The sequence below is a fragment of the Pleurodeles waltl genome, chromosome 7 (genome assembly GCF_031143425.1).
Source record: "Pleurodeles waltl isolate 20211129_DDA chromosome 7, aPleWal1.hap1.20221129, whole genome shotgun sequence".
Classification (NCBI taxonomy): domain Eukaryota; kingdom Metazoa; phylum Chordata; class Amphibia; order Caudata; family Salamandridae; genus Pleurodeles; species Pleurodeles waltl.
This window is the reverse complement of record NC_090446.1, coordinates 1,055,598,071-1,055,742,249: the sequence shown is the minus strand read 5'-3', so window position 1 is coordinate 1,055,742,249 and position 144,179 is coordinate 1,055,598,071. Positions and strand designations below refer to the sequence as shown.

General features: G+C 45.9%; 1 protein-coding gene across 2 annotated transcripts; it reads right to left on the bottom strand.

Moving 5' to 3' along the window:
- Positions 1-50,374: 50,374 nt before the first annotated feature.
- LOC138245911 (sterile alpha motif domain-containing protein 9-like) lies at positions 50,375-136,262 on the bottom strand. Of its 2 annotated transcripts, XM_069199941.1 has the most exons (5): positions 135,954-136,262; positions 85,784-85,955; positions 84,042-84,088; positions 56,210-56,255; positions 50,375-56,125 (listed from the first exon to the last, which is right to left on the bottom strand). In XM_069199941.1, exons 4-5 carry the CDS (start codon positions 56,211-56,213, stop codon positions 51,327-51,329), a joined length of 4,803 nt encoding a protein of 1,600 aa, XP_069056042.1. In that variant the 5' UTR covers positions 56,214-56,255; positions 84,042-84,088; positions 85,784-85,955; positions 135,954-136,262; the 3' UTR covers positions 50,375-51,326. The 2 variants fall into 2 exon arrangements, with proteins under 2 accessions (XP_069056042.1, XP_069056041.1); XM_069199940.1 differs by lacking the exon at positions 84,042-84,088.
- Positions 136,263-144,179: the final 7,917 nt, after the last annotated feature.

Here is a 144,179-nt window from a genome sequence, read left to right as displayed (position 1 = left end):
CATTAAAGCTAAAATGGAATAAGGTGAGCTTGTTTGTATTCTCACTGAGCTCTCTCCTACCTAGGGTTCTGAAGATCAGGACAGACTGGACACAAGTCATTCTAATTGCCAAATACTGGACCACAAGAGTGTGGTACTTAGAGCCCTAGAGCTTGAGCATTTGTCCTCACATTAGGCTATAACTTAAGGAGGACTCTCTGTCTCAGTAGTAGGGTAGGGTCTTCCATCTGAGTCTGCTCAACCATGCTGGGAGATGAAAGTGTGGCAAGGTGATTGACAGACTAAATGTAAAACTTCACACACTCCAAAAACAATACATTTTGCTACAGTCTTACCTGAGGACTCTCGGAGTCCATTTGCTAATGTCTTATGACCAGTTTAAAGCAAATGGGTCTTATCCATTCTCTTCTTATGTCATGATAGGTCAGGCAAGAAAATAAAATGCATTCTTCAGTTTCGGGTATAGAAAGACACATTACAAGTAACAAAAGCTGTAAGGACGACTTAATAATTAATGGCCACTATGTTGAACCCAAACTTTATAAACCGGTATCTTGAATAAGGAGGATGAATGCCATCCATATACATTTGATAGACTGGAGCAGGCTTAAAGTGAAAAAAATCTGTCTGTAAGAGAATCAGTCTTTGCAGACTGTTGTAAGGTTTCCAAAACAAAGTTCCACTAGATAAGCTTAAGTTTATCTTTCACAGGGCTACAGTGTGTAAGTGGATTACTCCAAACTTCAGCCAAATCTAATAAAAAGATCCATTGTTTCACATGATGTAACCAAGGCAGAGAAGCATTTATCCAAGTTCACCACTTCCAATAAGCTATCCCTGTAACAAGCCAACTCAGGAGTCAACCACATTCTCCCCCAGAAAATTAATGGATGAAGAGAAGCTACGTAACCTATCTTTTTTTACCGAACATCAAAGTAAAAGGGAATTGTTGGTGTGGTTCTTAAACGATTTTAGAAACTGATTCTCCTGGACAACAACATAGTAACATTGGCCAAGACTTCAGATTTTGACTCCATATAGAGCTGCAGATTGAGCTTTAGCTCTATAAACTTGAAGGGCTGGCAACATAGATTTGAAGGTGGATAGCCTTTGCATTCTCAAAACAGCAACAGCCCTTTTGGCAAACAATTAGATACATTTTTTTTTCATTCGAGGTCTTCAGAAAAGAGTTAGGAACCCTAACTCCTAGATAGTCAAAACTTCCTGTTCTCTTCACGTTTGCACCTCCTAATTTCTTATACTTTTCTTTGTTGTAGGAAAGTAGCATCTTTCTGACATAAGGTCAGCCAATGAGGGAAGGCAGCAGTCCCAACCCTCCTGGGACCTCGAGGCTGAAGGTAAGTGTGTGTGTGTGAGTGTGTGTGTGTATGTGTGTGATGTTTTAAATTGAATGTTTTGGTGCGCGCGTGCATGTTTGAGTGTTATGAGTGTTGTTAATGGATGTGCATGCGTGTGTGTGTGAAAGAATGAGTGTGTGTAATCTTTTAAAATGAATGTTTGGTGCGTGCATGCATGTTTGAATGGTATGAGTGTTGTTAATGGATGTGCGTGCGTGCGTGCGTGCCTGTCTGTGTGTGAAAGAATGTGTGTGTGTGTCCCGCCCGCCCCCCTCCCTTCTAAAGCTGCCGGCCACCACTGGTCTCCCCCAAAGGTGGGACCCCAGATTCATCTGCAAGACTTCAGGAACCATCCACAAATCTCCTCTGCAATACACCTCTGCAGTCCGGACACCGGAACTGCTGCTGTTCTTCGCGGGAACCAGTATTAGGGCTCCTACTGCAACTTTGTTTCTACTTTCTACAAAGACGTCTGCAATCCCATGGCCATGCATCCTCCAGAATTACTGGGACTCTGACTGCACTTAGGAAAAAAGAAGGAATCTCCCTTGGAGTGAAGGAATCACTTTGCTGCATCCGCAAGCACCTCAATGATGACGACTGGCTTGTGGATCCTGCTGTCCCACGGACTCTCCAATGTTCTGCAACACAGGTGGTGGTTCTGCGGCTCTCCAGAGGTCTGACCTATCTTCCTTGCAACTGGGAAGTTTGTGGTCCCTCGCTGGAGCTGCTTGGCTGGAATCCCTGTGCACCTCATCTGCTTGTTGTTGCCAAGGTTGGTTGGCTTTTCGGTCCAAAGGCCTCCTAGCTCCAAGAATCCCTGGCCTCCATCACTCTACAGCTCCAAGAACCAAGTCCACCCCGCAACTTCTGCAACATGGGCATCCCTCTTTGCTGTGTTGCTGAGGCTTCCCTGTGACTCCCTGTGCCTGCTGCCAGAGGGACCTTTTGGGGGGCTCTAATCATTCCTGCTGGCTCTTCTGCTTGCTTAGTGCTGGTCCTGACCTACCTGCCAAGGTTGTGTCACATGGACCTTGCTTGTCCCTAAAAATCCTGCAAACTCTGCACAATGCTTCTTTGTGTTTGCCAAGGCTTGTTGGTGGTCCGACTGACCCCTCTGCAATCCAATGACCAGCATGGGGCAGCTGGTGGATGACTCCTGGGATCCTCCTGCATCTCTTAGACTCCATAGCTGCAATTTGTGGTCCACCATCCAGCAGGAAGCATCACCAAGGAGGGAGCTCTAGGTAACACACACAGTCCCTTCAGCTGCTTCCGCTGCCGTCAAACCTGCACCACCACCAAGACCTGGGACACAGCACAACCCACCCGCAACAACTCACCGAACCCGAAACCCCTGAGGGATTTGCCCTCCTGCACTGCCTGGCCACCTACGGATGGTCTAGACTCTGTCCCCTCCCTCCTTAGGTCCTCTTCTTCTGGAATCCACACTTGGGTTCCACCGACCTGGTCCACGGGTCGCAACAGCAGCTGGACAACCGAGGTCCCCATTGACTTCAGCATGGGATTCCGACACAATTTCAGACCAAGCCCCTGGGCTCCCTGATGTAGGTATTCCACTCTTCTGGGTATCCATGGGTAGGGGCACTATCCAACCTCATTTGTTCCAAAGGGTTTCCTCAGGGTCCTCTGGGAAGGGTCCTGAAATGTGAAAACTCCAACCGCAACTTCCCAATGTTATCCTATGGACACAGACCCGAGATTTTCACTCTCCACACGGACGCCTGCTGAATCCTACATACTATCCTTTGGGGTGTTAATACTTCCCCAGTCCTAAGGGTCCTTGGGCAGTAGTTTGGATGGGTATGGTTTTCACATACCATTTTTTTAGCATTCCATTAGGGCCCATGTTATTTCATGCATTTACTTATCTGTTGCTAAGTATGTTTTTGTATGACCTTATCTTCGGTTAGGAGATATATCAAAGTTAGTTCTAGAGTGTGTGCAATAGTAAATATTACATATTTTTCTAACACTGGTGTGGTTCTTTCCTGTATGTACTTCACTAACTGCCCTGTGTGGTATTTGCAACCGCTTTACACCATCCTGGATAGGCCTTGGCTGCCCTCCACAGCTACCCCTATGAGAGCTCTAGTTATCTAGAGCCTCTTACACAATCACTAAAGGTTGCCTGGTCTCAGTATATGGTGCCTCACCTATAAGAGTACACCATATCTTGAGCCAGCTTCCTACATTTGTAATGTTGATTTCCAGTCCATGTGACGCAGAAATCCAGAAATATGTTTAAAAGTATCTGGAGAACCACTTGGATCCTGGAGATCAATAGGGTATCGTCTGCAAATAGGAGAGCTGGATTTTTTAAGCTGGCTATTTTAAGAGTGTAATTGTATAGGAAGCTGACCTGGTGTGTGGTGGGTACCTAAGGTACTTACACCTTATACAAGGTCCAGTTATCCCCTCTTAGTGAAGTGTAGCTAGTGTCTAGAAGCCAGGCTCTCTAGAGGTAGCTGTGGATGAGCAGCCAAGGCTTATCTAGGAGACATGCAAATCTCATACAATACCACTGTAGTCACACACCACTTACACATATGAAAGAAACCACACAGTGTTACAAAAATAAAGGTACACAATACCAAAATTACTAAAAAGGCAATACTCCCTTAGGAGGTAAGTAAACACGCTAAATATGTACACTGGTAATCAGAAATAGGCATGGAAAAGGTTAGAAAACAGTGCAAATAGCAATATGTAATAGTGACCCTAGGGGGAGCCCAAACCATATACAAAAAAAAATGTAATGCGAACACAGGACCCCCACCTAAGTAAGTGGAATGTGTATAGGGGAGCTGGGGGTACTAGAAAGCCACAGAGGTAAGTAATACAATACTGCCCAGCGACCAGGAAAGCAGGAGTAAATCACTGGAATTTCCCCAAACCACCCAAAAGGAAGGAAAAGAAGAAAAAAAGGCACTCAGACTGCAGGAAACCAGCAGTGGATTCCTGGAGAAGAAGACCTGTGGAGAGACTGGAACAAGTCCAAAAGTCATAGTGGAGTCCAGGAGGAGTAGGAGCTACTACCCACCCAGCTGTACTTGCAAAGGTTGGTCAACAGTGAGGAAGGTACAGGTCAGCACTGCAGCCCTGGAGCCGGAGAAGAGTTCCTGATGGATGCAGAAGGTGTCCCATGCTGGAGAGAAGATTGCAAACGGGTGTCAGTGCAGGTTTTCCACCAACAAGCCACGGTTAGTGGAAAAGTGGTGCTGCTGGGGACCAGCAAGGCCCAGGAGGACTCAGGAGGGGGAGTCACATAGGACCCTCAGTGACACAGAGGACCCACAAGAGCAGAGGCAGCACTCACAGGAGTCCCATAGGACAAGGACACAGAAGTTGCGAAGGAGCCCATGTAGCACTACAGAAAGGGATCCCACGCAGCAGGAGAACCAGGCAGAGGGTTGTGCATCTCAGGAAGGACTGCTGGGGACTGGAGCTACACATCACCTGAAGATCCCTTGGAGGAGATGCAAACAAGCCTTGGAAGCTGCAAAAGACGTGGTGCATGGGGGTACTGTCCTGCCTGGGAAGAAAAGGGTGTACCTCCACCAAAATTGGACAGCTGGCAGACAGGACCAGGAGGATTACTGTAGCAGCAGCAAGGCCCCAGCCGGGTGGCAGGCCCGATCTGAACCCCCCCCCCCCCCCCCCCCTCACCTTCGATCTGCTGACATTGCGTCCGTCTCTGCTTTGGCTCTGCACTCCCCAAGACCACTGGATCAAGGCCTGGGGCCACCCAGCCTGACGCACCAGAGGATCGGGCAGTCGCTATGCACAAAGCGGGGGACCCCGGCTCGGACCTGCTTCATGCGGCGTCTGCCATTTTGAGGTAAAGGAGGAACATGCTTAGCTCCGAGCCTCCCCTCGATCACCACGTTTGACAGAGCGGCCCCAGAGTCCACCAGGAACTGTGCTGTCAGTCAGGATTGTGTCAGAATATAGGCGGGCCACAGAGCCTTTCTAAAATGCAGCTGCCATATTGGCCTACGTGGCCATGCCCCCCGGTGACTGAACGTTAGCGTTGGACTTGCAAGACGCTTTTTTCCATATTCCCCTCCTGCCTGCCCACAGACGTTATTTGCGGTTTGTGGTAGGTCACGAGTATTTTCCAATTCACTGTGCTCCTCTTTGGCCTTACCAGCTCTCCTCAGGTGTTCACCAAACTGATGGCGGTGGTTGCAGCTCATCTGCGCAAGTTAGGGGTTTCAGTCTTCCCCTAACTCGACAACTGGCTGTTGAAGACAAGCTCGCCCCAGTCTGTCATCTCCCACCTCCAGACTACGGCAAACCTCCTGCATTCAATGGGGTTCACTATAAATGTGCCAAAGTCACACCTGACTCCCTCTCAGAGGCTCCCTCTCATCAGAGCTATTCTGGACACTGCAGTTTCAGGCCTATCCTCCTGAGTGGCGGGTCCAGGATATTCAGGCTATGATACTAATGTTTCAGCCTCTATTCTGGATTTCCGTGAGAATGACTCTGAAGCTGCTGGGCCTCATGGCCTCCTGCATCCTGCTAGTGGCTCATGCCAGATGGCATATGTGGGCTCTGCAGTGGTACCTGAAGTTCCAGGAGGCACAGCATCGGGTATATTTCTCCGACATGGTCCATATCTTGGAGGGGACTGTGCAAGATCTGAACCGTGATTGTGTCAAGGGCCGTTCGCTCTCCCTTCCCCAACCAGATCTCACCATAGTGACAGATGTGTCTCTCCTGTGATGCGGAGGCCACATGGAAGAGGTGGAGATCAGAGGATTCTGGTCTCTGGCGGGTCCGCATTCCATACCTTCTGGAACTCAGGGCAATCTGACTGGCACTGAAAGCATTCCTTCCCTCTTTCAAAGAAACATGGTGCAGGTGTTCACAGACACCACCACCGCTATGTTGTACTGCAGCAAGCAGGGCCGAGTGGGGTTGTGGACCCTTTGTCAAGAGGCTTTCCACCGCTGGACATGGCTGGAACAGCAGGGCATCTCCTTGGTGGTTCATCATTTGGTGGGCTCCCTGAACGCCAGAGCAGACTAACTCAGCCGTCAATGCCTGGTCAGTCACAAACAGCGTCTCCTTCCAGATGTGGCGCATGGTCTCTTTCAGCAGTGAGGAGAGCTTTGGTTAGATCTAGTTGCCTCCACCGAGAACACGCAATGTCAGCTGTTTTGCGCATTAGAGCTACCAAGGCAGCACTAACTCGGCAACGCTTTTCATCTTGAGTGGAAATCAGGCCTCCTTTCGGCCAATACCAATTCTGCCCAGAGTTCCCAAGAAGATAAAGAATGACTGGGCCCAAGTCATTCTTGTGACCCTGGACTGAGCAAGAAGAGTCTAGTATCCCAAGCTCTTGAACATGGCCATGGATCCTCCGGTCAGACTGCCCATTTAGGGGGATCTTCTGTTGCAGCAGCAGGGAACGGTTCTCCACCCGAACCTGTCCAGTCTTTGCCTTCTTTCATGGAGATTGAGCAGCAGCAGTTGACAGCTTTTGACCTTCCGCCCGAAGTCTGTGATGTTATCTTGGCAGTCAGGAATCCCTATACCAAAACTGCATACACCTATCGTTGGAAGAAATTTGTGGCATGGTGTATTAACAAGTCTTTCGACCCCCTCTCTACCTCTCTTTCTGAGGTTCTCCCGTTTGTTCTTTCTTTGGTCCAGCAGGGCTCTGGGCACCCTCAAGGGTTATTTGTCTGCCATATTGGCTTTCCTGCAATTGCCTGACCAATCCTCCTCGTTTAAATCTCCCATTGTTGGATGATTTCCTAAGGGTCTTACCATCTCTTTCCTCCTTCCCCGATCATAATGCCCCAGTGGGATTTGAACTTGGTTCTTACTTATCTGATGTGCGCTCCCTTTGAGCCCCTTCACAATTGTCCAGTTTGCCTACTAACTCTAAAAACAGCCTTCCTTCTGGCTATCACCTTTGCCTGCAGAGTGAGTGAGTTGTAGGCTTTTTCCTCTAAGCACCTGTCTTCTGCATTCACCCTGACAAGGTGGTGCTTCGTATTAAGGCTTCTTTTCTCCCTAAAGTGGTCACGTCCTTTCATGTAGGACAATCCATCACCTTGCCTACTTTCTACACGACCGCATATCCCTCTAGGGAAGAGGATAGACTCCACCGCCTGGACCCAAAAAGAGCTTTGGCGTTTTACCTCAATCGTACTTAAGAGTTGTGGGTGAATGATCAAGTCTTTGTGGGTTATGTGGGTGTGAAGAAAGGTCGGGCAGTGCAGAAAAGAACCATCTCTAGATGGGTTGATCTCTGCATTAAGATGTTGTAGGCTTTGGCTAAGAAGCAACCACCTGAGGGTTTGCGTGCTCAATCTACCAGGGCAGCAGCTGCAACCACTGCGTTAGCACACAGAGTTCCATTCCTGGATATTTGCCAGGCAACAATGTGGGCTTCCTTGCACACATTCATTAAACACTACTGCCTGGACAGTCAGGTCCTCAGGGATGGCTACTTTGGCTGTTTGATCCTGCAGGACTTCCTAGTATGATCTTGGTTCGCAGACCCTCCTCCGAGGCTGGTATTACTTGGGTATCTATTCCGAGGTAAGTAATCTGCAACTAGAAGTCTCTATCAGAAGAACAAGCTAGTTACCTTCTATAACGTTTTATCTGGTAAAGACATATTCTAGTTGCAGATTATATACCGACCTACTCATCCTTGCTGCTCTGTGAACTGATTTCAGGACCTTATTTCTGGCGCCGCAGTCTCGTTGTTCTTCACTGCTTTGTGCTTCTGGTGTTGAAAGTCGTGAAAAGAAACTGATGACAGCATGCCGCGGTGGCATCTATATATCACCTGCGACGTCATATCCAGCTACCACGATGCCAATTACAGATGCAGAGTGAACCGATGCCACCTGATGATGCACGGGGTACTGCTCGAAGAAACAAATCTCCGTAAAATGATTCATGCTCACCATCCAAGCTGCTGAGAGTGATGACCATAATGCAATATTATAAAATACACTGCTATGTGAAGAAAGCTCACACACATCTGGTCCACTCTGCACGTAGTTAGATCTAACTGTGGAAAAATGTACACTGTGTGGTTTGACAAGGGGTGCAGAACTTACAGAGAAACAACCCAACTCCAACAATACACTCTCTATATTTATAGAGTCGTAAATTAAATGTAACATTAAAAAAAACCATGCAATGGAAAAGCTCTTATTTCTTTTTTCCTTTAAAACATGTATATAAATTTTACAAAATAATGAAGCATTAATATATAACTGCCACACTCCTAAAAAATTATTTCACACTTGCAAACTACAAACATACATGCTCAAAAGCATTAAAACACACATTGAATCATCCTTGTACCGCACCCTAGTCACTTAAATGAGTGTCTCCTCAAAAATACAGTATCTTAATATAACAACAATGAAGCATATAGCATATATGTAAACTAGAAAAATGAATGTACATCAATACCAGCACATTTGTTCCTATGCATAAGCAATTGATCTATATCCTAAACATCAATCATCACAAATAGGAGGAAAAACATATCTCATAGGTCCAATGAAACCTTTCTGGTTGTTTTATTATTTACCTTAGGTGCCGGCATGTGTTTTGGTGTCAAGTGGTCAGCTGATCACACACCTTCTGGGCACACACATATGGATCAAACAGAATAAAACACAATGACCGGTGGGGTGAGGGGGTCGGGGTTGGGGGTGGAGGGGGCGCAAGGTGCCCAGACAATTCTCTAAAAGTACAAAAACAAACAATAAGACGGACTTCCCTGTGACTACGTCTTGTACAGCACAGAAGCAAACATATTGACAAAGCTCTACATGCAGACACTATACGACCCAAGTTGTGATTCCAGACATTAAATTCACTGAAAACTAGTGTACCATCCCGGACTAGTCTAATGTGTTCCATCACCAATGTGTACAGACAAATTATACACCACCATCACAAGTGTAGACATGTCTACTTATCCAGTGTCAATAATACCCACCACCATTACACACATAGAAAATCGGGTATCTGCAAGCTACTTAAAGAAGAACATAGGTGGTCATTCTGACCCTGGCGGTCTTTGACCGCCAGGGCGGAGGACCGCGGGAGCACCGCCGATAGGCCGGCGGTGCTCCAATGGGGATTCCGACCGCGGCGGTAAAGCCGCGGTCGGACCGGCACCACTGGCGGGGTCCCGCCAGTGTACCGCGGCCCCATTGAATCCTCCGCGGCGGCGCAGCTTGCTGCACCGCCGCGGGGATTCCGACCCCCCCTACCGCCATCCAGATCCCGGCGGTCGGACCGCCGAGATCCGGATGGCGGTAGGGGGGGTCGCGGGGCCCCTGGGGGCCCCTGCAGTGCCCATGCCACTGGCATGGGCATTGCAGGGGCCCCCGTAAGAGGGCCCCTACATGTATTTCACTGTCTGCTGCGCAGACAGTGAAATACGCGACGGGTGCAACTGCACCCGTCGCACAGCTTCCACTCCGCCGGCTCGATTCCGAGCCGGCTTCATCGTGGAAGCCTCTTTCCCGCTGGGCTGGCTGGCGGTCTGAAGGCGACCGCCCGCCAGCCCAGCGGGAAAGTCAGAATTACCGCCGCGGTCTTTCGACCGCGGAACGGTAACCTGACGGCGGGACTTTGGCGGGCGGCCTCCGCCGCCCGCCAAGGTCAGAATGAGGGCCATAGTCTGTCCGACCAAAAAATGCTGTATAAGAAGCAAGACCTCTCAAATCTTTTTTTGATCCCGTAGGTTAGGAAAGTGTGGATTCGAAAAAACTTTACCAGAATCCACTTACTACTCAAGCATGTTCGTGTGAATTCTGTGCTTAATTAGGAGGGCGTGCTTGGGTTGTTATCCTCTACCTCTCTCACTTGTTGATTGAATCCTTGGTGGAGCTCCAGAATCAGGCCTCAAAGAGACGACCAGACAGAAGAGGTAGAAAGGCTGGAGGGAATGTGCACCCAACCACTACTGAATCTACCCTTGCTATCCTCTGCATGCCTTCACTCTCTGAGTACAGACTACTGTAAATCAAATGCTTGTCTGACTTAATCTATATTATTATATTTCTGCAAAGTGCCCATACCTCATTTCAGAGATCAAAACTTTTCCTTTAAAAATCACACTCCTGAGATTTAACAACACGTAATCTACTGTAGTGTGCTCACTAAAACATCCAACCATATTCAGGAATTCACGTACCCTCTTCCACTAAATATTGCACATAAGTCATATTAAGGTGATCTACCACATAGAAACTGGAGTAAGGGTACGAATTTGTTTCCTTAAGAGCGCAAGACTAATCCCAGTAACAAACAATAACCAGTGAAGAAAAAACTCCACTAACCTTGAGTTGTGGAGCAGTGTGCTGCTCGTCATAAAGTGCTTCAGTGACTCATTATGGTTAGTAAGTGCTACATTCACACAGTCACAATACAATAAATAATTCACCTAGCCTACCCTAACTGTAATACTGTAACACTCAGCGGTCAGGTAGTCAATTGTAGGTCACAGGTCCTACTTGATAATTCCCTATACCTCTTGACACTCTTGCACTCATGTAACACAAAACTGCTACAGGTCATGTCCATCACCCAGTACTGTAGCAGGCCACCAACTGAACATGCATGGAATAGTTAGAGAGTTCTACTACATGCCTCTTGCCAATGGAGGACTATAATTTAGTCAACCACTACAGGTTCCAATAAGCAACTTTCTATAATCTCTTCTTGACACCTCGCAATGAAAATGAAATTGCGGATATTAACAAAGTCCATCCCAGCAGATCTTTCAACAAATTCTCACTCGGGCCTCTACCTGCTCAGGATCATAAACTTTAAACAAAAGTGGAGTGTAATCATGAGAAATACCACATAGGCATCCTCTGAGATACTCAAAACTGCCAGTTTTCTCAAAATCATAATCCGTACACCTGGCCCACACTTCTTCAACCACTACACTACCAAGCGGTGTGTCCTAAAACATAAAAACCTCACATCGGTGGTCATCAAGGATGACATGGAAAATTTTTCCATATAGGATCAAAACAAATATAACACCCTTCCGATCATACATCATGGTGTAGCGTGCTACCCATATAGACAATCATTGGTGCTCCACATAGGTGTAGTAAGCGCTACATAAATCTTGCAGTACAATAAAATACAGTCCCCCTCCATGTGACTAGATGAGAACAGCACTTACTGAACAAGAAATCAAGCTACAGGCTCAACAAAGGCAGGGATATGGATCAGGTCATCACATGACAGGAGTTTTCTTGCATGATCAGAACACTTACCATTAAACAGGTGGGCTCATCATGAAGCTGTCTCGCTCCCCAGGATTGAGGGTGGGAGATAGAGGTGTCCAGAGGGCGCATTACGTACTGAAAGTCATGTAGGACTTAGAAGGGTGCTGCAAGCCACTGGTCGGAAGAGTTTAAGGCCCAGATGTATCAAACTTTTTTGCATTCGCATACGGTGCGAATCGCAAAAATCGGCCATTTGCAAATGCAAAAAGGCCCCCTGCGATGTATGAAAGGCATTCGCAGTGTGAAAATATGGAATCGCTATTTGCAAGGTGCAAATTGAGACAAAGTTTTGCGACTCGCAGATAGCGATCCGCAAAATCCCAGCACAGTTTGCAATATGCTGATTGCGACATGCAAAACCATGTCGCAATGTGATGCATCAAAAAATCGCAAATTGCAAAATTTTGCAGAATGGCCTTTTGCACATGCAATTTACCATGAATTGAAATCAGGTGGTAACCAGGTGCAACCTATATAAAGAGGCCCAGATTGACTCAGCCGCTTTCCCACAATGGCTGCACTCTACGTGATGGCGAGGAGAATGAGGATCTTGGCAGGTTTGAGGAGAGGGAGGAGGAGACAGGAGCGCATTTTCAGAGTGCGCATAACCCTATTTGACCAGACAGAGGAGGAAATCTATGAGAAGTACAGGTTAAGCTCAGCCATGATACTTGACCTGATAGCTGATCTACAACCCCTACTGCAGCACACCACACACAGGACCAATAGCATACCCACCCATGTGCAGGTATTATGCTCCCTGCACCTTTTAGCCTCAGGGAGCTATCAAGGGGTCATAGCAGCAGCTGGAGGGGCATCACAGAGTGCCCTCTCACACTTCTTCAATGCATTTCTGAATGCCATGCTGAGCAAAATACATGAGCACATAAGATTTCCCAACAAACAAAAATCAATTTCTATCAGATTGCACACTTCCCACATGTCATAGGTGCCATTGATGGGACACATGTAGCAATCTGTCCACCATTGGCCACAGAGTATGTGTATCGCAACCGTAAGAACTATAATTCCATGAACATACAGGTGATTAGCAATGCCTCCAACATCATTACCGATCTCGTGGCCAAATACCCAGGTAGCACACATGACTCCTACATCTTTCACCACAGCGGGATTCACACAAGACTGCTAGCTAAGTAGTTTGGCGAAGGATACCTACTGTGTAAAGTAATAGTTGACAATGTTTCATTGAAGTTATAGTGACTGCAGATTTCAACAGTACGTATTTTACCCTCTGTTCATTCCAGGACACAGTGCCTACACAGTGCGCATCTATATACTGACGCCCTACCTGAACCCTGCAACGCCTGCAGAGAGGAGGTACAATGCTGCACACAGGGCAACCCGCAGTGTGGTGGAGCGGACTTTCGGTCTGTTGAAGGGTCGCTTCAGGTGCATCCATAAGAGTGGAGGGGCACTACAGTACAGCCCCGAGACAACATGTAAAATTGTGGCCACATGTGCAATGTTGCACAAAATTGCAACGAGAAGGGGCATACCAGTTGAACCAATGGAGCCTGACTCAGATACAGATGGTGAACACGTAACACCACATCACCCAGTAGACAGGACCAGTGCAGCAGATGGCAGGAAAAGACATGCTGACATCACGCACAACCATTTCTGATGTAAGTAATGACAATACCACATCAACATTATGGCGGTCATTCTGACCGCGGCGGGCGGCGGTCACTGCCATTTGGCCGCTCCGCGGTCAAAAGACCGCGGAGGCCATTCTGGCTTTCCCGCTGGGCCGGCGGGCGCCCGCCAAAGGAGCGCCCGCCGGCCCAGCGGGAAAGGCCCTGCAACATTGAAGCCGGCTCCGAATGGAGCCGGCGGTGTTGCAGGGGTGCGACGGGTGCAGTTGCACCCGTTGCGATTTTCACTGTCTGCAATGCAGACAGTGAAAATCTTGCTGGGGCCCTGTTAGGGGGCCCCTGCACTGCCCATGCCAGTGGCATGGGCAGTGCAGGGGCCCCCAGGGGCCCCACGACACCCGTTCCCGCCATCCTGTTCCTGGCGGGAAAAACCGCCTGAAACAGGCTGGCGGGAAGGGGGTCGGAATCCCCATGGCGGCGCTGCTTGCAGCGCCGCCATGGAGGATTCTCCCAGCCGGGGGAAACCCGGTGGGAAACCGCCGGACCCGGCTGGGCGACCGCGGCATTACAGCCGCGGTCGGAATCCCAAAGGAAGCACCGCCAGCCTGTTGGCGGTGCTTCCGTGGTCATCCACCCTGGCGGTCGATGACCGCCAGGGTTGGAATGACCCCCTATGTATTTCTGTAGTTAGCAAATGTATTACCTTGACTTCAGGTAACGTATGTGTCAATAGGACATAGCCATGAACCATAGGCTAACATGTGCGAATAACCGTGTCACACTATTAACATCATAGCTACATGTTATGGTAGTCCCCTGTAAGCCTACACATTACTTCTTACTTCCACGCACTCCACTTGAGTGCTCCGTGGCCTCACTGGCACTTCTTGTAGTGGGTTTACATGCAGTACTGTGTCTGGTACTGTGATGCCTAGGATCCATCACAGGGGCTGTAAGACTGCTGAGGCTAGAAAACTCCTCACTATCCCCACCACCAAGTTCCCTGTTTGTAGCACTGCGTGCCGTCTGCATTGCATCCAGGACATTGGTTATTTGCACCAATCCCTGTGCAATGTCCTGACTGCAGTGTGACATCTCCACCTGGATGCCCACAGCATGTCATGAAATCAAGGCAATTGAGCTAGCAAGCTGATTGACCGATCTGCAGAACCCATCAAACCTTCCCATAAATTGGTGATGGCTCCTCCGGTGGCTGACACGCTCCTGCTGAATCGCAGTGCAGAGGTCCCTAATGGCATTTGTCAACTCCTTTGTGTTTTCGGCTGCTGTGTGCTGTCCCTCATTCACAGACTCCAACTGCTTGTTCATTGCGCCCATATTCTGATTTATTGACACCAACTGCCTGTGAAATGACCTTGTGTGTTTACATTACAGGCACTGCTCTTTCAGCATGGAAGCTTCAAGGCCGCCAAAGATTGATGGGCCCTCTCCTTCCTCTGTGCACTGTCTGTCTGCATCGTGACGCCTCCTGAGGGGAGTTGACTGATGCTACGGCAGGGACTGCTGTGTTCCTTTGGATCTACCCTCTGGGGTGGTGTGGAGACTTCATCCGGCATCTCATCTGAGTCCAGGTTGTACTCTAGGAGAGGTAACACCCTTGTCCTGCGTTTAGTTGGTGCAATACTGAAAGACTCACTTGTGTTGGAGTCGGACTATGGCTGTGTTTCAACATCCTCCACATTTCCACCTTCTGCTGCAGCAGGGCCCAGGACATCCACAACAACAATGTGCAGCATGTCTTTAATGTATATATCACAAGAAGTTGCACAATAGTAAACATTGTACTCTGACATCGTATCACTGTGACTTCTCTATGTGGCTGAACACCAGCTTCCTTTTAATGTGGTATTTTGACCTTAGGGTTGTGGACTACCACTCCCATATGGCATAGTTGCGTTGTATGTAAGATGTGGCATGGGCTACTAATCACAATACATCTAAGTAACACTTCTTTCCTAGGGGGCATTTGTACATGCACATATGGGGATACACATCATTGCTGGCCTTACCTTTGTTGGTGCTGGGTGTTCCTGAGGTGTCAATGTCAGTGACACCACTGACAGCTTCCGGAAGTAGTGTGGACTCCACCATGTCTTCCATTGGTGTGGACTGTGTCTGGATAGGTGGTCCTCCTCCGGTGCTCCTTGCCTCCTTTAGCCTGCTGGCTACCCTTTCTTTGGCAAGAAAATGCAGGTCATACCATCTCTTGCGTATCTCCTCCACAGAGCGCTGCGCAACACCCACTGTGCATATTTTGGTCTGGATTTCCAACCACAGTTTCCTTTTCTCACTTCCAGGTACCTAGAGTGAGTTCTTCCCAAACAGTATGTCATGGTTCCTGGCAACCTCCTTAGTGAGCACCTCCAATTCCTGCTCACTGAATTTGAGCTTGCGCTTATTGTCTCCCTTGTCCTTTACCTTCCCATCACTGGCCATGTTGCAGTTTGGTCCTGGCAGGCTCCCTAAGCTGGCTCCCTGGTGCTGGGCTGTGTCTCCCTGCCTGCTCCTGTGGGTGTGGCTCCTGGAAACAGCATGGGCTGACTCACTTCCTGGTTGTGATGTCATCATCCTGTTCCAGTTTGCCGTTTTCGCAATTTGCGATTTTCAATTACCGAATCACTATTGATTTGCAATTCGGTATTTGCTAATCGTAAATTGCGTTTGTGAATTTTAAGAAATCGCAATTACCGACTCGCAATTTTGATACATCCCATTTTGCATTTCTAAAATGGCGATTTCTTAAAATTCGCTATTTAAGAAACGCAAACCTGGAGCTTGATACATCTGGCCCTTAATGCATAGGGTTGACTGTTCATAGTTAAAAGGTTTCTGTAGCATTCTGCAGCACACATAGAAGTGCCAAATCGCCATTATAGATTGTTTATGTGCAGGAAGGGACAGCTTCCTGCAAATAAACAATCACTCCCCTCAACGCAGACACACTTGCACTATGGTGCAAGGATGCCTGCGTTGGCTGCTTAATTTAGCGCTGGTGCAGGAGAAAATGCAGGGATGCGCTGTATTCTTGTAAATAAGGTGCATTCCTACATTTCAAAACTGGTGCAGCAGTGCAGCGCTGCTATTTTTGGTGCAGCACCACGCTGCACCAGTTTCTTGTAGATCTAGCCCTTAGAGATTGCTTTTGATTAGTTTGATCCCATTGATTACTCCAGCCACTTACGCCAAACATGTCTGCCCTCCTGTGTGTGCGATTTCATTTGAAAGTAAATATGAATGTACCTTTACATTTCTTCACCTCATTAATATAACACAGCCAGATTAAATATATTTGTCAAATATTTTGCAATGAAAAAACTGAAGCACTGAAATTGACAAACCTGGACACAGCCCTACAGTCATTTTGAAAGAAAAGCAAATATAGTTTGGGAATGTGGATGGATTTATTAGGGAACTGAATGTTGGAATTTAGGGGGCAGCTGAGAAAAGGCGTAACTGAAAAATGTGATTGAAAAAGTACTGTATTGAATTTAAGTGTGATGATGAACACGATCCCTACTTTTATGGAAAGACCATCTAAAGCAAGTAGTAGACATATGCAGTCACCTTAATCGTGTTCTCGGACGCAGAACACAAGAGGTCCAATATGCAAGTTTTGCTACAAAACATGTATACTTCATCACACATGCAAAATCGAATCTACCACATGCGCTTAGCAACCAATGGAAAAGGACAGACTCCCAGATCTTAAACATTTGTTCTAGGATCAAATACATTTAAAAAAAACTCAAACAAACTGTAGAACAGTGGTTCCCAACCTTTTGATTTCTGTGGACCCCCACTTTAACATTAATGGAACCCAGGGACCCCCACTGATCCATCATGGGAATCCGGGGACCCCCGCCCGAGTCATTACTGGAAGCTGGGGACCTAATTTGTCAATATTTGTTAATAATTTTTAATTTTATAGGCTCTCACGGACCCCCTGAGAAGGCTTCATGGACCCCCAGGGGTCCCTGGACCACAGGTTGGGAACCACTGCTGTAGAACATATGCTTCAAGATTAAAAACTGGTACACCCTGTACCTCGTATGCAAGAGACTACAGATCTAATCCACTTAATTAAGGTGCTGTAGAGGAACTTTTTCCCCTCATATGACAGCCCAAAGGAGACAAATAAAATGCTAGTTTTTATTAAACAATGATCACTCTGTTTAGACATAGGCCCACATTATGACATTGACGGTAAATCCCACTTACTGCCATACTGACTGCCGCCAACATACTGCCGCCAACATACAGCCGCCGCTGTATGACACACACACACCAATCTGTCACTATTCAGCCACAAACACAAGTCTGCCACACTGAAGGTCAGTGATAAACTGGCAGTATCCAAACCCACACCGTTACGCCAACAGAACAATGCCCATCACATTATGACCCACGAATCACCAGGGCGGACATTCAATGGCGGTAAACCATTGGCGGTACATACCGCCGCGCTCAAAATACATACACACATACAAAACAACACTACATTGGTCAATTTAAATAACACACACCTGACACCCATACACACACCACAACCAGACACCCACACCACTATAAAACACACACCCACATTACACACAACCCCTTACGAATACAAACGATTGGCACGAGACAGACGCCACAACTACAGACAGGACCAGGGCCACACACCACCTACACCTATACACCACCCATGCACCCCACATCACACACCCCAACACATCACCCTACACACCTTCACCAACACAACTCACACAACACCTATGGCACCACAAAGACACCCAGATTCTCAGAGGAGGAGCTAAGGGTCATGGTGGAGGAAATCATCTGGGTAGAGCATCAGCTATTTAGAGCACAGGTGTAGCAGATATCCATTGCTAGGAAGGCGGAGCTATGGCAGAGGATCGTGGACAGGGTCAACGCCGTGGGACAGCACCCCAGAACAAGGGACGACATCAGGAAGAGGTGGAACGACCTACGGGGGAAGGTACGTTCCATTGCAGCAAGACACCAACTTGCTGTACAGAGGACTGGCGGTGGACCCCCAACTCCTCCCCCACAACTAACAACATGAGATGAGCAAGTCTTGGCAATCATGCATCCTGAGGGCCTGGCTGGAGTAGCAGGAGGACTGGACTCTGGTAAGTCAACTCTATACTACTATCACCCTACCACCTGTATGCCATCACATACCCCTACCCTCACCCTCACTCCCATCACTCCACCACCTCCCACACCCCCCACCATCACATCTCACTCATCCCAATGCCAAGCACTGCATGCCATACCAATGCATGGATACCACTCACACACCTGCATGGACACCTATCACTAAAGCATGCACACCAGAGAGAACTAATCATTCCACCATATACCAACTTACACAAGTGAAAGCTGTCAGGGCAAATACAAACAAAGAGGGCAACCCACTGAAGCACAATATGTCACACACAAAAACAATAACACTGCATTTACATCACCACAGGTATCCCAGCCAATGTCAGCGGTGAAGAGGTTCCAGCACTATCCAGTCCCCCAACTCAAGAGGCCCACAATGATGACAGCAACTCTGGTTGTCTGGATCTGGATGACCAACCTGGCCCATCAGGGACCTCTGGACAGTCAGTTACCCAGGCACAGTCACACACCACCAAAGAGCCTCCCCCATCTGGAAACACCACCACAGCAACCATCCAGCGTACCCATACCTCTGTCGCCAGGACACGTCAATCAGCAGTGTGTCCACCTCTACAGGGACCCCAGGGCACACCTCATACCCAAGACAATCAGGGACCTGGGGTCAGTGGCAGTGGGCACACGGTTCAGGGGACAGAGGCACAGGACAACAGGGAAACTGGGAGGGGAGTTGTGCTCCAGGGGGAGGACAGACCAGGGAAAATACTCTCCAGAAGGCACTTGCAGAGATCCTGGGAGCCTACCAACATTCCCAGGATACCATGGGCCAGTTCCTGGACAACGTGCAGGAGAACAGGCCGCTGCAGGAGGGACAGTAACAGGGCATCAGGGAGGACTTGTAGGCCATCAACACCACCCCAGTCTCCATAGCAGGGGTGCTTGCAGACATGGCCAACATTATGAGGGAGGCAGTCTCACAACAGCGGGCCCCTGCCACTAGCCAGACATCTGAACTGCCTTCCACGTCTGCTGCTGCTGGTGGGCAGGAGCCCCGCCACAGGACCAACAGGCCACCAGCACCCCTCCCCTGCAGAAGGTGAACCACCCTGCAAATGTTCCCTGCGATCCAGACGGAAGCCAGAGACTATAGCCAAGACCTCCGCCAGGAAATGAGACTCTCCTGATTGTCACCATTGTGTCCCACTCTGTCAACCTGTCCACCTTGAACTGCCATTGCTCCCCTTCCTATGTCCCCTTGGACAATGCACCTGGACTTTCCTCCATCATCACCCCATCCCAATGCACTTGCCCCTCTTCTTCTTAGCACTTAAATAAACACCCTTTGAAAAAATACAAGTATGGAGTATGTCAAACTTATTTAAGTATGTATTCGTTTAACCAGCTTCAAACATTGCAATTCAAATGTACAGTAATGTTCACATAGGAAAGACCTCTAGTTGGCTGCATTGATCACACCAGGAGCGATAGTGGGGCACCAACATCTACAAAATGAGTTGCCAAAGGGTACAGTGAGTGGGCATAGAAGTGGGAAACAACAGCATGCCCGTGCCAAAGATTATCTAAATAATGACAATGAAATGTGAAGTAACACTGTCTTACCTGTGTGTCATTGGCTGTATTGTTGATACACTGCAGTTCTGTTGTCCCCATCCTCACCCTCTGCCTCCTCATCCTCACTGTCCACAGGGTCCACTGCTGCCACACGGCCATCTCCAGCCTCCTCCTCCTGCAGAAAAGGCACATGGCGTCTCAAGGCAAGGTTGTGCCACATGCAGCATGCCACGATTATCTGGCAGACCTTCTTGGGTGAGTAGCACAGGGATCCCCATGTTAGATGGAGACACCTGAACCTGGCCTTCAGGAGGCCAAAGGTCTGTTCGATTATCCTTCTTGCTCGCCCATGTGCCTCATTGTAACGTTCTTATGCCCTTGTCCTGGTATTCCTCACAGGGGTCAGTAGCCATGATAGGTTGGGGTAACCTGAGTCACCTGCAAATATCGAGGGACAACATTTAGCCACACACTATCCTATATGGCCCACACCATAACCATACACCAACATCTACTGGGTGGGAACCAGGGCTCACCTATTAGCCACACATGGTGCCTCTGTAGGTTGGACATCACATTTGGGATGCTGCTATTCCTCAGGATAAAGGCATCATCCACCGACCCAGGATACTTAGCATTGACATGGGAGATGTACTGGTCCACCAAGCACACCATCTGTACATTCATGGAGTGCAAACTCTTTCGATTTCTGAACACCTGTTCATTTTGCCAGGGGGGGGGCACAAAATGCAATATGTGTTCCATCAATTGCCCCAATTATAGAAGACAGCCTTCACTGTGGCCAAATCCTCCACCTGGGGGAAAACAATGTAGCTGCCATGTGTTTAATCAGGGCAGACAACACTCTTCTCAGCACTATTGAGAACATAGGCTGTGACATTGCTGCTGCCAAGCCCACCGTCACTTGGAAAGAACCAGTTGCCAAGAAATAGAGCACAGATAGAACTTGCACAAGAGGGGGATCGCAGTGGGGTGACTGATAGCAGATATTAGGTCAGCCTCCAGTTGGGCACACAGCTCTGTGATTGTGGCCACGTCAAGTCTATAGGTGAGGATAATGTGCCTGTCTTCCATTGTTGCCAAGTCCACCAGGGGTCTGTACACGGGGGTATGTCTCCATCTCCTATTCATCCACAGTGATTGCAGTCTAAGGGACAAAAGAGTGAGGAGCCGGTCACAAACTGAACATCGGAGCCACAACAGTACAATGTTAATTTGAAATGGTTAAGTGGTATTTGTCCTGTATGTCCTATTTTAAACTGTGACACAGTTTTTAACCAGGGCCTGAGCCTCCCCCCCCCAACAAAAAGGCATCCGCCTGTCCTGTGTGGAGGGACAGGTGGAAGTTAGGTGATTCCACTGACGTTGTGCGCCGTTGCGGTAGGCGGTCGTGAACCGCCGTGCAACTCCTTATTGGTTAATATTGGTCCCTATGGGGTACAGTGGCCAATGGTGATGTACGCCGTGGGTGAAGGTATGCACCGCCGCGGACATGACCGCCTTTTTCTATCTGATCACTCACTTGCTACCTGACCTTCCATAGAAGAGGACCTAGACTGCATGTGCTGCTGTGACCTGTGTCTGGAACCTACCATGGCTCGTGTGACTGGGGAAAGGGCCCCTGCCTTCACCTTGGCAGAGTTGGAGCAACTGGTGGATGGGGTTCTACCCCAGTACGGACTGCTGTATGGGCCTCCAGACCAACAGGTGAGTACACTGTGAGCACAATGCATGTGGCATGAATGCATGGAGTGGTGTGAGTGAAGGCCTTGTGTATTTGTCCCCTGGGCGGCTTGCAGCTTGTGTGCTGGGCCATGTGTGTGCAAATGGGGAGTGAAGGGGTATGGTGGGCCATAAGTGTAACAGGCAGGACGGTCTGACTGATACCATTTCCTGTGTGTATTTCTCTGCAGGTCAGCGCCCATCAAAAGAAGGGTATATGGTGTGCACCCTGGGGGTCTATGGCAGGTGGAGCACTCACTGTCGGAAAGGGTGGGAGGACCTGAGACACTGGGCATGGAAGACGGCTCAGTCCCAGCTGGGGATGGCCTCCCAATGAGGAAGGGATGCCCGTCGAACCATGATCCCCCTTATGGCCCGCATACTGGCGGTGGCCTTACCAGAGCTGGATGGGCGCTTGAGGGCATCACAGCAGCCACAAGGGTGTAAGTACAGTGCCCATCATTACAACTTACACATGGTAGGGTGGTACCCAGGTGGGGGATGTGTGTCAGTGGGTGCCCCCAGGGCAGGTCTGACATTGCAGAGTAGGTCCCATGTTGGCCAGGGTTCTGAAGTGATAATCCTGCTACCTAGCTCGTAGGCATCCACAACTGGTCAGGGCTGTGTGGGTCCCAGGTGTGCTGCATTTGGTGGTATGTGCCCCTCCACATGCCTTGGTGGCTAGCATTATGACTGGTAGTGCTATGCATAGTGTGTGTGAGGGTGGTGTGTACGCCAACAGTGGTGTTGGTGCAGGCATGGACCCAGTGTATCCTTTGTCTCTTCCCCCCCTTTTTGTTTTGTCACCCTGTCCTTATGTGCATTAGCATCATCTGGCGGAGGAGCAGAGACACCAGCGACAGAGGGAGCTGCATCCCACAGGACGCAGGAGGCAGAGTCCACCGACGCTGAGGGCACCAGTGGGACGGAGTGGGAGTGGAGCACCAAGGCAGAGACAGGAGGGGACAGTTCAGACACAGATACTTCCTCCCATGGAAGCTCCCTGGTGGTTGCGGACACCTCTGTGACCACCCCAGCTACAGGTACAGCCGCCACCCCCGTACCAGCACCGCCCTCCCAGCAGCCCCTAATCGAGTTGCCTGTGCCCGTTCACCCAGGAGGGTGAGCATCTCCTTGGTCCCAAGCACCTCAGGCCCTGCCCCAGTCAGCCCTGCTGTCCTGAGTGAGGAAGTTATTGACCTCCTGAGATCCATCTCTGTACGGCAGTCAACCATTGTGAATGCCACCCAGGGGCCGGCAGCCCAGATGCAACAGACTAATGCATTCCTGGAGGGCATTCACACTGGCTTGGCGGCCCAACAGAGATCAATCAAGGCTCTGGCCTCCTCTCTGATGGCCGCCATTGTCCCTTTTTCCACCCTTCCCCCTCCAACTTCCTCTTCCCAATCCTATTCTCCTCAACCCCAACCTATCCCAAGCACACAGGCAGACAAGCATGCACACAAGAAAACACAGAAGAGTGGCACAGGCAAACACAAGCACCACACTTCATCCCATAGGCACTCACAAAAACACCATCCAGATTTACACATACCAACATCCACAATTTCCACTGTGTCCCCCCTCCTCCTCCTCCCTCCCAGTTGCGTCTACACTTACACCTGCATGCACTACATCCTCATCCACTACAAGCATCACCACCACTCCTAGCAGAACACACACTGCACTGGCAGACACCTCCACAACAGACATGCACACATCCCCTGTGTCCTCTCCCACTCTGTCTGTCCCCCCCCTCCCAAGGTACACAAACGCAAGCACTCAGACACCCAACAGCCATCCACCTCACAACAGCATCTGCACCCAAACACAGCAGACACCTCCTACAACCACTCCCTCTTCCTCCACTCCCAAACCTTCTTCCTCTTCCCACCCCAATGTCCCTAAGACGTTTTTCCTCTCCACCATTGACCTCTTCCCTACCCCCCCCCTATCCTTCAAGTCCGGCCAGGGTGGCAAAAACCCAGGCAAGCACCTCAGCCACCCAGTCCATGGGCCCAGTAGTCTCCACACCCACTCATGGTTGGAAAGGATCCAGGGCACCCGGCAGCCTCAAGGAAAGGGTGCCTGCCTCAGATGCTGCCCGGAAGGGCAAGGAGCCAGCCCCAGCTGCTGCCAGGAAAGGCAAGGAGTCATCCCCAGCTGCTGCCAGGAAGGGCAAGGAGCCATCCTCAACTGCTGCCAGGAAGGGCAAGGAGCCATCCTCAGCTGCTGCCAGGAAGGGCAAGGAGCCATCAGGGCAAGGTGCCTGCCCCAGCTGGTGCCAGGAAGGGCAAGGAGCCAGCACCAGCAGGCAGGAAAGACAAGGGGCCTTGTGCAGGGACCCAGATGGAGCCCCCACCACCAACCATGGTTGTGGAGCTGTCTGAGGCTGCAGGGGATGGGCTGGAGCCTCCCCCTACCAGCAGCAGCAGCACCACCACCAGTGGGCAGCCATCCGAGGCTACAGGGGATGGGCTGGAGCCTCCCCCCACCAGCGGCTGCAGCAGCAGCAGCAGCACCACCACCACCACTGAGCAGCCGTCACTGCCGGTGGACAGTATGTAGTCCTGCCTCCATGGGCTGCTGTGGGGCCTGCCCCCTGCAAATCCTGTGGGTATGACACCCAACGGAGAGACTGTGACCTTGCACTCCCCAGGATCAAGAGCACAGGGCACGATGCCCCCTCCAGAACCAGTGGGTAAGACACCCACCAACCCCAGCCTCCCCAGGATCAGAAGCACAGGGCACGATGCCCCCTCCAGACACCCACCAACCCCAGCCTCCCCAGGATCAGAAGCACAGGTCATGATGCCCCTCCAGAACCAGTGGAGAGCCACCCACCAACCCCAGCCTCCTCAGGATCAGAAGCACAGGGCACGATGCCCCCTCCAGAACCAGCGGGTAAGACACCAACCCCAGCCTCCTCAGGATCAGAAGCACAGGGCACAATGCCCCCTCCAGAACCAGTGGGTAAGCAACCCACCAACCCCAGCCTCCCCAGGATCAGAAGCACAAGGCATGATGTCCCCTCCAGAACCAGTGGGTAAGACATCCACCAACCCCAGCCTCCCCAGGATCAGAAGCACAGGGCACGATGCCCCCTCCAGAACCAGTGGGGTATTCACCCACTTGAGAAACTGTGGCCTTGCACTCCCCAGGACCGAGCACAGGGCATGTTGCCCCTTCCAGAACCAGTGGGAAAGTCACCCACTTGAGAGACTGTGGCCTTGAACTCCCCAGGACCAAGCACAGGGCATGTTGCCCCCTCCAGGACCAGTGGTCTTGTTCCATCTGTCGGCTGAGGTGCCCCCCGACATTCCCCGTCCCCCTGAGGTGCCTGCCTATTTTCCAAATGATGCACCTGCAGTGTTCTCTCCATGTTGGTGCAGGTGCCAAGTGGGGCCCTGGACTTTGGCCTGTGGCCGTGTGGCCCACGCACAATTTGGGCTAGGCAGTGTCTCTTGAACTGTACATATGTATATACCTTTACATTGCATTTTCGTATTTCTACTGTGATGTTATCATTACCCTCACTTTTGCACATTTTTTTTGTCCTTGCATTATTCCTCAGGAGTACGGGGTAAATATGTTTAATTACTGCAGCTGATTGTGTGTATGGTGTTGGGGGTGGGGGGGAGGGGGGGTTGTGTGTGTGTCACTCTCTTTCTCCTTCCTCCCTCCCCTGTGTGCTAGGCGGCTGTACTCACCGTGATCGTCCTCGCTGTCGTTGGTGTTCGTGGTGGAGCAGGACGTAGAAAATCATTGGGAATATTTGAAGTTCGAGCTCCATGGTGGTGTGGTTCTTCCCTGTGTCCCCAAAGGTGAGTCCTTTCTCTTCTGTGTAGTGTTTCCGCCAGGCTTTTGATGTCGTTGGTACCGCCTCGGAAAAGGTGGCGGTTTCCACGGTCTTAATATGGTGGGCGGAACATTGCCTTCTGCATGGATGTGGGCGGCTACCGCCGTGGTGTCTGTTGTTTCTGCCCTGGCGGTCGGTGTGGTAAAGTGGCTGTCTATCTGAGTTGTCACCGCCATGGTCATAATTTGGCAGTAGTTACCGCCAGCCTGTTGGCGGTATTACCGTCACTTTATCACCTACCGTCAGGGTTGTAATGAGGGCCATAGTGATGTGCATCCAACAAATTAAGGGGCATATTTACAACAAAGTGGAGCATGGCAGCGCAGCAAGTGACTTTGGGCAGAAATGCACTGTATTTTCAAAATAAGGTGCATTTCTGTCCTCCTCCCCTCCCTGTACTGGTACCCTTTTGGCTTCCTAGTGCCAACGCAAGCAGGATTGTTTTTGTGCAGGAAGGCACACCTACCTTCACAAAAAAAAATCAATGGAAGCTTTTTTCTCTTTCTATGTGTGTTGCAGAATGCAACACACATAGAAAGTGGAAAAAAGTCGGAGAAATAAAGATTTCTCCCAGTTACGCCCCCCCACCCCCCCGGGGAGGTGTATAGTTTTGACAAATTCCCAGGTTTACAGAGCCTTGTAAATCTGGGAATGCATCAAAACCCATGGGTGTTGCATGGGAAAACCCACCTCAAGGTCCATGGAATGCCTCCCTGATGCAGAGTAAGGCAACGCAGCGACTTGTGCTGCCTTACTCCATTTCTACAAGGCCGTGAAAAGCCATGCACAGTGGCTTCGCATGGCCTTGTAGATATGAGTCTGCACTCTGCGCTGCTGGAGCATCAAAAAAAGCAAAACACCAAAGACGCGTGGGGCTTGTAAATGTTTCTACGTTTTTCAACTGCTCTTGAAGAAGAGGAAAATGTATAAAGTGGAAAAAATAAATCTTGGCTATGCTGAAAGCCTGACCGACATTTGGGAGAAAAACAGGGAATAGATATACGACTACCTTGTAAGGAAAAAAACTAAAAAAGGGTTCTTGACACAAAAGGACTCAGGTGGTCATTCCGACCTCGGCGGTCTTTTCAATAGACCGCTGAGGGACCGCCGTATGGAAGACCGCCAGTGCTGGCGGTCTTCCGCACGGGTCATTATGACCGTTGGCAGCGCTCCGCCCGTTTCCGGACGAAGAGCCGCCAACAGCCATACTGGCGGCAGGCGGGGAAGTGGAGGTAGCTCCACCTCCACCGCCACGCCAACAGAACACCGCCCAGCGAATCACGACCTGTGATTCGCTGGGCGGTGTTCTGTTGGCGTGGCGGTGGCGTTGGAGCTTCCCCCATGGGTCCCGTTCCCTCCCGGAGGATCACCGGAAAAGGTAAGGTGATCGTCCGCTAGGGAAGGGGGGTGAGGGGGTGTTGTGAGTTGTGTGCGTGCATGGGGGTGTGCGTGTGTGTATGTAGAGGGGGGGTGTGAGTGCGTGTATGCCTGCGGGGGTGTTGTGTGTACGGGAATGAGTGCATGTATGTCTGTGGGTATGTCTGTATGGATGTGTGCGTGTATGTTTGAATGTGGGTGTGCGTGCCTGACTGTGTGTGTGGATGTTGGCATGTATGTCGGGGTGTGTGTGTTGGTGGTGGTGCCTGAATGCGTGTCGGGTGTGTTTGAGTTATGTGCTGTTGGGGGTCGGGGTGGGGAGGAGTGCCCTGCCACCTTTGTGGGGTGGCAGGGGTGGTGGGGGGTGTAGGGGAGGGAGTCAGGGTGGGGGGTGGGGGAGACCGCTATCAGTGCCAGGGAAGGAATTCCCTGGCACTGATAGTGCTTACCGCCATGGATTTCATGGCAGTTCAAACCGCAGGAAATCCACGGTGGTAAGCCGGGTGAGTGCGTGCATGAATTTCGGGGGGGTGTGTATGTGCATGAGTGCGTGCATGAATGCGTGCGTGTATGTGTGTGTATATGTTAGGGATCGGGTTGGGGACAGGGGTCCTGCAACCTTTTGGGGGTGGCAGGGGTGGTGGGGGGGTAGGGGAGGGAGTCGGCGTGGGGGTTGGGGGTTGGGGGTGGGGGAGACCCCTATCAGTGCCAGGGAAGGGATTCCCTGGCACTGATAGTGCTTACCGCCATGGATTTCATGGCGGTCCCAAACCGCATGAAATCCATGGCGGTAAGCCGGGGTCAGGCGGGTTGGAATACCGCCAGCGGTATGTGACGACCGGCGGCCTGGAGACCCAGGTCTCCAGCCCTGCGGTCGTTACCGCCGTGACGGTCGGAACGGTGAAGTGGCAGCTGGCCATGGCGGTAACCGCCATGGTCAGAATTCATGAAAAAAGACCGCCAGCCTGTTGGCGGTCTTACCGCCGCTTCACCGCCGACCGCCACGGTCGGAATGACCACCTGAGTTCTTCCACTCTTCAACCTAAGCTAATTGCTGTTAAAATGACTTAGAAGTCAAACATTTTAGATTTAATGACTGAAGGGGTTTAAAAGATTTAAGGAGCTTGGAGTGAAAGGACTAAGTGGCAAGAAGGGCTGTTAAGTAAATCACTGGTCACTTTAAGAAACAACTTTTGAGCAGTCTTGACACTACTCATCAATGGATAGAACCTCGGGTCCAGAGAGCTTTGACCCCTTGACTCTTTAATGCAGAAACTGCCAAGCTCAGTAAGAACTCATCCAGTAAAAAGTCAAGGATTAATGCAAGATTACAATAGAACTATACTCCCTTATTCTGACACCAAGAATGAAAAGGGGATAGTGTCTTGCATTCACTTTTAGACCCATATTTATACTTTAAAAAAAAAAATTTGTTTTGTACGTTTGCGCCGCTTTTATGTAAAAAAATGGCGCAAATGCAGCACTAAAAAAGTATGAATCTGGTCTTTGGGATTGTTGAATGAAACAAGCCTACATCAGAACAGCCCCTGGCTCCGAAGGCTAGTCTTTCAAAAGCCAAATAACTGGATAAAGACACCTGAGAGATGGAGAAATATCACAGGAAGATGACATGCTGGATTATAAGAGGCTACCATTAGCACCTGAGCAAACAAGGGACCACAATCAGAAATTTGGCCCTCTCATCCTGAATTTTCATCAAAAGTCTATGAATTAAGGGAAAGGGAGGAAATGCACACAGAAGGACCTGTGGCCAAGATATTAACAAGTCATCTAATTCCCATGCTTTTAAGGAAGGACCTTTGAGCGAAATTCAGCATCAGGGCCTTGATTTCTGAAGCTAGGCGTATATCCAAGGCTGGCCAAAACAGGAAGCAATGTCTCATACAACTAGATAACATAATCTCATTGTCACTGTTGATCAAAAATCCATGATTAGTTGGTCAACAGGCTAATTTTTTCTTTCCGATACATAAATTGCTGTCAAATGAAAAAGATTATTTTTCTGCCTGCAAGGATATTTTCCGAGCTAGAGCACCCAATATGAGAGTCTGAGGGCTTACCTGCCAGTTTAATTGTCCATCCTGGCCAAGCCATCAGACCTTGGGCTAGGCCTCCAAAAAGAAAAAGAACCACCTGAAGAATAGCAGTTAATGCCTTCCACTTGGATGATCTCAGTTTCTCCTCCCAAGACCACAGACTGTGAACACAGGAACCCCACAAAATCAGTCCCTCAACTTCTGCTGCTGGTACCTTATAATCAGGATGACTGGAGGAGGATGGGAAACGGGTACTCCTTGTTCACGATCTTTAACTGGAGTAACCACTGGAGAGCTTGCTGAATAGGAAGGTGACCAGGGGTTGAAGATGGCTATCGGATCATTTAACCACTGTTTGAGTGGAAGCAGTCTCCCCTCCTTTTGGTCCAGCAATTCCATATAATCTCCTGGGTGAATCAGGGGAAAAGTGATTTAAGAATCATTTTGAATGACACATGAGGAATGAAAAGATTGACCTATTTTGGATCCAAAACTGAATGGATTCCCCTCATTGTTTCCTGGGATATAAATAGAATAGAATAACATCCCCCTCCTTTCTCTGCTTCTGAAACTTCAGTTATTGTAGCTTTTGGTAGTAATTCCTGCACCCTCAGGAGAACAGCCTGACAGCAGAGAGGAGAGATTAGCTGATGTCCTTCTGGAGTAGTTTGGTGAAAAACCTGAAGGCTGGATATTGAAACCATGATGAACTGTTCACTAGACCCATTAACGGTCACTAGATTGTTCTGCAGCCTCACAAAACCTCTCAAATGACCACCCACTGAGCACATCTTTGAAATAGTCAGCAAACACAAAGTCAAGATTTGGTTGAACAGGCTGACATTGACATTTTGAAGTCAATGAAGAGCAAAAAGCCCTTCTAGAGCCAAAACCTCGTACTCCTCTCCTCGCTGCTTCAATCTCTGTCCCGCCTTTTTGGCGCAGTTAGCTGACTGCCATTGTCTGACGTGTATCAGGAACCCTTGAAGCTGACTGAACCGACAAGGATTCAAGAACTCAAGGATAGGATTCAAGGTGGATCCCTGAAGACAGTAGTTATTGTCAGAAAGTCTTTAAATTATAGAACCATGTCCATGCTACTTGAGCTGTTGTTGGTGGCTCGAATATAACATGCTGGGCATGCCCAGGTGTGCTCCTGCACTCCATCAGAGCAAGTGATTGATCCCCCACCTCTGGTCTTGCTCATCATTGCCTACCGTGTAGGATTCTGCTCTGGCAGCAGTATGGGGCACTGCTGGTAGTGGGGCCCAAGTGAGTGAGTGGGTGGGCAGGGTGACTTGGGCTACATGACCAACGCCCTCTAGTGGGTTGCGGTGCACACGCAGCTCACAGACTACATGGAGACCACCTTTTTATTTCTATAATAATTAGAGAAAAAAGCTTACTTGCCAGGATGGATCAGGCCAAGCTCAGAAAGTAGGAAGGGGAGCTGAGGTAATTTGTGTTTTTTTAAACCAAATTCTTTATCAATTATCTATTGTTTGAGCGTTTGCTGACTCATTGCCTTTTTATTTGTCAGTTTCCGACTGATTTTGTTGCTGGGAATTCCTGGAATTCCATGACTTTGTGCCAATACTCGAAAGCCTCCTATTTGCTGTTGATTTCTCTGGTGCGATCTAATCCCCTATCTTGGGCCTTGACGAACTGGTATACTGTGATTTTGGCAGTGCTAGACTAACTTGCTTAGCTCATACTTCATTTAGTGGACACCGAGGCATATCATACCACCAGGTTCTGCAGAGGCTTGGGAGGACACTGTATAAAGTTGGACCAGTCCAGCAGGCAACTACCCAGAAATACACTCAGTTGCAGAACCACCTGCACGCCCATACCTCAGCATAATTTCCAGTACATCAACGTTTCCAAATTCCAAATCAGTCCCTGCTCTGAGGAAGATAAAATATCTAAGAGCAGTATGTTTCCCCATAAGGCAATGCCAGTTTACTAACACAAAAGGCTGCACTCAGTCTCTATTGGCAGGTATAACTAGATCCACCTAGAAACTGCCCAACAAGCTTTGCTCTCTGCCATACTACAAACAGACAATGAAAATACCATCCGAACCTTCTAACCTTACACAGAATGAACAATACGAAACTATGAAATGTATGTTGCTCCTAAAACCAAGAAACAACTTATTCTTTTCTCGAAAAAGATTCAGAGAGAAGCCTAACTTTTAGTCTGCAGCAGCCTTCATCGATCAATATTACAGTACAGTTAACTGAGCTTCACAAGGGTTTCTCTCCTGCCACAAATCTGACAAATCTTTCAGCACATCCAATATTAATCAGCCATCCCTTGTAGAAACTAAAGGCAAAGTCCACTGTAGTGATGTAGGCTTTACGAATTGATCTATCTTTGGTTATCAACATCTGTGCATCGTTTGGTTTCTGATAATCAGGGAACCTTGGCATCAAATAAATGTAACTGTTCATGAACCTTTACCCTTGATAATTCCCAGATTTTCCATCCCCATAAAACAATTGAATTGTCAATGGTACAAGCTGGAGTTCATCGTCTACAATCCCTCGCCACTTGCGACACTAAGACCCTGATTTATGCTTTTTGGTGCAAAACTTCACTAACGCAGTTTTGCACCAAAAAGTTTAGCACTAGCTTGCCCCATTGCTGTGCACCAGTTGGGCACCATATTTATGGAATGGTGCAAGCCAGTACAAAGGGTAGGCTAGCGTAAAAAAAAATGACGTTAGTCGGATGGGGTTGGCGGTATGGAAGAAGGGGGTTTTGCACCAAAAAATGACGTTAGGCAGGTTAGAGTAAAAAAAAAATGACTCTAACCTGCATAGAGTCATTTTCTGACACTAAACCATCCATACCACATGATTCCTGTCTTAGAAAAGACAGGAATCATGCCCACCACCCCAATGGCCAGCACAGGGGACCAGGGTCCCCTGGGTATGGCCATTGCACCCAGTGTCATGTAGGGGGGCCCATTTCAGGATCCCCAATGCCACTTAAAAAAAAAAAAATACTTACCTTTACTTACCTGGGATAGGGTCCCCCATCCTCCGCTGTCCCTCTGGTGTGGGTAAGGGTGTCCCTGGGGTGGGCACCTGTGGGCTTATTCCATGGTGTTCCACCATGGAAATAGGCCCTCAGGTCCCCTAACGCATGCCCTGAACCAGGTGTTATAAAATGGTGCAAAGCAAGCTTTGCACCATTTTTTGACCCCTCCTCCCCCTGTGCGTGATTTTTGCACGGGAGGATAAGTAAGGCGCTAGAGCCTTAGAGTCATTTTTTTCCCGGGAACGGGAATCTCATTGACTCAAGGTAGTTTTCCGCAGGCAAAAATTGACTTTAACTCCAATATTTTGGCGCTAGACATGTCTAGCGCCAAAATATAAATATGGAGTTAAGTTTGCGCCGGATTTGCGTAAAAAAAAAAGACACAAATCTGGAACAGAGTATAAATATGCCCCAAACTCACTATTTTCCAACATAAATTGGACTGATCACACCGGTACACGTACCACCATTGTAAATATTCTTTGCACTTTACCAGAAGTGCTGAATTTCTAATTATTAATATCAACACTTTAAACACTTTATGTGCAAGGCCTTCTTTAAGGCTTGCTCAGACAAAGAAATCTTTAGTCATCTATATCAGATTTCTCATCATTTAGCAACAGCAGTGAAACGGATGCTAGGGGTGTGGTACAGGGTCATGGTTCTAGTCACTTAATAGGAGCAAACGATTACATTATTAAGGAAGATGAACAAAATGTTGATAGAATTACCCCTACTCCCAAGCCATTAATTATAAAGGAAAAGAAAATTTGAAAAAGCAAAAAAGTCCAATAGAATTATAACTTAAAACTTGCACACCATTAATAAAACAACAAGCGATGAACAGGTCTACCTAATTTTCAATCAGAAGCCATGTAAAATAGATCTAGCTGTTGGTTCTCTTGATAATACACCGCAGCAGGACTGTGCCATCACAACTAAACCAGTCTTTTACTCTGACCCTGGCAATTTCAGAAGATGCTACAAAGTGTATTAGCACATACTCTAAAGCAGTGGTTCCCAACCTTTTGACTTCTGTGGACCCCCACTTTATCATTACTGGAACCTGAGGATCCCCACTGAATCTTTATTGTAATGCAGGGACCCCCCACTGAGTCATTGCTGAAATTTGGGGACCTAATCTTTTAATATTATTTAATTGGCTAAGCAGTCGCTGACCCCCTGAGGAGGCTTTGCAGACCCCCAGGGGTCCCCGGACCACAGATTGGGAACCACTGCTGTAAAGCACATCCAACTGAAACAACAGCAGAGACGTTTGATTGGCCAGCTACTAGTGTAGATGATACCATAATAAGGCATGCCAAGCACATCGAACTGAAACCACCACAAAAGACAGTTATCGGTGCACATAAAAACCTTTGAACGTTGACTTTATAATGTAATCTCATTGGCTTCTCACCATACAATCATTACTTTAGACTAAAACAACTCAGACTTCAGGACAAGTAATAACAGCTTATTTAACTGATACTTGGCAAAAGCAGACACTATTAGGCACATGCCTCATTCTATTATAGATCAAGGGCACATGGAAGTGACGAGATGTCAGCATTACAAAACTGGACGGCTCAAGAGCACAAAAATGCACTACGCCTGGAAATTGCCTTAAATTATAATACTAAAAATATCACCGATAATGTGGTCATGCCTTAGAACGTTGAATACAAATTGCTAATAGCTGGGTGTGTATCACGAGGCAATGAGGTATCGTAAATAGGTATAAAGGACTGGTCTTCTATCACATATTCCCAGACTTTCATTTTTAAATACGTGCCATATTATTGGCAAACTCTAAACATCCTCCCCATGCCCCCATGAAAGCCCCTCACTGCAGATCCTATCGTTTCCGCATCGAGATGAGCCTTAGAGTGCAAGTTCTCAGGGTCCATAACACTGTGGTCAACATGACATTATGTTGTCTACTACATGTTGTGTTGTAGTTTAAATGCTTAAAGCATAGTTTTTCTGTAAGAACCATAGCCCGCGAGCTGACTTGTATTTTGCCTGATTTGCACTCCCAGGTTTATGTCATGCGTTATTTGATCACGAGTATCTGCTAGTCCATCGTGTGTACCATGCGTATGTTCCCTTTTTTATGCACAACAGTTTCTTCACCTCCTTTTATCTATTCCCTACAGAGACCACCCATAATCTCTTCCCATTGTCTCAGGTGACTCTGTTGTAATGCTCAAGGAGTTTACCTTCATTGTGTTTCGATACTATTCTTTTCTTGACTGGGAGTCGCATTTGTTGTTTGATCCTGAGTCATGCTACCATTCTACTGTGGATTGTGTACATAAAAGGTGGCAGAATTTGTTTTTAGGTAGTGACAATGGTCAGTCTATAGAAGCAAGCATGAAGATGTGACCTTTAATGAAATCTATCAATTTGGTTTTACCTGCATGGATTGATCGTGGCCAGTGTCTACGGTAAAGGTGTCGATGGATGTGGTGATACATCACAAAGTGGCATCTTGGTTGCCAATAGTGCTGACTTCCGGGGTCTCATTCTGCGGGCTCACGTGGTCTGTGGGCTGAAGTTTGTAGTAGCAGGTAATATTGTTGTGTCTCTGCTCCAACCATTCCACATGTGGCTGGTGTTTTCTGCTTAGTTGTGTCTGTGTTTGTATTTAAATTATTCTAAACACATAGCTAAGAGAGCCCGCTTGAACTGCATTGGATAATTACCGACATGTGTGTCAGCCGATGACTGAGGTACACATTACCCTCTGGGCATCTGCCTCATGACTTTGTTTTCTCGGAGCATTAGTTATAAACACATGGACTTCAGCAGAACTAGAGCACAAACCCCTTGCAAAGGCCCATAGTGTGATCAGGGGAGGTCCAGGATCATGATGAAACACGCAGGGCCAGAAAACGGAGTTCTGTGGTCATAATTATCGGTGTTTGCACTGTAGTTGTAAACGCACAGAAACAACGTTTCTGTATGTTTCTCAGCATTTAAGGAGGCACGGATTTCTAGTGCATAGAGGCAGTAATAGGGAATTTCTTGATGCGTATTAACGTTTTCCTCAATATAAAAACTGCGTAAAATGTCCTGAAATCCATACTTTTTGCAGATTTAGGATTGATTTCTTCACATCCCCACTTATCTGAAGGAGGGCTTAACTGTACAGTTTTTGCCCTCAGCGCAGAAAGATACTTTACCGAATGCGATCGGTGGTTATCTGCGGGTGTATTATCAATTCACTGGAACTATCCATCCTCGTTATTGGCTCGTTTCTTGTAAACCAAAAGCTAACTGTCCTTTTCGCCTGTTACCCGAACGTGGCCCAAATGCATCATAGACTGCTGTGTCCCTATGCAGCAGGGAAGTGGAGTAATGATGTGGGAGACATCTGTTCTGAGTTTTTGATGGTTGGTCTCCTCTCTAATGGCACATGAGCTAGGATATCGAATCCAACTCAGAACAAGCATTTACAATACAATGAGTGCTGCGTTTACTCGAGATAGAGCTATTAGCGTTGTAAATTCCTAATTGGACTTTTTGTGCCATGTAAACTGAAAATGAAATGTAAAACAGTTGACATAAGCGAGCCGATTCAAAGCGCCATGGTCGCTATGAGCATAAGCGTGAAGGAGAAAAATAATTTCACGTGCAGTCAAACGTATCGGCAATCATGCAATTAACTATGTAACAGAGTCGGTGTCCAAGGTGGTAACAAAACCACCCTAAGGAGGTACTAACGTAAAGCATTTACCAATGATAACAAAGGATTTTTGATAGGCAAGCCTGTGAATGAGTGATAGTGATGGGCGTGCAGTGGGTGTGGTTAAAAGTCCACAATACTTACAACAGGTCAAAACGCTTGCACGCTCAACCTAAAAAATTGAGGGCCTCATGTACGACGCTCTAGCGGCACACTGTGCCACAGGAGTGTCACAAGAGCGTCCTTATTTTTGACACTCTGGTGGCGCAGTGTGCTGGCCCATATTCACAAGGCCTCCTAAAGCCACAGTGCGTGGCTTTTCATGCCCACGTAAATATGGACCCCTTTCACGCATAACACTGTGTGAAAGGGGTGTTCCATGGGTGTTGCTGTGGGTGTTCCCACGCAACACCCAGGGAATCTGAAGATTGACAAGTCTGGGAATGCATCAGATTCCTATGCCACCTAAGGGGTGGCGTTAAAGTGGTGCAACAGGAGAAATAATATTATTTCTCCACAGTTTTTTCTTTCTTTCTATATGTGCTATATTCTACAGCACACATAGAAAGAGGAAAATGCCATTAATGATTGTTTATGTGCAGGAAGGGACACCTTCCTGCACATAAACATTCATCCCTGAAACACAGGCACCCTCGCTTCATGATGCAAGGGTGCCTGTGTTGATGCTAGGAAGCAATTTGTACACCGGGGCATGGGACAATGACAGGACGCAGAGCAGCACAGCGCAGCGCAGCAAAAAGTCTTGCAGCACTGCCCTGCACCGAAACATAGTAAATGAGGCCCTAAGTCTCGGAAGTATTTAATTACATAATGTACATTGATCTATGGCGGCACGGGCAGAGGGTGTAGAGGTATTATGGTTTAATTTTAATGGATACTTTTGACCAAAGATGCTTCATCCTTGCAAATATCCCCATAATTCAGACTGGTTGTTGTCCGACAGACACCACTCGGACTGCCACTGGAGAAGAATTAGCTGCCCTTTTTATATTAAGTCCCATATTTATACTTTTTGATACAAAACTGCAAAATTGCAGTTTTGTGTCATAAAGTATAGCGCCGGCTTGCGTCATTCTAGAGGGCCAGCCGGGTGCTAAATTTATGGAATCCCGCAAGCTGACGCAGAGTGGGCTAGCGTAAAAAAAAAAAAGAAAAAAAATGACGTTAGCCGGGTGGGGGTGGCGCTATGGGAGAAGAGGATTTTGTACCAAAAAATTACGCTAGGCTGGCTAGAGGCAACAAAAAAATGCCTTTAACCAACCTAGTGTCATTTTCTGACGCAAAACCATCCATTCCACATGACTCTTGTCTTACAAAAGACAGGAGTCATGCCCACCACCCCAATAGCCAGCACCAGGGGACAATGGTCACCCGGGGCATGGCCATTGCATCCAGTGCCATGTAGGGGGCCCATTTCAGGTCCCCCAATGGCATTTTAAAAAAGTTTTAAAAATACTTACCTCGGATGGGGTCCCCCATCCTCCGGTGTCCCTCTGGTGAGGGTGGGGGTGTTCCTGGGACTTGGGGAGGGCACCTGTGGACCCATTCCATGGTGTCTGATCATGGAAATGGGTCCACAGGTCCCCTAACACCTGGTCTGACCCAGGCGTTAAATAATGGTGCAAAGCAAGCTTTGCACCATTATTGGGCCCCTCCTCCCACCTGTGCATCATTTTAGCACAGGTGAGGGGGGATAAATGTGGGGCTATGGGGATAGCACCATTTTTTAGATGGGAACGCCTAACTTGCATCTCATTGACGCAGGGTAGGTTCATGCATCTAAAAAAGTGGTGCAAACTCCAATATTTTGACATTAGAAGTGTCTAGTGTCAAAATATAAATATGGAGTTAAGTTTGCGCTGCATTTGGGTAAAAAAAAAAAAAAAGGGACACAAACGCGGCGCAAAAAAAGTATAAACATGGGCCTTAATTTGTAAGCAGCTGCCTAGCAGGACACTACATAAAATATAAATGAAATGACTAAGGAATGCAGAGTGATAGTCCTCTGTTTTTGGCAAAATCAGACTTTGTGAGGTATGTGTCACTCACTACATGAGGTGAATATTAAAAAGAATCAATACATTCAACAGGTTAGTATCTCCACAGCTCAACTGATTGTGGGAGTGCACACATTTCAGGAGCAAACAATCAGATGACTGGAAAGTGTGGCAAAATGCCTGATATAAGATTATTGGAGGTTTCATTGGAGCCAAGTGAATGACAATGAGCATCATAATAGTTTCAAACGGGCTCGTTCATAACACCACACACATGACTTGTTTTTTTTGGGTTTCTTTAAGAAAAGGCATGTGGTCCAAAAATGGTAGAAGAGGACCACTCCTCAGGGAACTTCTGAAACCAAAACACAGTTGGCTAAAGAGAAGGGGTTTCAACAGCTCACTGTTGAGTTGAATCGGAATGCTGACACAGATGATTACACTTGGTTCCAAGGTCATGTCAGAGCCTCTGTGGGGGAAATGGCGGAGTATGGATGCCACAGATTACAGACAGGTTTCCTGCCACATAGTCGTCTAGGTTCTTCCAGGTCAGTAATCTGCTGCCAGACCTTCACAGTCAGTACTGCTGGAGTGCAAGGGGCCAACGGGTAAGCAAATCGGGATCAGACTTCTTTAAATCAAGGACAGAGAAAGAAAATACTCCTGAAGAGACAGGCACCCTAGAGTATCATCAAACTCCATGCATGATAATTTGGAGATGCTAGAAACAACTGAGGGAAATACTGCAAGGACAGATATAAAATGTAATAGGCTGAAAGCAGCTGAATTGAGATTGAAAGGGAGGTTAAACACAATTGAAGGCAAATTCAAGCAGATCAGGCCCTTGGCACTGGCATCCAACATAGGAGTTGAGCAGTGTGTGTAAAAGCGAATGTTGTGATGATGAGCTTCATGCAGCAGCTAAGTCGTGCTCCAGGGCAGCATACTGGCTGGATGATCACCGGCAGTGTGAATGCATTGTTCATCCTTCGCAGGAATCACATGTACAGCGAGGTCGACAAAACATCTGTCCCAGTATGATGTGTGGTAAACCATAATTACTTCATCATCACCCCAATAGTTTAGACACCATGACCAATGTGGCCACAAAAGGAAAGCTCCAATTAGGAATATAGTTCAAAGTTTTATTACAAACACAGGGTTAAAGTCATGCAGACAATGAGTTTAACCTATTAAGAGAGCTACATAATCACCAAGGGTTGCACAAGGCAACAAAACAAAGGCATACTAACATTAATAAAACTGAACATTCAAGAAGAAGAATACAGAAAGTTAACAGAAATATCTGAGACACAGAAATCACATCGTGATCAGAATTCACAATCATTGGTCAATTCAATCAAGTCAATAATCAGTGGCTGGGCATAGGGCAAAACTACAGCTAACCAAATTAGAGAAATACATGTATGGTGAGTAACATGTGGGCAAAGTACAAAAATAATTTGGAAAATAGAATAACTAGAGTTACTGGACACTAGCTAAGAAAAGTAAAAATAAGTGTCAGCATTGTGGAGAGTCTAACCTAATGGGCATATCAAGGGGCAATGGTGAATGGCAGAGAGGAAGATACCTCTCCAAGGGATACAGCATTCAGGGAATATTCGTCAACAAAGCATCAGCATGTGCATCTCTTCTCTCCTCTGCTGCATCTGAGCAAAGTTTGATCAGTAAATGAAATATCAATTCATATGAAATGTTCCAATTGGCTTTCCATGGTTAGTTCAGATTACGAAAAAGAGGCATCATCCAATCAGGTTACTAGCAAACTTCAGGTTGCAACAATCTCACATTTTCGCAGATCTGACATGAGAACATCTCCTCCTTCCGTGTGATTCCAAATGATTTCAAACAAAAGTATGCCATGTTCCTGTATTATATACTTTTCAAGGCCACATCAACTCATCTTCCACGATTAGATAATAGTGGGACTCTGCTTCTCCTGGGAATGAACTCTAAAAGAAGGCTTCACGTTATGAAAAAACATCTCAGCATGTTTACATGACTGCAAAATGCAAGCTCTGTAGGCCTCAGTTATGCTAACACAAGGACAATCATACAATGCAACTGAAGAATGCTTATTAATAAAACACACATTATATGCAAACTTATACATTCAGCATTTATAGGTCATCAATATAAGTGAAACATTTAATTGAAAACACTTTGTTAATGTATTACATTAAGAATAAATGAGAAGTGCATTTTCTCATTTGCACATAACATAAGGAAAACTAAATTTGTTTCGACATTGACTATTAGAGGGTAAATTACTTTTTAACATCACCTTTAACCTTCTAGCATGCAATGTCAGTTTTAAATATAGGTAAATTGCATACTTAAAATGTGTGTCAGTGCGGCTTTCTAAATTAGTTTTTCTCTCTTCAATGTTGGGGACTAAAACTTGTCACAGTCTGCTGACTTCAGTAGCACAAGGAACAGAGCTAAACAGCAGTTAAAATTGATGCTATAACAGCATTTACAATTTTTGATGGGGTAAGCCCAACACCTTGAGCTATGTAATAATTATATGTCAATAAAGATATATACTTTTTTTTTTAAAGTGCTGGCTTTGCTGCTAGTCAAGCCTTGAAAATGAACTAATAGCCTATATGACTTAAAAAAGAAGATAGGGACCATTGCACTGCAAGCCATGCAGCCAACTCATACACACCAAATACATATGCATGCCAGATCAACAGAACATTTTTGCAGAACATGCATGAATGTTCGAAGGATGGCCTCATGCTCAGATGTTAGGCCTCTCGACCATCAACTACCGGCGGCTTCTCACACTTCAGTCTTTTGTTCGTTTCCTTTACAGAAACTAGACCGAAATGGTTGGAAGTACTTTTGAAAAAAGAATGCTAAAGAACAAAAGTATAAGAGTTACTAGGGCAGATAACTGAGCAACTTATTCCTTGCAAGATAGCAGAGTGAAATAAAACACTTTCTGTTGAAAGGTGCATGTAGCGTTCAGATGACAAGCTAGAAACCCAGAATATCTATCTCATTATTTCATCCTTGCATGGCGAATACAATACGTTTAAGTTAGTAATCGTAACATGTTGTTTACAGCAGTGCAATATTACTTTTAATATGAAGCTTCATATGGTAGTTTTGGTGTCTCAAGTGCAGTAAACAACAGGTGTTCACTATATAACGCCATATCATTACCACTGCATCCAGTGACGCTATCAGGCGAACTTGAGTAGGCATTGCAAAAATGTCCAAATTGCGCAAGTCAGCTAGATGAGGTCCATATGACCCAGAGATAACACTTACTGTCCACTTCAGAGCCAGTAAAGGGCAAAATAACCAATAGCCCATGCATAGTGTGAATAGTAAACTTGTTTTCTGGGCATATTTAAGACCGCCTTATTTGTCTGTTAGGAGTTGCCTTCTGGTTCTCTAGCTCTACTTTTCCTGGTGACGTGGGGAACATTGTACTAAGAAAAAGAGGCATATTTTCCCATCATCTTCAAATTTGTCAAGATCTCACATGCTTTAGAATCACTTGAAAAGAAAAAAGTAGGAAGTCCCCAGATTGCGAGAAGTTAAATTCAGATGTGTCAGATTCCCATGTCAGCGATGTGGCAGTGCCTCTAAGAGAACAAAAAAGGAAATGCGTTTCCAGACATATACTCTGAGAACCCAGGAACTTCAGAAGAAACACTTCCGTGACAGTTTCAGAAGACTACCAGCGCCTCATTCACAAGAAAGGGCAGTAATGCGCCTTACCTACAAGATATAGAACACACAGTAGCTGGATGAGTGGATGAAAGAATGAGTGAATGGATAGATAGATGGATGGACAGGTGAAAGGATGGCAGAGTAAAGGGGAAGATAGATGAGTGAGTGACTGGATAGGTTAATGGACAGGTGAAAGGATGGCAGAGTAAAGGGATGGATAGATAGGTGGATGCACAGGTGAATGGATGGCAGAGTAAAGGGATGGATGGATGAGTGGGTAAAATACAGGGAATGGATAGGACAGTTTTATGGACCAGTAGATGGTAGAGCGGATGGATGGATGGGTGGATGGCTGAATGGAAGGATGGATGAGTAGGAGGATTGATGGATGTCTGAGTGGATGGCACAGTGGATGGATGGCAGAGTGGATAAATGAATGGGAGTCGTTAGGTGGAAGGGTAGATGGCAGGATGGATGGAAGAAGTGGAGAAATAGTGAATGGTGGATGAAAGAATTAACGGATGACAGAATGTAAAGGTCAAATAGTGGATATAAGCAGGTAGTGGAAAGTTGAAAGGATAGATGCTTGGATGGAAGAGACAAGGGAACTCTCCTAGGGACGGTTGAGCTGACTTGGTTGTATCATCAGAGATTTAGTTCAAAGGCTGACTTGGTTGTACCAGCAGAGATTTAGTTTAAAGTGGGGGGTATTTTAGCTTTCTGGCTACTCCCTTGTTTCTAGGGATGTCCCTATGAATGTGAAAATACTTGTGTATCTTTGTAAATTAAAGGACCGGAAAATATGGACAATGACACTTTGTGCTCTCTACTGGATTTGACCTCTTTATTTTTTGGAGTAGTCACAGCTACAACTATCGTTATAAGAAGAGTCCAAGCTGTCAACATTGCAATAGACCGGAGATTTAATTATACCTTTGCCATGTTGCCTTGAAATTGCCCCAAGTGATTTCTTAGAAAGATGGCACAGCCAAAGACTTCATTTGCTACAAGTCTAAGCCTAGGGCTAAGGTATTGAAACTGCATCTTTCCACGGACTTTGGGGGGGCTATGGTTCTTGCATGTGGATTCCTGTTACAGGGCTCATTGACTAGCATATCTTATCCTTCTGTCCCTGAAATGTACTGTCAAACCTGACTGGGTGACCCAGTAGAATATGTTGTAAGCTGTGAGCAATGCAGATGAGCTATACTCTGGACATGATGGCACATGGCTGTTTATTCACCTTTAAAGGTGAATAGTTGCCTCCACCTAGACGCTCTCCTATGGCACACGACATTGATGCCCATTGGTTGCACCGGTAACAAAAATAAAATAAGAAAAATAAGAGCCACCTCTAGTGAGACGGGATACATGACCAAGACCAACCTGCTTATTCTTGTCGCTCTTCAGTCTTCTGCCTGCCTCCCGGAAGCAGAAATGGAACTTAGATGAGGCGGTCCTAATGACTAAAACATTAGGAAGGCTGTTTCTAGAGGTGCGGTTTGAAGAGCCTGGAAAAGCACATATGACACTGCAGTCTGTGAAGCCACTGACTAGAAATTTCCACCTATCTTTTCTCTCCTCTGTAGCCCGCAGAGGGATCTCTTACCTCAAGGTGGAAGTACCAGACACACATGCATACTTAACTCTGATCACCTGGCACAGTAGTTACCTCCTCCCGCAAACCTGCAACTCTGACCCTGTGGAGCAAGACACCTGTGCTTTCTTTTTTTTTCCCAGGTATAAACAAAAAAATACAGACGAGGTAGCAACCCTAATACGAACCAAGAGTCTGAACAAATCCACTAGTAAAATAGCACAGTGAGTTGATGCATCTGCTGCATCATGGATGCAAATACTTGGCAGGAATTGGAAGGGATCAAACTTTCTCAGTCATTGGGATCAGTACAACAGCTCACTGGGTTAATGCTTCTGCAGCAGCAATCTGTGCACAACATGCGGATCACCGATTCAATAATCACTGACAGCCGTCTTAATTGTTTGGAGTACCGAGGGGCCCCGATGAGGCTCTTCTTTCCCTTAGTCCCAGACAGAAGGCATGTACCCTGTTTGCTAATGCTGTTTCAGCATGCCTAAGTTTAACTTACAATCAGTGGTCGAAGTGGGCGAGATCTGAGGTGCACGGGGTGTCCATACCTTTGTAATTTAAGGGAAACAGTTCCCCTATTTTTTCTGAAAAGACAACCGTTCCAGGACGTTAATTCCAAAGCTGAAATTTAAGTCAGGGTGTCTCCTGTGCTGTGAATACGAGAGAGGGGCACATAGCTGAACAAGCCTTCTTGCCAGGGTGCCTACTTGCCTGAAAGAAATGTAAATACCCGCAGCTGGAAGATCTGCAAATATTGCCGGTATTAGGTTTCAATTGATGGAATCATTTGACATTACCTGAAGAGACATTTTTATTCTGTTTAAGTGGTACTGCAAGTGGAGCTATAAAACAAATTTGTATTGTGGACAGTCTGGGTATTATTAACAGTGGGACCTTTGACTGAGCCCCCATCACATCATCACAGCATCACAGTTCCCGTACTTTTTTAGGGTTGCAGCCTACCAGACAGAACAACTGTCTGGTTTGCTAAAGACACCTCGGGGACTGTTAGAAAGTTGAGCTAGGAATGTATTCCATTTATTGATCAGCATTGCCTTTGAAAACTCACTTTTCCTGGCTTTCTATTTGCTGGCTTTATTCGCTTTAGGCTTTCCAGGTTCAGTTTGTTCTCCCCTTTGCCTAAATCATGTTTATTGTATTCTCCTACAAATTCCCTTTCTGTAAACAGGCATTTAAATCTTGTTTTTAATCTTGCCACATTTGCTGTATTCAAAGACGGAGGTCAAATGTCAGGCACTATCTTCATAGGAGCCTTGTTTACTTTTCTTTCTCGGACTTCAAAGTGGGCGGATTTATATGACAATCTTGCTGAAGTCTGGGGGGGGATAGGAAAGAGGTTTTTTCCAGCACAAAACATTTAAACGAACTGTTTAAGTATTTCAGAATATATCAGTGTTAGAAATGGGGGTCTCTAGCTGGCAGTCAGTTTACACTCCAGTCAGGGTAAGGGAGTCACACACCTAAGATAACTCCTTCGCACCCCCTTGGAAGCTTGGCTCAAACAGTCAGACTTAGCTCAGAGGCAATGTGTAAAGTATTTGTACACACACACACACACACACACATATGCACACAGTAACACAGTCAAAACACCACAAAGCACTCAACACCAGTTTAGAAAAATAGCCAATATTTATCTGAGCTATACAAGACCAAAATGACAACAATCAAACAGACACACATACAGATATCACTTATTAAGGTTTAAAAGATTCTTAATCCTGAAGAATCAATGGTTGTATCCTTATAACACACAGTTCCTTGGATGCATCAAAAACAGACAATGCGGGCCCCAAAGGAGGTGATGCATCGGAAAAGCAAGTGATGTGTTGATTCTTTTCCCGTCGAATGGGCGATACATCAATTCTTTTCCTGCCGGTTTGGCAATGCATTGATTCTTTTCCTTGCAGGGAAGAGAATGCATGGAATCCTTATGGGTGACTCTTCTCCACTCTGTGCCACTGCACTCTACGCCTCTCTACTCATAACCACTGCACTCTACACCAGTGTACTCTACACAACTGCATCCTATGCAGCTGCATATTACATCACTGTACTCTATGCCTATTTATTTTACTGCACTCTGACACTCTACTCTGCAACACTGCACTTTCCGCCACTGACCTCTACGCCACTCTGCTCTGCAATGCTCCACTGTACTCCAGTGCACAATATGCCACTGCACCTCTATGGCACTATACTCTACTCTGCACCATTATGTTACTCCACTCTGCACCACTGCACTTTATCCCACTCAACTCTACTCTGCGTCACTGCCCTCCGCATCACTCAACTCTACGCCACTCCACTCTCCACCACTCTACTCTGCGCAGTGGTTGAACTGTGATGCTGCATACAATGGGGATGGCGTGGGGGAGGGGTGAGAGGAAAGTCAGTGAGCGAGAGGACCAAAGTTGTGACTATAAAAGTAAAATATTCTGTACGTTTTTTTCACCGTCAGGTAGCAACATACAACATAACATGCAGCTTAAATAAAAAAAAAAAAAAAAAAAAGTTGTTCCTCATTGGGAAATGCACTATACCACATTATGAAACTTCTATTAATGCAGAGGTCTGTGTGTAACCAGAGAGCCAGAGAATTAAGTCTTGGTTGGTGCAGTGGAGAAAAGAGACTTGCGTATTTTTATTGCTACAAGGTCAAAGCCTGACAAAAAGCACTATAATTATGTAAATCATTATTTTAATCTTGCATTACTCACAGTATAAGATAGACTGCTATCACATGTGCAAAATGTTTAAGATAAAATGGTGGTTCCAAAATACAGATTTTAGTAATACCTAGCGTGTGCATAAGGACATTTTGTTTACATTACTGTCCCTTCAACACCTTCAGGTGTAGTAAGCACGATATAAATACAATTACAATTTAAAGCACACACTTCACAGCCCAGGTGTTAACTTTATAAATACAATTACAAATTAAAGCACACACTTCACAGCCTAGTTGTTAACTCCTTGCACTACACTCAAAAAGAATAAACCTTTTGTCATCACAAACCTTTGAGTGATTAGGTCAATTAAAACTAGTACCAGCTCCAAAGCATCCTTTACATTTGCAGATTAACTCGTAGGCACATTTGCATTTCTTTCAGCAAGCAGGCAGTCTGGCAGGAAGGCTTGTTTAGCTGTCTGCCCTGCTTCAATTTAACTGCACAGGACACTCACTGAATGACACTTCAGCTGGGGCATGTAAACTGTCGGAATTAACCGTCTTGGGATGGTTGTCTTTTTGGAAAAAGTAGGGGGAGGGTTTTTCATAAATCATCAAGTATGGGCACATCGGGCCCCTCCGATCCTGAGCACTGACTACGACACTGCAATCTACGCCATTATATTATGCACCACTGCACTCTACTATGCACCACTCTAATATAGGCCACTGTATTCTACACCACTTCATTCAATGCCGCTGAGTTCAATGTCACTGCATGCTATGCCACTATACTCTACAACACTCTACACCAGTCTACTCTATACCACTCCAGTGTAAGCCACTCTATACAACTCCACACTATGCCACTCTAATACATGGCACTCTCTGCCCTTCCACTCTACAACACTCCATGCGACTGTTCTCTACTCCACTCACTTGTACACCAGCAAGGCTGCTGTTCAGTCTGGCTATATCATGGCTAAAACACGTTGGACAAGTGAATAGCTCTTGCACAGGGACGACCTACCTGCTTTGCAAATGCTCTTTTAATGCACTTCGACAACTGCTTTCAATGGTGTGTTAACAACCTTCCCTCTTATACCACGTCTGGGTTCAGATGTAGCTCTGCATAGTAATAAATGGCGAGGGCGTCTCTCTAGGTACCTCTGCTTGGGACCAACGTCAGGTGGGGCTATGGACATACATTTCTGCTCCCATTGCAAATAGCAGAATTTACTTTATTGTGAGGAAAAAGGGTCATTTTCAGTGCATTGAACGTGATTCTACTTTGTTGGGCTGAAGTGCTGGGGAGGTTTGTGTTAGGCGAGCTGCAGATGAAGCTTTCAATGTCTTAGCTGCGCATTGCTTGAGACAAAAAGGCAGCCCACATGATGTGTGTGCGCATGTGTTTTTTGAATCTTTTATTGAGAGTGAGACAAGCTTACACACAAGTTACTGCGCAGCATCTCTTCTTTAGGTTAAGGAGCCTTCCACTGCTGCTACCATTAGCATACCTTTTCTATACTTTAGAGGACCTTGCACTCTTGCTGTATGTGATGCCCTTGTTTATTGTGTGAGCAAAGCATGCACAGATGCTGCGTTTCATACACCATATTATAATAATGCCATCCCACCTACCTGGGAGCATAAAAGGGGAGGAATTCAATGCCCCTTCAAACACTGGTCTCTTTAACAAAGACCTCAAATAAACATCAGAATAACCTCCTTAAAGTATAACAGCCATGCTCTTTTCATTTAAGAGCAGGCAGTGGTATGTGAGATCACTGCTTGCTCTTAAAAAATGTTTGCACCCCCATTTGCGAATGGCTTACTGCCAAGTTGGAGTTGGTGGTAACTGTGAATGTTTTGCGACCTCCTTCCTGGTCGCAAAACATTCCTACATACCAGTGAGACTAGCTATTAGGAAGGGACGCCACTGGCACGCCCCTTCCTAATAACGAGTCACAAACCCTATTTTGCAAGTCGGCAATAGGTTACCAACTCACAAAATAGGGTTGGCACATGCCAAAATGCATTACATCAGTCGCAAACCGACCAGTAAAAGGTTTCGTACGTCTAGCCCTTAAGTGCAATGCTTAAATAAGTCTTGTCATATCTAAACAGTGCTAGTTTAACAGAATAATGCATTATTTTTGCACTGGGATAGCTAACTATAAGCTGGTTCTAGCATGGAGGACACCCCTGTTGCATCTGGAAATCTGTCACAGGTAAACTGGTTCACAAATGTGTGTACTGCATAGTGACACAGCTGCAAACATGCTGTTTAGGTAGCAAGTACTAGACATATGCATACAAGGTTGGCACCACCAGTGTACATTCGTTCTTCTATGCGAGTATGGTGCAGTGATCAGACTGTGAGTACTCTCGCCGGCTGCCCATCTAGCTCCTTCAGGGAATAGGTGGAACAAGTGACATTTTGCCCGTAAGACAAGCAGGTTTTTTTCAGTAGTTCCACAACTCTGAACAACTATAGAAGGTGACTTTCTACTTTGTTGGCAAATGGCGAAATAGTGAATTTTGATGTAATAAAAGCCAGCTGCACACCCAAAGTGTAATGACTGGCGATGAAACCTGATGTTTAATGTGAAATATAAAAGGCAAATTTTTCCAAGCTGAATAATCAAGTTGCCGTCTCCAGTAAGGTATGGGCCCTTTCCTCTAAACACCGATTTGACGAGTCGCTAGAAGGCCCTTGAATACCTAGAAGCCTGCATGGAATTTTACAACCCTCCTGATCCGGTTTTGTCCTTCTTGTTTCTGTCTATTATTACATTCATAGATTTTATTGGTACATTGCTTGTTGATCTGTGCATTTTACAGGCGCCCAATACTGTTATTTTTCCCTCATTCTACTTTTCTTTTTTCCGGCCATACATATTCAGGACAGTTGCCTCCTTATCAGTGTCTTACTCCCTAATCTCTTTTCCCTTTTTCCTTACTCTTTTTTGATCATGGGATACTCTACCCTCTGCTCGCCTCCTTCCTACCCCCAAGAGCCAACCCCTCTCTTTCAGTTTTGCGTACACGTACACTAGATCCTTGTCCCCACTTACTTCACTTCGTCCTACCTGTTTGACCTTGGATGTCCAGATTTATTTTTTATAACATGGGTACTCACAAACACTTCCCCGGGGGCTACAAGCTGTGGTTTGTGGTGTGCCCAAGGGCCGCATTAATGGCACACTATGGAAGTGGGTCTGAAAACGGTTAAGGTGGGTGTAGGGGAAGCAAATCACATACATGGTGTGGTCAATGAGTCCTGGAGTTATTTTGAGTGTTCTTACCATACTGCCATCTAAATTAAGCCTCTAGTCTGTAGAAGAGTCATAGATATGACAATTCAGTGTTATTCCGCATCTGAATTGCTATCCCTCTACCAAACCTTGCGGTAAGCCTTTCTACTTGCTATAGTTACCTTGGGAGAGGAATGTCTAAAAAGGAAGTAAGTTGATTGTTCATTTCTATTTCTTTTTAATTGAATTCAATAATGTAAAGCCAGAGAATTTAGGGTAAATCCCGGCTTCCCCACTTGACCCAACTGTTTGATCCTAGGCAAATGCCTAATTTCACTTTGCCTCCTTTTTCTTCATTATGACATAAATAACCACCTCGAAATACACAAGTTCAAGACCTATACTGTGCAAACCTCTTGTGTTTGATTTAATAAACTATAATGTTGTCCATGTATAATAACAACCCATATCCCCCGGAGGGTTCCACGTGACAACTGATAATTTTAATACTGGCATTGTTTGCAGGGTGTGAGGGGGCATGAATATTTCTACAATCATTTTTGAGAAGGATCAGAAATACATCTGAATGTATTTATCTATTCTGATGTACTAAGGTGTAAGGCTTCTGCATATTAATGAAATAAAGCCTCTTCAGAACTCAAAAAAGTGTATCATATTTGTTGCAAGATGTATTGAAACATGAATGAGTTCCTAAAGTTTAACTTTGCAGGGCACCTTATTTGCTTCTTTCCTTTTACTTCAGTTGGCCGGTAAATAAACATCTTCCTGTTTATTTAACATATATTTAATGTTAGTGCTTTCTGAAGGAAACAGGAGCCCAGTGCTGTCATTCAGCTGGGGGCCGCATGTTTAGGTCAGGAGGTGCACATACGGCCCCCAGGCCATACAGTATCTCAGCTCTACAGAATGTATATTCTGTACTGTCAGACATTGTTATTCTATCACTGTATCTTGCTAGGTGTTACTAATGATTGAGTAGCCTCACGTTATTTCTCGTACCCTTCTCAGATAGGATGGAGCCTTTCTTTAGCATGTGTTTTGACCTGTTAGTGTCATTCCTCTTCTTTTGAATGTCTCTGACAGGTTAGGTTTTTGTCTTCATCGTCTACAGATTATGGAAGTATTTGTGCTATTACTCCTTTCGTGTCTTTACCCGGTTTGTCCTACTTTCTAGAAATTGGTTTTATATTTTTATCTCCACCTCTCTTCTTTGCTAAGGACAACACATTCTACTGCTTAATAAAGAACTGTGTGAAAAGAAACAAAGTCAAATTAAACCATGCCCAATGATTAATTTATTGCAAGTTGTTAGCTTCCAACAGTACGTAGGCCAATATTGACTTTGATTTCGCCACAAAAGCAGCACCAATGACATTAAAAGGAAATGTTAAATATGAAAGCCATATACACAGTAAGAAGTTACAAATGATCATGCAGCATTAGCATACATAAATATATTGTCGATAAGAAAGCAGCACATATATGTGTTTTGCACAAATGTGGAATTCTAGGGATGGTCCTACTCTTACCTTGCAGTTTTGTTGAAAATAAAAGAAAGATATTCGTTTTATTAAATATGTAACATTTGAATGTAAAATGAAGATAGTCATTAAGAAATATTGCTGAACCAAAGGGACATCAAGGAAAATGATACAGTTTTTCATTTTATTCATGCTTAGACAACGGAAGGTCAAAGTTTTCAATGAAGTGGAAATTATGGGCCTGATTACAACTTTGGTGGAGGGGGTTAATCCATCCCAAATGTGACGGATATCCCGCCCGCCGTACTACGAGTCTATTATATCCCATGGAACTCGTAATACAGCAGGATTTGGGACGGATTAACCCCCTCCGCCAAAGTTGTAATCAGGCCCAAAGTCTCATTTCATATGTTTTTTTAAAAACATTATTTCATACTTGAATCAAGATGAAAATGAATTGATGCATCAATGCTTTTATGAAGTGCTGGCATGTATTTCCCACTCCACTTGCTTAAAATGTGACATTGGCTACAGAGCACAAGTATTTACAGGTAGCCTCAGAGACCAACCTGGTACAATGCAAAACTATCAGTGTTTATGAATGAACCAATTATGTTTTTTATAACTACTGAAACAAAAACATGTGTTTCATAATTTCAGATGAAGTATACAATTTCTAAAACAGTTTACCTTCCCACTTCAAGTCTGATGGAAATCTGTACTTTTTCTTTCATGGTTAAACTTTACAAATGTTTCAAAGTGCGTTCTAATTTTGTGACTTGAATATTGTAAGCCACCAGACCAGTGAATGAAAAACCTAAGTAAAATGTTACATTTTCATTACCTTGAGGGACTGAAGAAAAGTTTAAAGGAACAATACTGATCTTAGTCTTTTTGCAGTGGCCACGTGCAAACACTTTCCCATCCTCTGTCCATCCAGGAACTGGTTTTAGCAGTTGATGTATCATGTCCATCTCCCACAATTCTTCGTTTTGCCATTTCATCCGCCGCTCGTTTAATGGACCTGCAATTAATTTTTCCATCTTGCTCCTATGTACAATCTTGTGAATCCCACTGCCCTTGCTCAAGAAAAATAGAACATTTGTTCTTTTCTTTCTGACAGGAATATTTTTTATTTTTATTTCATGCAAGCGCCTCATAGTTTGAAGTGCTGATGTCAAAATGTCATCTTTTTCCTGACTGGGCTCTTGATCTTCCAAATCATCTGGCCAGTAGAGCAAAGAAAGCAGTAGATAGGCACTTGGAGGATATGTTTTCCTGTGTCTAAAATATTTACTGCTCAGGTGCCTAAGTTTCTGAAAAGGTAAAATCTGAGGTGAATTTGGGGATACACAACATAATGCAATATGGCACATAATGTAGTTCACAAGCTCAGCGTCTTCAAGTCTCTCTTTCTGTACATCTTTAGGATAGAGGTTTATTATTTCTTCTAGCTTCCTTGCTGATCTTTGATCTTTGAGATCTGACAGTAAAGAAAATATTGTTGTGACGCTCCCACCACCATGCCTATAAATGTTCATGTGTCTCACTAATCGTGATACTAGAGCTGGATTTTTTAATTCCAAGCTATCATCATTCAAGAGGTGTTTTGAACAAAAAAACTTAGCAAATGCCTCTGTTTTTCTTGCCAGCCATTTTCTAGGGCTGTAAACATGTTCTTCACCTTTCTTGTGTGGTTGATCATCTTCATTCTTATCAAACTGAAAATAGCTTAGATCTTCTGAAATACATTCTAGTGCACGATAAATGTTATCATGCAAGCCTTTCAAATGGCTATGAAACTTAAACCAAGGTTTCAAAATTTCTTCGGGTATATAATCTGTAAGAAGGTAACGTATAAGATTCACATTTTCATTTTCTTTGTTAGATTGAAACACTTCTAGTGAAGAAAGCAACTGCAATAACCGGCATCCAACATCAACCTCTGAAAAATATGCAGAGTTATTTATAGAGTCTAAGTCTGATTTTGCTGCATTTTCAGATGCCCTGAAGCATTCCATGGCTTTTAGGGCAAGTTCAATTAATTGAAACACCTCTTCCGATTTATGCTCACCTTTATTTTTGTCCATTACAACATTGAACCATTTTTTGTACACCTGACCTTCAGTATCCAAAATATATGAATCATCTGGTGAGTGTAATTTTGCTTGTTCTGCCCATTTCTTTGCATCACCAAATTTTTCATGAGAATAATTCAAACGAGCAAGCTGCTGTGCAAAAAATGGATCTTTCCCAAACCGTTCATAGGCAGCTTTCAAAAGATCAATTGCTTTTTCACAGTTTTTTTCAATGTCACATATATGTTCAATAAGTGGAGAAAAAAAGCTGTCAACGCTGTCCCCTCTACTTTTCTTATAGCGCCTTAAGAAAAGATCTCTAATAAACTTCAGAAAGTCATCTTTTCCAAATCTGTGTTCAAGTAGAACTCTCTCCTCCAGAAGATCGGCAGCAATTTGACTTTGAGGGCGACTTCCAGAGAGCTGTTGTAAAATTTCCTTTGCAACAAGAGGATGTATTATATGAATAGACGAAATCCAAGTGGTAGGTTCTGTTATCTCAATGAAGATAAGTTTTGCCTGGTCACTTAAGCAAGCTTTAAAATGATGCTGCCTTATCCAGTTTTGGTAATCTTCTGTGTGTGCCCCTAGTCCTAAGAATGCTTCACAGTGTGATAAAGAGATGTACGAATTCTGCACATAGAAATTTAATAATGCAACGTACCTCATCAGTCGAGTGACAGGTGAAGAGTGGTCAATCCCTTTAAGCACATTTACTACAAAGTCTCTGACATACTGTTCATTGAATTCTTCACTCATTAAAACAAATGTTATTATAAATTCGGGTTCAAACTGGCGACGGAGTATTTCTGCTTTATTCGCAAACAGGCTCTTTTCAACTCCTTTCAGTTTGTGAGTAACTGCAACAGTTTCTAATGGAGATGCTTTGCACATATTTTCAGGGTCATTTGCTCGCTTACAGCTCATGAGGATGAAACAAGGCTTTGAATGATTCATCTTTTTACAAACCATGGCATCTGCTAATTCATGTTTTAAATCATCAAAATATTCTTCATCGCAGTCTTCTACAAGGAGGAGTACTGGGAGGCATTGATGGCTGTCTTTTTCCTCATATTCTCTTAACTTAACTGCATGCTGACAGACAGTTGTAATGGGACAAGATGATTTCACTACTGCACATCGTAAGTCTTTTCTCCTTTTCCAAAGAACCTGCCGGGCAACAGTACTTCCTCCACTTCCTGGCTGGTGTGCTATTTTTATTCGAGCTACAGGAAGTTTGACTGTGTTTTCATGCAAAATCCCATGTAGAATCTTGTCAACTTCTGAACACGCCTCCCGCTCTATTACTTCTCCACATTTCTTTTTATCAGCAAGCCAAAAATTCTTCCAACTTACCTTTCCCCCACGATAAAAAGTACTTTCAATTTCCAGTATTTTTTCCTGGCTCAGAAGGTCTAGCTTCGTAGAATCACATTCATCAACGCATAGTATCTCAAGTGAAAACATTCTCTCTTCTTTAGGTGTTGCAAGAATGCACACCCCTTTTGTAGAAACTGGCAAACGTCTGGAAGGGGCTGTAAGAAAAGGCAGCATATTTTGAACTGTGGCATCAATATGACTCAGTTTCATCCCAACAATACTTCTCTGATCAATAATCTCTGTGTTGCATGATGCCTGGGCCAGGCTTGCCCACTTTGCATAATTTTCTTTAGACTCTGAAATGCAAATTATATCATCCATTCCACTCATTTCTGCATAGAATTCATGAAAGGTATCTACAATTGGTTTTTCCACTGGAGATAGCAATAAGAAAAGAACAATAAAAGACCCTTTGGGAAGAATTTCATTACAGATAAAAGAAACAGCTTTTTTCAAATATTTCTTTTTCGTTTTGACCCAAGTATTTTCATCACAATACTGGTCATCTCCTGGGTAATTAGTACGGCCGTTACAAAATATCCAACTGGTTTGAGCAAATAAGTTCAAATGTTTTTTTAGTTCACTTGTGCTCATCCCACTTTCATTGGTATAGCTTTTCAGTGAATGCAGAATCGTTGCATGATGGTCTTTGTACTTGAGGCATAACCCTGACAATTCCGAATCTGCATCAAAATCAAAAACACAGAATATTTTTTTCATACACATCAAAAACGTTATATTCTGCAAGTCCTTCATTTCACATTTATTTGTGACAAGTATGTACCATAAAGAATCATCCATATATTTCTTGCCATTAGTTAACAGAACTGATAATTTTCTTCCCAAGTCTTCTTGTGCTTCCACAAAAAGTGTAGTTTTAGACTCTGCTTGTTTTCTTCTGGCATCTTTTTCCTGCAATTCCTGAATGAAAGCAACATTTTCTTCGTCTTTCACTGGCTCCGATTTTGTCCCAACTCTCTGATAGTAAGTTTTCTTCTCAAGGCTTACCTTGTTTGAATTTTCATTAAATTTTGGTAAGCTCACCTGAAAAACCTTTCCTTTCACTATGCCAAAAGATGGTTCAATATCAACTTCAATAACAAATGACTGCTCTTGAGAGTCCTTCTCAATAACTTCAATAAATTTTGGAGGGCGAATGCAAAGCCTTGCAGCATTCTGTTCAGATGAGGATTTAAAACATCTTTCAATATAATCTAATGCATCCACATAAATATCTTTTTCACGTACAGGAATACCTACTATTTGTCCATGCTTCCAACCTTTGTTCTCCACACTGTCCATCACACCAAAGTGTATTGTGCCGTTTGTTCGACCATTCATGCAGGCAGAGCCAAATCGAAGGACCTCATATGCAAACTTTGCTTGTATTCTTGTGCGATCTAATCCTGAGGCAGTGGCAAATGATTTGTATTCGTGACAAGGAGTAATTAAATCTATTATGCCAGTTTCTGGTTGTAAGATTCTATTTTTAACATATGTAAAATGAAGGATTTCACTGCCAAAAGTGCGAAATTCACTTGAAATAAAATTTTCTTCTGCATTTCTTTCAGTGCATATTGTCTTTTTTATAACTTCTTTAGTTGTTTGTACTGTTTCTTTTTCTTTTTTCTTGCTCACGTTTTGGGAGCCCTGGATCTCCGTTTCAGAGTCATTTACACTCTTTTGAGATGTGCTTGGATAGTCTGTTGCATTGTCATGACTCTTGTCCTTAGCGGTAGCATGCGTAAGAACAGAAGCAGCAGCATCTTTGCCAACAGCAGAGGTATTAGGAGACTGGGAATCATGAGGCACTTTAGAAACAAGTTGTACAGAGTTTCCCAACCCTACACCAGTATCTGTGTACGTACATTGTAAAACAAGTTCATCTCTTTTTTTAGTTAGAAGTTGTATTTGTCCTTCTTTCATGCCAATTTTTTTCAGAAAATCTTCATTGATTTCTTTTAGGACGGGTCCAGTTACTTCCTCATTAAACAACCTTTGAATGTACTCATTTTTAATGTGTATGCTCTTCAGCCAACAGCTGACATGGCTTTCATCCCATTCCTCCAAGGTCAATCTATCATCTGGAAATCACACAAACGTATAATTAGAACATTTGTTATAAAAATACTCATGTAAATATTATTTCAAAACAAACAAATACATACCCATTTTCAAACGAAGTACATATTTTCAGGCGCTGCCAAAAACAATCTAAAAAGAAAGAATATTCTATAAGAACTTCTGTGTGTATTTGAAGGTCACATCTTTCGTTCTTTAAGGTTTATTAGTCTGTAGCTCCAAGTTAGGCTATAGTGTTTTTAGCTCATTTTCAAATATAGCTTTCAGTAACTGCAGACAAACATATTTTATTTACTAAGTATAGCAATCTTTAGTTTTTGATCTTATATCCTCCTTAACAGTATGCATCTTTTGCTGGGCCCTAACTGAAACATTTTCTAGGCAGCAAATCCATCCTCTACATTGAGACAACATCTTTTATATTAGCCTCAGTGCATAGATGTTAATAGTTCTGTTTTTTAGGTAAATATTGTATACTGTCACTTTTGGTCCTTAATATTCGTCTGTCACAATAAGTACAAAGTGAGAAACAGCAGCAGATGTCAGGAAAACGAAGGTCCACTTGGCAGATGTAAGCGTTTGTAAATGAGGAGAAAGGTTTCAGTAAAACCAATTCTACATGGATCCAGTGACCAAAGGTAGCTTTTTGCACTTTCAAGCCTTAGCGTTAGAAGTTTCTCACTAGCAAAAATGCGTAGCTCATAACCTGGCTTAGTTCTGTATTTAAATAGAATAAAATCCTGCACATAGACAACTTCATATACAGTAGACACACACAAATATAATAACACCAGAAATGCATGCAAAGGCTAACAGACCTGGGGGCAGATTTATGACTTTTTGGCGCAGGGCAGACAAAAAAGTCACTTTGCTGCACTGCCCTGCGGCAAAAGGAAATGGCAGAAATGCACCATATCTAAGCAATATGGTGCATTCCTGTCCTTTCCCCCTACGCCGGTGCTGATTTGGTTGCCTAGCACCAATGCAGACACCTTTGCACCATGATGCACGGGTGTCTGTGTTGTAGGTAGTATTGTTGTTGTGCAGGAAGGGGAACCCTCCTGCATAAAAACAGTCCTGGGAGGCTTTTTCCTCTTTCTATGTGCAGCACACATAGAGGAAAAAACAATGAGAAATAATGAAAATGTCACTTACCCAGTGTACATCTGTTCGTGGCATCAGTCGCAGTAGATTCGCATGTTCTGCAATAGCTCGCCATCTGGTGTTGGGCCGGAGTGTTACAAGTTGTTTTTCTTCGAAGAAGTCTTTCGAGTCACGGGACCGAGTGACTCCTCCTTTTGTCTCCATTGCGCATGGGCGTCGACTCCATCCTCGATTGTTTTTCCCCGCAGAGGGTGAGGTAGGAGTTGAATTGTAGTAATAGTGCCCATGCAATGGAGTGACTAAGTATGCACTTATTTAAGGTTGAGATGATACATATATAAATAATTGAAGGTAACTTCCAAACTGCTACAGGCTCCCGGGGAGGCGGGTGGGCACATGCGAATCTACTGCGACTGATGCCACGAACAGATGTACACTGGGTAAGTGACATTTTCAGTTCGATGGCATCTGTCGCTGTAGATACGCATGTTCTGCAATAGACTAGTAAGCAGTTATTTCCCCAAAAGCGGTGGATCAGCCTGTAGGAGTGGAAGTAGTCTGAAATAATGTCCTTAATACAGCTTGACCTACTGTGGCTTGTTGTGCGGATAACACGTCTACACAGTAGTGCTTGGTGAATGTGTGAGGCGTAGACCATGTGGCTGCCTTACATATTTCTTGCATTGGGATGTTTCCTAGAAAGGCCATGGTAGCACCTTTCTTTCTGGTTGAGTGTGCCCTTGGTGTAATGGGCAGCTGTCGTTTAGCTTTAAGGTAGCAGATTTGGATGCATTTAACTATCCATCTGGCTATACCTTGTTTTGAAATTGGGTTTCCTGCATGAGGTTTTTGAAATGCAATAAAGAGTTGTTTAGTCTTTCTGATGTTCTTTGTTCTGTCGATGTAATACATTAATGCTCTTTTGACATCTAATGTATGTAGTGCCCTTTCAGCTACGGTATCTGGCTGTGGAAAGAACACCGGAAGTTCCACTGTTTGATTTAGATGGAACGGTGAAATAACCTTTGGCAAAAATTTAGGATTGGTCCTTAGGACGACTTTATTTTTGTGTAGTTGTATAAAAGGTTCCTGTATAGTAAACGCCTGAATCTCGCTTACTCTTCTCAGGGAAGTAATGGCGATGAGAAATGCCACCTTCCAGGTTAGGAACTGTATGTCGCAGGAGTGCATGGGTTCAAAAGGTGGACCCATAAGTCTAGTTAGGACAACATTTAGGTTCCATGAAGGAACAGGTAGTGTTCTTGGTGGTATAATTCTCCTAAGGCCCTCCATGAATGCTTTAATGACTGGTATTTTATATAGGGAAGTTGAATAGGTAGTCTGCAGGTATGCAGATATTGCTGCAAGGTGAATCTTAATGGAAGAGAAAGCTAGGTTAGATTTTTGTAAGTGAAGCAAGTAACCCACTACATGTTCTGGAGTTGTGTGTAATGGTTGTATTTGATTAATATGGCAGTAGCAAACAAACCTCTTCCATTTACTTGCATAGCAGTGCCTGGTGGATGGCCTTCTTGCTTGTTTTATGACTTCCATACATTCTTGGGTAAGTTGTAAGTGCCCGAATTCTAGGATTTCAGGAGCCAGATTGCTAGATTCAGCGATGCTGGATCTGGGTGTCTGATCTTTTGGTTGTGCTGTGTCAACAGATCTGGCCTGTTGGGCAATTTGATGCAGGGTACCACTGATAGGTCTAGCAGCGTTGTGTACCAGGGTTGCCTTGCCCAAGTTGGTGCTATCAATATGAGTTTGAGTTTGCTTTGACTGAGTTTGTTTACCAGGTAAGGAAGGAGAGGGAGAGGAGGAAAAGCGTAAGCAAATATCCCTGACCAGTTCATCCATAGGGCATTGCCTTGGGATTGCTTGTGTGGGTATCTGGATGCGAAGTTTTGGCATTTTGCGTTCTCCCTTGTCGCAAACAAGTCTATCTGAGGTGTTCCCCAGAGTTTGAAATAAGTGTTCAGTATTTGGGGGTGAATTTCCCATTCGTGGACCTGTTGGTGATCTCGAGAGAGATTGTCTGCGAGTTGATTTTGTATCCCTGGTATAAACTGTGCAATTAGGCGAATTTGGTTGTGAATTGCCCAATGCCAAATTTTTTGTGCTAACAGGCTTAACTGCGTGGAGTGCGTCCCTCCCTGCTTGTTTAGATAATACATTGTTGTCATGTTGTCTGTTTTGACGAGAATGTATTTGTGAACTATTATTGGTTGGAAAGCTTTTAGTGCTTGAAAAACTGCAAGAAGTTCTAGGTGATTGATATGCAGTTTTGTTTGATGTACGTTCCATTGTCCTTGTATGCTGTGTTGATCGAGGTGTGCTCCCCACCCTGTCATGGAAGCATCTGTTGTTATTACGTATTGTGGCACTGGGTCTTGGAAAGGCCGCCCCTTGTTTAAATTTATGTTGTTCCACCACAGAAGCGAGAGGTAAGTTTGGCGGTCTATTAACACCAGATCTAGAAGGTGACCCTGTGCTTGAGACCACTGTGATGCTAGGCATTGTTGTAAGGGCCTCATGTGCAGTCTTGCGTTTGGGACAATGGCTATGCATGATGACATCATGCCTAGGAGTTGTAATACCATCTTTGCTTGTATCTTTTGTGTTGGATACATGCGTTGTATGATGGTGTTGAAATTTTGAATTCTTTGTGGACTTGGAGTGGCTACTCCTTTTGATGTGTCTATTATGGCTCCCAGGTATTGTTGTACCTTGCGTGGCCGAATTTTGGATTTTGTGAAATTGACGGTGAACCCTAGTTTGAAGAGGGTTTGTATGATATGATTTGTGTGATTTGAGCACTGTATTAACGAATGGGCCTTGATTAGCCAGTCGTCTAGATATGGGAACACATGTATTTGCTGCCTTCTGATGTGTGCAGCGACTACCGCTAGACATTTGGTAAAGACTCTTGGTGCGGTTGTTAATCCGAAAGGCAGTACCTTGAATTGGTAATGTATTCCTTTGAATACAAACCTTAGGTATTTCCTGTGCGATGGGTGAATTGGTATATGGAAATAAGCATCCTTGAGGTCTAAAGTTGCCATGTAGTCGTGCAGCTTTAGCAATGGCAATACTTCTTGTAGTGTGACCATGTGGAAGTGGTCTGATTTGATGAAAGTGTTGACTACTCTGAGGTCTAGGATTGGTCTCAGTGTTTTGTCCTTCTTTGGTATCAGAAAGTACAGTGAGTAAACTCCTGTGTTTATTTGTGTGTTTGGCACTAATTCGATTGCATTCTTTTGCAATAGTGCCTGCACTTCTATCTCTAGGAGATTGGAATGGTGTGTTGTTAAATTTTGTGCTTTTGGTGGTATGTTTGGAGGGAACTGTAGAAATTCTATGCAGTAACCATGTTGGATAATTGCTAGAACCCAAGTGTCTGTAGTGATTTTCTCCCATGCTCTGTAATAATGACCTATTCGTCCCCCCACTGGTGTTGTGTGGAGGGGGTGAGTGACATGTGAGTCACTGTTTAGTAGTAGGGGTTTTGGGGCTTTGGAATCTTCCTCTATTTCTAGGGAATTGCCCTCCTCTATATTGTCCCCGAAAACCTCCTCTATACTGTCCTTGGTAACTGGACGGTGTGGCTTGTGAGGTGCTGGCTTGTGTGCTTTGACCCCGAAACCCCCCTCGAAAGGGCGTTTTACGGAATGAGCTGTAATTCCCTCTGCTCTGCGGGGAGTAGAGTGCGCCCATGGCTTTGGCAGTGTCCGTATCTTTTTTGAGTTTCTCAATCGCTGTGTCCACTTCTGGACCGAACAGTTCTTTTTCATTAAAAGGCATATTGAGAACTGCTTGTTGAATCTCTGGTTTAAATCCAGACGTTCGGAGCCATGCATGCCTTCTGATAGTTACAGATGTATTAATTGTCCGTGCAGCTGTATCTGCAGCGTCCATGGAGGAGCGGATCTGGTTGTTGGAGATGGCTTGTCCCTCCTCAACCACTTGTTTTGCCCTATTTTGGAAGTCTTTGGGCAGATGTTCGATGAGATGTTGCATCTCGTCCCAGTGGGCTCTGTCATAGCGCGCAAGTAGTGCCTGGGAGTTCGCGATGCGCCACTGGTTTGCAGCTTGTGCTGCGACTCTCTTACCAGCTGCATCAAACTTGCGGCTTTCTTTATCTGGGGGTGGTGCATCTCCAGATGTGTGAGAGTTGGCCCTTTTCCTAGCTGCTCCTACAACAACAGAGTCTGGTGGCAGCTGTGTTGTGATGAAAGCTGGGTCCGTAGGAGGCGCCTTGTACTTTTTTTCCACCCTTGGTGTGATTGCCCTACTTTTGACCGGGTCCTTAAATATGTCTTTTGCGTGCCGGAGCATACCAGGGAGCATAGGCAGGCTTTGGTAGGAGCTGTGGGTGGAGGAGAGTGTGTTGAACAAGAAATCATCCTCGACCTGTTCTGAGTGGAGGCTTACGTTGTGAAATTGTGCTGCTCTAGCCACCACCTGAGAGTACGCGGTGCTGTCTTCTGGTGGAGATGGTTTTGTAGGGTATGCCTCTGGGCTGTTATCTGACACTGGGGCGTCGTATAGGTCCCATGCGTCCTGGTCTTGGTCACCCTGGCTCATGGTGGTGTGAGCTGGGGAGTGTGATGGCGTTTGTGCTGGTGAAACGTTAATCACGGGCGGAGGAGAGGGTGGTGGTGTAACTCTTTTCACCACTTTTGGTTGTGGTGCTTGTTCCGTCTGGAACTCCAACCTTCTCTTTCTCCTAATGGGGGGAAGGGTGCTTATTTTTCCTGTCCCCTGCTGAATGAAAATACGTTTTTGCGTATGGTCCGCATCAGTTGCTTGTAGCTCTTCCTCAAACCTATGCTTCTGCATTTGGGAGGTTAGCGAGTGCTCTTCTGTATAAGAGCCTGAAGCTGGGTCGCTTGCAGTTTGTTTCGGCATCGAAACTTTGTCTGCGTGTTTTTTCGGCTCCGAGGTGACTTTTTTCCTTTTCGGGGCCGAAACCTCTCGGCGTCGATCTGTTTCGGTGCCGCTGTCTCGGCGTCGAGCCGTGTCCACACCGGCATCTCGGTGTCGAGGCTTGTCTCCAGCACTTTCTCGGTCCCGAGAAGGCTGCGTGCCGGTGTCTCGACCGGAGTCGGACGATCTCGGCACTGTTTGGGCCTTTTTCGGTGCCGACGGTCGGTCACCGATTTTATGGGTTGAGCCATGGCCTGGTGGCAGTGGCGTCCCCTGGGCCTTGTAAATGTTTCTTTGTGTGGTTTTCGACGTCTTACTCACGGTTTGTGTATCGTCGAATCCTTCGGAGTCTGAGTCTTGGATCGAGAAGGTACCTTCCTCTTCCTGTTCCTCGAACTCCCGTCGGGCTGTCGGTGCGGACGCCATTTGAAGTCTTCTGGCTCGACGGTCTCGGAGTGTTTTTCGGGACCGGAACGCACGACAGGCCTCGCAGGTGTCTTCGCTGTGCTCAGGTGACAGGCACAGGTTGCAGACCAAGTGTTGGTCTGTGTAGGGGTATTTATTGTGGCATTTGGGGCAGAAACGGAACGGGGTCCGTTCCATCGGCGTTCTTCAGCACGCGGTCGGGCCGACCAGGCCCCGACGGAGGATCGAAAAACTACCCCGAAGGGCACCGGAGCTCTTCGATCTTCGATGCGGTGTTGAATCTAAGTATGCCGATCCCGAACGCAACAATACCGACGAAAATCTTCCGAAATTAACTATTTTTTCTGTTCCGAAACTCGGAGCGACAGGAACACGTCCGAACCCGATGGCGGAAAAAAAACAATCGAGGATGGAGTCGACGCCCATGCGCAATGGAGACAAAAGGAGGAGTCACTCGGTCCCGTGACTCGAAAGACTTCTTCGAAGAAAAACAACTTGTAACACTCCGGCCCAACACCAGATGGCGAGCTATTGCAGAACATGCGTATCTACAGCGACAGATGCCATCGAACATATATTTCTCCTTTTTGTGCCTTCCCTGGGGAAGCATAAGGTTTTGGCGCATCTCCAGGTTTACAGGCTCTTGTAAATCTGGGGATGCATCAAAATCCATGGGTTTTGCACAGGAACACCCACTGCAACGTCCATGGAACTCCTCCCCTAACACAGTAAGTCAATGCTGCCTTGCCTTACTCCTTATCTCTGAGGCCATTAAAAGCCATGCAAAGTGGCTTTGCGTGGTGTTAGAAATGGGGCTCTTGGTTGGCAGTCAGGTTACCCCCTGTCCAAGCAAGAACCCTCACTCTAGTCAGGGTAAGTCACACACAATCCAAATTATCCTGCGCCCACCCTCTGGTAGCTTGGCACTGAGCAGTCAGGCTTAACTTAGAAGGCAATGTGTAAAGCAATTGTGCAATTAATCATACAATAACACAATATAGCACCACAAAAATACACCACACAGTGTTTAGAAAAATATATAATATTTATCTGGGTATTTGCAGGTCAAAACGATAAAAGATGCAATATGAATTAGTAAAGATATCACTGAAAAGTGATATAAAGTGTCTTAAGTCTTTAAAAAGCAAACAAAGTCTCTTTCAAGCACAAAGTACCTGGTTTGGAGTGGAAAATCTCCGCAGAGGGCCGCAGAGGAGATGATGTGCGGAAAAATGGTGCCCCTTCACACACGGACTTGCGTCGTTATTTTTCACTCGGGGAAGATGTCCGTCATTTACCGGCACGCGGACCGTCTCCTTCTGTGGGTCGTGAGATTTCCAGATGTCCCAGGGTCTGTGCGTGGAATCCTAGGCTTGTTATCCGGCTGCGCGTCGTTCCGGTGGGCTGTGCGTGGAATTTTCTTCCTCACGGCAGGCGTCGCGTTGATTTCCTCTCTGGAAGTCGGGCGGCATTGTCCAGGCGGGCCGTGCGGCGAAATTACGGTCACACCGCAGGCGTCGCATCGAGCGCCGTCTTTCCGGATCGGCGTGCGGTGAATTTTTCACCTCGGAGCAAGCTGTGCGTCTAATTTTTCGGCGCACAAGGAGTCCAGTTGAAAAAGAGAAGTCTTTTTGGTCCTGAGACTTCAGGGAACAGGAGGCAAGCTCTATCCAAGTCCTTGGAGATCACTTTTGCAGCCAGACAAGAGTTCAGCAAGGCAGCAGGACAACAGCAAGGCAGCAGTCCTTTGTAGAAAGCAGTCAGGTGAGTCCTTTGAGCAGCCAGGCAGTTCTTCTTGGCAGGATGCGGGTTCTGGTTCAGGTTTCTTCTCCAGCAAGTGCCTGAGGTGGTAGGGCAGAGGCCCTGTTTTATACTAAAATGTTCCTTTGAAGTGGGGGAGACTTCAAAGAGTGGCTAAGAAGTGCACCAGGTCCCCTTTCAGTTCACTCCTGTCTGCGAGGGTCCCAGTAGGGGGTGTGGCAGTCCTTTGTGGGAGGGCAGGCCCTCCACCCTCCCAGCCCAGGAAGACCCATTCAAAATTCAGATGTATGAAAGTGAAGCTGAGTACCTTGTGTTTGGGGTGTGTCTGAGTGAATGCACAAGGAGCTGTCAACTAAACGTAGCCAGACGTGGATTGTAAGGCACAGAAAGATTTAAGTGCAGAGAAATGCTCACTTTCTAAAAGTGGCATTTCTAAAATAGTAATATTAAATCCAACTTCACCAGTCAGCAGGATTTTGTATTACTATTCTGGCCATACTAAATATGACCTTCCTACTCCTTTCAGATCAGCAGCTACCACTTCAACAATGTATGAGGGCAGCCCCAATGATAGCCTATGAAGGGAGCAGGCCTCACAGCAGACTAAAAACGAATTTAGGAGTTTTACACTACCAGGACATATAAACTACACAGGTACATGTTCTGCCTTTTACCCACACAGCACCCTGCTCTAGGGGCTACCTAGGGCACACATTAGGGGAAAAAGGGGAGTTTTAGGCTTGGCAAGTACTTTTAAATGCCAAGTCGAAGTGGCAGTGAAACTGCACACACAGGCCTTGCAATGGCAGGCCTGAGACAAGGTAAAGGGGCTACTTAAGTCGGTTGCACAACCAGTGCTGCAGGCCCACTAGTAGCATTTAATCTACAGGCCCTAGGCACATATAGTGCACTCTACTAGGGTCTTACAAGTAAATCAAATAGCCAATCATGGATAAACCAATCAACAGTACAATTTACACAGAAAGCATATGCACTTTAGCACTGGTTAGCAGTGGTAAAGTGCCCAGAGTTCAAAAGCCAACAACAACAGGTCAGAAACAATAGGAGGAAGGAGGCAAAAAGTTTGGGGATGACCCTGTAAAAAGGCCAGGTCCAACACGTGGCCTCATAGATATGGTTGAACGGTCCGCACCACTGTTGCGACACTAGTGACACAAGTCTCCCCTTAGTCACTCTGTCCACTGAGACCATCACTTAGGAATCTCTGTACATGTGAACCACAAGACTACAGGCACATGCAGACATACAAAATAAGAGGGTGGCTATTGCACCTAAAGACCACAGACCAACAGGTACCCTTGCAGTCAAACGTCACACACCTACTGTCACCCATGCATATACCAACATCATACATACCCACAGAGCACGATTCATGGACGAAGGGGTGTGTTGAGGTTTATGAAGCGCACACCTTGCTGCAGTGCTGCTCATTGTACAGGAATTGGAATATTCTTTGTCATACACAATTATAAATGTGGAAAGGGGAGATTCTCAATAGCCCCCGTTATCTTCTGTTTAGTACCCCATTCTCCTAGCCCTTGAACCCAGATTGTAAGCATCTTACTGCTTACAATGGACTGACAGAATCCTCCTGAATCGTCTTCCAACGCAAGTCAAGTGACCTAAACAGACGCTGTATGTGGAAGGTTCGGAAGAAATGGGATACAAAAGTCGAATTAATAATAAGATTACAAGTATCAACGCTTTACCGCCTCACTTTCTCGTGCCAGTCTTTACAACATGAAAATACAGCAAACAGATCCGACAACAATCATCCACCAAAACATCCAATCAGAAAGGAGAATTAACCAACACAGAAGGTCAACACAGCAGCCAAAGCAAACTGACAAACAATGGAAATGCAAAGGGCAGAGGGCACCAGGAGAACCTAAATGCAGGCCACATAAGACTAGTCTCTGGAAAAACAATTCTACTCCACAATAGAGTGAACAGAAAAAAACAACAAGTGGCCAAGGAAGCCATCATGCCAGAGATTTGGGAAAAGAAAGCCAGAAGGGACCATGAAGCAGCAGTGTAGCTATAGTCGCTATCAAGGCCACCAGTGGCCACACACAAGCGCAAGCAAAACCAAAAGGTAAAACCAAAAGGCAAGGACTAAACTGGATCACTTGGAAAGGCTGGCAGGGCTGCAACTTCTGGGACACATGCTGGACAGCACGCGTGATTCGCTCTGCTCCATAGTCTCACCAGCTTTTCAGAGGTTAAAACATGTTGGGAAAATTACTGTTTTCCATGCAGGCCATCAAATGTGTATAACGCAATTACACACAGCCTGACTGTTTAACACAAATATAATATAAAGAACAAATGCTGCAAATACGTCCCAAAGGTGCACTTCTGTGGGAAAGTTCTGGTTCTATGAAGTGCCATTTGTTTAGTTTATGTATTTATTTTTACATAGTGTTTACACCCCAGAAACATGTTAAAATAGTGTGGTATTTTTAGTTTACCTTCAGACACAAATTGGTTTTAACCATAATGAATAGCAAAGGCAAAACCCATGCTGTAACATAGTATAGGTGACATTAAAGCCTACATTTAGTAAGGGTTGCAAAGTTCTGGCATGGTGATGTACAATTTTGCAATGCACCTACTGTATTTTTATAGTATGTAAATTTACAGAATGCTTTGTGTCCAAGCAAAACATTAGTAAATTAACCCTTAATTTTCTGTTTCATTCCCATTCGCCAATTGGCCTCTCAAAAGATCACATGGAGGCAAATATACAAGTCAGTGCCTGAGCCTCCTTAGTATTTGCTCTACACTAGATACTTTCAAAGCTACTTTGCCATTCCTCGGTCTATATCCCTTAATACTGACATGCATATTTGCAACCTGATTTGATCCTGCAGGGAAGCAACAGTAAAGTAATATTTCTTTATCAAAGTGACTGGCGTTCTCGTTAGGAAAAATAATGCATGTGTTAATGATTACATGACAAAGCATCACAATGACAGGTACAGAATTCTGCTTTCAAATGATGTAGATTTGACACCATACAAAACACACTGATGGAAAATGTTACTTACCCAGTAGACATCTGTTTGTGGCATGTAGTGCTGTAGATTCACATGCTTTGTATAAGTCCGCCATCTGGTGTTGGGCTTGGAGTGTTCCAAGTTGTCTTTCTTCAAAGAAGTTTTTTCCCCGAGTCACAGGATCGAGTGACTCCTCCTCCTTGTGATACTGTGCATGGGCATCAAGTCCTTTGTTAGATTGTTTTCCAGCAGGAGGGTGAAGTAAAGAGTGTATACGTGTATATGTACATATGTAGTAAAGAAATGAGATGTCCATGCAATGTATATACATATTTACAATATATAGTACTACAGCGGCCACAGGCTTCCGGGGAGGGCGCATGTAAATCTACACCACTACATGCCATGAACAGATGTCTACTGGGTAAGTAACATTTTCAGTTCAGTAACATGTGTAGCTGTAGATACACATGCTTTGCATAAACTGTACAGCAGCCCCCTCCCAAATTAACCGGTGACTAGCCTGTAGGAATTGGAGTAGTTTGAAATAGTGTTTTAACACTGTCTTTCCAACGTTTGCTTGTTGGTGAGATAACACATCCACACAGTAGTGTTTAGTAAATATGTGTGGTGTAGACCATGTGGCTGCTTTACATATGTCTGCTATTGGTATATTCCCTAAGAATGCCATTGAAGCTCCTTTTTTCGTAGTTGAATGTGCTTTAGGAGTTACTGGTAACTGTCTTTTAGCTTTAAGATAGCAAGTCTGAATACACTTTACTATGGATCGGGCTAATCCATGTTTTGAAATAGCATTACCTTTGTGAAGCTGTTAAAATGCCACAAAGAGTTGCTTGGCTTTTCTGAAATCTTTTGTTCTGTCTATATAGTACATGAGAGCTCTTTTAACATAAAGGGTGTGAAGAGCTCTTTCAGCCACTGAATCTGGCTGTGGAAAGAAGACTGGCAATTCCACTAACTGATTGATATGAAAAGATGAAACCACTTTTGGTAGAAAATTTGGATTTGTCCTAAGAACTATTTTGTTTTTGTAAATTTGAAATTTCTTCTAAAGTGAATGCTTGATTTTCACTAACTCTGAGAAGTGATTTTCACTAAGAAGGCAACCCTCCATGATAAAAACTGAAGAAGGCAACAGTGCATGGGTTCAAATGGTGGCCCCATAAGTCTTGTGATTACAATGTTAAGATTCCACACAGGGGCAGGTGGAGCTCTAGGTGGAATTACCCTTTTAAGACCCGCCATAAAACCTTTATAACAGGAATCCTAAACAGGGAAGTATGTTGTCTGTTTTGGAGGTAAGTAGCTAATGCTGTTAAATGGATCCTAATAGATGAGTAGGTGAGATCTGCTTTTAATAAGTGTAGCAAATAGCAAACAATATCCTGTACTGAAGCTTTAAATGGGTCAGTGTTTCTGGGCCGACAGTAGTAGACAAACGCTTCAATTTAGCCACTTAACACTGTCTAGTTGTGGGTTTGTGTGCTTCCTTTAGAATAGCCATACATTCAGATGGAAGTTGTAAGTAGCCAAATTCTATGACTTCAGGAGGCAAATCGTCAGGTTGTGTATGCTGGGATCTGGATGTGTGATTTGACCTCTTCTTTGAGTCAACAGGTCTGGTAGTTTGTGATGTGGTACTACAGACAGATCCAACAGTGTTGTGTACCAATGTTGACGTGCCCACGTGGGAGCTATGAGTATCATGATGAGCGAGGTTTGTTTTATCTTTTTGATCAGAAATGGAATTACTAAGAGAGGTGGAAAAGCGTAAGCAAATATCCCTGACCAATTAATCCATAGAGCATTGCCCTTGGATTGGGGGTGTGGGTACCTGGCGCGAAGTTTTAGCATTTTGCATTTTCTCTTGTGACGAAAAGATCTATGTCTGGGGTTCTCCATAGTTGGAAGTATTGTTGAATCACCTTTGGGTGAATCTTCCATTTGTGTACTTGTTGCTGTGTCCTGCTTAAGAGGTCTGCAAGTTGGTTGCGTATACCTGGAATATACTCTGCCTGACTGTGAATTGCCCATTTCACAACTTTCTGTGCTAAAGGGACAATTGAGATGAGTGTTCCCTCCCCCCGCCCCGGTTTTGCAGATAATACATTTTGGTCATATTGTCTGCCCTTATTAACACTATCTTGTGTGTGATTTGTGTTTGCAAGGCTTTGAGCGTTAGGAATACTGCTAGTAGTACCAAGTGGTTTATATGATAAGTTTGTTGAATTGAGTCCCATTCCCTCTGTATAGTGACGTCGTTGAGAGGGGCTTCCCAACCTATCATTGATGCATCTGTTGTGATTGTGGTCTGAGGTACAGGGTCCTGAAAGGGCCGCCACTTTGATAGGTTGGTGTAATTCCAGCATTGCAGAGAGCGGTGACCCTGGTGGTCCGACAACACTAGATCCTGAATTTGACCCTGTGCCTGAGACCATTGTTGAGAAAGACACTGCTGTACTTGTTGCATGTGTAGTCTTGCACTGGGTAAAATTGCTATGCATGAAGCCATCATTCCCAATAGTTTCATCACCAACTTTACTGTGTAAGTGTGGTTGCATTGTAGTTGAGTTATAAGATTGTGAAATGCTTGAATTTTGACTAGGTTTGGGTATGCTAATCTTGATTGTGTGTTGAGAATTGCTCCTAGATTTGGTTGTATCTGTGCTAGTTGCAGATGCGAATTCTGATAATTGATTGTGAATCCTAGATTGTGTAGGATGTCTATGGTATACTATGTATGTTGTTGACAGATTTGAATTGTACTGACTTTTATGAGTCCAGATATGGGAAGACATGTATGTGTTGTCTTCTGAGGAATGCTCCAACTACCGCTAGGCATTTGGCGAATACCCTTGGTGCTGTTGTTACTCCGATAGGTAGCACTTTGAAATGGTAGTGCTTTCCTGGTTTAACAAATCTTGAATATTTTTGATGTGCTGGGTGTATGGGAATGTGGAAATAATCATCTTTGAGATCTAATGCTGTCATGTAATCCTGTTTTTGTAGTAGGGAAATGATGTCTTGCAGATTGACCATATGAAAGTGTTCTGGGAGGATGTATTGATTGAGGGGTCTGAAATCTAAGATTGGTCTGAGTGTACCATATTTTGTTTGGTATAAGGAAGTATAGTGAATATACTCCAGATCCTTGTTGGGATTTAGGTACCATCTCCATGGCACCTTTCAGTAGTAAAGATTGTAACTCCTGTTTAAATAATTTGAGATGTTCCGGAGTACGTTTGTGTGAACGAGGAAGAATGTTTGGTGGAGTAGAGATGTTGGATAATTGATAGAACCCATTGATCTGTAGTATTGTTGTGCCATTGTGGATAAACATTTACCAGTCTTCCTCCCACAGGAGATGTATGCTCTGTGGGGATGTGTTTAGGTGGAGGAACCTCTTGGAACAGCTGATTAACCTCTTCTTCTATAATGTGTTCCTCTGTAAGAGCCTGTAAATTAACCTTTGTTGTAGAAGTGTGGCCCTTGTTTTTGTTGGGATGTGGATGGTTCTGTGGTTGATGATTTGAAACCACCCCTTAACTGTGGTTATCAAATGTTCCCCAAGTGGGTGTAGAGTATAATGCACCCATAGCTTTAGCTGTTTCAGAGTCCTTTTTGAGCTTGTCCATTGTAGTATCAACTTCTGGTCCAAATGAATTTTGTTTATCAAAGGGCATATTTAATACTGCTTGTTGAATCTCTGGCTTAAAACCTGAAACCCTTAGCCATGCATGTCTCCTACTGATGATGCTGGTGTTGACTACCCTTGCTGCTGTATCAACTGCATCTATAGCAGATCTGATTTGGTTATTAGAAATAGCCTGTCCTTCAGCTACTATTTGTTGTGCCCTTTTTTATGCTCTGGTGGAATATATTGCAACAATTCTTTCACCTGATCCCAATGAGCTCTGTCGTTCCTTGCTAGGAGTGCTTGAGAGTTTGCAATCCTCCATTGGTTAGCAGCTTAGGTTGCCACTCTTTTACCTGCTGTATCAAATTTGCGACTCTCTTTGTTTGGAGGAGGGGCATCCCCTGTAGACTGGCTAATGGCTTGCTTTCTTGCTGCACTGACCACTATAGAGTCAAGTGGTAGTTTTGCCCTTAGTTGTGCTCTAATAAAAACCGGATCAGAGGGTGCAGGTTTATATTTTTTTATCGACCTTAGGTGTAATGACTCTTGATTTTACTGGTTCTTGAAAAATATCTTCAGCATGTTTATGCATACCTGGAGGCATAGGGAGACACTGATTCTCTTTATGAATAGATGTTAGGTGTTAAATAAAAAATCATCCTCAATAGTATCTGTATGTAATTGTACATTATAATAGCAGTTGTATCTTCAGGGGGAGATGGCCTTGCTGGGTATAAATCGGGATCATTGGGAAGAATGGGATCTGTATCATATATATCCCATGGATCTACATTCTCTTGAGGATCGGATAAATCATCCCTATGTGGTGAAACAGGGGATTCTTGTGGAGAGAATTATGTAGGTGAAGGTGGTGGTGGTGGAGTAGCAGGTGGTGGAGAAGCAGGAATGGGAGGAGAATGTGGTGGTTAAGGCTGCTGTGGTGCCTTTTGTTTAAAGATGTTTGTAGGTGGAGGCCCATCGTCTAAAGTTTCTTGAAAAGTTAATTTTCTTTTGATTGTTGGAGGAGGAGAGGCTATGATCCTTCCTGTGTCCTTATGTATATGGATCTTTCGCTGCTTATCGACCATATCTACCAACGACAGGTTTCAGCTCCGAAAGCTTGGATACCGAATGCTTCAGTCGAGCTGAAAATGTCTGTTCCGAAAGCGCTGTTACTTTTTTCGTCTCAAGGAGTCAGATTTTCGGCTCAGTAACAAAACCGATGTGGCATGCTCTTTGCTGGGTGCTAAAAGCACTTTGGTCTTTTGTTTCAGTGCCAAACCCAAGGGTTGGTCATCCAAATGTATTTTTTAGGTCCAACCATGTCTCAAAGACAGTGGAGTACCAAAGATCAATGCAGAAGTCTTAATTGTCTTTGGATGGTGGGACAGGGCATGTGTACTCACGTACTGCGCCGGTGCGATGGATTGCCTGTTGACATCAGAGTCTTGATCCGAATTGGAGTCTGCAAAGGAAACGGTTGCACGCTGTGCTACTTCTTCTTGCACATGTTCGTCCTCGAAGATGTCGGGTGTGTGCTCTGACGACTTGGACACCATCTCCATTTGACACGCTCTTCCATCCCTAAGAGTCTTTTTGCATCGAAACGACCAGCAGGCGTCACAGTTTTCTTCTCTGTGATCCGGTGACAGGCAGAGATTTCACACCAAATGTTGATCGGTGTAGGGAAATTTGGTGTGACACCGAAGGCAAAACCGAAACAGAGTTCAACTCCAGCATGCCGAAGCAGGCGCAAAAAGAGCATGGTCGCCCCTAAGGGCGTGTGATCGACCCCGATGACTACAACTGGATTGACTATAAGAGTGGAAAACGCGATCAAAACTATACATATATTTATAGAAAGTTAGAGAAAAGCTCAGCTAATACCAAACCAAGACATAATGGAGTGAGAAAAAACACATCCAAACCCGACGGCGGAAAGAAAACAATATAACAAAGGACTCAATGCCCATGCGCAGTATCACAGAGAGGAAGAGTCACTCAGGGAAAAAAACTTCTTTGAAGGAAAATAACTTGTAACACTCCAAGCCCAACATTAGATGACGGACTTATGCAAAGAATGTTTATCTACAGCTACAAATGCCATCGAACACACATATATATATATATATATATATTTACCTACAGCTACACATGCCATCGAACATATATATATATATATATATATATACATAGATATATGGAAAATGTCACTTACCCAGTGTACATCTGTTCGTGGCATGAGACGCTGCAGATTCACATGCTGTGCACATCCCGCCATCTAGTGTTGGGCTCGGAGTGTTACAAGTTGTTTTTCTTCGAAGAAGTCTTTTTCGAGTCACGAGATCGAGGGACTCCTCCCCTTTCGGCTCCACTGCGCATGGGCGTCGACTCCATCTTAGATTGTTTTCCCCGCAGAGGGTGAGGTAGGAGTTGTGTATATAGTAATAGTGCCCATGCAATGGAGTAAATATGTATGTACATAATGTGTTTAAAAGTAATATATTTACAAATTTACAAATGTACAAGTCTAATTTTTATCAACTTAAAACGGCTACAGGCTCCCGGGGAGGTGGGATGGCGCATGTGAATATGCAGCATCTCATGCCACGAACAGATGTACACTGGGTAAGTGACATTTTCCGTTCAATGGCATGTGTAGCTGCAGATGCACATGCTGTGCATAGACTAGTAAGCAGTTATCTCCCCAAAAGCGGTGGTTCAGCCTGTAGGAGTTGAAGTTGTTTGAAATAAAGTCCGTAATACTGCTTGTCCTACTGTGGCTTGCTGTGTTGTTAACACATCCACGCAGTAATGCTTGGTAAATGTATGAGGCGTAGACCATGTTGCTGCCTTACATATTTCAGTCATTGGTATGTTTCCGAGAAAGGCCATGGTAGCACCTTTCTTTCTAGTTGAGTGTGCCTTTGGTGTAATAGGCAGTTTTCTTTTTGTTTTTATATAACAGGTTTGAATACATTTAACTATCCATCTGGCAATGCCTTGTTTGGATATTGGATTCCCTGTATGAGGTTTTTGGAATGCAACGAACAATTGTTTTGTTTTGCAAATTTGTTTTGTTCTATCTATGTAGTACATTAGTGCCCTTTTAATGTCTAATGTATGTAATGCTCTCTCAGCTACTGAATCTGGTTCTGGAAAGAATACTGGGAGTTCCACTGTTTGATTTACGTGGAACGGTGATATGACTTTAGGTAAGAATTTAGGATTTGTTTGTAGAACTACTTTATGCTTATGTATCTGAAAAAAGGGTTCTTGTATAGTAAATGCTTGTATTTCACTTACTCTTCTGAGAGATGTGATGGCTATCAGAAAAGCTACTTTCCATGTTAAGTACTGTATGTCACATGAGTGCATGGGTTCAAAAGGTGGACCCATAAGTCGTGTTAAGACAATGTTGAGATTCCACAAAGGAACTGGTGGTGTCCTTGGTGGTATAATTCTTTTCAGGCCCTCCATAAATGCTCTTATGACTGGGACCCTGAATAATGAAGTTGAGTGCTTAATTTGCAGATAAGCTGAAATTGCGGCGAGATGTATTTTAATGGATGAAAAAGCTAACTTTGACTTTCGTAAGTGCAGTAGGTAGCTGACGATGTCTTTAGCAGATGCGTGTAATGGTTGAATTTGATTATCATGGCAGTAATATACAAATATTTTCCACTTATTTGCATAGCAATGTCTTGTGGTTGGTTTCCTAGCTTGTTTTATGACATCCATACATTCCTGTGTAAGGTCTAGGTGCCCGAATTCTAAGACTTCAGGAGCCAACTTGCTAGATTCAGCGATGCTGGATTTGGATGTCTGATCTGTTGTTTGTGTTGAGTTAACAGATCTGGTCTGTTTGGTAGCTTGATATGGGGCACTACTGAGAGGTCTAGTAGTGTTGTGTACCAAGGTTGTCTTGCCCAAGTTGGTGCTATTAGTATGAGTTTGAATTTGTTTTGACTCAATTTGTTTACTAGATATGGAATGAGTGGGAGGGGGGGAAAAGCGTATGCAAATATCCCTGACCAACTCATCCATAGCGCATTGCCCTGAGAGTGAGCCTGTGGGTACCTGGATGCGTAGTTTTGGCATTTTGCGTTTTCGTTTGTTGCAAATAGGTCTATTTGTGGTGTTCCCCACCTTTGGAAGTAAGTTTTTAGTATTTGGGGATGAATTTCCCATTCATGGATCTGTTGGTGATCCCGAGAGAGATTGTCTGCTAACTGGTTTTGAATTCCCGGTATGAACTGCGCTATTAGGTGAATGTGGTTGTGAATCGCCCAATGCCATATTTTCTGTGCCAGGAGACACAACTGTGTCGAGTGTGTTCCTCCCTGTTTGTTCAGATAATACATCGTTGTCATGTTGTCTGTTTTGACAAGAATGTGTTTGTGGGTTATTATAGTTTGAAATGCTTTCAGCGCTAGAAATACTGCTAGAAGTTCTAAGTGATTTATGTGAAACTGTCTCTGCTGAGTGTCCCATTGTCCTTGGATGCTGTGTTGGTTGAGGTGTGCTCCCCACCCTATCATGGAGGCATCCATTGTTATTACGTATTGAGGCACTGGGTCTTGAAAAGGCCGCCCTTTGTTTAAATTTATAGTGTTCCACCATTGAAGCGAGGTGCATGTTTGGCGGTCTATCAACACTAGATCTTGAAGTTGACCCTGTGCCTGTGACCATTGTGATGCTAGGCACTGTTGTAAGGGCCGCATGTGCAATCTTGCGTTTGGGACAATGGCTATGCATGAGGACATCATGCCTAGTAGTTTCATCACTAATTTTACCTGTATTTTTTGTTTTGGGTGCATGGCTTGTATTACGTTTTGAAATGCCTGTACCCTTTGTGGACTTGGAGTGGCAATCCCTTTTGTTGTGTTGATTGTTGCTCCTAAGTATTGTTGTATTTGACACGGTTGTAGGTGTGACTTGTTGTAGTTGAGTGAGAACCCTAGTTTGTGAAGGGTTTCTATGACATACTTAGTGTGTTGTGAACAGCGTTGTTGCGTATTGGTTTTGATTAACCAATCGTCTAGGTACGGGAACACATGTATTTGCTGTCTTCTGATATGAGCAGCCACTACTGCCAGGCATTTTGTAAAAACTCTTGGCGCTGTTGTTATCCCGAATGGCAACACTTTGAAATGGTAATGTACTCCTTGGAATACAAACCTTAAGTACTTTCTGTGGGAAGGATGTATAGGTATATGGAAATATGCATCCTTTAGGTCTAGTGTTGTCATGCAGTCTTGTTGTTTGAGCAGTGAGATCACGTCTTGCAGTGTCACCATGTGAAAGTGATCCGATTTGATGTAGATTTTTAGTGTTCTGAGATCTAATATAGGTCTTAGAGTTTTGTCTTTTTTGGGTATGAGAAAGTACAGGGAGTAAACGCCTGTTCCTCTTTGATGAATTGGTACTATCTCTATAGCATCTTTTTGCAACAACGCTTGGACCTCCAGTTGTAAGAGTTCCATGTGTTGTTTGGACATGTTGTGTGTTTTCGGTGGGACATTTGGAGGGAATTGTAGAAATTCTATGCAATAACCATGTTGGATAATGGCTAGGACCCACGTGTCTGTTGTTATTTCTTCCCAGTGTTTGTAGAACTTGCTTAGTCTCCCCCCCACTGGTGTTATGTGTTGGGGATTTGTGACATTGAAGTCACTGTTTATTTTGTGGAGTTTTGGGACTCTGGAACTTCCCTCTACTCTTTGGGAACTGTCCTCCTCTATATTGTCCCCGAAAACGTCCCCGCTGATATTGACTCTGATAAGTGGGACTTGTTTGTGAGGTTGAGGGTTCTGTGCTCTGTCCCCAAAACCCCCCTCGAAACTGTGATTTTCGAAAAGTGCCTCTGCTCTGTGGGGAGTAGAGTGCGCCCATGGCTTTGGTCGTATCTGTGTCTTTTTTGAGTTTTTTGATAGCAGTGTCCACCTCCGGCCCAAACAACTGCTGTCCGTTAAATGGCATATTCAGCACGGCTTGTTGTATTTCCGGCTTGAACCCTGATGTACGCAGCCATGCGTGTCTCCGTATGGTCACTGCCGTATTTACAGTCCTAGCAGCTGTGTCTGCTGCATCCATTGCTGAGCGTATCTGATTGTTCGAGATACTATGTCCTTCCTCCACCACTTGTTGTGCTCTCTTTTGGAACTCTTTGGGCAAGTGTTCTATGAAATGTTGCATTTCGTCCCAATGAGCCCGATAATATCTAGCCAGCAAGGCCTGTGAGTTAGCAATGCGCCATTGGTTGGCTACTTGTGCCGCAACCTTTTCCCCGCAGCGTCGAACTTGCGACTCTACTTGTCTGGAGGTGGTGCGTCTCCAGAGGTGTGTGAGGTCGCTCTCTTGCGAGCTGCCCCTACTACCACTGAGTCTGGTGTTAATTGCTGCGTGATGTACACAGGGTCTGTTGGTGGCGGTTTGTACTTCTTCTCCACCCTTGGAGTAATGGCCCTGCCCTTCACAGGCTCCTGAAACACCTGTTTGGAGTGTTTCAGCATTCCCGGTAGCATAGGGAGACTCTGGTACTGGCTATGTGTGGATGATAGTGTGTTAAATAAAAAGTCATCCTCGATAGGTTCTGCATGCAGGGTGACATTATGAAACGCCGCTGCTCTTGACACCACCTGTGTGTAGGCTGTACTGTCCTCAGGTGGTGACAGTCTCGCTGGATAACAGTCGGGACTGTTATCTGATACTGGCGCATCATAAGGATCCCATGCGTCGGGATCATCCTGACTCATTGCAGTATGGGTTGGGGACAGCATCACTGGTGGAGTGGCTACCGGTGATGGTTGTGGTGAGCGTTGTGGAGATGGTGGCGGGGTTACTAGTCTTGCCACCTTTGCCTGTGGCTGCTTGTCTTTCTCTTGGAAGGCAAGTTTTCTTTTCATTCGAATTGGGGGAAGAGTACTGATCTTCCCGGTGTCTTTTTGAGAGTGTAATCTGGCTCTATTGTCTCTAGTTCCTGTCCGAATCTGTGCCCTTGCATTTGCGAGGACATGCCCTGTTCCTCTGTGTAGGAACTTGATTTCGGTTCCGAGGCCGGATGTTTCGGTATGGAAACTTTTTCGGCTGTCTTTTTCGGTTCCTGCGACACTTTTTTGATCTTCGGCGTACTGATCTCTCTGTGCTGACTCGTTTCGGTGCCGCCCTCTCGGTGCTGAGATTGCTCTGACCCGGTGTCTCAGGGTCGAGTCTGCTCTGTGCCGGTATCTCGACCGGAGTCGGATGACTGACACATGCGTGTCCTTTTTCGGTGCCGATGGTCGGTCACCTATTTTTCGGGTTAAGCCATGGCCTGCTGGCGGTGGCGTCCCCTGGGCTTTAGTGGTTTTTCCGTGAGTTTTGTGTATCGACGTCTTACTCACGGTTTTCGGCGTCTGTTCGGGATCGAGCTCGTCCGAGTCCGAATCCTCTATGGAGAAGGTTTCTTCTTCCTCCTCCAAGTGTTTTTGTCCTGTCGGCACAGACGCCATCTGTAGTCTTCTTGCTCTTCGGTCTCTTAACGTCTTCCTCGACCGAAACGCTCGACAGGCCTCACAAGTATCCTCTTTGTGTGCTGGAGACAAACACAAATTACAGACCAGATGTTGATCTGTATAAGGATACTTGTGACATTCGGGGCAGAAGCGGAATGGGGTCCGTTCCATTAGCCTTGAAGACGCACGTGGTCGGGCCGACCAGGCCCCGCCGGGGAATCGAAAACCCCAAAGGGCCACCGGAGCTCTTCAAAATTCGGTGTCGATCTGTTGTAACTAACCTGATACCGAATGCAAACAATACCGTCAAATTTTCCGAGATTCTAACTAACTTTCCGAACCGAAACGCGCAGCGAAAAGGAACACGTCCGAACCCGATGGCGGAAAGAAAACAATCTAAGATGGAGTCGACGCCCATGCGCAATGGAGCCCTCGATCTCGTGACTCGAAAAAGACTTCTTCGAAGAAAAACAACCTGTAACACTCCGAGCCCAACACTAGATGGTGGGATGTGCACAGCATGTGTATCTGCAGCTACACATGCCATTGAAAATATATATATATATATATATATATTTTTTTTTTTCCTAATGTTAGCCAGAACGTCTCAAAACATTATAATGATACTCACTTTATTTTGTATAAAACATGTTGTTCTTGCAACTCAATAGTTTACAGCAAATAGATTCCTGTAAGGTTCTGGTAGAGTTTCATGCATTCCAAACTAACATTCACTCTGTTTGGGATTTTGAAAATATCACATAATAATCAGAGATCCGCGGTTCAAGAAGATATGCAAATTGCAGACGTCTTTCGAGAGTTGTACAAAACACTATACACAGCCGCTAACTGTTCGGTACATAGTATATCACTTTACCTGGAGACAACACTGGTTACTCCCCTTACACCAAATGACTCTGAAATCTTGGAGAAGCCCATCTGGATTGAAGAGCTGATTTCAGCTATTGCCTGCTTGAAACAGCTAAAATCCCCTGCCCTGATGGCTACTCCCCTCACTTTTATAATTTTTTAGTCATGCTCTAGCCCCCTTGCTTGCCTAACTTTTTAACTCCTTTGCTGACACAGGAACCATCTCCCACACCATGCTCGAGGTATTCATCACAGTCATCACTAAGCCTGGGAAAGACAGTGCAGCATGTGGGACATATACACCTATCTCCCTTCTTAACATCGATGCCAAGCTATTTACCAGCATCCTTTCCCATTGCCTTAATACTCTCATGCCAGGCCTGGTCGACTCAAACCGTCAATGCAGGGACACCACCAAGTGTAACCACCACCTTATGGACAAGATCCACCAGTCCCAGAAGTTGGGTTTTGGTTTTTGAGAGAGATTCTGAAGCTAAGTTCAGAGCATCTAGAGGCCTACGGGCTTGGGTGAGAGTCAATCGTGTGTCGCCCCAATCCTTTCCTATCCAGAAGAGCACACGGCAAGGGCACCCACTCTTCCCTCTGCTTTATAAATGGAGCCCCTAGCCCAATGGGTGAGACCAGATACAGCTATTGTGGGAATCCCATCATTTGCCTCTACTCTGATGCTGTTATTACTGCCCTTTCTGACCCAATGTCGTCCCTTCCTGCCCTAGTGATGGAGCTTTCCTCCTGCGGAGGGGTCTCTGGGTTCAAGTTTAACATAAAAAAAGTCCCAAATACTAAGCCTGCCTCTTTCTCTGCGGCATGAATCACATCTCCACTCAGCGTTTCAGAAGAGTTTATACCTTACCTCGGCATGATCGGTCACAAAGACAGTGACACTTACCCACACTGTTCTCACCTCCCAGGTCCTGTTCAACTTGGCAAACTGGCAGCGGTTGCAACTATCCTGGCTAGGACGAATAGCAGCTGTCTTAATGACAGTCCTCCAGCGTATTCTTTGTGTCTTCCAAGCCCTGTTACTAATGCCACCAACACACACTTTACGGACCATACAGCTGAGGATCAATAAATGTATTTGGGATGGGAAGAAACCACAGCTCCACGGGCAGTTACTTTACTGCATGACCTTGTGGAGTATAAGCTGTCCCCATGGTAGCTAGTTATTTCCAAACCTCACAACTCCACTTCCTGGTGTAGTGAAGTTGCCCTATCTCCAAGAAACATTGGTGCTTTATGGACCAGACTGTGACAGGGTCCTACATGTAGAAGTATCTGAGGCTACCTGCAGAATAAGAACATGGGGTCTTTAGTGTGCCCAGTGGCTGGTTCCAGCTTCAGGGTTTGGGATACTGTGGCTCAAAAGCCAGATTGACCTTCTTTCCCTCCCCCATGGCTCCCATGCTGGCTAATCCAGACTTTCCACCAGGCATGCAGCAGGAGTGGTTTAGAGGCTGATGGGAGGAAAGTTGAAGGCGTATAGGTTTTATGTTTAAAACCCAGGAGATAATCCCATTTGACTGCCTGAAGACGGATTGTGGCCTTGTAGAGGCCGACTACATCCAGTACTTACAAATTCAGTATTGGGTGATGTAGCCGTCCATCATGCTGTATGCAGAGCACCCCCTGACGCTCCTTGAGAGATGGGTTTTCCTTAAGAGGGATGAAAGATGGCTTATCGCTGAGCTTTATGCAATCCTAGGTGGGGCAACAACACCAGACAAGGTACTGGGTCAGAGGCTGTGGGAGGCAGAATTGAGCAGGGCACTTAACCCCAAAGAATGGGAGGACATTTACGACGGGCACGCCACACTCCACACAACATGGTGAGTAGTGAGACAGCATATAAAATAGTTTCTTAATGGCATTACACTCTGGCACATCTTCAAGCATGTTGCACAGGATGCACAAAGAAATGCTGGAGAGGTTGCGGTGGGGCTAGCACCTTAGTGCACCTGCTCTGGCATTGCTCGAAGCTGGTGCGTTACTGGGAACGAATCCTAGATGACAGAGATGGGGCCTTCAACACAACTATTCCAAGGTTACCAGCTTACACTTTTCTGGGGCTCCCTAACCCTGTGACATACTCTTTGGCCTCCACAAAGGGAAGGCAAATAGCCCTGGCCCTAGGGGCAGCACATCAGGACATACTCTACACCTGGGGAACCAACAGAATCCCCGACTACAGCTTGGCTACGTAACTTATGGTACATCCTTGGGATGGAAAAGTTATCCTTAGCTGTGGAATCGAAGCAAGACTCTTACCTTGAACTGTAGGCCCCATTCATCACTATCCTGTCCACCGAATTCAATGAATTAACTTGCCCAAACTATCTTAGACTGCTAAACAGTCTTAGCTTGAAGTGCCTGCCCACAGTGACACAGGTCCATAGCCCGAACCACCATACCGAAGAAGAGGGTCATCGAGGATATATTTTTGGAAGGAGTAGGGGAGCGTGGAGTTATTTTGGGGATTTTATGAGTTATAATTCATGATTCTGCATTGATGACGCTACTGGCTGTGTATTTCAACTGATTTGCCTCTGCTTTAAATAATAAACAGAACTGATCCATAAATGTTCCAGCCTTACTGCCTTTATCGTAACTCAAACAGATTTTACCTACTGCATCTGACCTAAATTTTTCCCGCTCAATCAGGCCTAAAGACTTTACTGGCTTGTCATAACCAACCCAGTCTACTGTTTTAAGCATAATCATTCCCACAAGGCAGTCATTAAGCATAAAGTCATAAAATTATAAAAATTTACAAAATTACATTTGTCAAAACAATATACAACTAGGAAGGCTGAACAAAGATTATTATGGTAATCTGTGAGATCCCATGTAACAAAATACATGTGTACAGGCCTTACTACATTGTAATAGTAATCCACCATTAAAGCCTTGTGGTTTTTTTGTCTTTGCACAACAGATAAGTAAGGCCTACTGCCATTATAAAAAACATTTCATTATTAAAATGTCAGTCCAACAGCATCTGCCAAGTTTACAAGTGCACCAATCAGGCCTCTAGCCTTTATAGCTGGCTTGACAGCATAACCAACTCAGGGTTACTATTTTAAGCATGAGCTTTCCCACAATGGGAACCATCAGGCACAAGGTCATAAAACTACAAAACTGTACTAAATCGAACAGTTGGCAGAACAATATGGTGGTAACAACGGTAATTACACTGTAAATCTTACATCCTCAGGATGTGTCTGAAGGGGGAATCATATCAAACTCCTTACCTAATGTGGTAATCTGTGAGATTCTAACGAACGAAATCCTGGACCACAGACCTTAGCACAGTGTAAGAACAATCCATCACTACAAGCCTACTACCCTTTAACATATGCTTTTTGGAATAAATAAATTAGGGCTACTGATTTTGTCGTAAGATTTCAGAAAAGAACAGATTACTCCTAATCATTGGCTTGTCACCATAACCAACACAGGTATAATGTATTGAGCAGCTTTCGCACAGGCAAAAAGTACAATACAAGCACTATTTGTCAATGGAAGCACACACACAGCCAAATCAAAAATTTGTAGAGAGGCTTTTTCTCTGGTGATGATATAATGTGTGGTGACAGCTAGACTGAACAAAACAGTTGTGAGCTGCAGATAAGGTTCTGTTACCTTTCAACAAATCATGTTAACAGCATGTAGCAGTAAACTAACATGAAATGACAATGTAGTGCCTGACCCAACACTGCCAATGTCAGTATGTGTATACCTTACAGACACTCATTTTGATAGTGTTTGTACAGACAAGGGGTTGGTGTGTTAAAGTCACAAAACTGACTGCATTCCATGTTTCATCAGGGCCTCTCAGATAATTAAAAATGTTCTAAATGTAAAGGGTCAAATAAATTAATTTAATCATTATCGACGCGCCACTCAGCAACTTCGAGGAAGGGATCTTTAGCTAAATCTGAGCAGGTCACCAACAATACATGGTTGATATTTAGCTGTTTGCTAGCTTGCAGTAAAAATAACAGATGATGGACAGAATGAGGAACAAATCAAACATTCACCCCCAGTCACAGATCTGGGTTTAACAGATCAGTTTTTTTGCTCGCCACTGGAGTTTGGACCCAGCCATATGCAAATCAGCCTTGACCCTGCTCCCCATGGGAACAGTCCAGCCCAAACTGCCAGGCCAGGTACCCTCTGGACCGAAAACAAGCATACTAGGACCGGTTTCAGGGTATCTCCCCCCTCATCAGCCAGGCTAGCTTGAATGTAGTGGCACAGTGAGCATAACACCCATGTTCGGGCATACCCTTCCCACTTAGGGTGACAAAAGCAAAAACATATGATGGACAGAATGCAGAACAAATCAACATTCACCACCCTCCCACCCCCAGTCACACATCTGGATTTAACCTATCAGTTTTTTTGCTCACTATGCCACCCCAGTTTGGACCCCCATATGCAAATCAATCTTGAGCCTGCTCCTCATGGGAACAGGGCAGTTCCTCTCTGGACCTGAAACAAGCCTCCTGAGACCGGTTTCAGGTTATCACCCCTCATCAGCCAGGCTAGCTTAAAATCAGTAGCACAGTGAGCACAGGCCTGATATTTCTACCAGAGGTTACACCATCAGATTGGAGTCATTTTGACTTACTATGCCAGGGCATTTCCATCTTGTTGGCCAAACAGGATGCTGAAATTCTGTAATGAAACACAAATACCCAAACACCAATTGTGGTTTTTGAAAAAAAAAATGACATTGAGCTTAAAAACACTGCTAGACTCTAAGGGCGAAATGTAAGAAAAGTGGCACTGCAGCCAATGCAGCACCACTTTTCTTGCACCCCCCTCTCAACGCCACCATGTTTGCGCGTATTTTGATACCCGCACCATGGTGGTATTAGGAACAATAGTGTCAAACTAATGTGGTGCTTAGCTCCACTAGCGTAAACTTTTTTGACTCTAGTGGAGCAAAGTGCAAGGAGGCCCATTGATTAAAGTATGTGAGTCTTTTTAATGCCTGCTTTTAGTAGGCGTTAAAAATGATGCCAAAAATGGCACAATTAAATCTTGTAGATTTAATTGTGCTATGTTTGTGGGCCTCCTTGCGCTGGAATACCCCCTTACATTATATTATGCTGGAGCATGGATAATGTGGGGCAAAGGGTTACAAAGTGGCATAATGCAAGCATTGCGCCACTTTGTAAATATGATGTGGAAAAAGGCCACCTTAGCATAAAAAAATGACGCTAAGGCAGTGCTAAAATGGAGCAAGGGTCTCTTACATCTGCCTCCAAGGCCCTTATCTATGGGCTTTGTGTCGCAGGGCATCGCAGCAAGTCGCCTTGCTGAGCTACCCAGTATCACAGGGAAAGAGCAAGAATGCGCCGTATTGATCTAATACAGCTCATTCCTGGCTTTTCCCCCTGCGGTGGTGCCCTTTGGCAGTCTAACGACAATGCAGACACCTTTGCACCATGGTCAACTTTGTCTGCATTGCTTGTAGGATTGTTTTTGCACAGGAAGAGGATTTTCCCTCTTTATAGGTGTGCTGCAAAATGCAGCAAACATAGAAAGAGGGAAAAAACAGATGAGAAATAAACATATTTCTCCTTGTTATGCCTCTCTTGGGGAGGTGTATCTTTGTGGTGCATTCCCTTGTTTACAAATTCTTGAAAATCTGGGAATGTGTCACAATCCATGGATGTTACATGGAAACACCTCCTTGGTGCAGGGTAGTGTGACATAGTGATTTGTGCTACATTACATTACTTAAAGATTTATGAAGCCTTGCAGAGCCACGCAAGGTGGCCTTCCGTGGCATCATAAATCTCAATTAAGATTTGTAACACTCATGCACCATGTTCCGTGGTGCAAGGGCGACACAAACCAGGCCATAAATATGGCTTTAAATTTGTAAAACATTTATCAAAAACCAGATCTCCTGATACATGGCACTTCTACACATCAAAAATAGGAGTGGTGCAACAGTGAGCTGCATCACATCCCGTTTCATATTCCAGTTTACAATTTCTAGTGATACAGCAGAATACAGATAATTAACAATGCAATGTTTTTTTTTCAGTTTAGCCATGTATCCGCCACAAAGTATTGTTAACATGAATTTCACTGTTGACAGTTTAACTGCCAAGAATAGGACCGTTATGTGGCCTTAGCGGAATGATTTCTTTACAGAATCACATTTCTTCCACACAAGTCACTTTCAAGGAGCACTGCACTGAAACATGGGTTCCTCCTGGCACCTGACAGTCCCCACCTCGACCTTATAAAATTTCCTCCACAGTTGCCCAGCGGTTGTGCCTTTATTTAAGGATGACTTAGATGTGACTCACAAGACGGAAACAAGAGAAGCGCTAGCTGAGAAAAGTAAATCACCATTTTTATCATTTTCAGTGAGCTGGAACAGTGCCTCTTCTGACCACTTCAATGGTCCTCCTACTGTCTTGATTGGTTACTGTTTCCCCCAGCCTTCTTCCAGTAGTCTCTGCTGCTGACCCTTAGCCAGAAATCACAGTGGACTGGAAATGCGTTCAAGAATCTCACAAAGCTGAAATAAGACAAAAAACATGACAGTAAATCGCCATTTTCATCAGATTCAGGAAGCAGGTTTTTCTCAGATCACTGCACAGCCTTCCCATAACTTCCCCTTTTCTGACTTTAGCCTTCGTTCTAGGAGCTCTTGCTGCTGTGGCTTTGCAAAAAGCTGCACTTGGTTGTAGTATGCCTTTCATGAGAATCCCAAGGAGCAGGCAAGTAAGTTAAAATGTTTAGGTCGAGCATAGCAGCGCGCATGCGCTGCTTTTCCTACGTGTTGGTATGTATCTGGGCTTTTAACCACGTCCAACCCATGCCAATCACTGTCACTCGTTAATGGACTTGCCTTTCACAAATCCTTTGTTTCCGTTGGTAACTGCTTTACGTTTGTCCCTCCTTAGGGCGGTTTTGTTACTGCCTTTGCCATCGACCCTGTTACATGGATAATTGCACTTTTGCCAATAAATTTCACTGCGAAAGAACTTATTTTTCCTTTTGTCTCTCTCTTTGTGCTCATAGCAACGCTTTGAATCGGCTTGCTTATTTCAACTGTTTTACTTTTTAGTTTCAGTTTGTTTAACAAGAAAAGTCCAGTTAGGCATTTACAACACTAATAGCTCTACGTGAGACCCATTGCATTACAAATGCTTGTTATTAATGTTAGCGACGAAGACCTCTTAATAGCCTTGGATTGCAGTGTGAAGTCTATGTGATCATGAGGCATCCCTTCTTAAGCCCCCCACCCCGCCCCTGAAAAGTGTCACCCAAAGCCAATACAGCTAATGGCTAAAGAAGCTAAGAGTGTCTCCCAAAACAACTTCCTTATTTTGGCCTGCTGGAACCTAGATACAGCTGTGGGCCAGAACCCCTGCAACACCAGTATCTCACATGCCAGACTGATATGTGATCCCTTTCATTATCCCACAAAGTCACCTACATTACCTCAAGTAATTTAGTCTGCTCCATAGACATCAAAAACTATTGCATTTATGTATCCATGACCAACCTGCCTTCTAGTCACCTGCACGTGACTCATCTATGCACAGTCTGCATTTGAGTTACTTAATCGTCTGAATCACCAGTATTCAACCTGCATTTGAATCAGCTATGCCCAACACGCATGTGAGACACGAGTGCTTGACCTGTATTGGGTCACCTGTGCACAACATGCATCTCGGTCAACTAAGCAGAACTTATGTGTAAGCCATCACTGCACAGAGTCAGCTGTGCCCAATCTGCATTTGAATTAACTGTGTATAGGTGAGATATGGATCGGATAAATGTAACCCATCACTCATGGAAAACCAGGGTATCAGGCAAGGATGCACATTAGCCCCAATTGTGTTAAGCATTTTTATAAATAGTTTTCCTTCAGCACTGCTGTCAGTCACTCCTGATATACCAAATGTAAGTGGTGTAACAACCTCTAGTCTGCTATATGATGATTACACTGTTCTGCTAGCTAGAATGGAAAAAGCTCATAATAAATTGTTGAATGCCTTTGAGTCGTATATTACCGTACAAAGAAAATACGTCAGTGCCAGTACATTCCAGGTTTTACCCCACTACTGCAAGGCAACATTGTAAAAGAAAGGTTCTTTACAGTGCTTTAAATGGGAGAAAAAAGTGCAGGTATTCACCAACTTAGGCTGCTGGTGTGGGGAAGGGGCCCGTGGGTGCAGGTAGGAGGGGGAGCGAAGGACAAACACTAAATGAGATCCAGATGTATTGAAAAGGTTTCAATTCTGAAAATATGAGTTAGTGAATTAGATATTGTGAGAACTGGACGGAGTAATGGTTTTTGGAGATTCCAAATAATCCATTCTCAGCTATACACCATTTTACTGTGAGATATTTGCATAATTTTTCTCCTCTCTGATATCCGTCATCTTTCACATTATCTTAATCTTAGTTGCAGCCTTTTAACTTTCACATCATCTTCAAGTCTTGCTTCACCTTCTCTTCACCTTGCCCACTCACGTGCACAAACATGCACACATTCACTCTCTTTTCATCCATAAACGCACCATTTTCTTTTTCTGTTGTCAATATTTCATCTGCTGCATTCCTCCTTCACACACTTACCTACAGAATCATAATTCAAAATTGCACATATGTAACCATTGCTCTGTACTCTCCGCTGAGAGGCCAAGGATTGGATGTGCATGTTGTCTGAACACCTTTGTGACCCACTGGCAGGCACTATTAGAATCTCACACTTCCTTTATCAAGTCCAAAAGTGTCTGATCGCATCACACTGAGAGGATGTGCCCCATTCTCTCATTTCGCTACTCTGCCTATTATCTTCTGACCCTTCTATAAGTCTTTTTGTTCTCTTCCCCATGTCCCTTATCTTATCTCTTTTTCCCTTTATCCCCCACAGTGGCGTAGCAAAACTGCCCCCCCCGCAAAGAGCATAGAGGGGACCCCATAAGAGCTGTGCTGAGAAGACCGTGGAGGTCAGGGCCCCACACACCACATGGGCTGCGGGGGCCTTTGTTATGCCCCTGATCCCCCCCCACACCTCACCTATAAATTGAGCAAAGGCTGGTCCTCCTATTGACTGGCAGCCACCTCCAGTGCCCCCCTATTGCATCCATTTCAAGCCCATCAAAGCCCTGGCATACCAGATTTGAAAGAATCCTTGTGTACACTGGAAGGTTCAAGGCCGCATAAATGAGGGTTGCCATATGGATGTTTTTTTCACTGGCATGGTCAGTTCCTAGCCAGTTCAAAATTAGGAAAATCACTGAGTCAGTATTTTACCCCCTCACCATAACATACTCATAAAAGCAAATAAGGAAGCACTTTAAAACTTGTGTTTGAACAGTATTGACCATCCTTCACTGATAAGTAAGAAAAAAATAGAAAAGCCATTCGAAGAATGAATACGGGCATGTTTAGATTAAATCAAAATCAAATCATTAACATTTATAAAGCGCGCTACTCACCCGTGCGGGTCTCAAGGCGCTAGGGGAAAGAGGGGGTTACTGCTGCTCGAAAAGCCAGGTTTTTAGGAGTCTCCGGAAAGCGGAGTGGTCCTGGGTGGTCCTGAGGCTGGTGGGGAGGGAGATCCAGGTCTTGGCCGCCAGGAAGGAGAAAGATCTCCCACCCGCCGTGGAGTGGCAGATGCGAGGGACGGAAGCGAGTGCGAGGCCAGAGGAATGGAGGAGGCGGGTGGGGACGTAGAAGCTGAGGCGTCGGTTGAGGTATTCCGGTCCCTTGTCGTGGAGGGCTTTGTGTGCGTGGGTGAGAAGTCGAAAGGTGATCCTTTTGCTGACTGGGAGCCAATGCAGGTGTCTCAGGTGTGCGGAGCTGTGGCTGTTGTGGGGCACGTCGAGGATGAGGCGGGCCGAGGCGTTTTGAATGCGTTGCAGGCGATTTTGGAGTTTGGCTGTGGTCCCAGCGTAGAGGGTGTTGCCGTAGTCCAGGCGGCTCGTGACGAGGGCGTGGGTCACGGTTTTTCTAGTGTCGGCAGGTATCCAGCGGAAGATCTTGCGGAGCATGCGGAGGGTGAGGAAGCAGGCGGAGGACACGGCGTTGACTTGCTTGGTCATGGTGAGAAGAGGGTCCAAGATGAAGCTGAGGTTGCGGGCGTGGTCTGCGGGGGCCGGTGAGGTGCCGAGGGCCGTGGGCCACCAGGAGTCGTCCCAGGCGGACGGGGTGTTGCCGAGGATGAGGACTTCCATTTTTTCAGAGTTCAGCTTTAGGCGGCTGAGCCTCATCCAATCTGCAACATCCTTCATACCCTCTTGTAGGTTGGTCTAGGCGCTGGCGGGGTCTTTGGTGAGGGAGAGTATAAGTTGGGTGTCGTCGGCGTAGGAGGTGATGATGATGTCGTGCTTGCGTATGATGTCGGTGAGGGGGCTCATGTAGACTTTGAAGAGTGTCGGGCTGAGTGATGAGCCTTGAGGTACGCCGCAGATGATCTCGGTGGGTACTGAGCGAAACGGAGGGAGGTAAACTCTTTGGGAACGGTTTGAGAGGAAGGAGGCGATCCAGTCCAGGGCCTGGCCTTGGATCCCGGTGGAGCGGAGGCGGGTGATTAGGGTGCGGTGACAGACGGTGTCGAAGGCAGCCGAAAGGTCGAGGAGAATGAGGGCGACTGTTTCACCGTTGTCCATCAGGGTTCTGATGTCGTCTGTGACTGAGATGAGGGCGGTTTCCGTGCTGTGGTTGGTTCGGAATCCGGTTTGTGAAGGGTCGAGCAGGTTGTTGTTTTCCAGGAAGGTGGTCAGCTGTTTGTTGACGGTCTTCTCTATTACCTTGGCTGGGAAAGGCAGGAGAGAGATGGGGCGGAAGTTTTTCAGGTCGCTCGGGTCAGCCGTAGGTTTCTTTAGTAGGGCGCTGACTTCGGCGTGTTTCTAGCATTCGGGGAAGGTAGCAGAAGAAAAAGAAGAGTTGATGACAGCCTGGAGGTGCGGGGCGATGATGGCGTCGGCTTTGTTAAAGATGAAGTGAGGGCAGGGGTCCGAAGGGGCGCCGGAGTGGATAGAGTTCATGGTGGATTTGGTTTCTTCAGTGTTGATGTGGGTCCAGTTGTTGAGGGTGATGGCCGGGGGTGCGGGTTCGGTGGTGTTTGGTTGGGTCTGGTGTCCGAAGCTGTCGTGGAGGTCACTGATCTTGCGATGGAAGAAGGTGGTGAGGGATTCGCACAAATCCTGTGAGGGCGTGACGGCGTTGGCGTTGGGGTTGGAGAACTCCTTGACGATGCTGAAGAGTTCTCTGCTGTTGTGGCTGTTTTTGTCCAGTCTGTCGGTGAAAAAGTTCCTTTTAGCAGCGCGGATCAGGTGGTGGTGTTCGCGGGTAGCGTTCTTGAGGGCGGTCATGTTGTCAGCGGTGTGGTCCTTGCGCCAGGCCTTCTCGAGGGCGCGACAAGTTTTCTTTGATTCTTTGAGGGTGTCAGAGAACCAGAGAGGTTTTTTGGTGTTGGTCTGTCGATGCGTGCGTTTGAGGGGAGCAAGGTTGTCTGCGCAGTTGGAGATCCAGTTTGTGAGGCTGAGGGCTGCGTCGTTGGGGTCGGTGGTGAGGGTGGGTTGGTTGGCGGTGAGTGCGGAGAAGAGTTGCTCTTCGGGGATCTTGTTCCACTGTCGACGAGGGATGGGTTGAGTGCGGAGGTGGCGGGTCTCGCGTCCGAATGTGAAGTGGACACAGCTGTGGTCGGTCCAGTGTAGAGCGGAGGTGTGGCTAAAGAAGATGTGTTTGCTGGCGGAGAAGATAGGGTCGAGCGTGTGTCCGGCGATGTGGGTGGCGGTGTTCATCAGTTGTTTGAGGCCGAGGTTGGCGAGGTTGTCGAGCAGGGTGGTGGTGTTGGGGTCGTTGTTTTGTTCCAGACGAAAGTTGAGGTCGCCTAGGAGGATGTAGTCCGGTGAGGCGAGGGCGTGCGGGGAGATGAAGTCGGCGATGGCGTCGCCGAAAGGGCCGCACGGTCCGATAGGACGGTAGACGAGGGATCCTCGGAGGGTGGTTCTCGGGTCGGTGCGAATCTGAAAATGCAGGTGTTCAGCGGCGAGAGGGGTGTCTTCGGTGGAGGTGGTGACGCTGATGGAGTCTTTGAAGACGATGGCGATACCTCCGCCTACTTGGTTGGTGCGGTCTTTTCTGGAGATTTTGTAGCCTTCGGGGATGGCGGTGGCGATGTCTGGAGCAGAGGAGGCGTTCATCCAGGTCTCCGTGATGAAGGCGACGTCCGGGGCTGTGGAGTCCAGGAGGTCCCAGAGTTCAACGGCGTGCTTGTGGACAGAACGAGCGTTGACCAGGATGCACTTGAGGTGGTTGATGGAGCGTGGGCTTGTGGTCGTGGTAGTTGCGTGGTGGAAGATGCGTTTGCAGGAGTTGCAGGCGAAGGGTCCATGGGTGCGTTTGGGGTGAGCTTGGAAGCAGGTGTTGGAGCGTCCTGGGTTGAGGGCGTGGAGGGTGGTGGGGTCGTAGCGGATCAGCGGGGCTTTGGAGAGCTGGGGGCCAGGGGTCGTGGCGCTGGGCGCGGGCCAGGCACGGACAGGCACAGACGGGCGCAGCCTCTGGCGCGCCTCCGCTGCGCCACCATATGAGGTAGGTGGGTGGGGGAGGGGTCAGCTGGAGGCGAATGGGAGATGGGGGGCGGGGGCGTGCAGGAGGTCGCGGCGGGAAAGCACGAGGGAGGGGGGACAGGTAGAGTGAGAAGAGCTGGGGGATGGGGGTTTAAGGGTGGAGGGGGGTGAGTGTTAGGGGGTTTAGGAGATTAGGGAGAAAGATAGGAGTAGGGTTGTGAAGATGTGGAGGGGGGTTGTAGAGGTGGGTGAGGGTGAGAGGTAGAGTGAGAGGATAGGAAGATAGGTAATAGAGGGGGTGGCGGGAAGGGGAAGAGAGATAGAGAAATAGATAGAGAAAATAGATAGATAGAGAAATCGATAGAGAAATAGATAGAGAGATAGGTAGATAGGAGGAGGTGGAGAGTGAGGGAGTTAGATAGTGGGATAGAGAGATAGAGAGATAGAGAGATAGGTAGATAGGAGGAGTGAGGGAGGTAGATAGCGAACGGGTTAGATAGGGGTGATAGAGAGGGGAGGCGAGTGAGGGAGGGGGATGAGGCAGGAGCAGGAGGGCAGGCGTGGGGAGAAGAAGACGGAGGAGGCAGAAGAGCCGTAGGCAGAAGATAGAAGACAGAAGACAGAAGAGCAGAAGACCGGAAGAACAGAAGACCGGAAGAACAGAAGAAAGGAAGACCGGAAGAACAGAAGAGCAGGAGACCAGAAGAACAGAAGAACACAGAAGAACTAAAGTCTGTTTTAAAGCATTATGTGCAGGCTTTTGCAGAATCTTAAAATATTAACAAATATCCAGTATTTCTGTCTTGGTCCTGTCTGGCACTCAAATGGAAGGAGGGTTCTGTTGTAAATCCAATGCTAGCTGGCTGGTGATGGGCCTCCTAGCTGGGTCCTCAACAGCGCCGGCTTTAGCTCTGGTGGCACAGTGCAACAAAGTTTGGTGGCATGCCCTATGACCATCTTCTCCACAGATTCCCACACTACCACTCTCCAACAATGCCCCTCATCTCTCCATAGCCTCTCTCACATGCATTTCTTTTGATTTAAAGCACTACTCACACCAGTGTAAGTTTCAGAGCGCTTCACATCATACACACATCATACAAAGACAACAAATAATACCTGTGTAAATCAGTGCATAGGAAATGTTACATAAGACAAAGGGGACTACATGGTGCAGCAGTGGCAGCTAGCTCGTATTTACAGTGGTGGGGCGGGCAAAATACAGGTGGTACAATAATAAAATTAAAATGGCACTTACCTTCCTGGCTTGCTGCACTGTGTCCTCCTCGTCTCTACTCAAAGCGCCAACGCGGGACCCAGGAAACTGTACTAACCAATCCTGGGACTGCTCTCCTGCTGTTAAACAGTGTGAGAAGTGTCAGGATTGGAGGGAGCAGCCTCTTCCAGCGTTCTTAAGAGCACTTCAGGCTTGTGTTTTCTTTAACCCAGCTGTCCTGGACAGCTGGGTTAGAGAGGTTTAAAATGGTGTCTGGCTGGCCGTGGCAGGACGGCCGGACAAGGGGACATGCACACTTTAAACACAAGTGCAGAGCTCCCTGTTGCCACTGATCTTCAATTGCCCTGCCCCGTCCTGACATGCGGTTCAGGAGGGGTTGCTAAAAAATACAACTGCAATAGATAGAATTTATTACCATTTTTCTTTTCAGCTTTGGGGGCATTTTGTTTTAGCAGGGCGACTCTCCTCGGCTCTCATGGAGGAGCCGCTCCTGTGGTGCAGGCATAACATGTTATCCATACTGCTAGGCAGTATGGTTCAAGAGTGCTTGGTCTGGGGCAGCACGAACTCAGGATTTAAAATATAACACTGTGGTTGGGTTGCCTTTACTAATAAGAATTAATTTCTACCCAAATTAACCCTTTTTACCAACATTAAGATAATGACTAGAAAAAAATCATAATGCTCTTAGCTATACCTTGCAGTTTGTATGAAGCTCTTTCATGTTGATAGCTCACTCTGCTATGTTAGGATTGTAACTTTTAAACTACTAGTAACTAAAGCATCTCTCCGACGCAAGCAGTAACTCACTGAACTATCTACATTATATGCACTTTTGTAATCTGCATGGTACATGTTTCTTTGCAGCAGACATATACCCTCTGCGCTACTCTATGATGGGTCAAATCTTTTATACATAAAACACCGATCTTTCTCTAGTAGGCCCAGTAATCACCAGAGCTATCCCAACATTTTTACTGTAGCCTGAAGATTGCTGAAGGCAAGGAATTCTCCAGAAGGTGCTTATAACTCCATAATATATTTAAAAACTCAGCACCTGGAGTGGAGGAACGGGTTGCACCGCCTTAATGCCACGGGACTGCAGGGGAGAAAGAATGCTCTTCTATGCCCCTCGCTGGGCTTGGCTGGAAATGTAAGTTCCTCTACGTTTGGGAGTACCATGGGGCTCACAGCTCGAGGCTAAGAAGGAAGGGGACGGTCCTTAAAAGCTGCTCCCTTTGAGGGGATTCCCTTCCTTCCTGCCACACTGTAGCATCGAGGATGACATCATGAGCCACGTTTAATGCAATGGCTCCTCATGGAAAAATGGTCAAGTATGCGCTACAGTCGGGAGGCAACTAGATTCAGAGTTCTGGGGTGGCTACCACTTTGATCAATGGCAACATAGCCGATTTCAGAACCTGGGTCCCAGTGGCTAGCTGAGTCTCCCTTTACTGTTGTGGTATACTACATAATCAGGACAGCACTATAACACAAAACATTGACGATGTATTCAGTGTTATTATATGCTAATGCTGAATTCCAACTTCCATTGCATATTCATGCTTTTGATATGCTTTGCAAGTACCAAAGCCTGAAAGCAACTCGTATTCATAAAGATGTTGGTGCTAACATCACCTGATGAAGCACAGAAACTGAAAATAAAGTATGATTATTGTTAGACCTGGAAGCTTTTTGGCATGTCTCCCCTGTATTTTTGCCTTCTAACCTCCTGGTTTTATGGTGTACTGGACTCTGTTTTTGCTGGTGTATTGTCTCTGCACACTTTACCTCTGCTAATCAGTGCTAAAGTGCTAGGGCTCCCTAATAAAATTGTACTGTTGATTGGTTTATCCATGATTGGCATATTTGACTTACTGATAAGCCACTAGTAAAGGGCACTAAAGGTGCCCAGGGCCTGTAAATCAAATGCTACTAGTGGGCCTGCAGCACTGGTTGTGCCACCCACATTAGTAGCCCTGTAACCATGGCTCAGACCTGCCACTGAAGTGTCTGTATGTGCAGTTTTAAACTGCCAATTCGACTTGGCAATTGCCAGGCCTAAACCTTCCCATTTACTACATGTCAGGCACCCCTAAGGTAGGCCCTAGGTAGCCCCAGGTGCAGGGTGCAATGTATGATTAAGGTAGGACATATACTTAGTGTGTTTTATATGTCCTAACAGTGAAATATTGCCAAATTCGGTTTTCACTATGCAAGGTCTATCTCTCTCATAGGTTAACATAGTTTAAGGCAATGCAGGTTAAGGGAATGCAGATTCCCTTTACGAGCAGATACAAATTTAGAGTTTAAGGTCTCTAAACTCCCAATTTAAAAATACATTTTTAGTGAAGTTGTTTTTTAAATTGTCTGTTTGAAAATGCCACTTTTAGAAAGTAGGCATGTTTTTGCTTAAACCATTCTGTGACTCTGCCTGTTTGTGGATTGTCTGTCTGGGTCAGTTTGACAGTTGGGCTGTTTTGCACCTCTCTCAACAATGGCACAAAAAGGGGTGGGGGTGTAGCCTGCATATCCTGATGAGCCATCTGAGCTAGAGGGGAGGGAGGAGTGGTTGTTCACACCTTAAAGGATTGTGCCTGCCCTCACACACTGCAGTCTCTGACCCCCTGGTGTACGTCTGGGGCATGACCTGGAAAAGGAAGGATCTTGCAAACAGTTGAGACTTTGCTTTGAATTCTGCCAACTTCAAAGGCAGAACATGGTATATGCAGAAGACCCAAAACCCCAGACTTTTAGAATATTTCTGGAATTAAGAGGAACCTCTGCCCAGGGGAAAAGCTGAAGGAGTACTGTCCCTTTGCTGTGTTGCTTTGCTGGACTGGCCTGCAGTTGCAGCTTGTGCCTGAAAAGAGTGCAAAGGGTGAACTTTTCTGGTGTGTGTTGCTTGAGAAAGTTGTTCAAGGGCTTGGAGTAGAGCTTGCCTCCTGTTGGAAGTCTCAGGGACACCAAAGACTTCACTTTCCTTGACCTGCAGCACTGGGAACCGTGTGTTTTGTGCTGTTCAAGAGGAGAAACCACTGCAACGCCGCCAACGACGCTGCTGGCCTGCAATGTGACCTGCCAATGCCGCACGGAGCCGCACCGCCCCACTTCGCACCATGACCCTGGTCTCACTGACGCAGTCATCAGACGACTTCATCGAGCCGCTGCTCACACCACGACCGGGGAGCCCCGCACTCCGGAATCGCTTGCTCACACTGAAGCCTGGGCCTTCCTGACGATGCCGCTTCTGCTGACACCGGCGCCGCTGCCTGCACCGTGGCCTGTGGACATCGCTCGAGGCGCACAAAGCACCATCCCATCCCGCACCACAGCCACGGCCAACTGACAACAGCACCATCGACTCTAGTGTTGTCACCAGGCATCCCTGCCTGCACCGTGACCTGTGGACACCGCTCGAGGGTCACAAAGCACCGTCCCGTCCTGCACAACTGGCTTGGGCTACCGACAACAGAGCTTCTGCAATGACGACAATGACGCTGCCAGCACCGTGACCTGTGGACACTGCACGTTGCACAGCCCCACGTCACACCGAGCCGCTGCCTGAACCGTGACCTGTGGGCACTGCAAGTCACAACATCCCGCTTCGCACTGCAGCCACAATGTCATCCAAGGCAGAGCACCTGACTTCACCAGCCCGGAGTTTGATCTGCAACGCGTGTGACTTCAAGGGCCCGACGACTCCTGCACCAACTCTACGGAGCTCACTACGAGGATCACAACGCCTTACAAATCCAAGGTACTGTTTGCAGGTGTTCCCGACACCGTAGCTGGCCCGCGACGCTGCGGCTGGCCTGAACCGTTTGGTTTTGTTAATCACAACGTCGTGATAGCCCCAGGTGGAGCTGTTGACTTCAAGGAACTGTATTTTGATGTAAATCTTGCAGGATTCATATTTGTATTACTGTATATTGGATTTTTATTGTATTTGGTCTCGTTTTAGATAGATAAATATTGGCTATTTTTCTAAAACTGCACCTCTCTCAACAATGGCACAAAAAGGGGTGGGGGTGTAGCCTGCATATCCTGATGAGCCATCTGAGCTAGAGGGGAGGGAGGAGTGGTTGTTCACACCTTAAAGGATTGTGCCTGCCCTCACACACTGCAGTCTCTGACCCCCTGGTGTACGTCTGGGGCATGACCTGGAAAAGGAAGGATCTTGCAAACAGTTGAGACTTTGCTTTGAATTCTGCCAACTTCAAAGGCAGAACATGGTATATGCAGAAGACCCAAAACCCCAGACTTTTAGAATATTTCTGGAATTAAGAGGAACCTCTGCCCAGGGGAAAAGCTGAAGGAGTACTGTCCCTTTGCTGTGTTGCTTTGCTGGACTGGCCTGCAGTTGCAGCTTGTGCCTGAAAAGAGTGCAAAGGGTGAACTTTTCTGGTGTGTGTTGCTTGAGAAAGTTGTTCAAGGGCTTGGAGTAGAGCTTGCCTCCTGTTGGAAGTCTCAGGGACACCAAAGACTTCACTTTCCTTGACCTGCAGCACTGGGAACCGTGTGTTTTGTGCTGTTCAAGAGGAGAAACCACTGCAACGCCGCCAACGACGCTGCTGGCCTGCAATGTGACCTGCCAATGCCGCACGGAGCCGCACCGCCCCACTTCGCACCATGACCCTGGTCTCACTGACGCAGTCATCAGACGACTTCATCGAGCCGCTGCTCACACCACGACCGGGGAGCCCCGCACTCCGGAATCGCTTGCTCACACTGAAGCCTGGGCCTTCCTGACGATGCCGCTTCTGCTGACACCGGCGCCGCTGCCTGCACCGTGGCCTGTGGACATCGCTCGAGGCGCACAAAGCACCATCCCATCCCGCACCACAGCCACGGCCAACTGACAACAGCACCATCGACTCTAGTGTTGTCACCAGGCATCCCTGCCTGCACCGTGACCTGTGGACACCGCTCGAGGGTCACAAAGCACCGTCCCGTCCTGCACAACTGGCTTGGGCTACCGACAACAGAGCTTCTGCAATGACGACAATGACGCTGCCAGCACCGTGACCTGTGGACACTGCACGTTGCACAGCCCCACGTCACACCGAGCCGCTGCCTGAACCGTGACCTGTGGGCACTGCAAGTCACAACATCCCGCTTCGCACTGCAGCCACAATGTCATCCAAGGCAGAGCACCTGACTTCACCAGCCCGGAGTTTGATCTGCAACGCGTGTGACTTCAAGGGCCCGACGACTCCTGCACCAACTCTACGGAGCTCACTACGAGGATCACAACGCCTTACAAATCCAAGGTACTGTTTGCAGGTGTTCCCGACACCGTAGCTGGCCCGCGACGCTGCGGCTGGCCTGAACCGTTTGGTTTTGTTAATCACAACGTCGTGATAGCCCCAGGTGGAGCTGTTGACTTCAAGGAACTGTATTTTGATGTAAATCTTGCAGGATTCATATTTGTATTACTGTATATTGGATTTTTATTGTATTTGGTCTCGTTTTAGATAGATAAATATTGGCTATTTTTCTAAAACTGGTGTGGTGTCCTTTTGTAGTGTTTTCACTGTGTTACTGTGTGTTATGTGCAAATGCTTTACACATTGCTTCTGAGATAAGCCTGACTGCTCGTGCCAAGCTACCAAGGGGTTAAGCAGGGATTATCTGAGAGGGTATCTCCCTTATCCTGACTAGACTGAGGGTCCTTACTTGGGCAGGGTGCAAACCGACTGCCAACTAGAGACCCCATTTCTAACAATTATCCATGGTTGTAGGAAAATTTCACTGTTGGTATGGTCACCCCCAACTTTTTGCCTAGTGTTGATGCCAGCTTTGATTGGAGGACGTATGCTGGCACTCTGCTAACTAGGCCCCAGCACCAGTGTTCTTTCCCTAAAACTGTACCTTTGTTTTCACAATTGCCACACCCCTGGCACATAGTTAAGTCCCTTGTAAAAGGAACCCCTGGTACCAAGGGCCCTGTGGCCAGGGAAGGTCCCTAAGGGCTGCAGCATCTATTATGCCACCCTCAGGGATCCCTTACTTATTACATGCACACTGCTTTGCAGCTTGTGTGTGCTAATGGGGAGAAAAGACAAAGTCAACATGGCACTTCCCTCAGAGTGCCATGCCCACAAACCACTGCCTGTGGCATAGGTAAGTCACCCCTCTAGCAGGCCTTAAAGCCCTAAGGCAGGGTGCACTATACCACAGGTGAGGGCATAGCTGCATGAGCACTATGCCCCTACAGTGTCTAAGTCAATTCTTAGACATTGTAAGTGCAGGGTAGCCATTCTGAGTATATGATTTGGGAGTTTGTCATTACGAACTCCACAGCACCATAATGACTGCACTGAATACTGGGAAGTTTGGTATCAAACTTCTCAGCACAATAAACCCACACTGATGTCAGTGTGGGATTTATTGAAAAATGCACAGAGGGCATCTTAGAGATGCCCCCTGTATGTTAGCCTAACTGCTAGTGCAAGGATGACCGGTCTGTGCCAGCTTGCCACTTCCAGACGAGTTTCTGACCACATGGTGTGAGTGCCTTTGTGCACTCTGTGGTCAGAAGCAAAGCCTGTCCTGGGTGGAGGTGCTTCACACCTCCCCCTGAAGGAACTGTAACACCTGGCAGTGAGCCTCAAAGGCTCAAGCCTGGTGTTACAGTGCCCCAGGGCACTCCAGCTAGTGGAGATGCCCGCCCCTGGACAAGCCCCCACTTTTGGTGGCAAGTCCAGAGGGATATTGAGAAAAACAAGGAGTAGTCACCCCCTCAGCCAGGACCACCCCTAAGATGTCCAGAGCTGAAGTGCCCCCCTCCTTGAGAAATCCTCCATCTTGCTTTGGAGGATTATGACCTATAGGGATAGGGATGTACCCCCCTCCCCACAAGGGGCACAAGGAAGGTGTAACCATCCTCGGGGACAGTAGCCATTGAGTACTGCCCTCTGACCCTAACACACCCCAAATTTAGTATTTAGTGGCATCCCTGAATCCAGCTCTTCAGATTCCTGACGACCTCAAGAAAGGAGAAGGATGGCTGAGCTGAAAACCCCGCAGAGAAGAGAAGGAGACACCAACTGACTCGGCCCCAGCCCTACCAGCCCGTTGCCTGCTTCAAAAAGCTTCAAGAAAAGAAGCAACGTGTTCTGCAGGACCAGTGACACCTGAAAAGCCTGCAAGTGACTGCCTGCATCACCAGGCACCAAAATACTCTAGCAGACAGCGGACCTGTCCAAAAAGAAGACAAAGAAACCATCTTTAAAGGGACTCTTATCTCACTCCAGAAGCGTAACTCCAACTACTCTGCACCCGACGCCCGACCCGTGTCCAGAGAAATAAATTATCCAGAGAGGTTCCCCAAGCGACTCCGACGACGTGTCCACCCTGGGCTGACCTCTCTGCTTCCCCACAAGGACGCCTGCAGAGGGAATCCCGAGGACCCCCCTGACCGCGACTGCCCGGGACGAAGAGATTCGACGCCGGGAGAAGCACTGCACCTGCAGCCCCCAGGCCCGAAAGAAACCGACCACCGGTGCAGCAATGACCAGCAGGCGGCCCTCATCCTTGCCCAGTCGGTGGCTTTCCGGAGAGGTCCCCCTGTGCCCTACCTGCAGCGCCTAAGTGACCCCTGGTCCCTCCATAGAGTTCTATTGAGAACCCGACGCCCTGTTGGCACACTGCACCCAGCCACCCCTGTGCAGCTGAGTGTGTGGTTTTTGTGCCTACTTGGGGCCCCTCCAGTACTCCTCTAAACCCCCCTGGTCTGCCCTCCGACAACTCAGGTTACCTGCAAGCAGGCAGGACCGGGGTATCCCCTGTCTCCATAGGGGCCCACGTTATTTTGGCTCCTGTTTGACTCTGCATCTAACCGGCCCTGTGTTGCTGGTACTGGGTGTTTGGGGTTATCTTGAACCCCCAACGGTGGGCTACCTATGCCCAGGAGATTGAACCCGTAAGTTTGTTCCTTACCACAAAAACTGTACTTTACTTACCTCCCCCAGGAACTGTTGAAAATTGCAGTGTCCACTTTTAAAATAGCTTTTTGCCATTTTAAAGAAAACTGTGTACATTGTTGATTCCATTCAAAGCTCTAAGTATTACTGTGTAAAGTACCTTTCATTTAATGTACTTCCTTTCTAACTGAATCTTGTGGTTCCAGAAATAAATTAGCAAAAGATTATTTTTCAATATAAAAACATATTGGCCTGGAGTTAAGTCACTGAGTGTGTGTTTTCACTTATTGCTCGTGTGTGGGAACCTGACAAGGGGGTGGTGGGCTAAAGCCCTCTCAGCCCAGTGGTCCTTGCCGCCTGGCTATAATAGACATGCCATGCATGCTGACATTACCATTTCAACCAAAACCAAACATGCTGTGGTGAGTACCGGTACTCTCCTCAGGCCTGGAGAAGTTCCGGTACTCACCATGAAAAAAAATCAGAAGTGCCAGTACTGAGTACCGGCCCATTTAAAGCACGGGTTATTAACATAAAACAGCAGGAACATGGAGGTATTTGATGAATTTGAGAACCCCATCCTCAGCCTTAGTAACATAGGGGTCTGGACAAAATCAGAAATGCCATTCAATTCTGGCCAACATGGCCCACATATCTATATAAAACGTCAAATAAGGAGCATAGGTCTCTTTAAGCAACTTAACAGGCAAAAATAAAGACAAGATTCGCTTACAGGGGAATGACCGGAAAGGAAAACCCCACAAGACCTGTCTCTGGTGAGCTCCTGATAAGGTCTCCCGTCACGATGGATTGCAGAGAGCGCTAATGCTTTTGGGTCATTCTCACAGGTGCATGCGAAAAGGAGAAACAAAGCACTCTTTGCCAAGCCATAAATCAAGACAAATCCTGGAAGAAAGAAGTGAAAGCACCACCCCCTTAAAAATTTAAAGCAGAATAACAAATGTGGCTGCAACTTATGAGGGGCACACAACACAAAATCACTGAGCGCTGGGCGGCTGCATACTGTTAGAAATCTATGACCAGAGAAGCACTCTCGGCGGCCCCTGGCGAGGGGGGGCGAGCAGACCTGGGAAGCAAGGCACTCAGTGGCTGTGGGCAGCGAGACGTGATGACCATCTCAGCTCGGGAGCAGCAGCACTCTCCACGGCACCGGAAGTGGAAGAGTGTGCAGATTTGAGAAGCAGGGACCCCACACGGCACCGGACAACGAGGTGCAATGAGAGATGCAGGCAGAGGCCTCAAGTCAAAGCCAGCAGAGAAGTGAGGAGTATCGCGCAGAGAAGGGGGCACCCCAGGCTGTACAAAAATGAGTCCAATTAAAACTGTACAATAAAAAGAAAAAGAAAGGCACAGACTTGAACGACTGTTGATGTGAAATGTCACAGGATGAAAACCTGTTTAACTGAACTATGAACTACATTTGAGTTGAACCTAAATTTTGCTGTCACACAAACGAAAAATAACTTACTAAATCATTGATACATTTTAAACATGTTATAGTGCTAAAATCATGAAGCCAGATAAAGCTATATGCGTCATCACTATTTTTCGGTTCAGTGTGATTGCCAATTGAACATTCAGGATTAAATTCCCCTTGCTTATCTGGAGAAAGACCCTGGCCATTGACCGAAGAGATTGCAAATTATCTCGCCAAACTAAGCCAGGCACTAGACTAGCAGCAGCGTGCATCTCCTGAATTATTGTCACTATCACTGCAGAAATAAATCCTGTATGTAATGGCAATGTCACAGGAAATAACAAAATTAGGTAAATGTGTAAGGGTATATTAAATCAGTTGTCTAGTTAGTATAAGATTCCAAGGACGTACCTTAACTTGGAGCCACATGAACTCAAAGTGGTGAAGGACGCTGGGATCAGGGAGCGTGTGTTCTCGCTAGTCGACTAATGGGTTTTTTTCGGTCTGTATTTGGGACGAGGTCTGGCTATTGCGTTTCCCACTCTTGTACAATCACATTAGGCCTTCATGTTTGTTTGAAAAATAGGGTCGCAAAACTTTCTAAGAACAACTTCTGATGAATGAGAATTGTTTTTCCAATTTCCGTATTGGGTCCTGTTTAAGTATTAGGGCTGCTTGCCGTTCAGGTCTTTTTGGTGTTGAGCAGTACCAAATGCCATACACTGCTGGAGCAGCCAATAAACGGACTTGTCAAGTGTAACTAAACACTCTGAGAGTCTTCAAATATCGTGGTATTGAGTTTGCATATATGGGTTAGCATTTTGCTAAGAAAATCAGGACAATTAAGTTACGATTGGATTTAAGGGGTATAAACGAGCTGAATGAACCTGCATTTTCCCCTTAAGTGAATATATCTTATTTACAAATGATTTGAGAGAATTTTGTTGGAAGTTATCATGGAGTGAATTTAACCAAGCATCTAAATCATTTGGTGGGTACAACATTACTTACACTGTCGCATGTATAATAGTCTTAGTAAACTACCATAATACAATCACAATACCATGGCTATCTTTCCACTTTAGAAAACACAGAATAACTCTATGACCCAACAAAGTGAAAGAGAGAAATGCTGAGTGGAATCTCAGAGTGAAAAGTATTAAAGTTAGTATTTTCACCAATAATTATGGCATTCTTAAGTCTATAGGAACACAATAAAAAAAATAAAGTGTATCTCCTCTTTTTACTTAAGGTTGGCCAGCGACCTTAATGGGAGACTAGAATGAGATGGTTCCCGCCAGTGGTTCTTTTAAATCTCTTGTTCCCTTTCCCTTTGTGGATTCACTGACTCCCATTTTAGAATTGGGATTGTGTGGATCAGCGAGAGGAGTGAGGACAATAGCATCTGTTATATTTGACACTCTCATAGAAGACAGCATATCCTCATTTATGACAGTAATCAAACGCATATAATTAATGAAGCCAATAAGGCTGAAACTGGTGTAGGGCTGTTTGTGTGCCTTTCTGCACAAGGCCTTGTCTTTCAGTTCAGGGTGTACTATTGCCTTGTGGAACAGGGTCAGTGCTGATTTACATAAGGTAGACCTCTGTCTAGAGTGGCACCATGGGTGACTATTGATAGGTTGAAATGCTATCCAGAGCGATTGCCAGTGGTCAGACTATCTGCAAACATTTCTCCTATCACTGTTTGTGTGTTTTATGTAACCACCCCTTTACTGGAATTTGTGCAAAGAAATCTGAGATCAGGTCGGTCACAAAACCAAAATATCTGAAGGCACCATCAATGTGTTCCTCAAAATCAGATAAAAATAAATTACTCAAACAACTCTCCATCGAGCCAGAATACCAGCTATCAACGACAGACTTACTAGCAAATTCAACAATAGGTAACACCCAATTACATCAAGACTTTTTAATACATGTAAGTCACCCCTAAAATAGGCGCTAAATAGTCAATAGGCAGTGTATTTAAAATGTTGGACATGTACTTTAAAGTTTAACATGTACAGGTAGTGAAAAAAAAACTCCTAAATTAGTATTCCACTAATGCAAGGCCCACCTCACTCACTGGATAACACTGGGTTACCTTAATAAATTCAATAAAGTGCTAACTTTAAATTGGAAGCAGGTAGGAATGTTGAGTTTGGTGTCTAAAGAATTCAATTTAAAAGCCTTTTTAAAGGTAGAGTTGGATTTTAAGGGATTTTAAGTCAATATTCTACAAATCCCTCTTTTAGGAAGTTGGCATTTTCTTGTCTCACCATTTAGTCCCTGTATCCTGTTTCACATGTCTAGGCGTAACTGGCAGTTAGGCTTTGTGTATTGCTCCCAGACAGTGAGACAAAGAGGGAATAGGTGATAGCAGGATGGGCCAACCCTGACTTGATAGGCCAGAAGAGCTTCTCCTACCACACTTGCACATCACAAAGGCTGTGTCTGCGCACACAGAAAGGGTTTGACACTAATCTTTTGTAGACCCGGACAGGTTGGGGCCAGAGCAAGGATGCAGGAAATTCCAAACTGCTCCAGGACTGCTACTCTGCTGCCTGGGTGCCTGAATGAGAAGGAATGGACCTGGGCCTTGAACCCAGGACCACCAGAGTGACTCTAAGTGCTAGTTGGCTTATCTCCTGATCAAAGCCTCAAGGACCGAAACGGCTTCAACCACGTTGAAGCCAGCACCTAGACACTGCCTGATGGGGGTCTTGCCCCGCAAGTGATGCCAGTCTAGTACTGGACCCTTAGGGAAGTGGGCATTAAGGTGCTCTGTCAGTCCACCTGTGGACCAAGCAGAACCAACACAGCACAATGCTTTGCCTCGCAGCTCAGCATTGGAACTCCCACTGTACAACACGTCTCAGATGAAGAACTTTGCATCACAAGCCTTCATCAAAGGCATAATTGATGAAGCAAGACCTCCCACTGCAAGGCAGTCGATGGCCTCCTCGGAACCGCCACTGTGCGATGCAGGGCCTCATATCGCAACCAACAGCCACTCAGGGCCGCCGCCTCACTCATTCTGAACACAGGATCACGCAACTCTCTGCAACCCAGATTTAAGGTACTTTGTTCAACGGGCCTAACTTGGTCCTGTATCTGGCCCACGCTCACTCACGGACGTCCTCAACTTATGACTTTGTACCGGTTTCGAGTGACCAGATAGCCACAGTAAGCTCTTTGTGGTTTTAGGCACTATTTTCACCTAAACGTTTAAAATTGCATATCTCCTATTCTACTGATTGGATTTTTGTTGTTTTGGTCTAAAATAAATTATGAATGTTAGACCTGGCATCCTTGGCAAGGTTTTTCCTGTCTTTTTGTCTCTGCTTCCTGTATTTTTGACTGTGTACTGGACTTTGTTTTGCTGGTCTTTGGTACTCTCGGCACTTCACCACTAATGACCAGTGCTAAAGTACGAGTGGTCTCTATCTAAATTGTATTGGTAATTGGCATATTTGATTTGGTAGTATGTCCCTAGTAAGGTGCACTAGAGGTGCCTAGGGCCTGTAAATCAAATGCTACAAGTGGGCCTGCAGTACTGATTGTGCCACCCGCATGAGTAGCTCTGTAAACATGTCTCATACCTGCCACTACAAACAATCAATCAATCAGTTTTTGTAAAGCGTGGCTACTCATCCGTGAGGATCCCAAGTCGCTGGGGGGAGAGGCGGGGCCTCATCCGAAGAGCCACGTCTTGAGGTTTTTCCTGAAGACTGCAGTATCTGTGTGTGTAGTTTTAAACTGCCATGTCGACCTGGCAAGTGCACCCACTTGCCAGGCCCAAACCATCACTTTATGTACATGTAAGGCACTCCTAAGGTAGGCTCATGGCAGCCCCATGGGCAGGGTACAGTGTACTTAAAAGGTAGGACATGTGTTGGTGTGTTTTACATGTCCGGTGAAACACTGCCAAATCCATTTTCACTATTGCAAGGCCCATCTCTCCCATAGGTGAACATGGGGATTGCCTTGAAATATATTTTAAGTGTAGTTTTCCATAGGGAGCAGATAACTATAGAGTTTGGGGTCTCAGAACTCACAATTTAAAAATACTTATTTTAGCAAAGTTTGTTTTTAGATTGTCAGTTTGAAATGCCACTTTTAGAAAGTGGGCATTTTCTTGCTTAACCATTCTGTGCCTCTGCCTGCCTGAGGCATCAATGTCTCATTTGGACTGACAGGGGCTGGTCATGCATACACTGTAGATAGTCACACAAAGGGAGCTGAGCTGTGCCTTGCATATGCTGATGGGTCTTCCTGAGCTACAGTGGTGGGAAGAGTTGTCACTGATATCTGGTTAGGGCTGTGTCTGTCCTCTCACAATGCAGTCTCCACCCCCTGGAGTGCCTCAGGAGGCAGGCCTGGGCAAGGCTGAATCGTGGGAACAATAGAGACTTTCCTTTGAAGTTTGCCTACCTCAAAGGCAGAAATGAGTATAAGCAGTGGACCCAAAACCCCAGACTTTTAGAACACTTATGGATCATGTGGAACCTCTGCCAGGGAAAAAAGCATAAGAGATATGAGGAGGAGTACTGCTCCTTTGCTTTGTGTGCATTTCTGGGTTGGCCTGCAGTTGCTGCTTCTGCTTTGGAGAGGACAAAGACTTGAGTTTGCTGTGTATCCTGCTTGTGAAGTTTCTCCAGGGACTTGAACTGAGCTTCTATCCTGTTAGGAAGTCTCAGGGACATCAAAGACTTCATCTGCCAGCACCAGGGACTTTCTTGCTGAGACCCTGACCTGCCAAGTGGTGCCACTTCTAGTTCCTGGGTGCTTGGGAGGAAAAGCTGGTAAAACCAGAGTGAAAAATCGACACAGCACCAGCCCAGCGGCTGTAAAATGGATGCAGCACCCGCACCGCAGCTGTAAAATCGATGCAGCACCTGCCTCGCGGCTGCAGAAATCAACACATAGCCAGCTCAGCACAGCTCCATCACTGCCGTGTGTCTGGATTTTCCACACATCGTCCCAAAACATCGTCCCAAAACGTCAACATTACCGAATAGACCCGAGGCTGCTGCCTGGAAATTGATGCATCGTGCTCCTACGGGGAAAGAACTGATGCATCGCCTACCCGGCAGGGAAAGAATCCACACATGGCCTCACTTAAGAGTAAAGAAGCAATGCAACGCTTGCTTTTCTGATGCACCTTCGCGCCTGTGGCTTTATTTTTAACGTTTACCAGGTGCTTTGCGCTAAAATAACGATTCCATTGATTTCTATGGACTAAGACTCTTTTTGCTTTAACCTGTTCTGTGCCTTGGACGAGATGATCTCGTCCAAGGCTACAGTTCCCCTGTGCCTTGGACGAGATCATCTCGTCCATGGCACAGGGGAACTTGGGGGAGCGCTAGCGCGCCCCCCCCCCCCAAGCCGGGGATGGAAGGGGAACACCTTCCCCTTCCACCCCCGTCCCCCCACCCCCCCTGTGACGTCAGCGCGCGAGCGCGCGCTGATTACTCACAGGGGCCTCCCCCATCGCGCTAAAGAGAAATGCTAAGCATTTCTCTTTCAATCACGTGGGGGAGGCCCGGAGGGGCTTCAAAGGGAAGGAAATGTATTTCCTTCCCTTTGAAGTCTCTCCGAGGGTTTCAAAAGCCGGATTGCTTGCAATCTGGCTTTTGAAACCCCACTAGACACCAGGGATTATTTTTTTTTTTTTTATATTGTCATAAGGGAGCGACCCCTTGGGCAAGGGTCGCTCCCAGGGGGGGCATATTTTCGGGAAGGCCTTCCCAGGGGAGGCAGAAACCTCTAGGCACCAGGGATAATTCATTTTTTTTTTTTACTTTTTTTTTACTTTTTTTAGGTGGGGAACGACCCCTTAGGCAAGGGTCGCTCCCCTTGGGGGAAAATTATATTTAGGCCATTTCTGCCCCCCTTGGGGGCAGATTGGCCTATTTTGATGAGGCCAATCTGCCCCCAAGGGGGGTAGAAACCACTAGACACCAGGGAGTTTTTTCTTTGCGTGAATTTCACGCAAGGGGAGCGACCCCTTAGGCAAGGGTCGCTCCCTGGGGGGGGGGCAATTTATTTTAGGCCATTTCTGCCCCCCCTGGGGGCAGATACCTCTAGGCGCCAGGGCAAATTTTATTTTTGTGGTATTTTTTTTCTTTTTTTTTTAGAGAAGGGGAGCGACCCATCAGGCAAGGGTCGCTCACCTGGGGGGCAAATTGTATTTAGACCATTTCTGCCCCCCTGGGGGCAGAAACCACTAGGCACCGGAGATTTGTTTTTTGGCGCCAATGTCACGCAAGGGGGAGCGACCCCGTAGGCAAGGGTCGCTCCCGGGGGAGGGGGCGTGGGGGTGCAAATTTATTTTAGGCCATTTCTGCTCCCCCTGGGGGCAGATCGGCCTATTAGGCCGAACTGCCCCCAGGGGGGGGGGGGGCAGAACCCTCTAGGCGCCAGGGCTAATTTTTTTTTTGTGTTTTTTTTTTTTGTTTGTTTGTTTTTTTAGAGATAGGGAGCGACCCATCAGGCAAGGGTCGCTCCCCTGGGGGGCAAATTGTATTTAGGCCATTTCTGCCCCCCTGGGGGCAGATTGGCCGATTTTAGGTCAATCTGCCCCCAAGGGGGCAGAAACCACTAGGCACCTGGGATTTCTTTTTTGGCGCCAATGTCACGCAGGGGGAGCGACCCCGTAGGCATGGGTCGCTCCCGGGGGGGGGGGGGGGGGCAAATTTATTTTAGGCCATTTCTGCCCCCTCTGGTGGCAGGTCGGCCTATTATTAGGCCGATCTGCCCCCAGGGGGAAAGAACCCTCTAGGCGCCAGGGGAATTTTTTTTTTTTGTTTGTTTGTTTTTTTTAGAGATGGGGAGCGACCCATCAGGCAAGGGTCGCTCCCCTGGGGGGCAAATTGTATTTAGGCCATTTCTGCCCCCCTTGGGGGCAGATTGGCCGATTTTAGGTCAATCTGCCCCCAAGGGGGCAGAAACCACTAGGCACCTGGGATTTGTTTTTGGCGCCAATGTCACGCAGGGGGAGCGACCCCGTAGGCAAGGGTCGCTCCCGGGGGGGGGGGGGGATGGGGCTTGGGGGGGGGCAAATTTATTTTAGGCCATTTCTGCCCCCCCCCCTCCCGGGGTCGGCTGAGCTAGAGGCCAAACTCCACAGGTAGGCACTTTGCAAAAAACACCTCTGTTTTCTGTGAAAAAATATGTTGTGTCCACGTTGTGTTTTGGGCCATTTCCTTTCGTGGGCGCTAGGCCTACCCACAGAAGTGAGGTACCATTTTTATCGAGAGACTTAGGGGAACGCTGGGTGGAAGGAAATTTGTGGCTCCTCTCAGATTCCAGAACTTTCTGCCACACAAATGTGAGGAACATGTGTTTTTTTAGCCAAATTTTGAGGTTTGCAAAGGATTCTGGGTAACAGAACCTGGTCCGAGCCCCACAAGTCACCACATCTTGGATTCCCCTAGGTCTCTAGTTTTCAGAAATGCACAGGATTGGTAGGTTTCCCTAGGTTCCGGCTGAGCTAGAGGCCAAAATCTACAGGTAGGCCCTTCGCAAAAAACACCTCTGTTTTCTTCCAAAAATTTGGATGTGTCCACGTTGCGCTTTGGGGTGTTTCCTGTCGCGGGCGCTAGGCCTACCCACACAAGTGAGGTATCACTTTTATCGGGAGACTTGGGGGAACGCTGGGTGGAAGGAAATTTGTGGCTCCTCTCAGATTCCAGAACTTTCTGCCACAGAAATATGAGGAACATGTGTTTTTTTAGCCAAATTTTGAGGTTTGCAAAGGATTCTGGATAACAGAACCTGGTCCGGGCCCCGCAAGTCACCCCTCCTTGGATTCCCCTAGGTCTCTAGTTTTCAGAAATGCACAGGTTTGGTAGGTTTCCCTAGGTGCCGGCTGAGCTAGAGGCCAAAATCTACAGGTAGGCACTTCGCAAAAAAAACCTGTTTTCTTCCAAAAATTTGGATGTGTCCACGTTGCGCTTTGGGGCGTTTCCTGTCGCGGGCGCTAGGCCTACCCACACAAGTGAGGTATCATTTTTATCGGGAGACTTGGGGGAACGCTGGGCGGAAGGAAATTTGTGGCTCCTCTCAGATTCCAGAACTTTCTGCCACAGATAAGGAACGTGTTTTTTTAGCCAAAATTTGAGGTTTGCAAAGGATTCTGGGTAACAGAACCTGGTCCGAGCCCCGCAAGTCACCCCTCCTTGGATTCCCCTAGGTCTCTAGTGTTCAGAAATGCACAGGTTTGGTAGGTTTCCCTAGGTGCCGGCTGAGCTAGAGGCCAAAATCTACAGGTAGGCACTTCGCAAAACACACCTCCTGTTTTCTTCCAAAAATTTGGATGTGTCCACGTTGCACTTTGGGACGTTTCCTGTCGCGGGCGCTAGGCCCACCCACACAAGTGAGGTATCATTTTTATCGGGAGACTTGGGGGAACGCTGGGTTGAAGGAAATTTGTGGCTCCTCTCAGATTCCAGAACTTTCTGACACAGAAATGTGAGGAACATGTGTTTTTTTAGCCAAATTTTGAGGTTTGCAAAGGATTCTGGGTAACAGCACCTGGTCCGAGCCCCGCAAGTCACCCCTCCTTGGATTCCTCTAGGTCTCTAGTTTTTTAGAAATGCACAGGTTTGGTAGGTTTCCCTAGGTGCCGGCTGAGCTAGAGGCCAAAATCTACAGGTAGGCACTTCGCAAAAAACACCTCTGTTTTCTTCTAAAAATTTGGATGTGTTCATGTTGCGCTTTGGGGCGTTTCCTGTCGCGGGCGCTAGGCCTACCCACACAAGTGAGGTATCATTTTTATCGGGAGACTTGGGGGAACGCTGGGTGGAAGGAAATTTGTGGCTCCTCTCAGATTCCAGAACTTTCTGCCACAGAAATGTGAGGAACATGTGTTTTTTTAGCCAAATTTTGAGGTTTGCAAAGGATTCTGGGTAACAGAACCTGGTCCGAGCCCCGCAAGTCACCCCTCCTTGGATTCCCCTAGGTCTCTAGTGTTCAGAAATGCACAGGTTTGGTAGGTTTCCCTAGGTGCCGGCTGAGCTAGAGGCCAAAATCTACAGGTAGGCACTTCGCAAAACACACCTCCTGTTTTCTTCCAAAAATTTGGATGTGTCCACGTTGCGCTTTGGGGCGTTTCCTGTCGCGGTCGCTAGGCATACCCACACAAGTGAGGTATCATTTTTATCGGGAGACCTAGGGGAACGCTGGGTGGAAGGAAATTTGTGGCTCCTCTCAGATTCCAGAACTTTCTGCCACAGAAATGTGAGGAACATGTGTTTTTTTAGCCAAATTTTGAGGTTTGCAAAGGATTCTGGGTAACAGAATCTGGTCCGAACCCCGCAAGTCACACCTCCTTGGATTCCCCTAGGTCTCTAGTTTTCAGAAATGCACAGTTTTGGTAGGTTTCCCTAGGTGCCGGCTGAGCTAGAGGCCAAAATCTACAGGTAGGCACTTCGCAAAAAACACCTGTTTTCTTCCAAAAATTTGGATGTGTCCACGTTGCGCTTTGGGGCGTTTCCTGTCACGGGCGCTAGGCCTACCCACACAAGTGAGGTATCATTTTTATCGGGAGACTTGGAGGAACGCTGGGTGGAAGGAAATTTGTGGCTCCTCTCAGATTCCAGAACTTTCTGCCACAGAAATGTGAGGAACATGTGTTTTTTTAGCCAAATTTTGAGGTTTGCAAAGGATTCTGGGTAACAGAATCTGGTCCGAGCCCCGCAAGTCACCCCTCCTTGGATTCCCCTAGGTCTCTAGTTTTCAGAAATGCACAGGTTTGGTAGGTTTCCCTAGGTGCCGGCTGAGCTAGAGGCCAAAATCTACAGGTAGGCACTTCGCAAAAAACACCTCTGTTTTCTTCCAAAAAATTGGATGTGTCCACGTTGCGCTTTGGGGTGTTTCCTGTCGCGGGCGCTAGGCCTACCCCCACAAGTGAGGTATCATTTTTATCGGGAGACTTGGGGGAACGCTGGGTGGAAGGAAATTTGTGGCTCCTCTCAGATTCCAGAACTTTCTGCCACAGATAAGGAACGTGTTTTTTTAGCCAAAATTTGAGGTTTGCAAAGGATTCTGGGTAACAGAACCTGGTCCGAGCCCCGCAAGTCACCCCTCCTTGGATTCCCCTAGGTCTCTAGTGTTCAGAAATGCACAGGTTTGGTAGGTTTCCCTAGGTGCCGGCTGAGCTAGAGGCCAAAATCTACAGGTAGGCACTTCGCAAAACACACCTCCTGTTTTCTTCCAAAAATTTGGATGTGTCCACGTTGCGCTTTGGGGCGTTTCCTGACGCGGGCGCTAGGCATACCCACACAAGTGAGGTATCATTTTTATCGGGAGACCTAGGGGAACGCTGGGTGGAAGGAAATTTGTGGCTCCCCTCAGATTCCAGAACTTTCTGCCACAGAAATGTGAGGAACATGTGTTTTTTAGCCAAATTTTGAGGTTTGCAAAGGATTCTGGGTAACAGAATCTGGTCCGAACCCCGCAAGTCACACCTCCTTGGATTCCCCTAGGTCTCTAGTTTTCAGAAATGCACAGGTTTGGTAGGTTTCCCTAGGTGCCGGCTGAGCTAGAGGCCAAAATCTACAGGTAGGCACTTCGCAAAAAACACCTGTTTTCTTCCAAAAATTTGGATGTGTCCACGTTGCGCTTTGGGGCGTTTCCTGTCGCGGGCGCTAGGCCTACCCACACAAGTGAGGTATCATTTTTATCGGGAGACTTGGGGGAACATAGATTAGCAAAACAAGTGTTATTGCCCCTTGTCTTTCTCTACATTTTTTCCTTCCAAATATAGGAGAGTGTGTAAAAAAGACATCTATTTGAGAAATGCCCTGTAATTCACATGCTAGTATGGTCACCCCGGAATTCAGAGATGTGCAAATAACTACTGCTCCTCAACACCTTATCTTGAGCCCTTTTTGGAAATACAAAGGTTTTCTTGATAGCAATTTTTTACTCTTTATATTTCAGCAAATGAATTGCTGTATACCCGGTATAGAATGAAAACGCACTGCAGGGTGCAGCTCATTTATTGGCTCTGGGTTCCTTGGGTTCTTGATGAACCTACAAGCCCTATATATCCCCGCAACCAGAGGAGTCCAGCAGACGTAACGGTATATTGCTATCGATAATCTGACATTGCAGGGAAAAGTTACAGAGTAAAACGTAGAGAAACATTTATGTTTTTTTCACCTCAATTTCAATATTTTTCTTTTTCAGTTGTTATTTTCTGTAGGAAACCCTTGTAGGATCTACACAAATGACCCCTTGCTGAATTCAGAATTTTGTCTACTTTTCAGAAATGTTTAGGTTTCTGGGATCCAGCATTGGTTTCATGCCCATTTCTGTCACTGACTGGAAGGAGGCTGAAAGCACAAAGAATTGCAAAAATGGGGTATGTCCCAGTAAAATGCCAAAATTGTGTTGAAAAATTGGGTTTTCTGATTCAAGTCTGCCTGTTCCTGAAAGCTGGGAAGCTGCTGAGTTTAGCACCGCAAACCCTTTGTTGATGCCATTTTCAGGGTAAAAACCACAAGCCTTCTTCTGCAGCCACTTTTTCCAATTTATTTGAAAAAAACGAAATTTTCCCTGTATTTTGGCCAATTTCTTGGCCTCCTTCAGGGGAACCCACAAAGTCTGGGTACCTCTAGAATCCCTAGGATGTTGGAAAAAAAGGACGCAAATTTGGCTTGGTTAGCTTATGTGGACAAAAAGTTATGAGGGCCTAAGCGCGAACTGCCCCAAATAGGCAAAAAAAGGCCTGGCACAGGAGGGGGAAAAGGCCTGGCAGCGAAGGGGTTAAAGATTCATATCTTTGTTTGTGTATGTTGGAGTTTTGTCATTTTGCTTTTGTTTTATTATATGTAAATATTGGCTATTTTTCTAAACTGGTGTGGTGTCCATTTGCAGTGCTTTTACTGTGTGTGGTGGGTACAAATACTTAACACATTGTCTCTGAGATAAAACTGACTGTGCCAAGCTACAAAGGGAGATAAAACTGACTGTGCCAAGCTACAAAGGGGGTGAGCAGGGGTTATCTTAGGTGTGTGACTCCCTTACTTTATCACTGCATAAATAATTTACATTGCTTCTAAATTAAGCCTGACTGCTTGTGTCAAACTACCAGAGGTTTAAGCACAGGTTAATTTAGGTTTTCTTGTGCTTCACTCTGTTAAGAATTATGCTTACGTAGGGAACCCCCCCCCTCAAACCAGTAACCCAATTTCCTACAGCCAGGCAAACCTATGTTCAGTGTAAACTAATAGCACGTTTTGAACTAGTGCAATAAAATAAACCTTCTCTAGATAAAATAGATGATGGAGAAAATAGAAATAAGAGCAACAATAGCTACATTTGTGGAATTAATAAAAATGTAACAAATGCAGATCTAAAAGTACAACTGTTTCACCACATTGTATAAGCTGCTGACAAATGCAAAATAATATTAGATCAAACACATTGGCCCTCATTACGATCCTGGCGGTTTTAAGAGCACTAGGGTTGCGGTGGTGGTCGGACCGCGCATTACGACCGCAGCGGTGGCGCCACTGTAGTGTGGTCAGTTTTACGTATCCTTTGCGCATTAGCTTCAGGCTTTAGGCCTTTGTGCATTTTGCCCTGGATGTATTTTATTCCTTTGCTCGCAGCTTAGAGCCTCTGTGCACTTTGCTCTAAATGCTTTTATTCGGCTTCGTACTGTTATTTTTCAAATAACCAGTTCTACGGTCTTGTTTTATTTTTTATATCACACTGTTTAGCCTACTTCGGCACTGGAGTTCTCCATAACACATTCCTGTTCACTCTGTGCTTTAGTCAAGGATACAGTCTGGTACATTGCCGATAGACGTGGTAGGAGTTTAGCCTTTGGCATTCCTGCGTAGGGACATTTTGTGATCACGCTGACATGTTAGTTATAAAAACACTTCCTTGTCCCAACACATGCAAGAGGGAGATTCCGACCAGGGAACCACAACTAGACGCTGACTGTCTCGTTGCAGATGCTGAACCAGATCACAGGCCTTTGCTAAGGTATGAGGGCTGATGTCTCCCCAGGGATTCAGAAAGGCAAGTTAGAAGCTTAAAATGCTGTGCTCGAAATAGAACTAGCTGAGAGAGAGTAGAAATTGGTAAACACCATGATAGCGTTGTTCTTATGTTTCACTCTCCTCGTGACTATTTCAATCCTACTGTGTTGTATGGTTCTGGTTATTGCGGCTCACGCCTTAATATCTAAAATGCAGTCGTTTTATTAAAACATTATATAAAACTTACACTGCCTTTGTCATTTGTATATGAGATCCTATTGTAAATGAGAGAGTTGGTTTGGATCTGAGTGACCACGACTTCCCTGAGAAGTTCCAAAGATGTCATGCGCTCGGCTGCCTAATCATCTCTTCCCTTTTGGAGAAATGAGGCACTGCTAGTTAGCCGGAGCAAAACTGGGTTTAGGGTGACAGAGGTCTTTCCAAGTGAGTCCGACTCAGTCCCCCACACCGTGAACGATCCTGCTGCCTAGAAATCCAGTAGTCTCATTTAGGATAATGAGAGCCCACGCGACACCACAGTCAGACCGCCAGCACTCCTACATTTCCTCTACAGGACGGTGTGGCGGTGCTGGTGGTCCTAATTTGCACTGCCATGAAACGGCTGGTGGAGAAGGGATGCAGGGGGCCCCAGGGGGGCCCTTGCACTGCCCATGCACTTGGCGTGGGCAGTGCAGGGCCCCCCTTGGCCAGCCCAGTTGCAAAGCAGACAGTGAACTTTGCGACGGTTGCTGGTGCACCCTACGCACTGGAGCATTGAGGCATCAGTGCTGTAGGCCGTTTTCCACTGGGCCAGCAAGCGGAAACTCTGTTTCCTGCATCTGACTCAGCGGAAAATCGTAATGGTACTGGGGGACATACTGGCAGCAACCTACCCATCGGGACTTCGGCGGACGGGCTTTTCCGTCCGCCGAAGTCGTAATGACCCCCAGTGTGGGGTTTTTCTGCCTTACACATTGGAAAATATTTGACTCCAGACATGTTGACAAAAATTAATTCCTTCTAAATAAAATAAGATATCAAGCCATACAATTTAAATGTGATAATCAATCTGTTTCAAGATGTGTCTTCAACGACACTCAACAAAGGCGGAGACATGAAAGTCTTGCTACCTGCGCAAAGAGAAGATACAAGGTGGGGATTCCCGTTTCGACTTATGGTCTAAGCTTGTAGCTATTCCCATTTTGACTTATGTTCTAAGCTTACATGGTTCAGAGAATTGAAGAAGTGAAGTAAACATTTAACATTAGTAACAGCAATGAACAACTCCTTTGAACTGGCTTGGAAGAAGCAGGAACCATCAGACAATCTTAAGCGACTTGAAGACGGAAGAGGAGATATGAGAAAGATTGGCTGGATGAATCCTTGAAATGTAGAGGGTTTGCCTCTTTTTTCATTTATACTCACATTATATAGCATGTTCACTGTGCTTTAATTATAATACATTGATAGGTCTTGAGATACATATTTTGTATAAGGAGCTTCCGGGAATAAATATATTTTTTTAAACATTTTTTTATTCAGATTTTCACAGGCAGCGCCTGCCAGTATTCCATGAAGCGTACATACATTTGACTGAGTGGGACAGAAATCGCATGGAGCAGCAGTAGTACAAACTGGTAAATACAAAAAAACAAATACAGGAAAAAAGGAGCATGTACAATTCTGGGAATATGTCAATATTTCAATTAAGGCTTCCGGTGACAAATGGTAATCAATCATATCTCTTTCCTATTTTTTTGTGCGAAACTCTGAGAAACAGTGGAGGCTCCACAATTCCAAATGGAGATGCCCCCCTTTTTCCTTATACAAAACAATCCCAGTCACTTTTTTTATTTTATTTTTTGGCAATGAAAAATATAATTATTGTTAAGTTTGTTTTCCAGTATTACTCTCATATTTCAAATTACGTTACTGTGCAAGGTGGCTTTGAGGAATTAATTTCAAGATAAAGCAGAGGAATTGACAAATTACAATATAATTTGGGTTAGGAAGGACCAACAAATAAAAGCTGAAGAACAGGTTGGAAGGTTCAAATGGTGGGGGCAGCAAACAGACACCAACGTTCAGGGTCATACCTCTCTCATGAAATAACATGCCCTGTTACAGTTGCTGCCCAGTAAAAGAGTTGATGCAGCTATACTTCAAGAGGCCAATTTGAAAAAAAATAGAACATGATTACGGCCCTATCTGTGTCTGCTGTTAAGTAGAGATATTCCTAATCAGATGAACGCATAATTGAAAAACAGAAAATAAAGAATATTAGGTCTTAGAGGTACACTGGTCATAAGACAACCAATCTTTTTTTTTTACAATTTATGATTCTAGCGAAGAGAAAGACAAATTCTACACATTTCTACATCCTTGGCCATTTGCTATGGCAACACATTTCAGCAGGTCGGGCTGTTTTCAGACCTCTCTGGCGAGCTAACAAATAACAAATGTTCGAGTCACTCACAAAGTGAATGAGCAATAAAGATGGCTTTAAGTCTTGTGTTTATCTTGTCACATTTGCTCTGCATTCGGAGAAGAGGTCAAAAGTCAGTTTGTCTTCTTACATTTACTTTTCTCTCTCTGACTGTGAAGATAAAGGTTTCACTAAAATTAACTGCCTGTCGTGCTGTGCAAAGCGTGTGAAATGAAAGGCTGAAAGATGTCATGCTTTTTTTCTAACACAACATTTAATAGCTATTAAGTGAGCTGCAAAAAAATTTCAAAATATATTTCAGTAGTTATGAAAGCACAGTTTTGTAATTCTGTGTCGTGAAAAAAAAGATATAGGGTGAAAATAAATCAAAACACTTCACTCGGTGATGTGCAAATTATAAATATTTTTGCTGGAACCTGAATTCCAAACATTGTTTATGCGCTTTATACATTTATCAGTAAAACTGCATGTTAATGGGAAAGTGTGTGGCCATTTCAATGGACAATTTGTTGTCTGTAAATGACAGTGCAGTACCACATAATGATTTAGTAATATGTTTATTGAAGGCGAGTTTTTAAACATGAACTGTGAAATATTCCTGCCTACTATTAGTGAACTAAGAGGCATCAGATGTCAGGTGTAATCTATATGAGGGCTAAAATCGTATTATAGATGGATCAAACGTTTTGTCCATTAAATCAGAAAAGGAGTTTTGGTTTGCACAGCAGGAATGCTGAACTTGCATATTTTGAAGGTCCTTTCATATGTGATTGTGAGGAATGAGGTGGTTTCATAAAATTTAAAAAATTGCCTAGGATCACACAATTTGAGATGGGTTTATGGGTCAAGTACACTGCAGTAAAGTTGAGTAGATTATTCAAGTTACTAGATCTGCAGGTCTTGTAACATGTTTATGATTTTCCAAGCCCTGTACTCTGGACTCTAGTTTAGATTGCTCAACAAATATACTGGACTCAGTCCACATCCTCTACTTTGTCATAAAGAACAGAAGACCAGAATCCTATATGGTGCTGGCTACACCCTTCAGCAAGGATTAAACTTTTTATTTTAAGATGCATAAATCATACTTGAGGATAGATTTATTTTTAAATAATTCTGCTTTGTCCTCATCTGTGGCAGATGTAGCAATTTGTAACAAAGTACTATCAAAGCTCTTGCTGGTCACTTCGATGCTAGATAACTTATCAAGTTGAGGCTGCAATGGCAAATTCATGATTCTCCCTTTCAAGACTGTTGAAAAGGCCACAATTAGAGAAATACAATAGTATTTTGTACACAATGTAGAGAATAAAGTTAATTGGAATGTAACATGGAACAAAACAGTCAACATGGGGTAAAGTGATTCCAAAATAGCCATTTGAACGTTTGGCAAAAAAAACCACAAAACGGACTCTGAAATCCATATACTGAGTCTGGAAACTAAGCATGAATCAGATTACTCTCCATAAAGGTATAAAGCTTTGAGAAAAACAGGCGGATTGGTCAGATCCAAGTTGCGGCATTAGCTAGTGAAATATTATGAACAAAGTAATAAGGCTGAGAGTCTGTTTGCCTACAAACTAGAGAAATGCTATGCATATACCCACAATATGTTTGTAAAAGATAATGATGTCAATACTAAAGTATTCCATGAACATTATACCCTATACACATTTCATGGAAAAAATGTTGGTCATATCACAAAATATCTGGCTCATTTTCAATTTCCTCCCCAAGATCAAGGAGTGCTGTTGCAATTAGAAGAGCCTACCTACGGTGATTATGTCAAACTAGCCTACAGAATTTACATAGGAATAAAGTTCCTAGGTCCACACAGCTTTACACCTTTTACAGAGCATTCACACATTTGCTAACTTGTCCCTTGACCAAGGCTTTTAATTATCTCCTGCAATCTGGGATGCTGAGAAATACAATGTCCAAACTGATGCTGACATTGCTACTCAAACTAGATATGGAGCAGATGTCCTCTAGTTTCTATGGACGAATAGCTGTTAAATCTCAACATTAACATTTTCACCAAAATTCTTGACGCCCATGTAAATGTTATGTTCAGGATACTTGTAGAGTGCAGCATTCACAAAAAGGATACCTTGTTGCTAACCAGTACAAATATGACCTTTAGCAAGGAAGGAGGGGGTGCAGGACAAGTATTGATTGAATAGGAATGTTTTTAAATCTCTCTTGAGAGGTATAACTAGAGGGTAGGGGAAAAGTGTTCAGAGATTTGGGCACAGCAATATAAAAACCTCTACCCTCCCCACCAAGTTCAGAGTATGGGATCTAGGTATTTGTAGCAAGTATTTCTGTTCTCACCCTAGCTGTCAAATGGGCTTGTTCCACATACACTTATTAACCAGGTATGTGTGAATGCATTGCCTTATGAACTATTGTACATGCTTTAAAAGTAATTTTCTATGAAGAGGCAATCAGTGAAACGTCTCAGTTTTAGTGTAATGGATTCACATTTTTTAAGACCACTAAGAAAATGGGAAACTGCATTTTCCATTAACTATGGCAGAAAGGTATTTAGGAGCTGCTTGAAAGCTATAATTTCGGTCATCGATTCATTCTGGGCTGAATCAGAGCCTTAACAATTGATATCTTCAGGTCCTTCCCAAGATGAGTGAAAATCATATAAAAAATCTTCAAATAAAAGCAAAGTTTAGTGACATTAGTGACATGCGAATCAGTGTGAATGCCTAATTTGCGGATAATGATTGAGGGGGATGGAAATAGCTATAACTAGTAACTATCTATTTTGATATTATGGAAAGTTAAGAACAGTTCTGTTTTACTCAGATTCAATGTTGTCGCTAACAAACTATCCAAGGAGGTGGAATTGGAGTTATTGAAGGTGGAATTGGCGTTATTGAAATTTGAGTTGAAATTGGAACTGGAAAGTGGGGACAAGCCGAAGATCAGTCGAGTATCATCAACATTTATACACAGTCATTGGCAACGCCAATAGGTATGGCACTGGCTGTCAGCCTTTTAGTTTTGTCAATGCACGTTTTCCTTTGTTGAGGTTTTTGCAAAACGTTATTGTTAGGGAAGTGGCACGCTCTTGTCAATCTAAAAAAGAAAATGGCTAAAATCAAAAATATATTTTGATCTCTAAAACCACGCAGTGCCATAGTAGTTTCTGGAACTGAAAATAGGGAGGAAAACAATGTGTGTGTGGGTGTGTTCCTAGAAAAAGGACAGAATGTCATAATCACAGTGAAGTTAGCCAATGGATAAAGAAGGCTGTCCAGCAGACCATGCTGTATGCTATAGTGGGTGGATGAAAAGGTTGAATGGCACAATAACACACCAATGGATGAAGAGGGCTGGCCAAAAGCTCCTATAAGAATATTCCATATATATTTTAGTAGAATCAAAATTTCCTTCTCATTTATTTAAAACGGTAAGCAAGTGGGAGCATATTAGTATTAAAACATAAGGGGAACTGGATAGATCTTTGGGGACTCTAAACTGTGTTTTCCTTTGGAGAAAAAAAGACTACTTGTTGACGATCAAGAAAGAAGTTTTTGACCCAAATTAAGGCTTTTCCTTTTATTACAATTTCCGAAAGCTGGTGGTAAGGATGTTGTGATTAATGATGGCCAAAAGGTCCAAGAGTAGGACAACACCCGAGCATCTAGTGTCCACCAGTGTATGCAGGCTGTAAAGAATTGAGACTAATGCAAGCCTGGTGCTTTGGTCAGGACAGAATCCAGCCTGATGCAGGTCTAGTATGGAGTTGGACAATACACATTTTTGTGATTGTTAAAAAAAAAAAAACACAAGTGAGGATGGATATATGGTGAAAATTGTTAAGATCTGTACATTCTGAGTTTTGTTTTTTATGTAGGGACTGGACTACTATTGCTTTTCAGAATTGGGTACCAGTCCCCTTTTACGTGAACAATTAATAAGTTTACAGAATTATTGTAAATATGACAGGAGCTAATTTCTGCATGTGTTTTGCCGGACAAATATTCTTGGGTGATTCAGCGAATCGGTTGTGCTTTATTATCTAAGGGAGAAGAGACTCAAATTGTACATATTTTCTCAAAGAAAAATGCTTCAAGACTTTCACATAGTTGGAAGTAATAAATTCAATTAAGATGGCCTGAGGTTCTTGTAACTGACAAATTTAAGGAGTTATTTTGACATGTTAGGAGCTTTCAGTTTGTTTTGAGAAATATGACTGCTAAACTTGCTTAACTTGTTAGTGATATTATCTCATCTAAATGTGATATGACCAACAAATATAAATGTTTCAGTCTGGTATCATTAACAAATAGACAAAACTAGGACAATATTATGCATAGTAGCTGACATCTTAAATATTGCTGACAAACTCTCAAACTAATCCCCTGATGTTAAAAACTGAGAAAGTCTCCAGTCAACTGTAATGAATCCTACTCTCTAAATTACCGGACACATAACATTAGTGACCTTATACACAGGGATTAGGAGCATTATCTCCATAGACACCCCCTTAAATATTATTTTCACCATACCAGGAACACAGCTAATAAAGAGACGCCTAGGTGTTTCGAAATATTTTTATCTAAAGACTCTAGCAGGAGAACAATCTAAGTGCTCCCTGGAACATGGTCAGGCCCATCCTGGTTTTTAGGGACCAGGATGAGACCCGATGATGAAGCAGGGCACCAGTAGTGTGTGTGAGGTTGAATCAAACATCACTATGGTTACGTTCAAGTGACAAGGGTTTAGCTTCAATCTCTTTTTCTGTCTATTCTATAGCACATACAGGATGTGTTGCTAAATCTACAGGATACTCTTTTTGTGGAGGTTAATTAATGGACATAATGGGATGGGACCAATAATGAGGAAATTGATATTAGCTAACATCCAACATTCTAAGATAAGATAAAGATCAATAGTACATTTTCAACAGATATAACTGTAGTTAAGAGGACCAAACAGGGTTTAATTTATCTTTGGAAGTTCTTACACCAAAATTATTTTGACATTAGAGGCTTAAAGTTTAATACTGACCACTATACATTGGCACTTTTTGCGCAGAAGACATTTACAGTTACGCAGCTAGACTGCTCAATACCAAGCAGAGTAGATGAAATCCAGCAATTCTCAGGCATGTTGGGATTCAAGTAAATGATTCCCAATTGATTGACATGAAAATCTCCGATGCGGAGGATCCCCTCCTGACAAAAATTTCCAGGACCTGGTACTCCTCATCCTTCTCAGCCATCGCCAACCATAAACGCCCCCAATTCCCACGGCAAATCAATTTTATGGTGGGAAAATAATACTAAACAGTGTTTAGCAAACCACAGGTTAGTGGGTGACAGTAGTTTGGTGTCAGTGGCTTACCACACATGTCAATCAAAAAGTCTCCAAAAATGCACAATGTTACTTTATTTTTCACAAATAAAACATAATTTGACCAACTTATTTGGTTGTTAACACCTTCCTGAACTAATGTGATGGGAGTGCCTGTTTTTCACCAAAGAGACGGTCAATCTGTGGTTGAACCTAATTAGTACCAGTTTAACACCCAAATATAACAATAAGCAACAAAAAAGATGATCAGTTCAGCTTTGCAAAGGGCTTTCTACTGCACAGCAACACGGACAAGTAGTAGCTTTTGAACCATTTGAGTTATAAGCAAATGTTTTTTGTTAAAATCAGAAGATGATGCAGCAGATGATGGATTATGTGGCAAATCTATAAATATGCGAAAATCGCCATGGCCGCACAATTGCATAATTCCAGTGGTCCTGAGTATAATGGCTGTAATGCATGGGCTGCAACTTTACTGAATGGCATCTGAGGAGAACCACTCTATATTTAACATGATGCTGACGGCTTGGCTTTCACAGGTGCATAGTGTTGGAGGTTAATAAACACCATTCATCATAATTAAAACATACCATTACAGTCATTAATGATGAACTGTAAGGTCCAAGGGGGATGCTTTCTTTAATTGCTGGGGAGGAAGTGGTCTCTCAATCTTCTTTCAACCTATTTTTCCAAAAAGGTTTTTTATGTTTAACATTATGAAAACAGACATTTCTATTTTAGCAAAAACTGACTCCTGGTTATATTAGTTTGGTGCTGTTGTTGACTTAAATTTTTAGGTCTTTCGGTTATTAGATCTTTCACCATCAGGTAGCTACATATAAAATAACGGGCAGCTTAAATGAAAAATATATGAAAAAAGTTACTCAGTGGGAAATGCATTACAGTACATTATGAAACCAATATCAGTTAATGCACTGCAGAGGTCTTGGTTGGTCCAGTGGAGGATAGTGACTTGGGTATTTTAGTGCTACACAGTCACACACACCCTGTGACAAAAAGCACTGTGGATATGCAAGTCATTATTTAATTTTATACTTTCATTACACACAGTATAAGAGAGACAGCTACAAAATTTGCAAACATTTTCACTACAAAATGGTGTTTCCAAAATATAGATTTTAGTAACACCCATACTATACTTAACTGTTCCTTCAACACCTCCTCAGGGGTAGAAAGCGCTATGTAAATACTTAAAATCATGCACTTCACAGCTCAGTTGTCAACTCTTTACACTACCACTCAAGAAGAATATTTTGTCATCACAAAGCTTCCAGTGATTTGATAATTAAAGCCAGTAAACGCTCATAGGCATCCTTTACATTTGCAGATTAACTCTGTAGCGCACATTTGAGTTTCATTTAGGGAAGCAGGGGCCCTGGCTGGGCTTCGGTTTCACACTCACAGGACACTCCAGGTGAAGCATTTTAATTATGGGATTTATTCGCCCTGGGTAGTTGTCTTTTCCAAAAACAAAAAGCAACAAAAGGCAAATGTTTTGGATTTCAGACAGAAGTGAGGCTGGGGGAATGCCCGCCCACCCATCCCTTGACTCCACAGTCCCCCTGGCGGTCACGCCCCATAGACTGTAGACCTCCCCCTTGGGTTTTGCTGCAACAAGAAACATCGGCACTTCCCTTACAATATATCTTATACTTACAATCACAAATTAGAGCTTTGAACTGCATTAACTTATAATCGGGTTAGTGCTATTAGGACATTTGGCTGAAGTAGTTCAAGAAGTTAAAGTTATATTCTGACCCTCTGCCCCATATCTCCTATTACATGTACCCGTTATATTCCTCCCAGCTTCATTAATACATCAGAAGCCTGAGGCACCATGTTCCTCGATTGTAAGAAGAAACATATTTGTTAATTGTTCAATAGTTAGTTGTGACACTTATATACAAGGCTTCGATTTTACCTCAGACAATAGCTTCAGTTAAATACAACTTCTTCATTGGGCCCACAGAGGTCTAGATGGGGGAAAGGAAGTAAAGTGTCGACAACTGTTGAATCTCTTTTTAAAGAAGAGCGGGAAACCAAGTCTCCCAACCTTTATGCCCAATTAGGTAGAAGTACTCGACCATACAAATATCCTTGTTTGGAAAAATGGGATGCAGAATTAAATAAGAAGATCATGGAGGACATGTGGGATATTATTTGGGTTTGGCCATCAAAATCTTCAGCTGCTCAAAGTACAAATAACATTCTTATAAGATTTTAGTGTGTTGGTATTTCACGCCAGTGAGACTGGGAGCCACGTCCAACTCTGCAAAGAATGTTCGGAGGGACTCAGAAGAAAGGGTATCAAGTCTCATATGTGGTGCCACTGCCTTAGGTTTCTGGAACTTTGGTCCCTTCTAACTCAAATCATGTATGTGTTCACAGGCATCCCTTTGGATCTTGACCCAATGATAATACAGCATAGTTATTGTGTGTAGGATAGGACTATCCCATGGCATCTCCAAAAAGAAAACTGACAACCAGTTTGTCAGCTGCCATGAAGTCCATTGCCTACTTCTGGAAACTACCCACCTTCAGTAAACTTATGGACTTATGGTGGACCGAAATAAAGGCAATTTAGGCTATGCAGAATTGAACAGCTGTTGTCCATGGCAGAATGGAAACTTTTGAATAGGACTGGTTCCCCTTTATATCACATATGTGAGTGAGCAAATATAAGCTAGAAAACTTGGCCTATGGTCAGGGTGCCTTGTGCCCAGGAGGGATACCTGAGTTGGAGCATTGGTTTCATAAAAGGAAGAGGTATCCTTCCACCCTTTTTTTAAGGGTCTCCGTATCTTTCAGTTTGGAGAGATTCATGTAACCTTCCGGCCCAAAAGTGTGAAAAGTTTGGGGCTTTGCCTAAAAAACATTTGTAAACGTATTACAAAATGGTAAGTTCAGAGTCAGTATTCTATCATTTCATTTCCAGTATATTTATCTTAATGAAGCTCTTTCTACTGGTGTTAAGCATGTTTGTAAATGCTCCACAATATTGACAAACTGAGGGACTGGCAAGATGAAGGGACTGACGGAGAAAATCATAGATGAGTGTTAAACCCTTACTTTACCATTGCCTAGATTCTTAAGTATTTTTCTAATGCACAAAATATAACTGTAATACTCATGGACGTCTATGTAAATGATAGATTTTCAGGTATGTTCTGTGTCCACTGTAGGTATTTTATTTGACTATCCTACTGGCAGATACTCCACTAGAGCACAGATGGCAGATATGTGTAATAAAACATCACTTTTTACTAATTCATTTTTTCGACTGGGGGCATTATTTATCTAATGTCTGCGAATACTGTCAAATGTATGAGTTTGTTTGTGATCAACAAATTTTGCTTGTCTCCCCCCTTGCAACGTCCACATTTTATTATGTGAATTCAAGTATTCAGTGCATCTGTGCTGTGTGCCATACACCCATTATATCCTTAAGGTGTTTCCTATAAGCTCTCATGACTTTTCAAAACCTATTTTCAAGTAAGCTGCCTGCTGCAGCTTTTATGACTAGTGTGTTTCTAAATACGTAGTAAGTTTCTAAATTAAATCACCATTTAGAAGAGAAATAGTAGCATGTTGATAGCAGAAGTGGCTGAAATCAAATGAAAGACACCACTCTTGGGTTATCTGATGCATGCCACGCTAGTCAGTGGGGAGGAGACAATCAATGTGTACCAGACAAGAAGTATCTGTACTATTATCTTTGGTCAAGAGAGCTGTGTACCACTCTACTCAACTAGTAGTTTATTTCAATACAGGGAGGAGGCATTTAGTGTAGACCACTGGGAGATGATGGTGTCCGTTGCACTGAACAGCCTGTTCCGGGTTGACTGTGTTGTTTTAGTGAGTATTGTATCAGTGACTTGGAGTAGGCTAGATACCCCTGTTAAGAAGCTGTGCAACCAGAGTGTTACTTTTTTTGTGTGAGTTTTGGCTAACTCCAATGCTTCAAATGGAAACACAGAAGTAGTGCAAGTACTTTATTTAGAATGCATGTTTGCTCCTAAGAACTGCCAGTATGCAGTACAGGGTTTTAAATGGAAAAAGTAAGTGAAGGTACTAACTAAATTTAATGGAGGGGGTGGGGACTGGGGCAGAGCTAAGGGCACGGAGACAAGAATGCCCTTTGCCTGCAGATTCCAATACTCTGCCAATCCACTGAATATATCAAAGCTATTTTTTTAATATATCAAATATTACAAATTTGAAGTGTTAAATGTGTATAATTGCACAGATATTGCTATGTACATACCTTTTATGCCTACTATAGACCAGCCTATGCCCATGACATTTGACAAATGACGGAAAAATGCCTTTATTAAAATATTTGACCTGATCGCTAATGTAGAAATGTCCCTGATTAGCTCCAAATGACACACAACCCTACACTCCCAGATATTAACCAAGTGGTACACAAACAAGATAGACACAAGCAGAAAAAAACTCAGATAATCACACGCAATGATAATGATCTACACAAATATTCAATGTTTCCACACAAACCAGCACAGATTTTTTTTTAATTTTATTTGCTTAGTCTGGGATATAGGAGTAGATATTGATATTGAAAGTTCAGCAGTGTAATGTCGCACTTGTGATGTGACTACTATGCGGAAAGGGGGGGGCAGGCTAATCAGCAGGGGTCAGGGGCCTGTTCCACCTGTCATCCTGGCCCCCATGGTTTAGCCCAGGGGTCAAGTGAGTAATGTAATAAAGGCTGTGTCTCAGAGAGTTGGTGGCAGACCCACTCTCAGGGCGGACATCCACCAACTAGCCCTCCTGTGTCTGAGTATTCCTTGGGCCTGGGCCCTGCGATCGCACCTGGTGCCTCCATAATGTCTGGCGAGTGCCAGATAAAGCCCGACAACATGACAAACTGGCGATGAGGGAAGGCAGAGCCCTCGCCGAACTATGTCCGACTCCACACTCCAGAGTGCCCCAGCATCCTCTGTACTCATCACGGAAAGCGCACTGCCAGCGACGTGCTCCAACAGGCAAATGCAACAAAAAATAAAAAAGGAACACATGGAGCAACTAAGGGAAGGCTCTTGGACCCTGCTTAGGAAGCCAATGTGAGTGTATGTGCCATTTTATCATCCCCCACCTGGGAGACACCTATTGGTCTACAAGGCCTTCCACATGGTATGAGCCCATACCGAGCAACAGAGACACCAACCTCAGGAAATCATAAACCCACACTCACAGTAACACTGCACAGGTCCAGCAGGGAGTGTAGGAGGGCCAATAGCCTCACTCCAGCACCACACCGGTCCACAGGCAGCAAGACAACAAAGGCAAACCAAGGCAATGTGCCAGCAGATTACCTGATACTGCGTGACACACGTCACCCAAAGCAAACCCTGAAAATGTCCAACATTCCTCCCATAGAACCATTTATCATAGGAGGTGTCCCATCCGCACAAACATCCAGATGGAAAGACTGGGTAGAACAGATAAGCCCCTACTTTGATGCAATGCGGATTGAAGATGAGAAAACGCACCATGATCCTTCGTCTAGGAGGTAAAAAGTTACACCAAATATCAAAGACGCTGCCAGAAGCGACCCCTAAAACACATGCAATCCTAGTAATGGCGCTCAATGCATACTTTGCACCCATGGTCAACAAGGACTATAAGCATTTCATCTTCAGGCAAGCCAGGCAACAAGAGAACGAATCCCTTGATGTGTTTTACACAAGACTCAAAGAGCTGGCAAGCACTTGCACCTTTGCTGATGAAGGCGAAGAAATCCGAGGCAAAATCATTCAAAGCTTGAGCATCTCACATGGAGGCAGCCCTGCAAAAAAACATAAAGACAGAGCCTGTCAACACTGTCACGTCAGCTCCTCCTCCAAAGAAACCCCCGGGGAGAGGGTCATCACTAAAGTCATGCTGATACTGCGGTGGCCCCACTCAACCGCCTTGCTGCCTGCCCGGCGAAAGGAAAGAGATGCGCAGCCTGCAGCAAGAACAACCACTTTCCAAAGGTATGCCGCTCCAGTAGAAAAGGGCCAACCCAGGCTACCATCAACACTCTAACTGATATTCATAGTGATATGGACGACGATGAAGAGGTTGAGCACACAGTCCATGCCTTGTTTACCGTAGGGACAGCAACGAGAACCCAACATCACCTTCTCCAAAGTCAAGTACGCGTAGACACCCACCCGGTACTCGTCACAGTAGACTCCGGAGCATACATCAGTTCACTAGCCAGAGAAACATACCAGAAACTCCAGCCACCACCACCCCTCCAGAAAACGCAGGTCAAAGTTTTCACATACGGACAACGCCAGCTGCTAGCCTGCCAAGGGAAGTTCTACACACCCATCTCACATGGGGCAGAGTCCCACAGCTCAGTTGCCTGTGTTACAGAAGAAGACAATGGCATGCTCCTAGGATGCAAAACGGCCAAAGCCCTCAAGATTGTAACCTTTGCTTTTGGAGTGCACCAGGAGGGAGTATCCCATATCATAGACAAATTCCCTGAGGTGGTCCAATGAATAAGATGCCTCAAAGGAAAGGAAGTAACGCTCCATATCTACCAGTGAAACCTGTAGCGCTCAGACACCGGAGAATCGCATTCCACTTAAGGCCTCAAGTAGAGAGGAAGCTAAAAAAACTAGACGCGGAAGGGATCATTCAAAAGGTATCCGGACTCACTCCGGAGGTGTCACCGATTGTGGTAATGAGAAAACCAAATCAGGCAGGGGAGGTGCGTGGACATGTGTCTACCTAATGTGGCAATCAAAAGAGAATGACCTCACCCTCATCATAGACGAGCTACGTGGAGCATGCTGGTTCTCCAAGGTTGACCTGCGATCTGGATACCACCAACTTACCTTAACGGAGGAATTGAGGTACCTAACCACCTTTCTGACCCACATTGGCCTCTGATGGTATCGCAGATTGAACTTCAGTATCTCCAGGGCAGCCGAAGTCTTTCAAAATACCATCCAAGAGATTCTGGGCGGCCTGCGAGGGGTGATAAACATCAACGACAACATTCTAATATACGTGAAGTCTATCCCCAACCATAACATTCGACTCCATGGAGTGCTCCAAAGAATCAGGGACTTGGGGCTCACCCTCCACAATGGCAAGTGCAAATTCCTAACCCAACGGATCCACTTCTTTGGGTATACGTTCTCGTCAGAAGGAATGGCCCCAGACACCGAAAAGGTACACGCCATCAAAGAAGGTGCCTCTCCTACCACCGTATCAGAGGTCCACAGTTTTCTGGGGATTCTGAGCTGCTGTGGCAGATTCATCCCCAATCTGACCACACTAACGCAACCTATCAGGGAATTAACAAAGTCCTTCATGCCCTGGCACTTGAAGGAGATGCAAGAGGGAGCCTTTCAAGAAACCAAAGAGGCCCTCTCTGCAGACACCACTCTCATTTACTATGACCCCCGGAAAGAGATCACCATCAATGTTGACACTAGACCGAAAGGACTTGGGTCTGTCCTGATGGAGAGGCCAGCAGGAGAAGAATGGGCCCAGTGGAATTTGGGAGCCAATCCCTCACTGACACGGAGCAACGATACTCCCAGACAGAGAAGGAGGCCATTGCCATCTACTGGGGTTCTGGCACTTCCACCTGTACGTTTATTGCCAGCCATTCATTTCATGGTCACTACCGACCACAAGCTCCTCATCCCCCTTTTCCAAGGGACCACATCAAAACCACCCCAAGAATCGAAAACTGGATGCTGTAGCTGCAAGATTATGATTGTCAAGTGGAGTACTGGTCTGGCTCAACCAACCAGGTGAATTACCTGTCCAGGCACCCCCAGGGTTCTGACTCCTGGTGGGGAAGAGGAAGCCCAATAGAGGGAGCAGTATGTCCGGTACGTGGAAGACTAGTCCCTCACCCCTGCCCATCTCCGTGGACCAAATAAAACAAACTACAGCCACGACGAATGTCTCCAACAGGCTTTGGAAGCCGTGAGAACCAATCAATGGCACCAATTTAAAGAAAAAAGGACCCAGAAGACACCCAACGCACAACATGTCATGGAGAGCCTGTACCACGTTCATCACAAGTTAGCAGCTGACCTGGAAGGATGCCTGCTTAGAGGACAGAGACTTGTCTTCCACACAAGCCTCAATGACCAAGTGATCCAATTCGCCCACGCTAGCCACCAAGGAATGGTCAAGACCAAGAACAGGCTGCGCAAGAAAGTATGGTTCCCGCTCATGGATGAAAAGGTAGAAGCATTGGTGAGGTCCAGCCCCTGGTGCCAAGTCACCGGTGCAGCTTCAGCCCCAGCGCCCGTCACCACCGAAACAGGGCAGCAACAACCACGGATCTGTGCCAATTTGGACTTTGGAAGCCTACTCGACGGGGGATACATCATGGTAGTCATCAATGACTATTCCAAATACCCTGAAGTAGAAATCCTATTTCCACAAGGAGCTCATGAGGTGCTGCACAAGCTAGGAAAGATAATGGCCACACCCATGGACTGCTTAAAAAACTGCACACCAACAATGGTCCACCGTTTCAAAGTCACGAAATGACTAAGTATCTCAAGTCCAGGAACATCACACACCGAAGAACCACCCGAGGTGGCCACATGCCAATGGGGAAGCAGAGCAATTCATGAGAACACTGAACAGAGTAGTCCAGATCACTCATGCCAACCAACAGCCAACCAAGGGCCATCTATGCGTTCTTGAGAGACTACCGCCAGACGGCCCACTCCACCACTGGATAGGCATCAGGACACCTTCTAATGGGCCAAGTGGTGCAAGACTCTATTCCATATCATCCAGGGTGGACCCCAGTTCCCCTGAATGAACAAAGGATCCTTGCAAAACACCAACAGTCTAATGCCCGCGCCGAGCACGGCCATCTACGCTCCAAGTGGGAGACTGTGTACCCTCAAAGACCGATAGCCGGGTAGCAAGTTTCAGGTGCCGTTTGAGAAATCCCCATGGACCATCACCCACTTACTGGGTACCAGAGTGACTGCTCGACATATAAGGAGGTGGTGTTGAGAAACATTTCACGCTTCAAAATATTCCACTCCCCTTTGGTTCCTTGCACCAGGACCGACACAGAAGAACCCGCTAGAGGAAGCAGAGATAGTGGCTCACCAGCCGGGCCCTCGCCTGATCCACTACCAGAGTTGAGAGAGGTCAAGGGTGAAGCGAGCCAGATCCAGGACAGCCGAGAGCGAACCAGAGGCAGCCCCCATCCTGCCCGAAGAAAGAGGTGAACAGACTCGATATCACCTACAGGAAAGCCCCGTCCCCTCCACGTGACTAAAAGACTATGGGGGTCATTCTGACCCTGGCGGCCGGTGACCGCCAGGGTCACCGACCACGGGAGCACCGCCAACAGGCTGGCGGTGCTCCCGAGGGCATTCTGACCGCGTCGGTTCAGCTGCGGTCAGAAAGGGTAAACCGGCGGTCTCCCGCCGGTTTACCGCTGCCCCAGTGAATCCTCCATGGCGGCGGAGCGCGCTCCGCCGCCATGAGGATTCAGACACCCCCTACCGCCATCCTGTTCATGGCGGGAAACCCGCCATGAACAGGATGGCGGTAGGGGGTGCCGCGGGGCCCCTGGGGGCCCCTGCAGTGCCCATGCCAACGGCATGGGCACTGCAGGGGCCCCCGTAAGAGGGCCCCAAAAAGTATTTCAGTGTCTGCTTTGCAGACACTGAAATACGCGACGGGTGCAACTGCACCCGTCGCACCCCTGCAACTACGCCGGCTCAATTCTGAGCCGGCGTCCTCGTTGCAGGGGCATTTCCTCTGAGCCGGGGGGCGCTCTTTTGGAGAGCGCCCGCCGGCCCAGAGGAAATGTTTGAATGGCCACCGCGGTCTTTTGACCGCGGTGCGGTCATTTGGCGGCGGTACCTTGGCGGACGGCCTCCGCCGTCCGCCAAGGTTAAAATCACCCCCTATGTGGTGCATCAGTGAGCCCCTGGACTGGAATATAGGGGATGTTAATTGTGAGTATGTTCTAAGTTGTTCTTAATTGTTCTAAATCAAGGGAGGGATGTAATGTCACACTTGTGACATAAGTGTGCAGGAAGGGGGGGTGAGGGGCGACAGGCTACTATCCCCAGGGGTGTGCAGCCTTTTCCACCTGTGATCCTAGTCCCCGTGGTTGAGCCCAGGTGTCATGTGAGTAATGTAATAAAGGCTGTGGCTCGGAGAGGTGGGGCAGAGTAGACCCACCCTTACGGCTGACATCCACCAACTAGCCCTCCTGTGTCCGTGCATTCCTTGGGCCTGGGCCCTGCACTGGCGATCGCACGCTTGATGCCTGGTGCCTCCATAATGTCTGGCGAGCGCCGGATAAAGCCAGACAACAGAACAAGCAGGTGCAGGAGCACCGGATGCACCAAGGAAGGGTATGCACAGTTCTTGGCTTAAGTATCTGAAGGTTTCCTTCTTGTTATGTCTTTTATTCCTTAGCAGTGAAGGATTCTGACTGGACAGACTAATCAATAGGAGATAACAAAGCAGAAGTGTTGGCAGTCCTTAGATCCGCTGTGATGCCACTTGCAGTGTTGGAATCAGAGATCGATTAGAAGATAGCGGTTTCTCAGTATATGAGTTCCAAAGGCCACCTCACAGGGCACTGGGCTGATCTCTACTCTGGGAAGGCTAAGGCAGTGACATGGGTTTGTCTGTGAAAGGATGATCCCAAGTAACGTCCTGCTTCTTCAGATCTGCCTAGAAGGGCTTTGCTAAAAGAACAGATGATGGATGGAATGCAGAGCAAATCAAACATTCACCCCAAGTCACAAAGATCTGGATTTAATCCATTGTTTTTTTGCTCACCAAGCCACCCCAGTTTGGACCCAGCCATTTGCAAATTAGTCTTGACCCTGTTCCTCATGGGAACAGTCCAGCCCGAACTGCCAAGCCAGGTCCTCCCTGGACCGGAAACAAGCATCCTAGGACCGGGTTCAGGGTATCACCCTTCATCAGCTAGGCTAGCTTGAATCCAGTGGTGCAGTGAGCATGGGACCCACGTCTGGGCATACCCTTCCCACTTGGGGTGACAAATGCAAAAAGAACAGATGATGGACGGAATGCAGAGCAAATCAAATATTCATTCACCCTGGGTTTAATCCATCGTTTTTTTGCTCACCACGACACCCCAGTTAGAAGGGCTTTGCTGTCATGTAGGTGCAGACGTCAGGTGGTCAAAGTCCCACCAGCAGATATGTGGCTGTTAAACTCCAAATCACAAGGGACCTATCAGAACAGGCAGACAGAACACACTCTATTCCTAGACTCAGTTTAACATACTCTGCCAGTGGAAGTGGTGTTTGTGAGCAGGATGGCGATGCAAGCTGTTGTTAACCACTTTCACACACTACTCGATCATAGTAGCACGTGAAGTCACTGCTCTCTGCTGACTGCAGCACAAGCTCTGAAGCCCGGCAACACGCTGCAGCTAGCCAATCAGCTGACCTATGGTTTAGTCAGTGCCCGGCCCAGGGAGCTAGCACCTGCACTTCTGCTAGGCCCCTGTGAGTACCAGTACTCTCCCTGTCTATGGAGAAGAAAACTGTGCCTGTATTCAGTAGCGGTGAGTACCAGCCCATTTAAAGCACTCCTTGTATGCATCCATTGTAATGTTTTGCAACAGTGCTGAGAAGTACAGGTACTCTCTCCTTTAAATTAAATTAGTGTGGGTACTCAGTACCGGACAGTACCAGCCCATTTAAAGCAATGGCTAGTTCAATAATAAACTTAAAAAATGGAATCCTAGAAATTAATCTACACCATATACATTTGATCATTTTACAACTATCTCCTAAAGTGACAAAGAATATATTAATAGGAATTTGCCAGTCACCTTGCAGTTTGTGGCCTTACATGGTAATAGAAAGCCGTTGTGACATATAACACACTTAAAATGTATTTGTGTTGATACTTTACCTTATTTGGTCACTTTACAGGCTCTGGTCTCAATCTACGCTCTGATTGCACAGAATCGCGTCTCTTTGTGGTCCTGACTGTGCGATGTGGTTAGGTACTGTTTTCTGTTCACGGCTCATTCGGCGGTCTCTATGTCTTAATGTTTGGGAAATCAACCAAGGTGTAAACAAATCACTTAAATTATATTTTATCCCTATCGTATACCTCAATCATTATATATTTACAGATAATTTAGGATAATCTGGTGATGATTGGAACAACGTTTGGCTCAATAACAAACACATCCAATATTATGCAGTTAACTTCTTGCGGGACGTTGGCTCAAAAATAGCAAAAACAAAACGAAGGCTTTCAGAGCCTCTATTTCGAGTCAAGATGCCAGGCGAATTCATTTTGTTTCGGAACCAATTTACTTAACGCAACGCCGAGACTGCTTTGTGCCCCTATCTCCACGCTCTCTGGCACGTTTTGTACCCTTAAACAAGAGGGAAAAAATATTAGTTGTAACGTGCATTGCAGTGGAAGGAAATATAAATTTAATTGACAAAAATAAATAATTGACAAAACCCAGGAAACGACAAACGCGCGTGCTTCACTAAGAACAACAACGACTCTGTGCTCATTAGACTCCTCAAGGGATACTTACGTGTAAATGCGCGAACGGGGTCGTTGCGTCTCACGTAGTCTGCAAGGGGCTCCTCTTCCTGAACTCGTGTTCTGTTGTACTTTTCACCCGCTGTACTGTAGGTGGGGGGCTCCAAGTCTGCAATGCACGGAAGAGATTCACCAGCAGACAGAGGGCGTGAAGCTGAGCCCGGGCGCGGGGTGGAATGAGACGCTGCCCATTTCCTGTCTCATAGAAAGGCGGACACACTGCCAATGGACGTTCACGTTTCTTCGCATAGCAACCGCTAGCTAGCAAGTAGGACGAAAATACGAGGAGCCGCCCCTCCCTGTGGAAGCCTGTGACTTAGAAGGAGGGTGGGGAAACTTGTATATAGTTTCTGTTTCGTTTCTGGTGTTCTGGGAAAGGCGCAGCAGGAAAAATGCAATTACAGTAGTGGGTTGCAGAGATTAACTCCGGCACTTGTCACACTCCAGAGCTGGCATTATGGAACCACATTTTATGCATTTACATTACATATGACATACCGGCATGCATGAAACCAGACCTTGACAAAGAATTTTTACTTGTGGATCAATTGGCCGCTTTATTAATGTGGACAAGCGTGCGACTGCCCGCGATGAAGTATATTTTGCATGAGACTCAATCACTGGCAATAAAATTCGTACTTATGAGAATTCAAAACATCAGCTTATTCACTTAATAAATTCTGAATTAAAAAATTCACAGTTTGCAGTGAGTGACTGCTGGGCCTTCAAGTCCTCGCCTTCATTTGTCATGTCTCCTTTTGCCCTTTGGTTTCTAGGCAGTCCCACCTTTCGCTTTTTGGAGGGGGTTCACTCCAATAGAGTTTGTTTTACCACGTTGTTGTAGGGGGTAGCTTCAAGTCCTTTGGATTAGGCCCAACTCGCTACCTGGCATGTACCTATGCCCTGCCATCCGATCTGGCGGGTCTGGGCTGCTAGTGCTGTGTTCCGTGTACTCCCCTTAGTTGGCCACCTTACACCCTGCCGTAAGGCATCCCCAGGTGTGTGGCTTTTGATTGCACACCCCCTTACTAGGTGTGTCTTCCGATCAATTATTTAGTAAAACCTTGTTTACTTTCTGCCACGCTGCCTGAGAGGCTTACGTCTCCTGGCAGCTCTCCCTGCTTGCGAACAAAATTATAATTTTTTTCCCCTCAGTCCATTCCTGCTGCCAGGTTGGACCAGAAGATGCCCATTCCATCTGCTGACAAATGTACGCCATCCGCTGCATAGAGTTCTGGTGGCCTGGGGTGGATCAAACCATGGCGGATGCTCTCCAAACCATTAACTTTGCAGTATTTGGCAACCGCGATGTTCAGTTTCCTCCTGGAGTTATCTACCGCTTTGCCTGATGTTGCCCCCGCCATGTGATTCTGGGGATTATCTCCGACCAGACGATGGTGGTGTTCCCACAAAGCCTAGTAAGGCTCAATAGTGTCTGCCTGATCTCACTCAGGAGTACCTTTCTCCCCAATGTGGTCAGATCGTCCCCCCCCCAGGTGTATGATTATTGTACAGGGGTGTCTTTGTGCGGACTCTAACAGCTTGTGCAAGGTCTGCTAGAGCTGGGACCATTTCATGCCCAGAAAACCCCACCATCTGATCGTTTTTGTCGGTCCGTCTCTCCTGTTGATATTGATGTTTTGCTTCCACCATGCTTGTAGTCTGGATATGAATGAATGCCCAATTACCCATATGAGTTTGGGAGGTGCACCTGCCAATGTAATGACATGATACCATCACAATAGATGTAGGCGAACATAACTTTTGTAAGCTTTTGACTGCCATCTGCCAACCGCTTTGATGGCATTTGAATCTAAGCCTAAACCGGCGGCCGTAGTAGCGCCCCCTATGCGGAACGAGTGTGAACTAAACTCTGCTGGGGGCAGGCCTCCCCTCTCCAGTGTTTTCCGCATGACGTCGGTAAACTGGAATCTGCTCAGGAAATCACCCTTGGAATGTTTGAACAAAGGGCCTGGTCCCCCGGGGCGTATATCTTAATAATCCCTTAGGCTGCAAACCGGGCAATACTTTGTTTGATCTATGCATTTCAGCTCAATGCAGGTACCCCTGCCACTTTGGTCAGTTTTTGATCGTCTCAGTATTAAGCACACCTTGTCTGATTCTACTTGGCAGTCATCTAATTGCAGGCAACTGTTGCCTCCAGATTTTTTCGCCGATGCCACCAACTCGCCCACTCTGAATGCCCCGAAGAAGGCTGTAGCGAACCCTGCTCTGAAAACTCATACCGGTTTTCTGCTATACAATAGTTTGTAGTGAATCTATTAAAAGGGTCAGTTTGCTAAAATCAATGGGGTGTCTGGTGTCTGTTTTATTCCTTTTGAGACGTTTCCAGCCTTTCATCGCAGTTTTGATGTAATGCGAAGCGGTGGGATCGATTCCCATTTGCAGCTTTGAATAGTGGGCCACCGCCGCCAAGTGTGCTTGGGCTCAGGACTTTGTTTTCCCCTGTTTGAAAACCCACATGATGAATTGTTCCGCTGCTGATCTAGTTGCTACCGGGTCTGTTAGCGATTCTAAACCCCCGATTTCCATAAAGACTTTGGCGTATTTGTTGTATCTCCTGTGTGTCTCTGGTTCGAATGCATTCTGCACTAATATAGACAGGTCTGTTCCGCCAGCTCCCACAGCTCTGCCGGAAAAGGTGTCATCCTGTGGGTTGCTTCCGGGGTGAGCTTCCTGAATCTGTCCATCTGGGAACGAGTAAGGGCGTCCGCCCCTGAGTTCTTTATGCCCTGGACATGTCTGGCCCTGATATCTAGGTTGCCTTTGAGCTGGATGTGTACTAGACGCCTCAACAGCCTCAACGTGATGGGGCATGAAGCGGACCCTTTGTTTATTGCCATGATCATACCTAGCTTATCGGACCTCAAAGTTATTTTCATGTTCTGCAGCTGGGTTTTCCAGATTGTCATGGCTACCACGATGGGGAATAGTTCCAAGAATGTGATGTTTCTGTTGATCCCTAGCTCGTACCATCTGGGTGGCCACTAGCCTGCGCACTATTCCCTGCCCAGGACGGCCCCGAAACCACAACCCCCTGCGGCGTCTGTAAAAAGTGAGATCTCTCTAGCTGATATCCAGGCATCTCTCCAGATGAGCCGGCCATTAAATTCCTCTAGAAAGGAGTCCCACATGGCGAGGTTGCTTTTAGCCCCTCCTCCCAGCCTCACGTGGTGATGCTTTTCACGCAGGCCTGATGTCAGCCTGCTTAGCCGCCTTGCGAAAACCCTGCCTGCTGGGATCACCCTAGTTGCGAAATTGAGTTTGCCAACCATCCTCTGCAATTCTTCTAGGGTTGCTTTCTGTTTCCCTAGCAGGGACTTGATGTCTACCCTCAGATCAGCCACTTTTTCCTCTGGTAGTCTGGATGTTCCGGCGACCGAGTCAAATTCTATGCCTAGGAACACTAGTGATGTGGTTGGGCCTACTGTCTTATCCGTTGCTAAGAGGACACCCATCTCCTCCACTAGAGAGTGAAAAGCCTTCAGTAGGCTGGCACATGACCCATCGTCGCCCTCCCCTACAAATAAGAAATCGCTCAAGTAATGCATTTTTGCCCCCTGCCGGGTGTTTCCGGTGTAATGCCCATTCCAGAAATGTACTGAATTGTTCAAAATATGCGCATGCGATGGAGCAACCCATTGGCATGGCCTTGTCGATGTACACCAGCCCTTTGTGTTGGAAACCTAACAGGTGATAACTGTCCGGGTGTACTGGCAATAACCGAAATGCTAAATCAATGTCCGCTTTTGCTAATAGTGCCCCTTTGCCTGCTGCTTTGATCATGTCAATTGCATCATCCACTGTGGCATACCCTACTGAGCAAGCTTCCTCTGGAATGCTGTCATTTACTGATGTGCCCTCAGGGAATGAGAGGTGATGTATTAGTCTGAACTGGCCAGCCTCCTTCTTGGGTACCACCCCTAATGGTGAGATGATTAGGTCTACGGAGAGGGGGGCGGAGAGGGGGCCCTCAATGTGCCCAAGCCTTAATTCCTTTTCAATTTTTTGCAGGATTACCTGTGGGTGTTCTTTGGCAGATTTCAGGCTCCTGGGGGTACCTCCAGCTATCTGGCCTTTTACCGGGATAATGAAACCTTCCTCAAAGCCTTTCACTAGTGTAATCCCATCTTTTTTGTTATAGTATTCGTTTGCAAGTTTTCTCAAGAGTTGTGTATTGATTGGGGACTTGGCCATGTTCAATTTTAACTGGTTGGTTTTAAGATTGGCTGGTGGATTGGTGCTATTGTCTCTTTTTCTTATCCTTTCTGTCTGACTTGTGCCTGTGTTTTTTACGTGCTGCTGCTGGGTGTTCTCCCCCAGTTGTGTCTAAACTTGCAGTTCTGTCCCCAGGTGCACTCGTCTGTCTCAAATTTCCAGCATATGGCCTGCGGTCCCTTGTCGCCCTGGCCTTTAGCGCTGTGCCAGGCTTTGTGTCTATATGGCGTTTTGTATTTGTCATGCTTCCCCTTATGTTGGGCGTTCCGAAAGGAATAGTCCCCCTTACCACCCCAGGAGCTCGCCTCTTTTGCAACCATCATCTTGTGGATGTAGCTGGAGACATCCTCTTGGTTCCACTCCATTTCTGGGTGGGCCTGAATCTTTAGCCTAAAACTCTTGTCATACTTTAGTCAGGCATCGCCCGGGAATTGGCGGTGTGCCTTATGTATTTTGGATTCATACAACCAGAGATCAGCCGCGCAGCGAGGGAATTTTTCTACTATAACACAGGCCAATATTCTGAAAGCGTCTAACCAGTTCTCAAAATTCCTCTCCTTCCTAGCTCTCTTCCTCTCCCTCCTGTCATCTTACTTTTGATCACATACGGTAAGATCTAAACCTTCTAGCTGGATTTCCAACAGGGTAAAAATGTCTATAAACTCCTTCCTCCATATTCTTTCTTTTACTGCTAGCGGGATCGCTGTTGCCAGGCCTGCGGTTCTTGTTGTCATAGAGGGGGGTCCCAGGGATGGTCTTGTGTATGATTCGGGTGGGTTTCCCGTACCTATTGGTGAATCAACTGCAATGGCGCTAATGATTTAAAACATTATTTAATTCTCGCGCTTATATGCTCACCCTCTGCCGGAGCTTGTGATATGCCCGACGCTGGTGACGTCGTTGTATGCTCCAGGGTAGTCAGGACCATGTCCCTTGCTTTTTTGGTTGTCTTCCTGGCCGGTTTTCCCTCCGTCCTCTGACGCTTGTTTGCCTTCTGTGGTGGGGGCGAAATTCCCTCTGCTGCACCTGTTTCGTCTGCCAAAATCGGGAGTGCTGGGGCTGGAAAGTCCTGTGATTGATTTTCTTCGCCTTTCTCTTCCATTTTTGCATGCAGCCAATCCTTGCCACGCTTCAGTGCCTCTGCCCTCATATGTGCTATCATCTTTTCCAAGTCATCCTGTTGCTCAACCACTTGGTCTTCCTCTATGAGGTGTCAGATTTGAGCTATAATGCCTGAACTTTGTCCTTGGTGATCACTTGTGTCCTACAAAAGGGAGGGTCTGTGAGAATAAAGGGGTGGGGAGCGGCAGCAGTGAAAGCCTATTACGGGCTGCGTGTGGCCCACACAGGTAACAGTAATTAACTCACACAGGCAGAGCGGCCGGATGTCTGTGTTGTGGGGAGGGGGTCCTGTGGCTTTCAGCCCACCTTACTGAATTGTCAAAAACCGATGGCAGCTGCACCCCTGTGAAGGTGCTGCTGGTTGCGCCCTCTCAGTGATTCGCGTGTCCTTCGTGCGATCTAATGGCTGGAGATCACTTTCCTTTACTGCGGGGTCGCGTCGCGCTGAAGCGCGGTCCAACGGAGTGAAACAGGTGAAGACGCGGCTAGATGCGTCTCGTCCGCGAGCGCTTACTCGCCGATTTTGCCCTTCCCCTCAGAGGGAAGGACGCGCCGAAGACGGGAGTCTGTGCACGGTCCCCCGCGGATAAGCTGATGAGGACGCGGCTGGTCGCGTCTTGGTCTCGTTGCCGGGGTCGCGTCCCCCGGAGGAACTGGAGTGGACGCTTCCTTCAGGTGACAACGCCTTCGGCAACGCGGTTGTGTCAGTGCCGGGGGTCCCTGCGGGACCGCGTTGCGCAAATGCGTGGTCCCCCTCAGTCAAAAGCTGGTGCGAAGGTCGTGCCGGGGGTCCCAGCGGGGTCACGTCGCGCAAATGCGCGGTCCCCCGCAGTTAAGGCTGGTGCGTTCAGCAACCAGGTTGTGCCGATGTAGCAGGTCTCTGCGGGGTCGCGTCGCTCTGTGAAGTGATCCCCGGAGGATAGGCTGATGCTAAAGCCGTTGATCGCATCTCCTTGGTGCTAGCTGCACCACGCCTTGAACCGCAAGGTCGAGCCGATGTCCTAGGTCACTGCGGGGTCGAGGCGCTCTGTAGAGCGGTCCCCGGCAGGATAAGCTGTTGATGAAGCCACTTGTCGTGTCTCCTTGGTGCTAGCTGTACCACGCCTTGAACCAACACACGCCTTGAGCCGGGAAGTCGAGCCGGTGCCGGAGGTCCCTAAGGGTTGCGTCGAGCTGAAAAGCGGTCCCTTGAAGAAAAACTGGTCTTAAGCGATGTTTCCTTCCGACGTCACAACAGCATGTTGTCCCGATCACGAACTAACCCCAATGGGACAAACGCGCTCTTAAATGTTCCCCCTCCGCCCCCTTGTTTGGGCTTTTCGGTAATTCCATTGGGGGTTTGAACGACAGCAACCCCCTCCCATTGGTCACTTTCTTTCCACACCTTCCCCCACTTTGGCAACAATGGGGGGAGGGGGGCGTCGCCACCTAGTTGGCGTGCACCTTCCCCAAAACCGGTTTGACCGGTCCCTTCCGGGCCAAGTCGGCCGTTATGGCGCCGGCCCTTTATGCCCCATTTGGGGGCGGCCTTTGCACAAGTCACATGCTCTTATGAACATGACTAGGATATACAGTAGCTGTACACTTGTTATGTTAGTGTGTAAGGACGGAAAATTCTTCTCCTGCCTTCCCTTTAGTGGGCTACCCTCCGCGCTGTGCAGGTGTGGTCAAGCGTGACCTTTAAAAACATCAGCCCAGCAGTGTGAAGAATGATCAAGTGCAGTGTGCCTCATACAAGAGTGAAGTAACGAAAGCCTTGGCTTATGGAATTAATACATTTATTCTATTTCAGGACCAGAGGCTTCGGATTATGCTTCTCTTTCTTTGTTGTCAATAAAACAGCAGCCAATAAACTTACAGAACACCAAAAAACAACATTTCCCAAGAGGACCTGTAGTCCAGCCTGTCCAACCCCAGGCTTGCTCCCTACTATAGAAGTCACCATAACAAAAGCCCTTCCTCTTTCTTTGCTGCTGCGCAGCAGAAGCTAAGTATTTTTCTCCTTATGGTGTTTCCTTGTCTATTATTAGTATTGTTGTGTGTTAATCGTCCAGTGGAGCGGGGCTGAGCGGCGCTTGTGTTAAGGGGTTGTATTTCAGGGGACACGCTTTGCAGTACCTGCCCTGATTGCATTTGTGGTTGCCCGCGAGATCAGAGGATGTAATCTTCATCTCCGTTGCGCGAGGCAGCTCTATGACATAATCTATAGCTACAAGTCTCAGTGGCCACCCGCGCGATCAGAGGGCATTTCCCTTCTTTTCCGATTGCGCGCGGCAAGCCAGCAGCTTAATTTCAAAGAGAGCTGTCCGCTCTCTATTTCCACAGTTTTCGCTCACGCATTCGCACACGCCGAAAATTCCAATCTTTGAATCGGGTTTCGTTATGTGCCGCGCGCAAGAGAATTACTTAAGTTTTATGCCCCTGGAACGCCCAACGGGGCGCAAAAATGGATTAAGGCTTTGCCTGAGGAGGATATATAGGTGCTCCCTCCACAAAACATTTTGGGCCTTTTTGTGAGACAGTGTCTCAGTGAGATTTAAGACAGAAATTCTGCCTTTTTGGCCTGTAGGGTTTTTTTCCCTCCCCCCTTTGAACTCCTTCTGTGCATCCTATCATGGCTTACTTTGCTGAGGAGGATGAATACTACCAGGAAGAGGTGGAAGGACCCTTCCAAGATCAGATGAAGGAAATATTAGTACAGGCTTTAGGCCATCATGTACAAGATTCAGCTAATCAGGCTTTGATTAAGGCCTTAAAAAACCTTTTACAATCCCCTGGTTAGATTTGGGCAAAGAGAATTGATGGGACCTCCACCCTCTGGGTCAAGGATTGGAGAACCTCAGTCTGATGATGGGGG